Source organism: Scomber scombrus, chromosome 13, assembly GCF_963691925.1.
Source record: "Scomber scombrus chromosome 13, fScoSco1.1, whole genome shotgun sequence".
In the NCBI taxonomy this organism is placed as follows: Eukaryota; Metazoa; Chordata; class Actinopteri; order Scombriformes; family Scombridae; genus Scomber; species Scomber scombrus.
This window is the reverse complement of record NC_084982.1, coordinates 2,729,736-2,830,912: the sequence shown is the minus strand read 5'-3', so window position 1 is coordinate 2,830,912 and position 101,177 is coordinate 2,729,736. Positions and strand designations below refer to the sequence as shown.

General features: G+C 39.4%; 7 protein-coding genes across 11 annotated transcripts; 2 read left to right on the top strand and 5 right to left on the bottom strand.

The window, feature by feature from the left end:
• Window positions 1–4,077: 4,077 nt before the first annotated feature.
• On the bottom strand, window positions 4,078–11,910 carry hcn5 (hyperpolarization activated cyclic nucleotide-gated potassium channel 5). The gene is made up of 10 exons (XM_062432227.1): window positions 11,699–11,910; window positions 10,671–10,857; window positions 9,900–10,004; window positions 9,533–9,670; window positions 8,259–8,420; window positions 7,668–7,761; window positions 7,412–7,539; window positions 7,177–7,323; window positions 6,550–6,787; window positions 4,078–4,250 (listed from the first exon to the last, which is right to left on the bottom strand). The coding sequence occupies exons 1-10, from the start codon at window positions 11,908–11,910 to the stop codon at window positions 4,078–4,080; spliced, it is 1,584 nt and encodes a 527-aa protein (XP_062288211.1).
• A 6,289-nt stretch (window positions 11,911–18,199) lies between these two features.
• On the top strand, window positions 18,200–20,668 carry LOC133992594 (cytochrome c oxidase copper chaperone). 2 transcript variants are annotated; one of them, XM_062431280.1, is made up of 4 exons: window positions 18,200–18,277; window positions 19,051–19,181; window positions 19,271–19,378; window positions 20,458–20,668. In XM_062431280.1, exons 2-3 carry the CDS (start codon window positions 19,063–19,065, stop codon window positions 19,353–19,355), a joined length of 204 nt encoding a protein of 67 aa, XP_062287264.1. In that variant the 5' UTR covers window positions 18,200–18,277; window positions 19,051–19,062; the 3' UTR covers window positions 19,356–19,378; window positions 20,458–20,668. The 2 variants fall into 2 exon arrangements, with proteins under 2 accessions (XP_062287264.1, XP_062287263.1); XM_062431279.1 differs by having other exon boundaries at window positions 19,271–19,381.
• Window positions 20,669–23,064: 2,396 nt separating this feature from the next.
• On the top strand, window positions 23,065–28,790 carry popdc2 (popeye domain containing 2). The gene is made up of 3 exons (XM_062431277.1): window positions 23,065–23,558; window positions 26,230–26,338; window positions 28,239–28,790. Exons 1-3 carry the CDS (start codon window positions 23,065–23,067, stop codon window positions 28,776–28,778), a joined length of 1,143 nt encoding a protein of 380 aa, XP_062287261.1. The 3' UTR covers window positions 28,779–28,790.
• Window positions 28,791–34,485: 5,695 nt separating this feature from the next.
• Window positions 34,486–49,412, bottom strand: pla1a (phospholipase A1 member A). Of its 2 annotated transcripts, none has more exons than XM_062431275.1 (11): window positions 48,836–49,412; window positions 47,371–47,587; window positions 44,929–45,106; window positions 43,510–43,618; window positions 41,985–42,086; window positions 40,003–40,095; window positions 39,279–39,461; window positions 38,068–38,157; window positions 37,087–37,192; window positions 35,801–35,953; window positions 34,486–35,035 (listed from the first exon to the last, which is right to left on the bottom strand). In XM_062431275.1, the coding sequence occupies exons 1-11, from the start codon at window positions 48,900–48,902 to the stop codon at window positions 34,945–34,947; spliced, it is 1,389 nt and encodes a 462-aa protein (XP_062287259.1). In that variant the 5' UTR covers window positions 48,903–49,412; the 3' UTR covers window positions 34,486–34,944. The 2 variants fall into 2 exon arrangements, with proteins under 2 accessions (XP_062287259.1, XP_062287260.1); XM_062431276.1 differs by having other exon boundaries at window positions 39,279–39,443.
• A 1,072-nt stretch (window positions 49,413–50,484) lies between these two features.
• hsd3b1 (hydroxy-delta-5-steroid dehydrogenase, 3 beta- and steroid delta-isomerase 1) lies at window positions 50,485–52,603 on the bottom strand. The gene is made up of 3 exons (XM_062431836.1): window positions 52,453–52,603; window positions 51,998–52,162; window positions 50,485–51,299 (listed from the first exon to the last, which is right to left on the bottom strand). The coding sequence occupies exons 1-3, from the start codon at window positions 52,601–52,603 to the stop codon at window positions 50,485–50,487; spliced, it is 1,131 nt and encodes a 376-aa protein (XP_062287820.1).
• A 1,483-nt stretch (window positions 52,604–54,086) lies between these two features.
• si:rp71-68n21.9 (kelch-like protein 9) lies at window positions 54,087–62,679 on the bottom strand. Its single transcript, XM_062432465.1, has 11 exons — window positions 62,444–62,679; window positions 60,967–61,020; window positions 60,230–60,369; window positions 59,771–59,955; window positions 59,196–59,328; window positions 58,803–58,999; window positions 58,483–58,558; window positions 57,734–58,291; window positions 57,227–57,406; window positions 56,895–57,008; window positions 54,087–55,258 (listed from the first exon to the last, which is right to left on the bottom strand). The coding sequence occupies exons 2-11, from the start codon at window positions 60,969–60,971 to the stop codon at window positions 54,762–54,764; spliced, it is 2,085 nt and encodes a 694-aa protein (XP_062288449.1). The 5' UTR covers window positions 60,972–61,020; window positions 62,444–62,679; the 3' UTR covers window positions 54,087–54,761.
• A 117-nt stretch (window positions 62,680–62,796) lies between these two features.
• On the bottom strand, window positions 62,797–75,731 carry hao2 (hydroxyacid oxidase 2 (long chain)). Of its 3 annotated transcripts, XR_009927060.1 has the most exons (10): window positions 75,614–75,731; window positions 74,077–74,135; window positions 70,346–70,498; window positions 67,669–67,820; window positions 67,101–67,390; window positions 66,322–66,543; window positions 65,108–65,266; window positions 64,202–64,341; window positions 63,823–63,892; window positions 63,631–63,697 (listed from the first exon to the last, which is right to left on the bottom strand). XR_009927060.1 is itself a non-coding variant. In XM_062432466.1 (9 exons), exons 2-9 carry the CDS (start codon window positions 74,091–74,093, stop codon window positions 63,642–63,644), a joined length of 1,119 nt encoding a protein of 372 aa, XP_062288450.1. In that variant the 5' UTR covers window positions 74,094–74,135; window positions 75,614–75,728; the 3' UTR covers window positions 62,797–63,641. The 3 variants fall into 3 exon arrangements, 2 of the variants coding, with proteins under 2 accessions (XP_062288450.1, XP_062288451.1); XM_062432466.1 differs by lacking the exon at window positions 64,202–64,341 and having other exon boundaries at window positions 62,797–63,697; window positions 75,614–75,728; XM_062432467.1 differs by lacking the exon at window positions 64,202–64,341 and having other exon boundaries at window positions 62,797–63,697; window positions 67,107–67,390; window positions 75,614–75,728.
• Between the last annotated feature and the right edge of the window lie 25,446 nt (window positions 75,732–101,177).

The window sequence follows — 101,177 nt, the reverse complement described above, 5'->3', positions numbered from 1 at the left end:
ATTCAGAACAGCTGCTGTTGTTAGTGCTGTAAGGATATGTTTTCATCCTAGAAACTCGTATCAGTCCAGAGTCTTGACTTATCAAGGGGTTTTAGGGTGTGACGGAGTCAGACTCAGTGGATTAGGCTTAATGCTGAAGCAATTTCTATGTGCTATTGGTGCTGAACAAGTGATTAGTTTATGACATGCTTTTTTCAAGGACTTGATTTACGTGAGTAAAGTGAAGCCCAGTGATTTCACTGAGGTGCAAAAATAATGCAGAACCAAATTGAACTTTAGTGTGTGTAATGACAGAAGAATTTGTTGTGCACAATAGGAGCACAAGGTTTTACTTTGACAGAAGGGCAGCAACATCTACGATATAACTAACTGTAGCGATCAAAGCCACCTCTGTAAATCATGTGTAAAGACCGGAGAACCTGACCTTGTAGCGTGAAGGTACCGCAGTGTTGTGTCTTTAACCTTCAAGAAACTTATCATGTATAAACACGTAGGTGATAAGTTTATATGTCATACTGGATTTCCTCTCCCGCTGGCACAAGAACACAGGCTCTTTTTTTTAAATTATAGTAAATTAGATGCAATTTCAGTTCACATAAAATATGATGAATAATACAAAAATCTCCATATCTGTTAATCAATTTATCTTCACAGCCAATATCTTTATAACTTCAGAAGATCTGCATAGTGACGGGCTCCGTGCGTACTAACCTTGGATAACCGCCGATACTCTTTACAAAAAAGGCTTTGACATTTGCACGCTTTATTTCAAGAAAAGGGGGGGGGAGCTTGGACTGCTTCATGGGGGCCATGGGCTCACTTCAGTTTAAGAGAATGAGCCAAAGCAGTCGTAACCACCCTCTGTTCTGCTGTAATGATGAAGATTTGGAAATGATTTAAAGGTCAGAATAGATCACAACAGTGGTGTACTGCTATAGACAATACAGTTTCATTAGCTAAAATTAGAAAATGTGACTGCAACAAGAAGGGCATCCTACTGTCACTCTCTGAGAAACTAGGATTTCTATCCAGAGACAGATGGACTTATAATTGGTTGTTTTTCCTCTGTCTTCTCCTCGGTGTGTTAAAGCATCACGGACTAATAGGGTTGGTAAAAAAAATAAATGTGCTGTGTGCAGTTCATTCAAGTCATATGATGACTCATGAACGCAGGCACTGACAGGTTTTTACAAACTCCAGACATTTGCCTGCAAATTCAGATACAGCAACCTGATTCTACTTTCCTTTCCTGGGCCATAGTTCCCACCCAAATTTTCCAAGAAGGTAATTTCCAATTAATTACTATTTATGCAACGTGCAATAATGAGATAAATAAAACATTGCTCTATTTGAAAAATATCCCAGTATGGTTAATTATTTATTAAAGTTAAGAAAATTAATTGGACAAACGTCTTGCTACTTTTCCAAATATGAGTTTGACATTCTGTGGAATACACTGTTTTACCTTACCAAGATGAGAAGATGTCGTAAGGTAACCAGCTACTCTAAAGCTCACAAATTAACATAATATATCTTGTTTATTCTGAGTCTAGAATATTCTCATCTAAAGCAGACAGCCTTATTTCCCAAAATGTCAAATTATTCTTTTAAAGGACCAGTGTGGAAGATTTGCTGGCATCTAGCAGCAAGGTTGCAGATTGCAGTCCTCCCCCTCCCCGACCAAGTGTGTAAGAGAACCTATAGTGGCCAAAAACTCATGAAAAACGTGAAAGGCCATCTCCAGAGCCAGTATTTGGTTTGTCTGCTCTGGGCTACTGTAGAAATATAAATTGGACTGAGGGCAGACTGGACACTACAGTGACTCACTATCACCCTCGAGGTACAAAGTGGTATTATGAGGCAGGGAGGGCTAGGGCTAGCTGGCTAGCATGCTCATTTCAGTACATATCACTGCAACACAATACGTATAGATATTTAACATAACATCAGAATAGTTACTTTTTCACATTCTGTTGATAATTTAAGTTAGTTTTTGAATGTTTTAAACTAAAAATCTGGCTTTACAGATTGCACCTTCAATCCATTATTGGCCTTTAGATGTGGTTGAAATGCAACCACTGTGCTAAAGCTGTTTTAGGTCTTTAGGGCCCAGTAAGGATTTCGGGGAACTTCACCAGCCCAGCTTTTATTGTTCCCATCACTTTTTGAATATGATGAGTGTTGTAAAACAACCCATCTGGTACTCCCTGCAGAGTGAACTACATGTTCTAAACTCTTCCTGTTTGTAAGCTCTGACTTTTTCCTTCTCCTCGTCTTTCTCTCAACAGGTAAACTTTGTCTTGGGCACTGGTCTGCTGTGCCTTTTCACGCAGGCTTCTCTGACAGGCAGAGACCAGCCTCTACTGATGAAGACCTGGTCCGACCGAATGGGTGCCCTCTACAGGAAGATGAAGAACATGGGATGCCGCTGCTTAGGCTACTTTCTGGAGCAGGCGGAAGAGGATGTGCGGCAGCAGCTAAACGAGGCCGTGCAGAACCGCCAACCCCCTGAAGAAGCAGCATCGGGCATCCTGAAGACCCTGGAAAAGAACTACGATTGGCTGCGCTGGGCGGTGATGCTCCATCCTGCTCCAGGCCCGATGGAAGAGGAGAAGGATGAAGGAACGCAAGATGAAAAGGATGAAAAGGATGAAAAGGATGAAAAGGAAGAAAAGGAGGGAAATCCAGATGAACAGCAACGCAACAATTTCCTATCCGTCACGTCAGAAGCACCGATCCCCCATGTGATGGTGTGCTACCGTGACACACCCACCTCGCTGGACAAGAGCCGTATCCACCAACTCATTCAGGACCTGGAGTGGAAGATCCCGAACCCACCGCCGGAGGTGTACGCTGCCATTGAGGAAGACCCGGGAAGGGCACGACGCTACCTGGCCTCACGCATGTTGCTGAAGCTTCAAGAGGGGTTGGGGTCTGCTGTGGCCGTCCATGTGGTGCCAGGCAGGATGGAGATGAAGTGCAATTTCCCTCCAGCCTCATACTACCTCTATGAGTACAAACACCGACTGGCCTCAGGCACTGTGTGTATATTTGGGTAGAAGAGAGAGGGAGAAAAATTTCGGAGAAGCCATCTGCTATTATTGCTTTATTTGCTTTCAAAGAGGCATTAACATGTCTTGTGTAATATTTCTTCCAAATAACAAATAAATGTCATTTTAGAGAACACGAAAAATGACAAAGTACTTTTGAGGTTTTTTTTTTTACCTTCCTTTAAAAAAAAAAAGAAGGTCTATTACAGCTTGGGTTTATATTTATGCAGCTTGGCTATCATTTCTGTCATTTATGATATTACCTAATACAATAATTTGTGAGATTTGGGAACGTAGTGACATTGCAACAGCAAAGTCCAACAGTGCCAAAAACATATGCGATCAGACAGATCATAAATAAACCATTACAAACAGTATATCCATATCATCTGAAACACTTGAGGTAAAAGCAAATTGAGCTCGCCGGGGTTCGAACAAGGCCTTCAACCAAAGCATTCAGTATATGTTTTGGCCTTGTTCTGTGAGTTTATAACGGGGCACTTTGGGTTATAATTTTTCAGTTAACTTTTATCCAACAAAACCCCCCCATGAAAATTGATTGCTTGTGTTTTTTTGAACCATCTGACTGTTTAGCAATGGTGCTGTGTTCCCAGATCTCAGTAGCCTCATTAACCTTGGTGAGTAAATTGTTGTTATTGATAGGAACAATGACCAAAACTACTCAAATAAAACCAAAGTTGTATGAATCCAGAATTTTCCATTAAAACTTTGCCATATCCTCTTTCATTTGGTCACATAAATATACATTAGTTGTGCAGACGTCACTGCTAAACTGCAACACTTACAAGGAAGCAGAGATGAAATGTTGGACCTCTTTACTGTTGAGGTCTTAGTTTATTGCTGATAACTGATGGATTAGAAGACAGAATAATTCCCGGTCAGCTGTAAAATTGTCTATCTCATCGGAGTCCAACTTCTGTCCGCATGTGGAATCATCCACAGTCTTACTGTCCAACTCCTGTCCTTTTCACTCAGTAAAACAAAAGTCCAGGCAGTGTTTTCAGTCTTATACATGTCCGCCATCAGAGTTGAGCAGAACCATTTTTTCGACGTCCTTTTTGACTTCTGGGAAGCCCTGCAGCGCATCATGGAAGTCGTCCCAGGACAGAGAGAAGCACTGGCAGTCGGTCAGCGCCTTCACTGTGGCCAGATGTTTGCCTTTGGTCAGCACACATGTCTCTGTTGAACACACAGAGGGAGTCACAAGAGCATGGTTAATGAGCGAGTAAACCCTAATGACGGGGATGAGACCTGACAATTAATCCTAAATTAAATAACCGGACTTCGGGAAGCCTGCTTAGCTCCAAATGCTGCTGAGGTTTGCTGCCAAAAAGATTAGGACCCGATCCCACTTAAAACTGGAGAATTAAACAAATCCCCCAATTGGAAAAGATAGATTTATTCGCTTTGGTTTGGAAGTAATTAAAAAAATGTTCTTGCTTACTTATGCAAACAAACATAGACTTGCATTTGTATACTGTGTGTGTGCGAAGTGATAAAAATGGAAAAATGAAGAAATGAAAAATTAAGCTGCGGCAGGGCGAAGTACGAAAAACTGCACTTCCTTGAATGGTCACTCCAAAAGTGTTAAAACTATACAGCAGGAATAAGCATATTTTATATTGCTCACTACAAAAATAGTTGTGGTCTCTAGAGCTAATCTCCCTTTTCATGACAACTGTACAGGATACATTTTTATATATTCCACCCATTTCAATTTCAGTATGGCTTAAAGTTATGCATAATTAAAGGGATCGCTGCGCCGAGGCGGGTGCTGTCACAGGCAAGTTGCTATCACAAAGACGTTGTTTACATAACTTAACCATGGCATAACCCCAGATCCACAGAGTATAGGTGTAGCCCAAGCCGCTGCTATTTCAGTCCTAATTGTAACAAAGTATTATTCAGTGTGTGGTTGTACTAAAAGACCCTATAAGTAGTCAGATGTTTTTTTCCAGTAAGTACATTTTGTTTGAATGGTTTTAAGCTTGTTTTTTCACTAGTGAAAATAAGCATTTGCATTTTTTCACAGTTAACCATAGACTGTAAACCTAAACTGTACACCTTGCTAACCAGATATCAGCTAGCGCTAAGGTCAGCTCCATTCTCTTGTCCAAATATGGTTGATTCTGGCTCCAAAAATCCAAAATGGTGACCTTCAAAATGTGAACTTGAAGCTTCAGAATTGGAGTCCACACACCGATGGGTGCTGTCAAGGTGGCTACGCCCATCAGTTTTTAACAGTCTGTGATGCTGAGCAATAGAAAAAGTGAAACTTTAAAATTCACACTAGACTTGCCTAAAATCTCAACCTAAAGCCACCAGAAAGACTCACTACTTCCACTTCACAGTAGTAATATTAATAGGTGTATCAAGCCATTTACACAGTTATATATATATATATAATATAACAGTTCAGATATATAGATAGATTTAAAATATGAAACATTTTTAAACATATGAAACAACTCATCTCAGAAACATTATCCCTGTTACTGTAGATAATCCACAGAACATGTTTTCGACCATTTTCAGGGTTGTAGTTCATGGTGTGGTCTGTGGATTATCCGGAGTACAACTGGTAAGTGTTTCATGAGACAAATAACTGAATGATTTTTAAAATTGGATTTTGGTATGATGTCCTTAAAAGAGATAGCCGCAAACAATGGACTGGAATCCAATAGCCCTGCGATATACCTTTGTTGACACCTCTCTGACACAGTTTTAGCTTGGATTACTACTCTTATTTGCAGTTATGTTGCAGGGCTTTTGAAAAGCTTACTTCCAGCATGTTCTGTGGATTATCAGAGACACTGTTTCTGCAGAAACACATTGCTGCAGTGCTGATAAGTAAAAACTATCCTCATGATTAGATACCACCAAGGGGTAAGTGAGAAAATATGTCTTTTTTGTAATTTGTGTCACCCCTTAAGATTATTTTGCCATAGATTAATACAAAGGTTTGAAAAGTTGGTAGTGGACCTTTTCTTTACTTTCTTTACCAAGGTCAAATTCTCAGTTATATCATGTTGATCTAATCTCATGTGGCATGTCAGCATTTTTTTTCCTGTACTTATTGTGCTTTTGCTTTAGGTAATCCAGATGTTTCTAGGAGTTTTTTCTAAGGTTAGGTAATACCCATGTAACAAGCAAATTTTAAACTGTGTCCTTGATATAAAATGTATCAACTCCTCCGTGACTATTCCTAGGGTTTAAGAATGCATGAAGTCTTAGTTTGTATTTTACTAGAGCAAAAAGAATATAGTTTCCAGTCGAATGGGCTAACAACTGTGTGAAATATGTGTGTTAAATCCTTTAATGTGACCCATTTATGAACATTTATGATGTTCCTCCATTCCTTATTCCTCTTTCACTTCAAATGCCCCTGTCTTTCTCTGTCTCTTAATCACTTATCAAATTACTAAATATTTTACACGATGTTCCAAATATTCCATTATCAGAGTAAATCCAACCCCACCTCCGAAAAAGTCTCCGTCACACAGCTCCTTCTCGTAGGAATCGGTCTCCATGAGGACCTGGCCGTGATCGATGAAGAACATGCGGTCTCCCGGGACGTTCTGTCGCACGATGACGTCTCCCTCCTGGAAAACATCGTAATCCAATTTCTGGAGGATGGCGTTGATGAAGTTTTCGTCTCTACTCTGAAAAATTGGCACTTTTCTCAGAAGCCGGCTGCACATCACCTCCAGGATTTGCTGGGAAAAAAATGCAACAAACAAAAGTATTATGTTACATGGAAAATGCAGGACTATTATAAGACACTGTGTGGAAAAAAAAATCTATGAGATGACCAAAGACTGAGGGACAACAAAGCATAGGTATCACATAACAAACATAAAGAACCAATAATGAGTTTATCTTAAAGTACAATATATGAATGTGAAGGACAATAACTTTGATGATCTAGAGATGAATCTAGAAAATAATCAAAAGATTAATTGATAAAGAAAATGATCAGTAGTTGCAGCTCTTATTGCCACTTAACACTGGTATCAATATGAGGTGCATCCTACAGTATGAACCTTCTTTCAAACAAATGAGATAAAAGCAGCATCAATGATGAGCATGAAGTTCTAAGCTGTACCTCTTTGAGTGATGAAGACACCGTGTCCATGACGTCCCTCTCATCAAACCATTTCCCTCCGTAGCGGGCCTGGTAGTAGTTGCTGATACGAAGCTGCAGCTCTGGTGGGAGCTTCATGAAGGTCATGTAGTGCTCCAAACGGCTCATCTGTGGAGAGTCACAGTGTTTTCAGGCAGGAGGCACCACTTTCCATGCTTAATTATGAATTATTTTGTATTTGTTGATGAGGGAGGACCTTGCTCTTGTACTCCTTTGCTGCCGGATCGGTGCTGGCTATCATGGTGGTAGCGTTGGCCACAAGGACGGTATACATCAGACAGCCGGACACCATGCTGACCATGACGATCCACATTTCAACATAATCTGAGGGAACACGACACCGACACAGGAGCTCGTTTAGTGTGAAATGGTGGGTATTTATAGCCGAGAGAGAGAATTACGATACACCTGCATTGTGTTAGCGCTGGATATAAACAATCAATAATTCTAACTTGTTGGAGCATCCATGGAGCCATAGGAGAGAGCGATCATCTGGGAGAGAGCGCGGAAAACTCCCCAAGAATACTTCACGCTCACTGTGGCGTTCTGGAAGAAAAGTGTTTAATCTTTAGGGATATTTTAGGGATATTTTTTTGTAGGTCTGAAGCTTCACAACAACAAAATGTCTTTATACATTTCCTGAACAATACCAAGTTATTATTCTTTTCCTGGAGAATCAGCTTTAAACCAATTTCTCTTTATAGGTATTTTTTTCTTTTTCCAGATTTTACATTTTTGCATGTTGCTGTTTTTTTTACCCTGGGCCAATCTGAAGGCCTGTGGTGGAAGCTGGAACCAAAGAAAGTGTTGTACTTTTGCTTGAAAAATTACTTGAGTTAAGAAAACAGTCTCTCATACAGAGATTTAGACGTTAAATCCTAGATTATAGACAAGATTTTGTGGAAATATCCATTGAGAAATAACTCTGGGAAATCTGCCCATGGGCTTTAAAGTGGACACATTAATCAAGTCATTCAAAACACCTAATCTACAACCATCATCCTTCATTCTGTCTAAAGAAAGTTTTATGAAATTAGTTTTACCATCAGGTTTTCTTTCCGGACCCAGCAGTCAGAGGGAAACTCTTCCAACATGGGCACAAAGTACTGGATGCAGCCGTTCCAGTGACACAACAGGAAAATCATCATGAATAGAGATAAGATGCGGAAGAACAGACGGACCACCTCCAAGTTTGCATTTGACACCTATGGAAGGAAGGACATGAAATAAGCCAAATTACATACTGGCAAAATGGTAATATCAACAGCATCAGAATATCTCATTTTTAGACAGAAAGCTATTATATTTGTTCACTGGCTAAGTTACAACAACTCCTCCTTTTCTGAAAAAAAGAGGAAAGAAGGAGAAAAAACATGGCACAAAAGGGGCAGAATATTGCCAGTTGTAATATCCAGGGTGCAGATTTGACACAGTTTTTCACTTCAAAGGATAATTCTGCTTTATTCAACTTCAGTCTTCTTTTCATATCTAATTTTTATGGATCATTTCGGTTCTTTCTGTAATGATAACATTTTAGTTAATGTTACAAATGACTAAGTAAAAGCTGACATCTGGAAATCACTAAAGACAGGTGAAACAGGTCATCGAAACAAGCATTCAGATGATCAGATTATCTAAACTACTTTATTTGGAGTTAAAACTGACAGTCAGTGTGACCAAAATATTTGTATTACTCCTTTAATTGCACAGGAAAACTGTGCAAAAAAAACTGGTCTGTAACGTGTGATACATGTTTACAATGCACGGATTGGTTCAAATGTTTGGCTTAAGTTTGGCAGTACAATGTAATCATGAATGTACCTGATATGAAAAACATATGAGTAAAATTAATAAATGAGGTTGCAAAAAAAAAAAAAGTCAAAGTGAGAGGTCCCTGTAACAACACAACAGTAACAAAATACACACCAGAATTTTTTTCAAGTACTAGTTCAAGGCTGAGAGTCACACACAAATTACCTACAACATAAATTATGCATTACTGAGATCAGAGCCAAGATACATTATCTTTCATTATGAGATTACATGATACGTTTCAGGTATCCTATTTCCTGACCTCTGTTGTATGAGCCAAGTAGAAACAGAAAAATGCTAAAAAAAAACAAACAAAAAAAAAAACATACATGTAGCATTAATACAAGCCAACAGTCGATTTAGGAGCAATATGTCAGCTCATGTTTAACAACCAGGATTCTAAGAAGTCAAAATCAGATTTGTCATCAGAGCTGAATCTAAGGTAAAGGTTGATTTGATTTCAAAGTTGATCTTTGAAGGCTGGCCCCGGCCCTTTGAAACTTACTTTCTCCACCTCATTGAAGAACCTGACCAGTCTGGACACTCGAGCAAGCCTGATCAAGCTGAGGATCCGCACAAACATCAGTATCCTCATCATTTTGTTGGTCTTGGAAGGGTTGTCATCATTGTGGTACTGTAAATCCTGGAGTGATCAAATACAGACACTCGATTCATGCTTAAAAAAATAGTTTTTTTTTTTTAATTTATGGTGTATTCTATTGTATTGAATTGGATTTTTAGCATCATAATGTTAAGGTACTCTCCTCTTGTTATATAAGCTTATTATTACAAATCATCGAACAAATCATGTAAAGTTAAATGCATGATTGTATTTTGAACTGGAAAAAAAAATACAGCTGGTTCATTATTACCGCAAACAGCAGTATGTAGCCGATCGGGAAAGCAGCTATAACATCCGGTATGAACCATGTCCTCAGGTAACACACTCGGATTCGCTTAATATCCAGAATAGCTTCCTGTGAAAGAGAACAGCAGATTGAGCAGATGGATGAAGATGCTCAGCAGCATGTGCGATGTATAATTTAATACTTGAACTGAACCAATATTTTGGGAATTTGTCCAAAATTAAGGGAAGACAGAAGGGTCAGACGAGTTTAACAATGCGCTCCGAGGAAATCTGCATTAACGTGACAGCGCTGTCGAAATTGTCGCCGAAGCTCGTGCATGAATATTTTAAACTGGCTTGATAGAGACGGGAACCGACTGAGAATAAATCTGACAAAAAAGCAGATGCTCGCGTGGTTCAGAACAAACACAACAGGAAGAAGAAGAGAAAAAAAAAGCACCACAGATGGGTCATTTGTGATTGGCAAATCAGAAGTCAGAAAGCACGAGCAGATGAAAACAAGCATGATACAGTCAACTTAATACTAAATTGGAAATGTTATACTTCTCATGTATCCCATACATCATGATCCCTGTTACAAAATCAAACAGCAGGTGCCAATATCTCCCATTTCCAGGAGCTAAAGGGAAGGAGGGGGCTGAGGGGTATTTGTTAATCTAGCCTTTCGTGTATCAAGTAGATTACAGATGGGGCAGAGATGGATTGTATGTGCTTGTCTGTACAGGGATTATAGTCCTCCAGATTGTATCTGAAAATAGAGTACAGCCACTCTCACCTCGCCGTCCTCCGCTATGATGCCCATTCGGAAATTCAGAGCTACATCTATCAGGAACAGCGTGTCTGAAAACACGTTAAAACCTTCCCATGCCATTCCACTGTTTCCATCCAGGAAGGCTATCTCCATGGGAATCCCAATCAGGTTCAGAAATGTGATGGCCATCATGACCATAATGTAGTAACTCCTGCAAGAAAAAAAGGAGCAGAAATCATATGCGTGAGTTTTTGACTAACCCTTTAGATCTTGTTTTTCCACGTATGGTCTGGAGTGGAAAAGTCTCAGTTCATTTGCCATGAAGGACTCATTAGACAGTCCCGCAGCAGTCGGTAAGGCAAGCTGATTTATGCACACTAAATACTTTGATACTGTAACTGCACATCTACTCAGCCAGGGGTTCAATTTCCAGGCTCAAATAACTCTGCTCTGTGATCCCAATTGTTTCAATCCTTCTCTGTTTTCACCCCATCTGATCACATTACAGACTAATAATAACAATATCTGCAGGGATAATGTGACTCCAGCTGTTTGGGAACACATGTTTTCACAGACACCCCACGTTTTCCCCCCTGTAATCCTCCAGTCTCATCTTTGAAATCACCTTGTGATTTTAAACTTCTCCCATATTGATGTTTAACCTTTGGATGATCATTTTCTTACTTTTACTCATTTTGCTTCTATGCTCTTTACAATTGAATGCTAATTATATCTTTCTCTCTGTTTTTGTTTTCACCTTTGCAGATGTTTTTCTAACTGTGCCTTCAGAAGTGCACTTAAAAACATAATTGTTTTATCAATGCAGAATTATGATTACTAAATGACTGCACTGTTGTATATTTGACTAATGTTAGTGATGCATATAGAAGCAAAACGGAGAAAACTATTAAGATGAGATGAATCTGGATGAATCTGGGAGGAAAATGCACTAAATATTTAATTAGAGAAACTACACAACTTTTAAAGAAACTCAAAGTGGATGTTGTGGCTCATTACAGGACTGGCCTGAATCTATCAGATACATTAAATACCTCATGAGGCTGAACGGGTGAATGACAAAGACTCCGCTCTGCAGCTGCCGCATGCACTCCGTCTCCACGGCCACCTCGCTGCCGTACATGTACAGGGACTGTCTGTTGAGCTGTGGGAGAAGCAGGGATCTCCATCCACAGGTTGCAGTGGTGCATCCCACGGCGGGACCTTTTACTTTCTCCATGGCCGACCTCTGGTCCCCTCTGATCATCCGTACGCTCAGGTCATCCTCGCTCTCCCTCTCTTCGTTCTGCTTCCTCTTCTCCTCGGGACGAGCCGAGTCTGACTTTGTTCTCCTCAACCAGTCCTAACCTCCCTTTTTGGTCACAAGGTAATTTTCCATCAATTCTCCCAACCTCTAGGCTTGCTGAAGCTGTGTGGAGCAGAGCGAGTGGGTACCCGTCTTTCTGCTCCCTCCCACCTCTCCCTCCTCTCTGTCTGTCTCTGTCTCTCTCTCTCTCTCTCTCTCCATCTGCCTCTCTCTATTTCTGCCCCCACCCCACCCCTCCACATCTTTTCTTTTTCTCCCGGCTCATCAACTATTCAGTATCTGTGTCTCATCCCCCCGCATGAATCAAGCCGTGTCAGGAGAGTAAGGTCCAGCACATTAATACAGAAGACAATGGATGTGTGTATGTGCGTGCGTGTGCGTGTGTGTGTGTGTGTGCGTTGCAGTAGAGGATAGGGGGTGGGGGGGGGCATCATTATTATTGTCATCTGAATTAGACATGTGGCAGCGTGTGCAGGGACGTGTTCAGTCTGGGCCATCTCTACCAGAGTATGTAATTAAACACTGTACCGTGTTACCTGATGCTGTACGTACACTATACTATACTCACAGCTATGAGCCGGCTCCTGCGTATTGTTTGTTTACACATTTCACATCAGCACCCAAACAAAAACAGAGATATTTCATTTCCAGGATTACAGAGTAGCAGATTGGGAGTTTATCCGGCCGGATCTTTTTCATTTTTCTCGGGGTCGAACGTGCGATTCGATGCCAGGCGAAAGTTTGAGAAATGAAAAACAGAAATGACATTAGAGGAGTAGTGCATTGAGATTAACCGAGTGCGTCATGCTCAGCGAGTAAGGTAAATTACGGGCAGCTTAGTGCATCAGATGTGTCTAATAATATGAAAGGCATTTTATGAGATTACTGGGGTTTTTTTGGGTGCTTTTTTTTTTTTAGAATATTTTTAGACATTTCAGTCTGTGTCACAGAAACAGTTGTATGTCTTTAGCCCTGTAACCTGTGACAGACCCGCCAATCTGTCCAGGTGCACTAAGGCTTCAGCCCTTGTGACCCTGAGCAGGATAAGTGGTTTAGTAAAAATTGTTGAATGTCAAAGCTACTATAGCTTTTGTTTTATTAGCTTGTAACGGTAAAGCATTACATATAAGCTGCATTTTTCATCTTTTCGTCAATCTTGTTCTCTGGCAACTGGATCTGGATCAAACACGACATGTCGGTGTGTGTGGTAGGAAAGGCTGAGTGAGAGTATGTGTTCTGTCGTTGGGTCAGACCAACAAGCTCTGGTTAGGTTTAGGCAACTACAACTGTTTAACCCTTTTCCCCTCACAAAGGACATTTTTAGCTTTTCATTTGATCATTTTGGGCTGTGGTCATGCTTATGGCAGCAATTTTTCCAAGGATTTTATATAGAAAAACATGCTGCGCCAACATTCTTAGGGACAAATATGCCCCTATTCAAATTACATTTTTTGATCCCCCTGCCAAAATATGACTCTTTCATGTATTCCTGCATTCATTTTACCCCACCAGATAACACTGTTTAGCTGTAGTTTGCCTATAGGAGAATACAGTCCTGCTTGTCCTGTATATTCATGCATGCACAGCAGACCAGTGAAAAATGTGATTGTGTCCAAAATGACCTGGATCTGTTGGTATGGGTGTCAGAGTGTGTAATGTGTGTATTGAAAAATTAATGTGTGTGTGTGTGCGTGAGTGTGTATACATAAATGTGTGTATGTGCAGCTACAAATGGAAAATTTGTCTTGCCTTGCAGGTCTGTATTTATAGCATTATGTCTGTCTCTCTCTTTCTATCTATCTCACACACACACACACACACACACACACACACGCAACCACTTTCACTCATGCATCCAATCACACACACATGCATGTACACTTCAAACGTGCAGTATATTTACAGTTGGTTATTAAGCTGTGAGTATTTAAAAAAAAAAAAACTGGGGTTAAAATCCTGAAAATGAATTAATATTTTATAGTTATTATCAGGACTGATGTTGGTTAAAAAAAATAATGAATTGAAAGTGGGAAATAATTGAAATGTTTTCTTTTGATGCAAACCATTTGGTCCCCGAAGAGCCAAGTGTAACATTTTTTCTAAAATGAGGCACAAGGGTTAAAAACAGCAGGCAGTATATGAACCATGATCTTTGGTCAGACAAGCCAAACCATTCACCCTGACCTGCTCCCTAAGAGTCACATTAGCAAAATAGCCACAAAAAAAAAAAACTGTTGTGGACGTACTCTTTATGTAACTTGTTGTTGAAAAAACACTGCAATCCCTCATCAGATGATGTTACACTGTATTAATAAAAGATGTTGAGTTTTTTTCTGGCTCACTGCCTTGATTTCTTCACCGTGTTGATATGTGACAACGTCCATGTTCCGACAAAGTTTATTGTGATATACGTGGGAGAATATTTCTTTGCTGCTGATTAAATAAAGACAAACAAACAGTGCTTACATTTTCTGCCTTGAAGCAGCTTGTGCAGACAGGAAGAAGGAGTGACAGACGGTCAACCCTTCCTACCCTAACCTATCCTCCTTCAGGGTGCAGATTTCTAGAAAAAAGGCCCCAAAAATAGAGACAGACTTCAGATAAAACTGGAAGTAACTTGAAAGGTATTTCGCTTCTTCTTCTTGTAAATTTTTCAGTAGTGGGTGTTAAGTGCCACGCTATAAGGACTGTTCTACTGTGAAAAGCAGCATAGTCTGCAGCAGAGGGTGTTTGCAATAAGGGGGATATCTATCATACTGACCAGAACAAATGAATAATATGCTTACCTGCTCATTTATCTAGCACACAGCTGGCCCTCAAACTAGAATAAGTGAGTCAGTGCTTCTGCTTACGCGCCGCTTTGCTTCGGTGACGCACAGGACACCCGGTAGACATGAAAACACATATATCTATCCTATTGTAGGTCACAAAATTAACATTTTTCATATAACAACCCCCCCCCCTCCCCCCAAGCTACTGTTGTTGTATGTTCTACCCACCAGCATCAATTTTCCTACAGCACAGGATATGATATCTGTCAAAGAGTACAGACAAAACATGAGCGATTACACAAACACTGCTTTATTTTTGAATTATTGAAGCAAAGAATAAAAACACAAAAGTTGATTAATTGATTAGTTGATAAAAAAGAAAAGAAAAATAAGCGACAACTCGTAGTACTCAATTAACAGTTTTAGTAATTAATGAAGTGAAAATGGAAAACATTCTCTGGGTTACAAATGGGAGGATTTGCTGCTTTTCTGTTTAAATTATCCAATTTGCACTTTATGATGATTTTCCATTTTATAGACTATATAATTAATTAGAAAAATAGCGATCATATTAGTCAATTATGAAGACGGTACTATGCTTTCACTACCACAATGATTATTATTGACCTTTGAAGACCTCTCCAAAGCATAATATAAATGAAAGCACCAAAATAGCTTTGTACTTCAGTTGTCACACATGTGCATTATGAAACAATGACACATCATATTTAAATTACTTCTCCACTGAATAACTGACTAACAGAGATATTATCTAACACAGTTTTTTACAACACACCTCCGTCGAAGCCTTGGGGTCCAAGTTGTTTTTTTCTGGAAGCACTTGTCCTCTTCCACATGAGCTGCCACGCTGAACGAAGAATAACACGGTTCTCCGGGCTGTGCCAGCAGATAACACAACACAGGAAAACAGCTGTTAGAGTATTACGGTGTTGATGAAAATAATAGATAAACATATTTTTGTTGATGATAACGCCAGAGAATGTTGCAATTTTGTACAAAACAGGAAGGAATAGAAAAAAAAGAGGATTCATGTAGGTCATGTAGGACTTTTTTTTTTTTTTTTTTTTACCTCTCACACAATAGCGAGCATGTGATCAAGATACACATGCATTACTTTAGGAGGAATTCAATTAAAAGGTCTTAATGTTGTTTTAAGTTAGCATTGGTGTTTTCAGTGATGCTGCTCCATGCATTAAGTGCACAAATGCTGAATCTGTTGGTTTTTTAACTTTCCCACTTACTGTACATGGTGCATACACATGATAGAAGGCCCTAAATTAATCCATCCTGTTTTTACTTCATTCACTCCACCACATGGCTGCATGAGTCTTGTACTCAGCATGGCTAAAATGAAGGCCATCACCGTTTCATCTGGAAGAAAACATAAGTAACAAGTACTGATGAAACACCAGATGAAATGATAGAACTCCTGTGATGCTGTGTCCCTCCTCGATGACGTTTCGATGGATCCATAATAACCAAATTCATCAGCGTCTCCTTCCAGATTATCATCCGGTGCATTCTGTAAGTTTCAGAGACAGTTGATGACTCCACAGCGGATAGATTTCTTTTGCTCCTGGGTCTTTTCTGAGGTTAGTTATATGGCAGTTTAAGAAAGGTTTATCTGAATTTTAATATTATGAATACATGAATAATGGCGCAGTAGCAGCAACTTCATCAGTTTTGAGCAGCAGAATGATTAATTTTCATTGTATTAATATTTCATTGGTCGGGGGCCGCGTGTGAGTGTGTACGGAGTGTGTAGATGGGGGACTTCACAGTGATGTACAAAAGATGTATTAATCACGTCTTCAAACATTTCATCTTTATCTTACGCAGACGAAATGTACCTGGGTTAAAAAAAGGGTAGTTTGTTGATTGGGATTCTTTTAGTTTTCAGTCAACTCGTTAGGAACATGTAGCATCATTATTAAGAGCCTGCTATCCATATTTTTTTTTATGAATCTTACACTTTTACTTTAATGAATGATGAAATTATATCTATCATTTTTATATTTACATCGTCAGTTTTTTATGTTTTAATAGCCACATTTTATATTATTATACTTTAATACTTATACTATAACTGGCTTATTTTATTTATAGAGCTCAGTACAGTGTTGCAATGTAATGTGAGGAGTTTCCTTTTTATCTGTGTTTGACATATGTCTCACCACTGCAGCTGTAATTTGGCATCTTGTAAGTCCAAGTGGAATGGGCACATGTAACTAACTGACTGACCATTCAAAAGCATCACTTCTTGTTTGCTGAACCTAAAGAACCTAGACCTAGAGCCTGGGTCTGCTTGAGGTTTCTTCTTGTTAAAGGTGAGTTTTTCCTTGCTGCTGTCCAGAATGCGTCTCTGTAAAATAATTGAATAATTTAACTTAATGATGTCTCTGCCCTGATGTACAGAATGGACTTATGTATACCCTGAATATACTGTATGTTTTTTTTTAATCTTCATTGTAATTTTTTGTTTACTTTATGTGTAATGAATTATATCTTTTTTTAAACCAAGTATTTAAAACTGTATTTTGTTTCGTGTTGTTTGGTTGGCTGCAATTCTTTAGCAATTCCTGGTTTTATTTAACGTCAGGTTCTCGTCATCTTTTGTACACTGCATTTGCCCAAGTATAAATGACAACAGTTATTTATAAGCAGTGTTTAGGTATAGTTATACAACTAATTATGCACTCAGACTTCCATATACTGTAAATGACAACTATTTTAATGCAAAGAAATGTCCCTTTTGCTTCATACTATAAAACACATGTGGACATGTGCACTTTTGCATGATTTTATGTTATTTTTGAATAAGATATCAGTAGGATAAATGCGTGTTTTTCTTTCTTTCTTTTCTGCCTGTGTTTTGATTGATGATGATTATATTAACTGATAATTGATAATGCTCACCAAGCTCGAGGAAGTGATAAAAGCCCAATTTGAAAAACATACAAAAATAATAAAATGTAGGGCTATCTGATAGGCTCCCACAAAGTTGAAGTTAGTTAGTTAGTTTAGTTTCAGCTAAGTTGGCCTTCAGTTAAGATTTGTTTTAATCTGTTTTCAATGTAAATAACTTAAATAAATAAATAAATAAATAAACGCTCAACAGAAAAATAGACCAGAAAAAAAAAAAAAAAGCTGCAAAAGCTTTATGATGCACCATCACCACCACTACTCAGTAATGATTCAAAAATGCAGAGAAAGGATAAAAGGTTAGATAATAACATACACATCTCACTTTCATGGGATAAACATTATAATATATGCATGTACCAAGCTTCTTACTGTACATTCACTCATGCTCTGGTGTGTATTTGCCGTGCTTACATGTACAGCTATCTGCCAGAAATGTCCTTGTAGTTCAATTGTTACAAAACTACTACATATCCCAGAAGTCTCTGTTGACCTTTGCAATCACGTGAGTTTGTATAAAAGCCAACACGTGAGCTCGTTCCCGGTGCGAGTTCATTCTTGAAGGTGAAGCTTCTTCGTCTGCCTCCATTCAAGTAAGTTATGTAAGACTGCTGCAGCGGTTATTAAATAGTACTTTTATTTAACTTCATCGTGTCTTTAGTGTGCTGTGAACACTGCTAGTTAAACTGTTCTCTTGTATAACGTTATAGCATCAATGCTAGCTTCTGTTAGCTAACTTTAGCAAGCCATTAGCGTTATGAAACGTGTCCAGAGTTGGGTAATGATAACGTTACTCAACCACAACGAATCTAAAAATAATCATATGGTGCTGCTATCACAAGACAAAGCTTAGTATTTAAAAATCATAATGTTCTAAATGTGTGTGTGTGTGTCTACCAGTATGCTCTCCATCAGTTATGTAAGCAACCCTGTCAGTGTCATTGAATGGATGTAATGACTCTGTATGAATAAGGCTGCAACAAGTTAGTTTTTACTCATGATAAGGAAACCATCACCTTATGTAAAAAATCATGTAACTCACTGATGCCTTCAAATTGCATGTGTGTGTAGCCAACAGTGTTTTTTTTAATATATTAAAGAAACTTAGTCTATTAGATTCAGCAGTAAGAACAAGCTGTCTCCACTTAGATAAACAGGACACTAAGAAACTTGCTCCAACATTCAGGTGTTTGCAATTGTATGTAATTAGTCCTCTGCACAAAGGCTCAACTGGCATGCTTGATATGTTTTAACACGCCTACATCTGAGTCTGTTGGCTCTGCAGAGTTTCATGATGCAATAATCCCTGCTATTGCAGTAATCAAGCAGGCACTAATATTGTTCATCGCTCTCTTTATTTCTCCAGTTCACACAGAAGATGTCAACCCTGTCTGCTGCCAGTGTGGAAGCTGCTGCTGTGTCTGACAGCACAGAGCAGAAGAAACCATTAAAACCATGCTGTGCTTGTCCTGAAACAAAGAAAGTCAGGGATGCATGGTAAGAACTTAGCTGGAGGCTGAAACCCTTTCCATTGTTGTTGGAAGTAAACGGTTAAATTGATGTCTTGTTGTTTTCTGTTTTTTAAGCATCATTGAGAAGGGAGAGGAAAACTGCACAGCACTCATCGATGCACACAAAGACTGCATGAGACAGCTTGGATTCAAGATTTAATAACTCCCATTTCGTGTGTCTGCGTGGTAAGTTTAAAAACATCCAAACATCATGGGCTTGTACGCACACTCACAAGTAACCATTAGTGTCCCATCAGCTTGTATGCAACTGTAATTTTCTCATTCTGGGTCATTTGTGCCCTTTAGCTGTTGCTGATTCATCCAATGTTGGATACAAACTTGACTGCTAGACTACAACACCAGTGCACCAGCATGTATTCTAATTAGCAGTGTAAAGCAAAACGGAAATGTATCTTGACATTTCCAACTAGGTTACATGTCGATCTTTAAACTTGTGTGAGCCTTATTATTGAGGGATTCTGTGAAAACAGCACAAATGTCAGGAAAGGTGGTTAAAAATGTAGTGGTGAGAATACTTGTTACAGTACTGTAAATAAAAACATTTACCTACAACTTCCTCCCATATATTGGGATTATAAGATGTTTCCTGGCAGCTGCACTTACGGTAATTTTTAATTAACATGAAGTTGACCTTACCTGACTTCATCTAGGCAGCTTTAAGCACCCACTGTACACAGATGCATGGGTTTAAAGATGCAGTAGGCTTGCAAATGCTTTTATTTTCTGCTTTTGAGTTACCATTTTAAACTGATTGGGTAACTACAGTTAAACAGTAGCTGAAACTGCGCTCAGTTTGCATGTAGCGGCGACACTGCTGAGTTGACAACCCCAGTGCCAAACCCATTCTGACAACTTAAGTCCAACTTGAATTGAGTCAGTCTGGTGTGTAAATGGGCGCCCGGCCTTTCTGTGAACCACGCAAATACCCTTTTGTATTGAACTTCACGCCTAGATATTTGCAGCAATCGAGGTTCAGTTCATGTTTCAGCAGTTTAACTGGCCTGGCTGTCTGCCCTCACTCCTGTTTTCACTCACACTCGTGTAAATGAGACTCCTGTCTAGTCAATTGACTGGAGGAAATATGTACTAACACGTAGTAGGTTGCACTCCGATGCGGTATGCAGCTAAAGCACTTGACATGTTCACTTTTACTGACTGAGCTGCTTCTCTTCTGTTATGGTTTCTGTCACGATGTAATATTAGAAACATGAAATACTCATGTGTGTTTCTCTCTCCTGCAGTGTGCTGTATGATTGGAAGATGACCCTGGATATTCCTTTCTTCTCTCCCCCTATTTATACCTCAGCTTGAAGGGAAATGTGATAATGATGCACTCTTGGCTCTGATGGGTGATTGTCCTTCTGTGTGAATTGTTCTTTTTTAAAGTCTGCAGAATTTGAAAATGTGACTCTAAAATGTTGTCTGAAATTGAATAAAAGTCCTATGCAATAAGCTTGTTTTGTATTTAATACATTCATATCAGAATACTCAGAATTATTGATGGTAACATGATTTTAACAAGTTCTGAAGGTCCTTTCCTCCTGTGAACAGTTGCTTGCCACAGTTGCTGTCCCTGGTATGCATTTAGGATTAAAAATAACTCCTGCCCCTGCTGAAGTCAATGCGTCACAATCTGCATTCTTCTATAGCACGCCTGGCAATGCACACCTATTTCACACATTCAGAAAAGTCCAGCGAAAGAGAATTTAATGATCTGTTTGGTCCATGCTCATATTCTCAAGATGGGTTTGTAGTAAAATGTTTAAGTGACGGTCCAACAATGAGCTATATGCACTTCACACCATATTCAAGTGGTGTACATGGAGGTTCCCGGAGCAGTCACTGATCTCTCACACCTCACAATCTGCACCTGGCTGCACTATTTGCCGCTTTATAAACAAGTGTTAAAGCAATTTTAAAACCAAAATTATTAAATTAATTAAGTTATAATTCAGCATACATTAAATTGGCTGGATATTAAAAATGTTGCAGTTGGCAAAATAGAACAAAAGTGACCACATCTCTTAACAGTAGCAACATCAATCAATGCAGCCTATGTCTATGTGGGACTCTACACTGAGCGACCAACTGTTTTGACAAGACGGGCCAAATGTGACCACCTGTTTGCAGCGAGGTTGATGTATGCAATGATGCAAATCTATGGAGTGTAAATTGAAAAAAACTTCCTGCAGTTAGATGCAATTCCAGGTCTCCTGTATTGCTTTAATTAGGAGTTTTGTATTTTCTGGATTTGACTTGACAAGTTTTTCAAATAGGCCCAGGCAGTATGAGTTTACATGACAAATCTAATTTTAAAAAAAATGGACCCCATTCATTTTCAAATGACTGTTCAAACCCACCCCAAAGTACATAAATTAATAACATATCTGATTTCCAGACCCTCTTGTCAGAAAAACATCCTAATTAAGCATGCAATCGTAACATAAGTTAAGACATTCTTTGTATGCATGCATACTTAAATAATTTCAACTTCTACAACAAGATCAGCATATGAAGAAATTATACTTTTAAGTAATTGCAATATCTAAAATTCAGATATAGTTAATACAAAGGAAATGGGACTCACATTTAATTTCCTCCAGTGGATAAAGCTCAGTCTATTTCCTTCTAATATTTTCTTTCTAATCTCACATAAAAATCTGAAAGTTTTATTGCTGAGTTTATTGCACATATGATGGATTTGATTTAATGTTTATGGTGCATTGCAAGTTAAAAAAAAAAATTCTAAGTTTGTAATATGTGCATATCTATCAACCTCAATAGGTGTATAAGGAATACAATACACGTTATTAATTGTACAACTATAGATCTTTGGCTTGACAGTATGCATTTTATTCTTTTATCCTTTGTTTTTGCACTAATAAGAAAAAGGAAAGCAAAAGAGACGGGAAATATTCAATGAGATGAACTCGTCTCTGCTGGCTGTGAATTGTGACCTGACTGGTAGGACAGTTGGATATGTGAGGCGGTGGTGTTTGTGCTGGGTGTTTATACCTGAAATCTGACCTGCACTGTCATCTCACGTATGTCAGTGCCTCTAAATATGTACTGGTGGGGCTTCTCTCTTGCAAGTAAACTGGACTCGTGAACTTTGGGTCAAAGAACAGCTGAGTTGAGGCTTTGGAGGAACTGTCTTTTTCAACAAAAGAAAAAAAAAAAAAAAATGTGTGACACTTTAAAGCACAGTCTCTTCAATATATTTGTCATGGTCCCTCTTCTCCCTCCCATTTCCTGCCTCACTCTCTCTTACTGTTATGTTAAGTAGAAGGCCTGCTTTCTGTCCGCCACTCTTTCCTCCTTGGGTTTCAATTCCAAACATGGTTATCCTTCTAGGGCTCTATCAACGCCCCCCTCCCTTATCCCTTCTCTTCCAGCTGTTAGTTCCACAGTGCAGGCCAGTGGGTGAAAGAAACAGACAAAATCAGTGCAGCAATAGAGACAACAGGAAGACACACAGAAGGGACAGACGGGGCCAGAAGCCAGAGGAGAGAGAGAGAGAGAGGAAGGGACACATAATGAGAGGAGAAGAAGAAGAAACCCATTCCAGCTGTGTTTCTATAACAAACAGAGCCGTGAGAACTTCTTCACATTGAAGAATTTTCCACTGCACGCCAAGGGAACAAACATTTACTTGTGACATTTTTTGGACAGTATCAGCTGTTTATTGTTTTGATCAAGCTGTGATTCAAACAAAAACATTTACTTGTAATCGCTGATTAGACAGAAATACATTTCTGTGGACAAGAAGTCTTTACGGTTCCTTTTGACTTTGTTTGTTTTGTGCACCAGAAGCCTCTCTCGAACCTGTCATTTGAGAAGTTTCCAACATGAGTGGAGACAACTCGACTCTGCTGGACAGCTTGTTCTTCGGCCCTATGTGCGATGGCTGGACCAACAACACAGAGGGAGCCATCTACCATTTGGGCAACAGCATCCTGTTCCTGGGCTACATGGGAGGTAGCGGGACGTATGGTTGCCTCTTTATCTTTGGCTTTCTCACGCCCTCCTTTGTGTGCCTGACCTTGTGGGGCTGGCTAACGATGTGTGGCCTGGATGTCTTCACCTGGAACGTTCTTCTGCTGAGTGCCTGCTTGGTTCAGATCTGCCACCTCCTTTACCGGCTGCACCAGGAGGGCCTGCCCAACGGGGAGCTTTACGCCCTCTATCAGGCCGTGTACCTGCCGTTGGGCGTGCCTGTCCAGGTGTTCAAAGAGATTGCGAGAGCCTTTGAGAACAAGGTGGTGGAGTTGAAGGCAGGGCAGACATACGCTGTGGAGGGCAAGACGCCCATCGACCAGCTCTCCTTTATGCTGTCCGGGAGGTGGGGCATATGTGTGTGTGTGTGTGTGTACATCTTTACACCTGTACAACGTAATGCAATCCACCACTACTAACTGTGTCCACTGGCCAGAACCAACGCACTCGTATTACCATAATATAAAAATACAGTCCTGCATTCAAAATTTAGCTTAAACCTACATTCATTGATTTTTTTTTGGCCACTTGGGGGCACCAGAAACAAACTGTAAACAAACAGTGACATCACCTTTTATTTTGGTTTGGCTATCATGTTAGCTACGGTTGTTTATTTACACATTCAGCAGACACAGAGCAACATTAGCATTTATTTGGAGTCATATTCCTGGCCACTCGATTAATGCTAAGAATATTCACTCTCTTTTCGTTTTTTTTTTTGGTCTCCACTGACTCCTGCGGAATATTTTTGGCTTACTCCACTATTTTCAGGCAGCTAGTTGCTAACTTCGCCTGTTGATTGTTACTGGGCATGTAGTTTACGGTGGTTTTAAATGGATAAATAGATAGATTTTATTGTCCTTTCCAGGATAATAATTTTTAATTTAAATATTTTTAGTCACTTTTGCCTTAAAATAGTTGCCTGTTTCAGTTGAAGAGTGGTGACACTGACCCAAAATAGTAAAGTTGCGGCCTGTAAAAACAAAACAATGTGCTGAAAGGCTGAAAGACTTTCACTTACCACGTCAATCATCAATAAAACAATATTGATTATAGTTGCTTTAAGTAAAAACACATAAGCTTAATTTACCCAAAGACTAAAGTCTGTTTTTGGCTAGGTGTGTTCAGTGTGGTTTGTTGCACCTGTAATCAATAGTGATATCACAGTGTACTTATAGTACAACTCAACATCACTTAGGCAGGTGGAGAAGTGAAACTACTGAATGCACTTTACTCAAGTACAGTAAAACTGTTGCATAGTTGAGTCAATATGTTTTTTGGTTTTTTTTTTTTTGGCATATTTTAAGAATTCATGACAGACAATAGAGAGATGACAAGAAGTACTATATGTACTCTTTACTTATCACCACCTACCAATATCATCTCCGTAAAAAATACAAATTTCTCAAAGTCATAATTATTATGCGTGTGCACCCCCTTTGTGGTTTGGGAGTTTTGTGACCCAGCAGGTTATAGGTATAACAAGACTTTTCACTTTTTCGTTTATATAGCATTTCATTTATTCGACACACTTTATTATGTTGAAGTATCACTGAATTCAAGAGAAAGAGAAAACAATCACTCAATTTAACCAAAGGCACTATTGTGTTATAGTGAAAAACTAACTAGTGAAAACTAACATACGTTTGTTATCGACAAATATCATCTTTAAACTTACAATTCCAAAAAACCATATTCCTATTTTTTGATTCTTTCATGCTGTTGACAGCGTGTAACCAGCACAGGAAATGTATCCTCTTCATCAAAACATCCCCAAAGTAGAGCTTCATTAGACCTCACAGTCTGGGAGTCTACACAAGAGAAATGTTGTAAACAGAGTATTTTTGTCTGTGACTCACCACTCTGCCGTCCCTTTGCAAAGTGCCAACTGGTTAAACGATATCTTTGTACTTGGGGGACAGGAGTGGACGCGGACTGTTCCTCTTCTCTGTGAATTCGATGTTAGCTGACAGCTCTGAGTGCACGGGCCAAATTTGGAAACGTTAAAAGTTCAAGTGGTGGCTTAAATGAATTTTGTTTTGTCATTTTACATTATTGTTTAATCTTATTAACCTTTTCCTCAGATCTAAAAGTTTGGCACGGTATGACCAAAAAATTTACACGGATAATTGAACATGTGATTATTGGAGCATCTAATTCTGAGACCATTAATCTCCTCTCTTTTGCGAAAGGCAGTTTTGGAACTTGGCTGCAGGGATTTTACTCCCATTCAGCCACATTTGTGCTGTGACATTAAGAAATATGTGTTGTGGCACAAAGTACAGTACAAGTAGTGCAGGGGTAGTTTTCCATGGGACCTGCAGTGGAAACCCCTAGCCCTTGCGTGTGTAAGTGCCCCACAGGGTAATTAAGACTACAACACACAGCAAAATAGCCATTAATTAACACCCATTGTTGTAAAGGGTCTAAATAAAGACATCTAGTAGTTTTAAACCACCACAGAGATAGGCTCTATTGAGTGCATATTTATGACTGTTCATGATTGACATTTCTAACTATATTCTTTTTATTTGTTATGTAACTGTAACTATGAGACTTACCTTGAAATTAGCTGTTAACAAAGGCAAAGACTTCCATTTCTGTCTGTGGATGTCAGGTGATTGACCAGTGATAGGACAACATTCAATTCACATTTAGATAAGGGTAAAACTGAAACTATGATGAAATCTAATGAAGACTTAATATTTATTGCTCTGCTTAGTCTTTATAGTGTTCAGTCTATCCATAGCTGCCCCAGCAGGGATAATTATGCTAATATGTACTCTACTTCCAAGGTCTTTAGACTGGCCCTGCAATGTGACCTCCAGCTCACTCTGTGCTCTCATTATCACTTTCTAATCCCTGTCTCCCTTTATAACCTTGTATCTCTCTCTCTTTTTCGCTCTCTCTCTCTCTCTCTCTCTCTCTCTCTCTCTCTCTCTCTCTCTCTCTCTCTCTCTCTCTCTCTCTCTCTCTCTCTCTCTCTCTCTCTCTCTCTCTCTCTCCTTCTCTCTCAGGATCAATGTATCTTTAGAGGGCCAGTTCCTGCATTACATCTACCGCCACCAGTTCCTCGATTCTCCAGAGTGGGAGTCTCTCAGGCCGAACGAGGAAGGAAAGTTTCAGGTACATGACTCGACACGCAGTTCACTTCAGGACATGCAGATCTAGCTTTTGTTCATGTTTCATAAAAAAAACTAATTTTAAACCAGCAGATGTGTGGCAGGAAGTCTGAAGTATGGTCGTAAATTGTGAACCTGAAGTACTGTCATTGTAGGATTTGGAACAAGTAACCAGACTTTGATATCGTTTTAACTTTTTGCTTTCTATCTGAATTAGCATCTGATTGATAAACTTAATGGGGGAAAGTAGTGGTCCCCTTGTCTTGCTGCTTCAGATTAGTTATTAGAAAATGAATGAACAGAAATATGGTATAAGAACAGTATATTGTCAATATTTGTAAATTTGACCACAGTGTCTTAGATTGTTCACAGTCCAGGTTTTAGGCCACCTATGTGTGTCCCACACGTTGTAAATAATATATAACTTATATTTAAAATAATAGCATCCTAAAAAGGACAAAATATTGATTTTAAATGAGAAGCATTCATACACAAGACATCTGATACTTTTACGTTTCTTCTCCAGCAAACATATGAGGCTTCATTTTTGTGATTGAAAAACTGTGCTGCTATTTTTTTTGCTGCTAGAGAAACCATCTTTATTGCTAGAAAACCAGCCTTAACTATTCAGTTTGCCACAATAAAGACCACCCCCAGACTGGCCTAAATGAGCTTTAACACCCAAACATATGACAAAAACAGTTATATGTTACTCATCACTTTGTGTCAAGCTGGCAATTACCAACTAAATCCATCTTTGTGATCATATCTGTTCTGCAAATCACTTATCCTGTGTTCTGCTTGGGGGGGAAAGGGGGGGGGGGGGGAATAAAGTGATAACATTCTATCATAGGATGGTAGCAGATGGTCATACTAAGCCTCATAGCATCCTGATACACAGCACAAGAGCCACAGACTCTGAACAACAACCCACTTTAGGTTTTCTACTAGTTACCTTCTTATGTAACATACAAACACAAACACACATTGTCCTGCACCCTAGCCACCAAACAAAAATTAATTGGGGAAAAGTACACCATTAAGGTCCCGTCTAGGCATAACATAACTAATCAGCTGCTTAGCTGCATAGCATACATAAACATCAATGCAAATGTCACTTTGGTTTGTTTTGATGCTGGTGTTAGTCCTTACTCTTCAAAAACCCCCTAACACACAACTCACTGTCTGCCAATTACTAGGTGCGGTGCATGTTTGTTCACTTTGTCTCACCACTCTCATGTCTGTCTGCATGGAGTTACTAAGAGCGGACAGGAACTTAGCTTAACATAAAGACTGGAATCTTGGGAGATAAACAAGATATAATAGACTCATTTGTAAACATTTATAGATTCTCGCCGTTTCCCACGACTTCCCATCTCTATGCTAAGCCAAGCAAATTATTGGTTGATGTATAATTAACAGACAGATGAGTGATATCGATTTTCTCATCTGACTCAATCAAGTCAATGGTAAATGGACTTTACTTATATAGAGCTTTTCTAGTCTTTTTGACCACTCAAAGTGCTTTTACATTACATATCATTATACATTCTTACACTGATGATGGGCTACAATGCAGGGTGCCAATGTGCTCATCAGAGGAAAACTTACCATTCACACACAGTTGGGGCAACTATAGGAAGCAGTTTGGGGTTAAGTATCTTGCCTAAGGACACATTGACATGTGGACTGGATGGGCCAGGTATCGCACCTCCGATCTTCTGATTGGTGGATGACCCAATACCTCCTGAACCCCAGTGAAGAAAGCGAAGTGTATTTCCCAAAATGCGGAACTATTCCATTAACATCACATTATTGAGAACTAATGTGTATTTGGATAGACCAGGAAATGTGTCTCTGTGGTAGTTAAAATGAACATGTAGGTATTCACCTGTTTTTTTCAGGTGACTTTGACAGCAGAGGAAGACTGCCGCTTCATCTCGTGGCGTCGCCGCCGCCTCTACATGTTGATATCGAAGGAGCGGTACATCGCCCGTCTGTTCTCCGTCATGTTGGGCTATGACATCGCTGAGAAGCTCTACAATCTCAACAACAAGCTGTTCATCAAGAGTGGCATGCTCTTGGACATCCGCCTGCCCAGCCTTTACCATGTGCTGGCCCCCTCCTCGCAGGGCAGCGAGGGCGGCAGCGGCAGTGATGGTGGCGCAGCAAAAGAACCGCAAACTCAACAAGAGGGCGAAGACCAAACTCCAGCCCACCAGAAATCTGATCCAGACCTGTCTCAACCCTTCCAACCGCAATTGCAAGGACCAAGGAAGACCCCACTGAATGAACCCCAGGCCCCCCTGCACGACCGCTATCACCACCCATGGGCATCAGACCCGGACCTGCCCTCTGGTGAGGACTCCACTAGCCTGGTCCTGGAGGACTTTGCTGATGTGGCAGGCTCCTTAATGGATTATGGCAGTGAATATTTGAGGTAGAGGGGCAGGGTACTGGAGCTAACACACTGGGTCACCACTTAAGCTACATGTAAGTACCTCACCTGGGCGGAAAGTGGCGTTGGGGCGGTGTGTTTGCATGTATGGCTTGCTGTGCACAGTTCTTACTAACCCAGCTTTGTAGTGAGATGTAGCGCTGGGCGATGAAACTGAAATCAGTATAATATAAACAGTGGTGAAAGCAGTACTCAGATCCTTTACTCAAGTAAAGGTGTTGAGGTATTCTAAACTAAATGTACTCAAACTATCAAAAATGACATTATTAATACTGATGCAACAATGTATAAGCAGCATTACTGTTGTAGCTAGTCAAAGTGGAGCTAGTTTTTACTACTATATACGGGTCAATGACGTATAAGGATTTAGAACAACTCAATTGTAGAATAATAAAAACAAGCATATCTAATGCAGTAGTTCAAACATTCACAATGTTGTGTACCTGAAGCTCCATATTATACATTTGAAATTAAGTGATTTTAGTGGGTTTTTCAAGATTAATTGGCACTGGCCTTTAAAAAGAGTCATGTGGTGCGACCATGATTCATCTTGAAATAAATTAATTTAGTTAACATGTTTCACATCTTTTTTTACAAGTTTTCAGTAATATAAAGTGTTTGGAAACAAAGTATTTGCATTTTTTTTTTTTTAAATCTTTGTAAATGATGGTCTTTTATTTATATAAGATATTTCAAGATGAATCATGGTCGCACCAAATGACTTTTTTTTCAGGCCAGTGCCAATTAATCTTGAAAAACCCACTAAAATCACTTTCAAATTGTAATATGAATTGTCAGGTACACAACATTCTGAATGTTTGAACTACTGCATTAGATATGCTTGTTTTTATTATTTAAAATTGAGTTGTTGAAAATCCTTATACGTCATTGACCCATACATGTAAATCCAGTGGTTCCCAAGCTGGGGATTGAATCCCTTCAAAGGGTCACAAGATGAATACTAGGGGTTGTGAGATGATTTATTGGGTTTTGTTACACAATGTCATATTCAGTGTTTGGACAAGTGTCTAATCTGCACTTTTTTGTGAAATTATGAAGAGTTTAACCTCTCTAAGTCTAAAACATTTGTAGTCTTTAGTGGGGAAATCTCTTTTTGGTTGACCTCATGAAAGATGACAAAGCTGCTTTTGTCAAAAAGGGTTGGTATCCACTGATTTAATCTTTAACAATGCAATGTATTTTATAAGCTTATCATATGTTTTTCATTTTTTATTCTATTCTAAATTCTAATCTGAAAAGACCAAATAAAACATATTTATTTGACAGCTATCTTTCGAGCAAAAACTTCAGAATAACCAATAACAAAAATACTTACAAATCATGTTAAGAGTAAATTGATGAAGCTCATGTGATCAAATCGAAAGCTTAATGAACTGCTACTTAATGGACCTTTTGGTGACATTGCTCTCTCGACTGTGGTCCATGTGGAAAACAAAAAAAGTCTGTTCCTAATTCTTTATATAGCCTTTAATTACAGTTGGCTTGCATCTAATTATCTTTGAAGAGATATGATCCATATACAATATTACTGAATTATCGCCCAGCTCTGATAAGCTATCCTCAGCTGTGAGATGAAGTCTTTGCTGTGGAATATTCTCAGATTAATAGAGTTTTTTTTTATTTTTCTGTCTGCTTTGCACTTCATTTGTCTTTGGAGGAACTGATGCTTGAGTTTCATTTGTAAAATTAAACTTTGATCGCACCAAACTATTCAGTGTAGTACATCAGCATAGAATGGCAACCGGCATTCTTCCCAGCTGCCCCTTCTCAGCTCTGGATTTCTGGATTATTATCCTATTTTCAAACCATACTTTGAGATTAAAATTCCCTCCCAGCCAGCTGCTCTGCATTAGTGTTTGCTTTGGCTCTGACACTCATAAGCTTACAGCCATCTTTGGTACAGTAGCGGAGTTCAATTTGTTGCCATCAGGAGCTTCTACAGATGCTGAGTTAAAACAGTTTAACAGTAACAGTAATCAGGTCTGTTGTGTGCTTGTAAGTGTGTGTGTGGGTGTGTGTGTGTGTGTGTGTGTGCGTGTGCCTATGTGTGTGGTAAATAAGGGTTTTTTAAACTGTGACTGATGTGAGAGAGCAGCGGTGAGGTCATCTGGGCAACAGCTGTGATCTTATCTGATAAGGATTATAGATGGGAAATTTAGGGGATGTCCAAAAAATTCAGTGCCAAGGGGGCGGGTACACTGGATTAACACAGTGTACCCACCACTTGTGTATCTGTCTGCTTGTCCGTTCACCCACCCACCCGACCCCTATCTCACCCCTGACTGCCTTCCTACCATCCCATCCCAAAAGCAGCCTTTGCCCAATCAAAGGTGGAGGATCACATTTCATAGCTGGACAGGAGGGTTGGCGTTGAGTGTGGGCTACAGGGCGGCTGTGTAGCAGTAGATTCAATCTATCACAGACAATAGCAATAGTTTAGTTTTAGTAGATAGGCAATCATACTTACACTTAATAAGGAATCTAATCATCTTGGATATTGTAAGAAAAAATGCTCTGAAACACTGTAACAGATACTTTTGCATTACATTTCTTGGTCCATGCGTGTGGGTGACCAGCAAAATGTGGAGTGAGAATGTTCAGTCGGCCAACTCATGTGATTCACGGCTTCTGTCAAATAGACAAGTCGAGTCAGTTTATTTATAGAACGCATTTAAAAACAACACATATTGGCAGAAGTGCTTTACATAGAGATGATAATGGTAATCAAATAAAATCACAGACATAATATTGTGGATTAAAAAAAATCACATTTGTTCTATTTATTCTAGAATTTTAAAAAATTAAATCATAAAAACACAGCAGCATCGCACAGAGAACAAATAAATAATTAAACCACAGTGTGACCAGTCATGTCTTCATAATGGCTTTTAAAAGGCTAAATAAAAGAGATCGAGGGGGAGGACTTCATAATGAGAGGCAAACTTTGACAGTTTGGGGCTAACAGTGGAAAATGTCCGATCACCTCTGGATTTTAACTGTAGGAACGTGGTAGGACGAGCACTGATTGGTCAGCAGATCAGAGTGGGATGGTGTTAGAATAGGGGGATGAGAAAGTATTTTACTGGTAACCAATGAAGAGAGGCCAGCCCATGAGAGATGTGGCCTCTCTTTTTTTCTGTACCAGTGAGGAGTCTTGACCGACTTGATTCCCACATAGACAGAATAACTCTATATCCTTAACAGGCAGAAATGATCTCAGATGGAAGAAACTGAGATTTCTTGAATGGAAGTATACATTCAGTTTTAGGGGAGCAAGGGTATTAACTGTGGTGTTTGAAAATGTGCAAGGCCAAAGAAGAGGACTCCGGTTTATACTGGTTTAGCTACATGAAGCTTTTGCCAGCCAGGATTTTATATCCTCCATGCAGCTCAGCAGGGAGTTAAAAATAGAGTATGTAAAGTTGATTTGATATGTGGTGTGTAGGGTGTGAATGTATTAAATGCCTATCATAGGGAAAATATACTAACAGGGCTAACAGGTGTTCTGCAGAGGGTCTCAAAAGGAGAACTGTGCTCTGCTAATGCTCTTTTCATTGATGTGTTACTGTACAATGATGAAAAGCATGCTGGGAAATCACTATTCAGAGCTGAATACACAAGGCAGGAAAAGAAAAAGTAGTTACAATCAAACTGAAAGTGTATTAAGATGCTGGCCACTACAGACTACATCAGTGCTAAAGAGGATTATAAGTGGATATTTAGCTGATGAGACAGTGGTTTTATGTGAAATTGCTGTTTCAGTGTAGTTTGTCGTCACAGTTGTCGTGTTATCAGGATGTTAGACGTAGGTAAAAAAAAAAGATGTCTCACTCCTAACAGAAGCTTTAATATTTCACTTCACAGGAGGTGATAGCGACGGAAATCTACCGCCTCGATTCCAGAGGGGCAGAGCGCCGCTGGCTCCCACCGACACTCCCAAACTGTGAGAACAGTCTATCCAGGAAACACTATATCATTTACAGTATAAGCAGTATGAAGGTTCCACATGCCACTTGTTATGACAATGTCTCCTCCCTCGCTCTCCCTGCTTGTTCTCACCTTAGCTCACATCTTCAGTCTGAGCATGTGCAGCATGTGCTCTTCCCTCTCTCTATTTAAATTACAGTTTGAATGATATGAAGGCCAATATTGACACATTTTTGTTATATATAATTTGCAGCCAGTATACCACCATATCTAATTTATATCAGGCTTTTAACTTTATATTTTTATGCCCTAAATTATTATCATTAATTTATAGTAAATTATGCATTTGGTCTTGCCCACAGACCTCTGAAGCAACCTTTAGGCTAACATAGAGCTCTGGGTTTAAATTCTGTTGAAGGCAGATTTATCGATGTAAGTGAAACATCTGGACATGTTGGCATTCAAATTAATATATCATTCACAAAAGTATGTAATTTAACAACTGAGAGAAGCAATGAATGACATGTCAACCCGAGAAATCTTTCTATTCAAAATGGACATATTTAATTGCAGGTACTATATCCAACATGTAATAATCTGTCAGTAATCATCAAAGCTTGATTTTAAATAATTATCCATCATTTTAATTGGCACTGGAACACGGGGGGGAAAGAGGGGCATCAGTATTCTCAGCTTCACTTTGTAACTTACCAGCACAATAAATGTCTGAAATGTTCTTTATGTTATAAAAAAAATGGATTCAATGATACTGAAACAGGTGAATTTGTCTTTCATCTCACATATTTGGAAGTTGGAAGTGTAATTGTTTGATTTGGACTTGTCTTCACGTGATTTAATGTTAAATTTGACTTGTTTGTTTCACAGATCACTTATACTCAGTGTTACAAGTTAGTGAGGGTTACTTACACATTTTCTGGATCTGACTCAGCACTCAGTATAAAAAAATATCACATTATAGGACCTGATATAGATTAAAATGGGCAGGTCTGTATGAATCCTTTAAAGATCTGGATTATTCTTGCATACTTTAACAGACCTTTAAAGAAACGCATATTTTGTTGGGCGTGTTTAGTTTGTGTGTCTGAATGCATCATGATTCAGTGATTTCGGTCCAGTGTCAGAAATGTATGAAATGTGAGCTTGTCGTACTGATTTTTTCAGAGCATGATGCCAAATTCATCTGGAGGAAAATGTATCACTTCTTCTTTGGCGATATATTGGATGCCTGCGCACTACGTTTCTGTTTTTTCTATTTATTTTTTTTTTAACTAGCTGAGTATTTAATACACACCTGTGTACTGTGAACTGTGTTATTTGTCTGTTTCTGACTTCCCAAATTGAGATATTGGGACTAATATAAAGTTATGACAAATGTTTTTAAAAAAGTATTCACATGGGGCCAAGATTTCTCCATAAAGCTCTTTGTTGTGTGCAGTGAAAATGTAGTTTGTTTTCTCTGAATGTTTAATTCCTGGCATATGTGTCACATGACCACATTTATTATTACAGTATACTAGATTAACATTATATATAATATTAATATACCATAGGTTTTTCAGTTGAGTTTGTTCCATTTTTTTGTTCTGGACAAGCAGCAGCTTTGATGTGGCATTGCTGTACATATTCTGAATTATATTGAGTATTTCATTCAATATTTAATATCCAGTACCACAACACACAGCTGTAATTGTTTCATCTCCAAACATGCACACAGAAAACCAAAGCATGGTCACCAGTTTATTTCTTGGCTTTAACAGACAAACTAAAACTAAATATGAGATACATGAAACTGGTCAGCGAGAACATCCTAAAATCAGACCACAGAAGAAAAGTTTCAATCTATAAACAACGGGCAGGAATAAACTGGAATAACACATAAAGTGGGATGACAAAAGACATAAAGAAATAAAAATGTACAACACATTCTTTTCACTGTTTCATGATCAGGAAAATCAGGTTAGCAAACCTTAGTATAACTACACAACATTGTCTACATGTGTCAGATAGTAGTAGAATGATAGACTTTATAACGTTAACATCCTGAATAAAATTGAGCTCTTTGGCTCCGCCCACTAAGGTGGAGATCTTAAAAAAAAAAAAAAAAGAAAAAAAAAGATGGCTTAAAATGTGAAGCTGACTCCACCCCTCGGTGACTTCGGTCCTTTTTGAGAAGATCTCTTTCTTCAGAAGAAGCCACACACCTGTACGAAGTCATGTGACCACCGAGCTCCTCGTCTGATGTTGATGTTGTTCACGCAGAGCGGCTGCTCACGCCTGAAACAAAAACACACGTAAATCAGCCTCACTGCTATCATTCACCAGTTTAACTTAGTGACTGAGTGGTGGATTTTTCATTTGCCTCAGTAGGTGGTGGAGACCAAAACAGACCTTAAAGGAGACTATTAACTTGCTTATGTCAGGTGGAAACAAACATTGTGGCTAGACGTATAAATAGGTGACATACGCCATTACAACCTTTTACGGTCATAGTATGCCAATGTTTTATCTACACCCCCCCACTACCCCCTCCAAAATATTGAATGGCTGACCACCAATAGCTACCACTGTATCACAGCTGTTAACTGTGCTGGTTATGATCGGAAGCTGTGTGTTACCATGTTTAGGGGATAACATTAATATTTGGAACAGACTGAGAATATAAATGGACAGTGGAGAGGTTGCTTATGATAGGACAGGTCTATCAACTGTCTTCCATGAAGAAGCTACCAACTTTTCAGACTACAAGTGGTGTATATTCGATGCTCAAAAATGTAAGTTTTTGGTGGGTTATCCACATCAGTTGTGCAGACAACAACCAAAATGAGGGACTGTTCGTGATGTACTGCTTGTATATATATATATATACAGTATCTCCATATGTGGCAGCCCAACATAAAACAGGCCTGGATGCTGTTTGGTTTCCAGATCCTGTAAATGATGCACATTGTACAGAAATTCTGCCAGGAAGAGGCGTGTGTGCTTCAGTGGCACAGTATGAGTGTGTGTGTGAATGTCGTGTCCATGGAGGTCTCTACATACCTCAGAGAGGGGATCTCGGACAGACAGACGGACTTCACGTGGACGTCTCCCTGTCTGTAGAACGCTCCGATGTTCTTCAGCTCAATGGAGTGGATCTCACACAGAGCTGCAGGGTGAGACAACACCGTCCTGTACACCGTCGTATCCGCCTGACTGAAATATACACAGCGTGCACGTTAATAACGTTGTCATAACCAAGACAAGACAGATGCAAACATTCATCACAGCGGACAGTTATTGCCTTCTTTATTTATTACTTTATTAACAAGCTGACTGTGACATCTTCCACTGCCTCTGCTTTGTATTCAACAAGGAAGACCATTTCTTTGGTTGGTTGGTTGGCTCTATTTTCCTTTTTATTAATGCAAAAATATGTTTACTATCAAAAGAGTATAAGTATACAATCAAGCAACTAGAAAATGGCTCATTCACACTCAAAAAAAGAGCAGAAAGAGTCATCCTGAACTAATGCAGAGGCACTTTTCCTCTCTCTACACTTCTGCCACTACATCCTGCACCTGGACGGGCCCTTTACAATTACATAGACTATAAATAGAAATTGGCCGCTCACCTTTTCTTAGGGGAAAAGAAGTTACAGTACAAACTTTGAGGATGAGTGGAATTGAATTGCAGCCTGTGCAGTCAGAGCTGAATATAAGGAAGCCACAAGATTGTTGTCACAGTCCATTTTGCTCTGCCTACACTTATTTATTATACTTTTAATTATTGGTATCCACATGTTGGAGCCAAAAATGTGCCACTCATGAATTCTTTACTTTTGAATGTGTGATTTTAAATTTTGGATTTGAAGTTTAATAAGGATTAAGGACTAAATTAACCATAATTGCTCTGTATTTATTCTCTAATTATTCTTTAATAACAGGACTAATATTTCAGTATCTCCAGTTTCTACATATATGATCAAAGATGTTTCATGAAAACATCTTTGATAATCTTTTTATTTATTATTTCAGAGCAATGTTTCACAGCTGCACTTTATTGGCTACATACAATTTGGCACGTTTGCCTTTTATATTATACTGAGCCATGGTACACTTTATAATGTGTTGTTAGACACTGACAATGTTAGATAAAGGTAATGTTAATGGTATTCAGTCTTGCTTTTAACCCATCCTAACTAGTAGGAGCAGTGTGCAGCCATTGTGCAGCGCCCAACTCCAGATCTATACCAGTGCCTTCATCACTGGGCACTGACAGGAGATTTAACCTATAATACATGTTGTTTTTTTTAGGTCAATGTTAAATGTTTGAGGTGCGGTACCTACATCCTGAACCTGTGCTCTGTTCCCAGGTTCTCTGTCCTCAGTGTCACTTCCACATCTGCGCTTTTATCCAGGGCAGAAACCTCCAGCACCAGCAGGATGTGATGAGCTGAGCGGGAGGAACAGAGACATTGTGTATACACACTTATGATTGATGGCATGAAAGTAGGACACAATATGAAACATTAACACAGTAGATAGCTATTTACACACCTTCACTGACACAATACCAACATTTTAGAGAAGGCAATGTGCTAAAGTGTTTTTTTGAATTATTTAGTCCACTGAAACTGTGGTTTACTGACTAGCAGTTGAAGGACAAGCAGAGGAGCTTCTGATAGGGCAACAAGGGAAGTGAAACTTGAGATGCTGAAAGCTAAACAGTACTGCAGTGGGCCAGAAGTAAGTTAGAATGGAGGACTATAGGTCAAACGGTATAGATTGTGTCATTGGTGTTAATAAATGATGTAATGGATAAGACTTTATAGACGCATGTCGGGGACTTTAATGCAAATCGGCATTGCCTTGGAATGGAGAGACGATGACGTGTCCTTTCTCTCTCCACAAGGTTAACAACTGCAATGTCCAGACAACTTGAACACCACACTATTGAACATTTATATAAAGCAACAGTCTTTTAATTATATATTTTTTTAGCTGTACATTCGTGGTCCCCCCTGAGGATGAACTGTAATCACTCAAATGACCCTCTGACTTTCCCTCTAGTGTCAACATCAGGTCAAATTTTTAATTGGTCCAATATGCAAAAATAATGACAGCCGCAGTCAAAGCACTAAGGGAATTAAACTTCTTTTCTTTCTTTTTCTTTTATTCTTATTAAAAACAGCTCTCTCTCTCTCTCTCTCTCTCTCTCTCTCTCTCTCTCTCTCTCTCTCTCTCTCTCTCTCTCTCTCTCTCTCTCTCTCTCTCTCTCTCTCTCTCTCTCTCTCACACACACACACACACACACACCACAGCACTCACCGCAAAAAGGTGGCGAAGAAGTCGTGAGGAGGAATAGCTTCTGCTCTTTGGGAACCGGTGATACGGTTATCCTGCTGTTTTCTGATAAACCTGGAACACACACACACACACACACACGCACGGTGCATGAGGGTCACACTGTAGGCCCCTCTGTACGTCACAAATTAAAAGAACTGCCATGTACATTAACTGTGTCATTGTATCAGCGTGCGCTGGCGTATCAGGGGGTGAAATGATAAGAAGCTGCCAAATGCTGCCTTGTGACGAGACGAGAGGCGCTGTCTGAGTGCAGCCTGATGCCATATCTCCAAGTGATACTGAGACTACACGGAGAACAAAACAAGGCTGCCAAATTTATATTTTTCATTCTTTTATAGACTGGTGTCACCAATTCTGTCATTCTGCATGATAATAAAAAATCCTTTAGTGCTACTGTCCTTTTCATTTGTGTCTGTGTTTTCCATTTGTGATTGTGCAGGTCTTTGGATAAGGTGAAATAATTATGTGTCACATTTTTGCATAGATGGTAAATTATGAAAAATCAATGCATTAGTCTGTTAAAAAATATACCTCGGTCTAGTCGCTGTGGCTTCAGCACTAAAACATACAAAACACCTTGAATCTAAAACAAAATCCTGCTGTCTGTTTTTCACTTTGTGGGAGGACATAACAGTGATGGATGAAAATTGAAATCTGTGTCATTCCGGCACATTGAAAATACTCCATAAAATTCAAAATCGTATAGCTTGTGACAGCTCAAAATATCCAATATCCTCCAGTAAAATGTAGGTAGCTCAAAATTCTACCTAAATACAGTACTTTATTAAACTGTAGAAGTTGCATTAGCAGTAATAGGAACATTATCAATGGAGTGGCAATACTAGCAGCAGCAAGAGTAGTATCATAGTAGTGATAGCAGTACCATAGCAGTAGTAATGGAAAGTTGTAGCAACAGCAACATCTGTACTATGAATGTAGCAGCAGCATTAATTGCAATAGTGGCACAAAATATGTAGTCTTTAAAGTACAGGTGACTTTGGAACACCTGAACATGTGGACAACATCTCTCTACAACAAGTATACAGCAATGTTACATATGGATGGAATTATAGTGTAAATAAATGATTCCCCTTTTGCAGGGGAACCCCTGGAGCAATGAATCCTGACTATTCACTCCACATGTGTTATGTATATGGGTTATGTACTCTCACCTATAACTGGACATCTCCCCTTGAAGACATCACAGTCCAAACAGTTTCCCTTCAAGAAGTCCTCATAGCTGGAGCACGGGATGCCAATCAAAGGGCACGAGCCATTCAGCGCGCTCATGTAAACGTGCAGCGCCCTCATGTGGTCACATATCACGTAGCCATACACTGGAAAATACACAAGAACTAACAAACACAGACACACTAAGGGAGCCAACTGGAGTGGAGACTGTAGTTTATTAGTAGATTATAAGTCAGTGTTATCCATAAAAAAAAAAAAAAAAAAAAAAAAAAAATATATATATATATATTCAGGACAGTAACAGTAACAGTAAATATATACAGACTCCCAATGGGAAAGTGTGAGAAAGTCCCTTTTCCCTTTCCCATTTGGACCCTACTGTATAAAAAGACATATAAAATATAATAAGAAAAAATAAAAAGCAATAATGTATATATATGAAATTCAATATATATAAAAAGACAGAATCCGTAAATCTAAATACTATAGAAAGTTATTACACAGATGGCGGTCACATATAGTATCATTGGTCTAGAATATTGCAACAATGCTAGATTACAGTGTGTATGTGTGCACGTGTATCTGTGTGCGGTATGCTTGTGTGTTCCTTATGAAAAAGTAGGAGCCTATACCACGGAGGACACATCAGCAACTCAAAGAGAAAGAATGAAGCTGCTGCTCTCTTGTTACTATTTTAGTACTCACTTGAGGCAAACCGGGAGCGTGCGCATCCAGTCTGGTCCTTGCCTCCGTTCAGAAAGAAGTCCACATGACCCACGGGGATGGAGATGCCAAAATCTGATGCAGGAGAAACATACCTCATTAATATTGTCACTATTTATAGTTGTCACTGCAAGTGCTGCTTTTTTTTACTCCTTACACTGTTTAATCACTGTAAACACAAATCTAAGGTTTGAAGGGAAAATTTGAAGTTTGATGCCCCCCTGAACAATTTGATGCCCCCTGAACAATTGGTGCGCAGAATCCTTCTGACGCAAAGGGGGGAGGAAACACCGGATCTATTCCCAGTTCCGGATTACATCAAAAAAAAGGACATTTCAGATGATGAGAAGGAACCGTGAGTTAAAGAAAAATGAACAATAACTGATGTATTCCTCAGAAGAAAAGATGGAGAAAAAAAGTATCCTTGGCATCATACATATATTCACATTTTAAGTTTGCTGTTCAACCTTGTGTGTAAAAATAACATACTCATAGTCATATCATGTATTCATTAAAGTGTTCTAGTCAATAGATAATAGAATAATAACCCAAATAAGGGTCACAGCCCCAGCTGTGACCTGAGTTTCCTTGTCTGTCTTGTCCCCTCTCCTTTGTGTTTTGTCTCTGTGTGTGTGTGTGTGTGTGTGTGTGTGTGTGGCCTCCTGGTTCCTCCCCTGCCTGTTCTTCTCCACACCTGGTCTCCATCTCATCATCATCGATCTCCACACCTGACCTCAATCACCTCAACAAGCTGCTGCAGTATTTAGGACCGGTTCTTCTTCCCATTCATCGCCAGTGTTTTGGCCTTCCCCACCTGCTGGTACCCTGCCTCTGTCCCCTGGATCCCTCTCCTCGTGTACTGCCTTCCTCTCCTGGACATTCCCTCACCAACCTTCCCTGGAACCCTACCTCAGACCTAGCCACTGCTCCCTCACTACCCCCACTCTGCCTATTATTAAAACCCTTTTTTGTTACCTACAGTTCTTTCTCTTGTCTCTGGTCTGCTCTGGGGTCCTGTTATTTCTGGACGTGACAATAAGTATGTTACATCTAGCTAAAGAAACGTGTTGTGTGAGTAGGTTCTTAGTCCATCCATAACATATTCGACGCCATCAGCAAAGATCTAAGGAATAGAGATAGACCGCCCACTGGGAGGGGGCGATGGAGGGATTTTCCTGTGCTCAACAGCCAGTCAGGTTTTTCGCCTTCATCAGAAAAAGCAGAAACTAAAAGTGTGTTTAATGGTTCAGATATGTTTTAAATACCCTTGTGTATTAGACTGTGATTGCGTTGAAATGTCATATATCACCATATCATGTGTGTGTTTGCAAGTATATCATGTTCATGTTTAAAGGGGGCGCCCAAGCCATTCTCTAGGCTAAAAGAACTACTGGTTGCACTCAGAGGCATACATCATACCCATACAAACATACAGAGGAAGATTCATCATACCAAATCTCTACGGACATGTATGATAAAATCATAAAGAGGAGGGACTATGTAGTGGCAGATCGTGACAACAACAACCACAAAGGTCAACAGATGCACCAATGTGGACATGTCGCAACAAGCCTGTGTAGGGACTTTTTGCCTTAAAAGGATGTTTTGAAGACAGCATTACTGGAACAGTCTCAGTTTACAGGAAACCAGATCTTAGCTGGAAGCACCGGGTCGCTTCGACCTGGCACACACCATAATGCCAAAGACGGGAGGGGACGGAGAAGCGCCAGCTGTTTTCGATAATCTTCGTTGTGTATGCAGTTGTTTTACCGCATCTCCAATAAAGATCCCAGTCGGCTGTTCAACTACTTCTGTTCTCGGTCTCTTGCTTTAAAGTTAGTAAAGTTAAGTTATCAAGGAATTATCTTACAATACTAACTGTTGATGTTCTAACATGGAGGAAAATATACTTCCTAAGTCCTCTATCACGGACAACAATACACAGGTTTTTAAAGTAGTCTCACAGTCAGAGTCCGTGTGTATGGCGTCAACAAACTGAGCGTCGGAAGGGTCGAGCCGGTCGTAGGTGTCAGCTCCTTTAAACATGGGTCCGGCGGGGTCGAGACCTGGTAACAAGAAAGGGAAACAATATAACAGATTATTAGGAATAGGGTTCACATCATTAGAAAATAATAGGGATTTTTTTCTTTCACTTGTCTGATAATGAAAGTAAAAAAAAAAAGATGAATAACAGTTGAGAATCTAATTATTATTATTTTGTATTTTAACTTGAATTGTGGCCTTAAAATGGACACTGATGTGTAGTGGTGTACTACGTTTACATGTTTATTACGGGGCCAAAATGTAATCTACAGCCCTTTCTCCACCACCTCATCTTACTCCCATGCATGAGAACATTAGCAGCTTGGTTTTCGTCATTAGGCTGTAACCCTAACCAAAGTACCTGTGGTTTAGCAACACTTTGCTGATGTGCAACACCCAGTGAGAAGTTGGTGTTAGTATTTGCTGATCCGAACATTGCGTCATGAGAATAAAAGACAGCAATAGCTGAAATATACAGAAGTAGATAGAGGACACAAAAAGGAAACAACGGATGGATTTGATTTGGTTTTCCTCAATTCTATTGTGTTTCCTCTCCATTACTGCTGCAAAAATAACAATTACACATGGTATTGAGTACAAACTGCAAAACAACAGCTTCAACTTCTCGTTTCAGCATGTATTACGCAAGTCTCACTGCTGACATTTGAGTCCGACTGTTTTATGTTTTTTTTCCTTAATCATCAAGGACATCTTGTAATTCTAAAACTTGTAAAGTCTGAACTTAACCGACCTCTATAGCAACCGAGAGGACTCACTTCAGAAAGATGGCGACGGTCTGTTCATCGTGTCGCGTTATTGACCGATAACCCTTTCAGATATTTTATCATTACCATTTACCATTTTGACATTTAAAAATATGCGTTCTAGTAAATTCCAAAATTCAGCTCAGCATCTGTTGAGTCTCTGAATTTGATATTCAAACATGCACCAGCCTCTCCACTCAGACAAAAAGAATATAAACAAGTGAACAGTGGTGCATTGTGTTGAGTGCTGTGTTCTGGTATGAGGGGACCGTGCCTCTCCACACAGCTTTAGAGTGGCTCTTATCAAAGTGCCGTTGTCCTTTGAAGGATCTTGCTAATCTTGCAATGTCACACTGACACGCATTCACAGACAAGAGGCTCTGTGAGAGACCTTCATAATCTTGCCCATTGTTACTCTTAGTTTTTTTCTCTAGGCATTGCAGAATAATAATCATAGCTGGTGCCTTTTTTTCCCCCCTATCACCAACAGTATTGCTGCTTGTTGAAGTTCCTTGTCATGGTACATCAGGACTGAGGCTGATTATTTAAAGGTTTTTAACAAACAAAAATGGCATTTTCTAACACAAAACGTCCTGAATCTGCCATAAGATGTTAATAGTGACTTTTGCTTTCCTTAAAGGTCTCCTGAAAAGTCAGATTGATTTGTTCTCACTCGACTCACCTGTGATTCTTGCGATCTTCCCCTCAAAAAGAGTCCCGACGAAACCAGCGACGTGCGCCCCGAGACTGACCCCAATGAAGTGGAAGGAATCAAGTTTGCATCCATGTTCCTGTTGAAGACAATAAACTTAACTTAATACTCTGTCACTATATGCAAAATACCTCAATATGTGACTGATTTAGTAAAAGAGTAGAATCAATGCTCTGTATCTGGATTGTAACTGTAAAACTTATATGCAATAAGGCTAAGCAGTACAGTAGTAGTGATGGAAGTATATTTACTATATGAATATCCTCTTTTAAAACACAATATCAACTGGAACAGTGAAATCAGAGTTTTAAACTTCTCTTCTGAAAAAAAGGCCACTGTGTTCACCAGCTAGTCACTAACTCGGTGTGTCCACTGCCGGTGGTGGGTTTCATTAAAGTGTGACTAATAGTGAGACTGACCCAAAACATTAAAGTTACAGTCCATAAAACCAAGAGTCTGGTGATAACCAGAGATCTTTTGCTCCTTTGTCAATGTAAAATGATTAATATAGGTTAAAGGTAAGTTGTGACAAACAAACAAAAAACCAACAGTGGATTTGTGTCGTTGGGGGCCCCTTGCAGTATCTGAGGCCTACAGTTGCTCAAAAGTAATAGCTGTACTAATCCTTAAGTTAACATATAAAACGTCTTTATTTATCTCTATCTTTACATTTTTAGTTAAAGTAGATTTTAACCTTTAATCGTCATCTCAAGTTACAACATTAAGATATTCTAAATGTCACTTGTTTTATTAAATGTTGAACTAATTGTCTACGGGTCAGTGATAAATAAGGGTTGGCAAGTTGAGCAATTCAAAAATATCTTTAAAAATACATTTAAAAGCAACTTCAGGTTGGTTAAAATGTACATTTTGTATATTTGTCGGTTTTGTGTCAATTTAAAAAAAAACAAAAAACTGAATGCTCCTGAAAATGTCAAATGGTGCAACCACAAAAATATAAATATTCAATATTTTATCCACCTACAGTGTATTTGGACTTATACTAATAATGACTTCATTTAAACAATGTAAATGTTTCCTGATCTCCATGGTTACCAGAGTAAATGTAATATTTAGAACAATATATATTTAATATAAAAGTTATAATGTAAGATCATGCCAAACTAGTTGATATGGTGTTTTATTGAGAATTTAGTGTTTTTAAGCAAGTTTAATTATTTGGTACAAAGTTTTTATGGTTACACCACTTAGACATTTTTGCCATAATCCTCTAATATATTCTGTCAAAATGGATTAAAAGCTAAATTTGATGCTGGGTCCACAATGTCCTCATTGATTCCTAAAATGTAACTAGTTTACGAGTAAATCATCCAAAAGAAAATATGACAGTAAGAATAAATCCTAAATCCTCTGTAGCATCTTTTTCACCTGCAGCTGGTTGATGAGGACAGAGATCTGTACAGCCACCTCCTTGTAATTCTCCACCACCAGGTTGTAGGCGAAGGAGGCACCATAGACCCAATCCACCACCAGGACATTCACATCCTGGACTCTAAGGAGGGCCTGCCCCAACTCTTTCACCCAGGCCGGCTTACTGCCCAAGGCCCTGCAAGCGTGGAGTGATAGGTGGGAGGATGAAGAAAAAAGGTCAGAGAGACACAGAGGGAGGGATGGAGGAAAGTTTGTTTGAGTTCACTTCCCTTTTCATAGTGAAGTGTTGCTCTGTACTCATGACCACTGTCACTTTTTGCATTACTGTTGAGTGTGTTAGTATACTAACACTTGCTTATTAACACACAGCTAGGGCTGAAGGGAGTGTCATTTGCTTTGCAGATATTTAATCACAAACCAAACTACTGCAAATTGCTACTTCAAACTACCACCTGTCAGACTGACATTACCATTCACCCTTTTCTGGTGTTTAATATCTCTATTGTATGGGTTTTTTTGTCCTGCACATGTACGTGACTAGGGTTGGATATGCACACTCATAAAATAGGTTTTCCATTAGTTTCCATGTTGTTATTAGTTTGGGTTAGGGTTAGTCTTTGCGTGACCGAAACATGACCTATTTCTTGAGTTAATCCTTTAGCCTGTTATTTGTTGTGTATGAAAGGGCACACATTATGCTCATTTCCAGCTCTGTATTTTCATGCTGGGACTCCATTAGAGTAGCTTTGCATGATTCACAATTCAAAAAAAACTCCTTATTTATCTTACAGCTTTATACTTATCCTGTCTCCCTATGCCCCCCCCCCCCCCTCAATGTGCCCACTTTGTGCTGATTGGCCATCTTTCCAGGGACAGCACTTATCAGAGTCGCGTTAAGTTACCGCTGATGCAAACCCAACATTTATTGCTTTATTGCTTTATATTAAACACTTTTCAATGATAAAATAATGGGAACCTTTTATTGTGAAGACTGAATGAAACACGTTCCTCACTAAAAAATGGTTGACACTACAACATCTGGAGATACTCGGAGCTCGGAGTAGTAGATATAGCCACATGATGATGATGTTTGATGAAGGGCAGCAGACAACCAACACACCTCCAACAAGTAAACAGCTTATTTTAGTTTGCTGTTCTGTGTAATGGAAAAACACTCACAGTGTGCCAGCTCAGCTTGAGTCATGACTTGGTGTGACTACCCCCAAAACAATGGAAGAAAGGCATAATGTTAGCAGACCATATAAAGAAATTGTGTCATGAGCTGACATCGGCTTGGGCTGAATTAGAAAAAAAACAGCAGGAAACTGAGTGTCCAGGCTGACATTTAATATGACATTGTGACATTATATATGTGACTGAAATTTAAAAAAAGCATTATGTTCTAGTTAGTGAAGAGTAAATGAAAGAAAGGCTGAAAAACAAGGGTTAAAATGATCCTTAAACTATGATATATTAACACTGTTTATTAGATTATTTCTATTAACCTTTGTGTCGTCCTCCCGGGTCAAATTGACCCCATCTGTTTTGACTGTTCCTTCTTTACTTCCTTCCGTCTGTCCTTCCTTCCTCTCTCCTGTCTTTCTTTCCTCCCTTCCTTCTTTCCTCCCCCCTACCTTCCTCCCTTCCTTCTTTCCTTCCTTCCTCCGTTCCTCTTTTCCTTTCTCCCTCCCTCCTTCTTTCTTTCCTCCATCCTTCCTTCCTTCTTTCCTCCGTCATTCCTTCCTCCCTTCCTTCTTTCCTCTGTCCTTCTTTCCTTCCTTCCTCCCTTCCTCTTTTCCTTTCTCCCTCCCTCCCTCCTTCCTTCTTTCCTTTCTTCCTTTCCTACCTTTCTTCCTTCCCTCCTTCCTCCCTCCCTCCCTCCTTCCTTCTTTCCTTTCCTCCTTTCCTTCCTTCCTTCTTCCTACCTTCCTCCCTCCTTTCCTTCCTTCTTCCTCCCTTTCTTGACTCGAGGACAACAGGAGGGTTAAACCACTGACCTCAGAGTGAAGGTGTGATGTGTAAAAGGATGTGAGAGAAGAAAAATTATTAAAGAATAAAATAAAGATAAATCTAGGATAAATTATTGCATGACAGCTTTTGAATGTTGTTAGTATGTTGATAAATGTATGTCAATATATTATTTTCGGTATCAGTTATTTAAAAAAAATATTTTATTGTACATATAGTACAATAATTTATAATATATATTTTAAGGTGTCAGTGTTTTAATTCATATTTGAAAAACTGAAAAAAAAATCTATAGGCACATTCTTGGAGATTACATCATGACTCGTGTGACTGGACTTGATTGCAGTACATATCCTCTCATTTGTATCTGACTGCCTGTGTTTATTGATCTCTAACTCCTTACACAAGCACACACACACAGAGCAACTGCTTTGGGTTACTTATGCATGCTTTTAAAGGTCTACTCCTCACCTGTAACCATGGATGATCACCTTGGTTGGACGGGAGATGTTGAAGTAGGAGGCCTGTTGTGTGAGAGACTCTTGGTTGAACATGTGTGCACAGTCCATGTTTCTCCTTGTCATTAGCAGGTACTGAACCTGCAGCTTGTCGTTCTGCTGCCGGTACTCCTTCCATGTGGTGTTGTTGAGGTCGGCACACTCATCGTGTCTCTGTATTTCCTCTACACCTGGGGGTCAATTAGAAAGACGCGTTATTTCACAACATCTATATTGTGTTTTAGTCTTGTGCTGAAATGTATATTGACGTGTGTAATTGAAGGGGTTAATAAACATCTGCTTCCTATCTGTAACACTTGGCACCATATTATTAACCCTTACATACTGTTCAGGTCAAAAAAGCACAAACATGAAAATATTTTAAAATGGTATACTTTTGTATAGGTGCTACACATTTCTGCCTATTGAGGCTGCTCAAATTTGACCCATATCGACATTGCTTTTTGTTAAATTACTAGATAATAGTTTATAGTAGTTATGAGGATTTCTTTTTATGATCCAGATTCCATAAAGTTCTTGTAATTTTTAGCTCCCATAAAATACTTAATTTATATAATTATTGCTATGTTAAATTTTCATGTGTTAGGTAAAAATGGACATGAAGAAAATCCAAGAACGAGTGGTGTAAAATCTAAAAATACACTCTTTCTGCTCTCTGAAAAATGAATCAAGGTTTAATCACATTTATTGATCAGTCAGATCCACTATTGATGCTTTCTAAACACATCTGTGGTTCAAAAATTTGGTATTTGGACACTTTTTATGAGGGGATTCTTAGACCGGGTCAAATTGACCCAGAACACACTGCGAGGATGTAGAATATGAACAGTATGTAAAGGTTAATACATTCCAAATAAAATAAAATCAGAGCTGAATGGCTGATATGATCACATTTTGTTTTCAGGGTGGAAATAAATGATTAACATGTGTGCTTTTCTGCAATACCAATATTTTTTTCTTAAAAACACAATGTATAGTTGGTTGACCTTTATCATAATAATATGTGCTGTGTTATTCAGAACGTAAAGAAAATCTAAAGGTAGATGTCATATTAGAAAAAAGAAATAACCTTTTAGATTAGACGGTTCTTATTTCAGTGTAAGAATATGCAGATGATCCAGTAGTATTTTAGAATTGTATTAATCTCTGTCCCAATGAATACATGTACTTGCACTTAAAGTAAAATCCAGCTTTGTTATCAAAATCATGTATTATTTTTGGCTATTAAATGAGTTGTTGACAGTTGAATTGTTTCGTAATGCTTTAAGTACACAGTGTTAAGTGATCACAGTTTTACTCAGATTCATAACAAAGCTAAATCCTTTTTTTCTTACACTTTTACAGCTGGAGCTATTTAACAGAAAACAACCAAAAAGTAGTGTAGAATAAAATGCCTCCTTAATGGCCAGACCACTTACCTACCACCAGTGATAAGATGTAGATCGCCAAACCACAGAGAAGGACTGTTTTGTGTCCCCAAGGCATTTCTGCAGGAACAGAGCTGAATGGAGAAAGAAGCTGCCTGGGAACTTTAAGTTAGTGCTTAACGGTGCTCAGCTGCTCTGTTTAGCCCCAGATTGGTAGATGGAGATCAGCTCTTGGTTTGAGAAAATCTCAGCTCTGTGCAGTGCTGTAACTCTTCAACGCCTACTCAGCTTTTAACTGGCAAACATCAAGTAGGAAACAAGGCAGGAATCCATATGAAGCAGTCCAAAAAGAGGGCTTTAAGAATGGTTCTAATAATCATAAAAGACTTGACTGTGTTCCTTTTCTTGAAGCTCCACTTTAAGCCTGAACATATCGACAACAAACGTCTTTCTGTCCCGTTCTTTCTACTCACTCAACACATTTGTTAGTGGGTGATTGTTTTTTTTTTTTTTTTTTCCCCCAGACTCGTACTGGGATTGTTTTTCTCCCAGACTTGTACTGGGCCGACAAGTGGTTGAAGCTCTTTGCCTGGTGGTAAATCCATGACCTCATTGGTGTTCAATGGCTGTTTGTTTAAAATGCTGGACTCTGGCCTGGCTGCCCACTGGTTTGCATGTGTACGAGCTTGAAAGTGTGTGTGTGTGTGTGTGTGAGAGAGAGAGAGAGGATGGGTCAGTCTGTTGTGTCTGATGGAAAATCAGTCGTCAGCTGATTGATTTTTCCACTATCGACGCTCTATTATGCAATCTATGCTCTTTCTTAACATATTGAAAAACCTATGAATACATAGTCAATTTGACTGGATGTTGTCCTTTGTTTGTAATTAAACACAAAAAAACCAAATGGGTCAACAGTACTTCCAGTTGGCAGTGAATGTGTTTGTCTCAGTGTTAATCACATAGTGATTTAGAACATGATTATACTTGAGGCCCCAGTTAAAAAAAAAGACACATTTTGACTATTTATAGTAATAGTATAATACTGTTATATTACATTGGGGTAAAGTTAAAGCTTGTGAGCACAAAGTAAATAAAAATATAAATAAAACATACATAAATTCATACATTTTTCACATAGACTTTAATTACATAGAAATCATATTTCCATACAGTCATAATAGGCCATATTGAACATTTATGTGTCAAAGCAACAAGATCAAAGTCCTATCCCTCTGATAGTGAAGTTAGTACTGATGACTGTCTCACACCTTCAACCATTTATTCTTAGGCATTTGAAAGCCCAAAAGCATGGAAGAAAGAAAGAGTGAATGCAACTCATCTAAAATTAAAGCTCCTATGTGTAGGGTTTGAAAATCACTCACTTTGGCGACTCCTAGTGGTAGCATCAGAAATCAAAGAAAAACCTTTGCTAAATTCATCTGAATTATGCTATAATTAGATACAAGTTCCAGACATAGTTCATTTAAAGAAACACCAGCAGTGGTGATCACCATGTTTGTGTCATATGTACTATTACTTTACTTTTACTTCTGCTTTTTGTTGCTGCAGGACAATGGTGTTATTCATGCATGAGAGCGATGTCACAAAAGACACACACCTTTGTATATTTAGCAGTTTTTCAGGAAAAAAAATACATTGCGATTTTAGTATAATAATAATTAACAGCAATTATTTACCACTCATTTTTTAATATTATTTTTTCTTTCCCTCTCCTGTGGCAACTGGGAGGCAAGCCATTCCATGGTGCTTTTGCGTGCTTCCTCCCAGGTGTATCTGGGGATGTATCCCAGGTCCCTCTTAGCCTTTTGATAGGAGAAGGTGAACGGTGTGTTCAACATGGTGAGGAGCTGCCGGTTCAGAGGTGGTGCGATGCGTATCAAAGGGCGGAGAATCGCGCACACAATCTCCATAAAGAAGCAGAACATGTAGAAGAGGCCAAGCGGCAGCGGGAGTTTATCTTGAATGCGGAAGCCCAGGGGTGACATCACGACGTGGTTGAAGTCTGAATAACTCACGGGCGGTGTATCATCTGAAATGAAGTAAAACTTTCCTCCGATCGCATTTCTTTTTGGTGGATCTTTGAGGCTGCGAGCTGCCTGGATGTGAGCCACAGCCACGTTACCCACATAGACAGGATTCACACGGGCTTCTGGTAAAGACATTCGGAACAGCTTATCCTTGTTTCGTATCCCATCGCCCATGTGGCCCAGGAGGAAGCGACAACCCTCTCCAAAGATGTACATGGGTCTGAGGGCGCAGGTGGCCAGTCGGCCTCCGTTTTTGAGCATCTCGCCGTGGGCCCGGAGGGTTCTCTGCTCAGCCTCCTTTTTAGTTTTGCTGTAGGCAAACTTCAGGGAGGAGTTGTAAAATGTGTCCTCATTGCCGTTGATTATAGGTTCACCTTTGGCATTCGGGCCCATTACCTCAATGGTGCTGGTGTAGATGAAGGACACCACGTTCTCTTGAATACATGCTTCTAGGAGCAGCTGTGTTCCTGGAAACGAAAGATGGTTTTGATTTCATTCACAACGAGTTTATTAATTTATCTTATGTCAGGAAGAGTATAAACCTTTCTTATATTGTCAAATCAACATGAAAATATACTGAATATACCATCTAATGACGCTTTCTAGATTAGGTTATTTTAATATTAGAGCCAAAGACCGCATTAGAAAACTAGAAAAAAACTGTGTAGCAGGAATAGTTGGAGTTTAACCACTAAAAGTAGTTGAAGTATCAGTTTAAATGGAAGAATTGACAAGTGTTAAAGTAGAAGTTCAAAAACTCAAAAGTCTGTTAAAGCCAAAGAGCTAAAAGAATTTCGAATGTAAGATGAAGTGAGAGTGTTAAAGGGAACTGTGTAAGTTGTGTGTAAATGTCAGCATGAAGTGTAACCACTGAAAAAAGAGTTGATACGTCAGCTGACGTGTATAAGCGAAGAAAGATTTGACTGTCTTTAAGTGCATAAGGCTGATCAGCTGGAGGCAGTGGAAGAACTTAATGTCAATTGAAGTGTTATTTAAAGCAGCTGAAGCATAAAAGTTGAATGAAAGCAGTTTTAAATGGTAGTTAATTGTCAGCTAAAATGCCAAACATTGAAAGAGTTCTGAGTTCATTTTGAAAATTCAAGCCTGGAAATGAAAACAACAGTTTGAGGTTTCCCAGCAGAATGTGTTAAAGAGACTGTCTTACCTTTGACATTGACCCCATACATCTCGCTGTCCTCCACTGATCCATTAAGGTCAATGATGGATGCGATGTGGAAGACGATCGATGCACCACGGCAGGCTTTTTGTAGGAAATCTCCGTCCCTGATGTCCCCCTCGAAAACACTCACCTTTGTGTCACCTCTACAGTCTGACACAGCAAATCAATAATTAACACAATGTAAAGCATAGTTATTTGATTTATTAAATGGCAATTTATGGTATTTTTTGTGTATTCTATCCTTAAATACATTTAGGCTACTACTGCTGTTACATGAAAAGCTATAAAATAGACAGCAATGATATAAAACAACCTTAGAATGGACTTTATCCATGCTTTAAGTTTATCAAATAAATGTATCTCATCCCAAGCTGGGAAAATCAATAATGAATCGTTTTGTAGTGCTAAACAGTGAGAAACAGTGATGAATCAATTTTTACCCTCCAGAGTCTGTACGAGTTGGGGTGGTACGCGTTTGTCCAGCAGTCGAACCTCAGCAATGTTCTCTTCCTCCAGCAGCAGCCGGACCAGTCTTTTCCCCAGGAATCCAGAGGCTCCAGTCACCACACACACATCCCCTCTCAGAGACATTGCAGGTTTATTCTCTCTTTAGGGTGAGCACAAAAACAAAAATCCTGCAAACTTCACTTCCAAAGCTGCTCTTTTTAATGAGCTCTCGGCGAGTCTGCGGGTCTTAAAAGAAGTGGCTCAAAGGAGAAGAATGCAACTTTTCTTCTTTCTTTCTTCTTGGATGTTTCGGATTCTGTCTCTAGGAGAGCGACGGCACCTTCTGCACACTCAGCCTCGGCACATCCACTTTTTGTAAGCCCAGAAAATGTTCTATAGAAAACTAATTATTTGCACCAAGGCAGTGTGAAAAAAGGGGATGGGCCCTGCCACTTCAGGGTGGGATGCTTTTTGGAGCTAGACAAAATAAAGGCTGGGATGTGTTATGTGTCAAAGATAGCTGCTTATTTGATGGGGAATAGCACTCCCTTTAAGGGGTGGGCTGACTCAGCATGCTTTTTTTTTTTTTTTTTTTTACAAAGCCTTTACAAGCCTTTCAAAGCATACTTTCACAAAATGATCTCCCAATAAAAAGTGACTGATTTTGACTGCTTTTTGGTCATATAAATCACTTGCCATCATATAAATGACAGCAATGCTAGTGTTTTTTTATGTGTCATGCCAAGCTCATTTTAAAAACTTGCAGAATAAAAGTGCACATTTAGTTCCTTCTGCAGCAGTTAGTCTCTAATTGTTTTAAGTATGCAAAAAATCGATGCAAGACTTCTGATTCCTTTTTATGAACATTCTGCATGGTTTAAATCTTTGTCTTCAAGGTGACCGTAAGTCTAGTGACGTGGCTTTGCTTTGTTTAGAAAAAATCAGAGGAACATTTTTATGGGGCTCCTTTAAAAGGAAAGACGAGTAGATCGGATCTGTACTCGAGCACATTAATTAAAAACCTAAATGCTTTCCACTCCGAGGTACGAGGCCAGATCTGCCTAATAAATCATGATGGGATGTTTCAAGGTTACACCAGAGGTTCTGCCAGATGGTCAAATATGTTTTCCCTTGCTCAGTGACGAATTGAAGTTGGCCATGGTTTGCTCAGTAAATGGTACAATGGGTCATATGGTGGTGATGGAAAGTGTGAGTGTTGCAGGGGTTTTTACCTATTGGCCATGAGCTTTGTTTATCATACTCTTCAGTTTTTAAGCAGCTGCATTGTTGTCTTGGTGTTGCGTAATTTGCTTTATCTGAATTAAGTATGCAATGGAGAAACATGGAATTAGGATGTGTCTAAAATATTGTTGTATAATAAAATTAATTCTTTTCAGACACAGATTATGTAACTTCGATAATATTTGATTCTCCTGAATCTGCTTTTCTGTATTTGTAGTCCTTGGCAGTGCAGTCATTGATAGCACAGCTGTCTGCCGTCTTATCTGGAGGTGAAGGATGAAGTCCCAAGGGTAGTTTCATCGTCACTCATGCACAGAGGCGTGCGCGGTCATATGTGTGTAAATATGCTTCTAGACATGTAGCTGTTGACATTTATTTCAAGACATTTAAGATAAAGATCACAAATGTTTTATTTGTAATTTAAAATACAGCTTGGTCATATAAATATACAAAACATAACAAATTTGACTTTAAAATTATAGTTATCTTTTTCAGACCTTTTCAGAATTTATGAACATTAAAACTGACCCAAGTATTTTGACTGAAAATGTGGTGTTGAATCATGGCAAATAGTTCACTCAACTCGTTAAATTAAGTTACGAAAGAAAACAAAATCAGCTTATTAGTAGACTTTCCATCATGCATTGTTTAAGGGTTAAAACTCCCCAGAGACCACGAGACACACATGATGGAAACTTGTTGTGTGCTAAACATGATAAAGGTTATTCAGCCGCTACCTCTGTTCACTTAGAACAGTCTTGCACACTGTCTTTGCACTTCTACCTATTAAGCAGAGCAGAATGGATGCTGCATGGCAGATAGTAAATGCGAGGACAGGAAATTAAACTAAAGAAGTAGGATTTGACAGAAAGGTTTTTTTTTTTTTCACTGTAGAACACTAATGAAAGCTAGCTAGCCGTACTTACACCTGCAGCTTATGCTTGAAACCCACACTATTTCCTGTTTTGCCTCCTTCTTGACACAACATGCAGTTTACTTTCGTTTCGACAATTCTGGTCAGATTGTGGTGGAAGTCGGAAACCCCGTGCTTGCTGTCAGATCAGATCTTAGCCGTAGGTAGCGGACACTCCTGGAACTGAGCCTCATCCACTGACCCCTCTGGCAGATGAACTGTCATTGTACAGGCACGTATCCCTCCCAAAGGCTCCAAGACATTGAAGACCCTGTCCCACACATCCTGCTCTGGATCGTAGCGTTGCACAACATCTACCATGCACCTGCTGTTCCAGGAATAACCCCCCACCACATAGACCTGCCCGTTAAACACCGTCACGCCAACGTCGCTCTGGCCTCGCGGCATTGGTGCCACCACAGTCCACTGGTCCGTCTCGGGGCTGTAGTATTCACAGCCCAGGACGTCGTCATAGTCGCTGCTGCCTCTGAAGTGATTACCGCCCATGACGAAGAGTTTGTCTCCTACAGTGCACATGCAGTGCAGACCGCGGAGCTCCGTCATGTCAGCCCGCCGACTCCATGCGTCAGTGTCAGGATTGTAACACCAAAGCTCTTTCTGGAATGTGTCACGGGTAATACCACCTGTGCAACACAAGACAATGCAACAGTTATGACATAAAACATCTGGCCATATCAAATTTAAAGCTATTAAAATGTGTGTATGGCAAGGCTGCATTAGCATCCCCAGGGGCCCCTGGGCACTGAAGCTCATGTCCCCCAAACAACTTTTATTTTATTCTGATTGGATAATGCTGCTGTTGGGTGGAAATCTTGTAACTCATAATTTAACTCACATTTGACTCACATGTTTTGTTTTGGACATACTAGGTTTCTGACAGTGACCATAATTATCAACATCAAGAGAGTGGGTCAAACCTTGTGTTGTATTTCTGTAGAGCCTGACAAAAAAACTAAATAAGGGCCTTTTTTTTTTCCTCCCATCACTGAGGGCCTCTTTTTGCTCAAGGGCCCCTGAGCACTTGTCCAGATTGCCCATATGGTAGATATGGCCATGGTGTATAGTATAACAGGCAGGTATAGGAAAGTGGGAAAAATATACACTTATGAACATTTGGTAAATGTAAATTTAAAAAAACGTTACTACTGTTTATTCCAAAGATGTTTTGGATTAATAAATCAAATGTATCTTCCATAAAATGTCAAAATTAACAAGATACAAGATATCAAACTCATCAAACAACTAACAACTAATTTAATGTCTGAAAGTCAAGAACAAAAAGATGCACAATACATCACTTCTATTCATGTAGATATGGAAAAGATGCTTTTCTAAATCAACTTTCCTGTACTTTTAACCTTTTTATGACTTCTGAACTTTGGATGTTTGATTTAGCGTATACTGTGCCTGAGTTGCAACTCAAAAAGTGCTATTTAAACAAAATGAACCAAGGGTTTTAATCTTGTTGAAACATTGTGACCCACTAAAACCACAAGTCCCTTGTTCACAGTCCTTCGTGTGAAACTTCTGTTTCTGTTTTCATAACGAGAAACCATTTTCCTGTCCAAGGTTGCTTAGAAACTACCTGAGTTTAGACAGAGCAGCTCAGACGTGTTTATCTGCTACTCAACAGGATGTGGTTTCATATAGGTCAGCCAAGCAAACCTTGCAAAGTATAACTCATCTTGTCAAAATGGAACCTTTTGTTATCTGCAGTCCACATACACCAATTTGCCAATGGTGCTGCTTTACCTCTTACATATGACTGACCTTGTATGATCTGATTGCATAATTATAACACGGTGGCACATGCAGAAGTGACACATTGTGATGGTGTGAATGATAACTGCCTTTTCTCACCAGCAAAGGGGGAGGTTGTTTGGCATTGATACAGCTGCACAAAGCCTTAAGGGAGGAAGAGAGGCTGTACAAAACATGTGACCTCAGCCTGTGAACTGTAAGTGTTGGGTTTTTTTTTTTTTTTTTGTTACCACAAAGGCAAGCTTCCCCTAACTTCAACCATGACCATTATCTTGAACTATTTATTTTTTGTTTCCTGAACCTTGTCAGACCTTACAGAAGACTCGGATCACAAAACGGTCGATGAGTCATTTTTTGGTCACCGTACAGTTCTTTCCAGTCACCCTTGCTTCCAAAAAGCAGCATATTGAGTTTACTTGTCGATGGGATTCCATTCTAAGTGCTTTATCACAAAAGCGATCAACATAACCACTCATGGCGCGAAGAGCGTTGTCTTACCTGAGACATACATGAGGTCCCCATGAACTGTTCCAGCATGTCCATAGTGAGGTTCCACCATGTTGGCTGCAAATGTCCACTCATTTTTTTTCAGGTTGTAGCACTCCACCGTATCTGAGGACATGTTTGGGGTTAAGTTTTATTTAAGCTTTGACTTGACTGATTTTGAAAGGGGAACAGAATAATCCTAATTAATTTATGTGTTTGTTTCCTTGTAGCATTAGTCGTAGTAATATATGAAGCAATAGTATAAGAATCAGTGGCACCAGAAAGAGAAGTGCTATAAAAAACTTGAACAAACAGCAGAAGTAGAACAAGTGGTAGCAGCTTACCAATCTCCCCTGAGGCATTCCTTCCACCGACTGCAAACAGCTTCCCCCTCAGAGCACTGAGGTGGAAGAAGGTCCTCTTTTCGTTGAGTGAAGCGATTTGAAGCCACTTGTCGAAGCGCGGGTCGTAACGGTAGGCGCTGTCTATTGCCGTCTTACCCTTGGTGTCATAAGTACTCTGGCCTGAGAAGCCAAAAGAATCAGTGTTGGAGTGGTGAATAACATGAATAATGAATTACAAGTTTCCAGTCTCTTCTATAGTGTTATTTAATGCTTCTTAAAAACAACATTTAACCTCATGTCATTTAGTTACACATGCAGGAAAGAGCTTGTGGTGGGTTATGTTATGCGGATGTACATGTGACTGTAATGCCCCGTTTCATTTTCCGGTGTCAATATGCAATCTGTCTCTATTATTGTGTTTGTCCTCAAATACCTACAGTACACTAACTGAACTGCTTGTCAGAGTGAATAATGCAATGAGAGTGTGCGAACTGTTGGTGCTCTGACCTCCAACGATGAAGAGGAAGCCACCCTGTAGAGCCACACCATGCTGGTAGCGTGGCGCCTCCATTGGCTTCAGGGCTCTCCAATAGCCGGTCTTTTCATCGTACAACCTCAACTCCCGGCTCACCACCAGCTGCTGTCGCATCACCCCGCCCAATGCCAGAATGTGTGTGGAATCTGAGCGTATCTGTGTCCGCTCGGTCTGCAGGGCGGGCTGCATGAAAGGCATCATCTGGTAGTTGCTGGCCTCCAGCAGGAGATTCACACAGGCTGTCTCAGAGCGCATCAGAGAGTCGCCTTCCTCTTCGTTATCCTGGGAGATCTGAATCAGCTCGCTGGGGCTCATCAGCGGGAAACGAATTTTACGCATCAAGGCGTAGACGGAGGAGCGACGGTTGGGAGGGTCGTGGTTCAACCATCCTCTGGCGATGTTATAAAGCTCCAGTTCACTGAAATTGTTCAGGGAGTTGCTGCCTAGAGCGTTGGCGATGCTGGTCTCAGAGAGCTGAAAGTAGCGACCAGACTGCACCAACTCTGAGAGGTTCTGGCTCACAAACTGAGCTAGGTTTGACACAACAAAGAGAATCAACAGTGTTAATAAACAGTATTAATTTTCCCCCAAGTTCCTTAATGTGTACTTTTGGAACTAAAAGGCTACCTGGGGCATTCATTTTTTTGCATGTCCAGATTTTATAAGTAACATCCACTTCATCTGTACAGATCTAAACAACCTCGATTTTCACATCACTTACCTATATTTAGCTGAACGTCCTCCAGAAGCAAATCTATGGCAATACGCTCCACCTCCACGCAGTTATCAATAGTGATCTGCATCAGAAAGGAGATCAATAAAATGAGCATGATTTAAGTAGTAAGAAAGTAAGTAGGTTTATTTATATAGCACATTTCATACACAGAGACAATTCAGATTTGCATTACTACTTGCATGCTACTTATAAGAACATCACATACAAGGCTCTCTCAAAACCTTATGTATTCCGTATTGTATAATAGACTAGGCCTCTTATGCTGCTGAATAAAATGCCATTATACTGAGACAAACCCCTCTCACCTCACTGCTCAGAAGCTGATTGCAGAAGCTCAGAACAGGCATGACCTGTAAGAAGTTTGCAGCCTCTAGTGTGTCCTGGAGATTACCCATGTCAAGGTTGACTTTGGATGTGTAGATGAAGTCTATGATGTTCTTTAAACCTGATTTAGTAACTCCATGCAGCTTGATCTCTCTCATCTCCTGCTCCCTCATGCCTCCTGATCAAGGGAGAACAAGTACAAAGAGACAAAGGCAAGGTGAATGAATGATTTTGCATGGTTTTAGGATATTTGTCATAGTAAAGAGTGTTGGTGCTCCGTGACGTTGCATTAATGTATTTCATTGTGTCTTGAACTCAAAAGCCCAATTTTCTTGTCTTGTCGGCCTTTAATTGAATGAGACGGGACAACTCACCTGTGAACATTGCCTTGAAGTAGTCGCTGGATGAAGCCATGATGACTCTGTGAACTGGGAAAGTTTCTTGACTGTCTCCAGGAACCAAGACGACATCGCAGAGAACGTCACTAGCCCGAAAAGCATCAAAGCCCTTTGGGGGGGGAGAGAATGAAACAACAATGGCGTGGCGTGAATAGTTTGGCTTAATGGCAATAAATCATTTTCATAATCATTCCCCTCATAGCTGAGGGGAATGGTGGCTTCCAGTAGATTCTTCTTCTCTGACTCTTTATTGTGGTTTTTGTGGGTAAAATGCCATACGCACAGGGGAACTCTTCTCTTCCTATGAAAGTGCTGAGGGCAAAACTGTTGAAAATTATAAAAGAACAAATGTTTTAAATGAAGAAAATAACCTCCAGTTGATGACAAGAAGTACATGATGTACGATGGTTTAAGGGTAAGTTTAAGGGTTCTTAAGTCAATTGTGGTACTAAGGTTAATTTAAAAATGAGGAAATGAAAAAAAAAAGCTACATTTACTACTCCACCACCACCATAAATATAACCCTGAGTCAATCTGTCACAAACATATACCTGCAACACAGCTGCTCCGTGTTCAGTGCTGCTGAACGCCCTGGACAGTGGCCGAGGGGGAAGTTTGGGTTTTGTGGCTTTGTCGGGGCGTTTAGGTGGCGTTTCCATCCGTGGGGGGAGAGGAGCTGGAGCTGGTGCTGGTGCTGGTGCTTGAACAGGAGGTGGAGCAAGAGCTGGCGGAGCATCTACCAAACCCAAATGGAGAAGATATATTAAAAGAAAAGGATGTATGTAATTAGTAATCAGTTATGAAATTCTTATGCAACGATCACTCTGTCATTCAGCTTTTTTGTCATCTCATCCATTGTGATTGTTCAAATTTTGTTTACATGGAACACTTTTGACATATCAACATATCAACCATTTTTGAATTCCTTCTCTCTAGAATGACATTGTATCAGACAGTATCAACAGTTACGGTAAGAATCAAAGCTACAGAGAGGCAGTGAGCATACGCACCTTGTTGCACAGGCCTGTCAGGTTGTGCAGGAGGTACGTCTGGCTGAGCTGGGGGTCTCTGTTCCCTGGACTGATGCCGGCTGCCCAGGCGAGACAATCGGCGACTCAGCCTCCCCGGCCCACTGTCATCCCCCTTTCCCCTGCACATAATAAGAGCAGGTTGAGTTTCACTGCATCATTTATCGTCGATAGAAACTCCATCCTTGGCTCAAACCTTGAGTTTAATCATGTCTAACGTTAAACATTTGATTAATTGAGTTTTATTGCATGGAACAAACCCTTCCCCCCCTCAACGCTGCTCATCTATTCCCTTATCTGTTCTCTATCTTGTGTACCATGGCCTGAAAAAGAGGAACCAGTTAATTATTTTTAACGACTTTTCCCGCTTAAATAAGATTGCTGGATAGCCTCTGTGATCCAAATGTGAACAAATGTTTAAATGTGCACATTGTGTGTTTAAGGTTCTTTATTGCATTAAATGTAAATCAAACTTTTAGGGATGCAAAAATGCAGAACGGTGCAAAACAATGTTAGGCAGTAGCTCAGAAATGCAGAAGTCAAGAACCTTTATCTGTTGATTCTCCTGACACACGCTAACCTCAGGACTTATCTCTACTAAGAATTCAGCCTTAACATATTTATATCAGAGTACACAAGCATGTTGAAATAATAAATACTTTGTAACATCAAGAAGGGAGGTGCTCAAATATAAGAATAAAAAGCCCAAAACACCGTACCCCATTTCATTGGCCTCTTGGGGTCGGGGACTGTTGTTACGCTGGTGAGGTTTCCTAAGTGGAGACAAAAGAAAAGTTTTTATGTGAAGAAATATATTTTCTGTGCAATACTGGATTGTTTGGCACAATAAAGTGTGTTCTTTTGACCCCAGTGGAAGAAATGTAAAAGTCTCAAAGTTTCCTCTATATGAAACTCGACCTGTGTTTATGTTCTCTTTTTCATGTCAAACTCTGATAAATTCGGTATGTTTGAGGTGGAAGACAATGCATTTCTCATTGAACTTCATTACAGAGCTATTCAAATAACCTCCCACTAAAACCGACACCAAAAAAAAGCTCCGATAATACATATGTTGAGTTTAGTGGACACTGACAAATCGTTAAGGTTTGCGAGTTGACATTTGAACAGTGAGCGTTCATCACCCACATCCTCTATACCGCAGTCTAAAACTGGTCCTGTCAGCGTATCAGTGAATACAATCAACCGGGTCAGGGACTCTGTGGTTGTTGGATTTTTTTTTTTTAGTGTTTTGTACTCTATGAGAACTATCAGCTCACTCAAAACTTAGTAGCACTTGTAGAAATGCATGCATAAAGCACATGGTTTTGAGCACGTCAAGTCATATTTAGCCACTGTTTCATTATGACTCTATAACTGAAGCACATTTCACTTTTACTTCTGTATAGTTGTTCAGGATCCACAGAAAATATGCTGCTGTCATCTTGGTTGTTAGTTTAATGCTGATAAAAAAAGCACATGTTATGATTTTCTGATGACAGTCTGATCAGATCATTTATATACTGAGTGTGAGAGCACGGAGAGTGCTGGAGTCTTTGGTCATAAAATGGTGTCACTTACTTGCTGTCTCCCACAAATGAATGCATGGCTAAATGTTTGAATGATTATATATATATATGCGTTCACAATAGCAATCTACTGATGTTTTATTACTTTTAACTGAACTTTGACATCTGTCATTTTCACTTCCTACTACAGGGAATCAAAGACTTTTATCAAACATTATATAAAGTGTTCTATCTTGACATCATGTTATACCAAAAAGTAGAGTCCAAATTATTACGTGACTTGTTAGTATTTAAAAAAAAAAAAGGTATAGTTTGCCAGTAATGCTGCATTAAGCAAGTGTAGGCCACCAATCTTCAGTTCACCTTAATTTACCTCTTGCATAAAACAACCTGACAGCTAGTAACCACAAACACGAGCTCTTTCTCAACTGGCAAGTGCAATAATGAAGACATGCAGTACCTGCAAGTGTCAAAAGGAGTTACGAAAAAACTGTTGAAATGAGTGAAGTGATATGCAGAAAGTCTAAATTTACCTTCCTGTACAGTTGGAAGAGAACTGATATGAAAATGCACAGATGAAGTTGTGGCAGTGGTGTCATGTGCTGTGCCTCCAGGTGCCTGATACGGAGCCACATCTAAAAGACATGAACTGAAAAAGGAACACCCTTACCTGGAAGAAATCCTCCTCAGCAGACTGGACCCCAGGCCTCTATCCAGCCTGATCCTGTAACCAACCAGCACCCTGAGAGGAACACGGAGCAGAAAAATGTCTGCTGCACTACACCCAGCTGGTTTGTGAGAGGTTAGAACATTTGAGAAAGCATCACCGTTCTTGTGCCTTAACCGAGACCTCAGTCACTTCCTGTGCTACTTCTCTTTCTCGGTGTGTGCGCCTTTCCGCATCTTGACGCTCACTAGTGTGTCACATTTGTGATGCTGTTGGTGGTATGAGCAGGTTTCACAAATGTTTTTTAAGGGTACTGAATTAAGTATAGTTTGCCTATGAAAGACAAGCAAGGAATCTATTGTGTGAAATTGTTTATTATTCATTCTTACATCTTCTTTATGCTTTTTTCATGTCTTTTGCCAGATGAAAGCTGAATACATGTAACATATTTGACTAAATCCCATGCAGAGACAATAAGCAAAATGATCTTTTATAGTTCTCTTGTCTTAATGCTGTTGGGAATCTAGCCTTTAACTCAAACAGTGCACAATCAGTTAGTTTTTCTACCTTGTTCATTGAGATAATCACTATTGATTATGTTTGTATGGATTCTATTAGATATTGAGAGCTTTTAAAACAGCTGAGTTTTGTGAATTATCACATTAAAAAAAAAAAGTGGTGTGGTACCTTCACTGTCTATCAGGCTATTGATAAATACTGTACCTGTGTTAAGACTGAATGTTACTGCCTGCTTATAATAGATCCAAATTTAAATAGCAGTTCTTCATCACCTCAACAGGCATTTATTAACCACAAGCACTGGTAGCATCTCAAACTGTAGTGTATGGTATGTCATTATTCATTACAATAAGTCCAAAAGCAAAAAAATCATCACGACTTGCTAAATCTGATGCCTTTTCTTTCCCCAAGACACTCTCACTCCTACACTCTTGCATGAATACATTTTTGGATGCCGTTTCCAAATTGTGGAAGCTTTTTAGTATGAGTGCATGTATCGTTGTTCTCCTGACATGATGAAGGTATGAATTCTGTTCTGACATCATCGAACATCTTTCAGTCTTTTTTTTTTCTCCACATGATGGAGTCTCGAGCTCTTTGTCAACACAGTGGTTTTGGTTCAGTTGTGAGTCCTGTTCAGTGGATGCCGTAATCGTCCTCAGTGCTGCCCTCTGCTGGTAGGTTAGAGTTTAGAGAATTGGATGAGGTTCCTGTTGATTTCAGCTACGTTCCGGCAACCTGGACGAGGTAGAAATAAGAATGTGATATAAAGACATACTTCTTTTGGCACAGACATATATAAGCATGCTTACACTGTGATCTATATCCAGTTTCAGCGATTTGATTTAACATCTGTGACTCACCTGATAGAGCCATGGACAGACGGAACTCATCATTTAGGATTTGCAGCACTTCCCTCACTCCCTCTTCACCCTGAAAGTTCACACAAGGCCAATAGTCATTATCAAAGACCAAATACCATCTGTAATATCAATACACTACAGCTGTAGTTTTAAGATACACGTCTGAAAACATTTCATGTCATTAATGTTATATTTCGCTGCCGTTTCCCTTCAGAGTTTTTTTGTTATTGTTGAGATCAAAAAATTCTTCAATTTGAAGTGGCTTTTCTCAAAAATTGTGATGCAATTTGTGAAGTTTAACATACGTTTTTGTGGTAAGATTGCTGCAATTTGCAAGACGAGGAAAAAAAACAGAGCTTAGTTCATTGTGTAAATTCACCTGAATGCATGATGCAATGACGTGCCATGTATGTTGTTTTGATTAGAGTGATGTAGGGAATTCTCCTAATACTCATGATAAGACCAAATTTCCCATCAATCCCGTCTCCCCCATTTTTTCGTGTTTTTCTGGCCTGGGCCCTGTTTTGATGATGAAAGGAAAGGTTGAAGACTAACTGTAAATGAGGAGTCGCTTTGCTGGTAAAGCAAGTTTAGTTTGGAAAGGCTAACTTCAGCAGAATCCAACCCAGTTTCATACAAAATCAATACAAAATAGAGGATATTGATGGACTTGCTGCACTTTCATTCTGATCACAAGGTATGAACAGTACATTTACAATGATGTCAAAATCTTCCTAGTAGCACTTTTAATGCAGAGAAATAGCATATTTCAAAATTGCAACCCCCCCCCCTTGCAAATATTGTAGAGATAGGTTGTATTTGCTTCAGTTATTGCACTCATGATTTCATGGAGGGTCTGAAATATAAGTTGGTTTCAGTAGAGTATGATTTTTGTTCTTTCCGGAAAGATTCACTGCATCAAAGTTGGCTTTCAATGCTTTGAGACAGCATAAAATCTACAAATGTTTCACTGCTGAAGGCAAAAAAACAATTAAAACCATGTCAACCTTACAACGAGACCCTTGTTTAAAGAATGTTAATAACTTTCAAGGCAAATCTTTAGCTGCCAAGATCACTGGATTTGTATGTATTTGGAGTTTGTGAATGTGTAGAAGCTGAGCAGGAGAGAAAACATGTCGAGGTAGCCAGTGAATCATAACACCTTGATGTGATCGGAATCTCTGTCAACTTTTAAAATCAATGCTGCTTTTCAACCTTAGATTGTTGTTTTGTATGCCACACACACACACACACACACACATACTCAGGGTGACTGCTGTTGTACCTTGTATGCAAGGCCCCACACTGCTGGTCGACCAATGAACACACACTTGGCTCCCAAGGCGAGCGCTTTCAGTACATCACTTCCTGTCCTGATTCCACCATCCAGGTAGATCTCGATCCTGCCCTGCACCGTGTCCACGATCTCTGACAGTGCGTCGATCTGTTAGTTAGAGTTATGAAGATATAGCAAAGTCAGTATACTTTATAGCAACAGTGCACGGTCTGATAAGTGTAGATGTGAATCATATGGCACTTCACCCCGAGTTGAACCGTGTATCTTATCGCACGCTAAGCAACATTTCACACTTGTGTTTCGAAAGAGGGTGACTAAAGCCCGGATGTTAACAAACAACTTTTTTTCCAATGTATTTGGTGAAAAACAGTCACTACCTCAAACCAATGACATGCTGATATTATCAACTCAGGTTTATCAATGTATCAATGCTTATGTTACGACAAGCACTACTGCTAATTTTAAAGAAATTGTTTGACAGTTTGAGAAATATGCTTTATTTGCTTTCTTGCTGAGATTTAAATGAGAAAATCGAAACCATTCTTACATCTGCTTGTTAACTATAAAGCTAGAGCATGGAGATGACTAGCTTAGCTTAGCTACAGCTAGCCTGAAAAAAAGAACTGGTAGTGGATTATGTGCTGTTCTGACATCATCAGAACTGGGAGCAGTGACTTCCTGGTGTCTCAGCTAGTTGCCTGGAAATCTCACAACGATGAGAAAGTGTCAGTTTAAGATCAGCTTTTGTATGTATCATTTACCTCTCAGCAAGAAAGCAAACATGAATATCTCCCAAAATGTTGAATTAAACCTTTAATTTTACAACTATTTATTTTGTTGCTTTTCTCATACTGCAACAGCTTGCACTAATCCTGCTACTACACTTAGTGCTTGTAGAGGAGGGCTATTGATACTACTGTGCAGTAATGTCACTGGTACTTGTTATTTTAATAAGCATACTGCTCTTATTACCACGACCACCACTGCACCACTGCTGCTGCTACCGATCTGGCTGCTACACCACCTCTGTATTAATAACTACTATTACATCATATTCTATTACCTCAACTACCGACTTTACTTCTACATTTACAACTGCTGTAACTAGGCTATGTCATTGCTACTGTATAACTTTGCAATCCCTTCTAGAAACACAACACAAGAAACAAAATTATTTTATGATAGATATGGACGATAAGTACCGAAGCCGGGCCTCCGTCCAGCTGTCTCCCCCCATGGTTTGATACAATGATTCCCTGGACACCATGCTCCACGGCCAGCTCAGCGTCCTCCTTGGTCAGGATGCCCTTGATAATAATAGGCAGACGGGTGATGGACTGCAGCCAGTACACGTCCTTCCAGCTGATGGACGGGTCCAAGGTGTTGGCTGGGATCCCATATTCCTCTGGGCCTGCGGCTTCCGGCTTATAGTGCACATAATACACGTACAACTGCTTTAAGCATTTGATATACCATTGTACTACAACAGTCACTTGTACTATTAAGCTACTGATAATGTCTAAACTTTTGTGTTGGGGCAACTTTGACACCTTTACACCACTACATGGAGTTTGAATATGTTGTATGTGTACTGTATCTCTAAAGTAACATATTAAAAGGATGTCAAATGTTCAAACACTGAATATCATCTGAATTGTCTCAAGCTATATGCCAATTCTGTATATGGTCAGCATTTAGCAGTTATATCAGTGCCAAGGTACTTTATGATGTTGAGACTCTAGAAATACAATTATATGTCAGGGAAATATGCATGAAATAATGAATAGACATCTAACATTGTACATCTGGTGTAACATAATAAATGGTGCCTTCGGTATGAAGGTTTTACTTAGTATAGACATGAAGTAATACATCAGTGCACAATGAATCAAGCAGTCATGTCTTTTCTTGTTTGGTCTTATCATGGTCTTGCCTCATTGCGTCTTATCTGAATTTTTGAGAATATGCTGAAAACACGTACTGTTACCTGGAAGACACCGTCAAAGTTCTTGACCTTGAGGTGTGGCGGCAGCTTGAACTGGTTGCGGATGTCGTTGCGACGCTTTCCGGTGTAGGGGACGTCGACGGTGAGGACAAGGGCCTTGTAGCCGAGGGCCTCTACGCGGTGCACGATATGTTCCGACAGCTTCCTGTCCCGGTACACGTACAGCTGGAACCAGCGGTAGCCGTTGGGCGCCGCTGCCACAATCTCCTCCACTGAGCAGGTGGAGTAGGTGCTGGTGATGTAGCAGGTGTTTAGTGCCTCTGTGGCTGTGTGGTGGAAGGGGATACATTATTACTGTGGTTATTGTCAGCTCATTGGTGGAAAGGTCACTGGTTTTATAAGCCATGATGTACATTTACATTTAAACATGAAATATTCAGACCTGTAACAAAGCCTTCAAACAAACAGAAAGTAATTCCTATTCAGTAGTATAATATTTTTGTTGGTAGCTCTCATGTCTACCAGGTGACTCTATCAGCTTTACTGAAATGCAGTGACACTAATCACTGACCCACATACACTTGCACACACACACAGTCCTCACCCCGAGCTGTGGCCATCTCTCCTTCATGCCAGGCCAGGCAATGAAAGGCAGTAGGCGCGATGCCAACTGGAAAGCTGATTTCTGTCCCCTGCACTGTGGTCCGAGTGTCGCTTACTGACACATCCCGCAGGATACGAGGTCTCAGACGGATTCTGAATGTAAAGTAAAGACAGTATTAATATGTAAACATTTATATAAAATGTGGGGATGGGGGCTTAGTTTGTCAGAGAGTGCTCACACAATTTTAAAAATTTGCATGATTTATTTTCACCTGAAAAAACTATGTTTAAACTAATAGATTTGAACATATAGGAATCTGTCATCAAGTTATATGAGAACAAAGCTGAGCAGTTCGATACCACTCTTATATCTGGAGCCAGCAGCTGCCTAGCTTAGCTTAGCTTAGCACAAACACTGGAAAAGGGGATAATGCCTGGCTCTGTCCAAAAGTAACAAAATCCACCCACTAATATCTCCAAAGCTTACTAATTAATTGATTATGTTACATGTGTTTAATCCACATAAAAACAGATGTGTAAAAAAGACATGCTGTGGTGTTATGGGGTTGTATGGGGGTCAGCTCTATGTTCCCACAGCTCTATGTTCCCACAGCCCCTATGTTCCCACAGGGTTAGGGTTAGGGTTATATTTTACAACTGCCTCCATTACATTCACCCCCCAAAATTTTTCCCCACACTCGTCCGGGTCTACGGCACCCAGTGTCACACATGAATTTTTTTCCAGTCTCCGGCATGATAGTCAGGCATCAGCAGATTGGATACAACTTCAACATTACAATGTTTTAAATTTGTGAAATTTGAAAATTCGGCTCCATAAGTCCCTGGTTATACCAAAGCTCAAAGCCCATGTGCCGTGCTGTATCAGATGGATTGGTCAACCCAATGAGGAGAAAAGCCTGGTCTACCTGATCTTGTGAGCGCAAAAAGACGGCCCAATCAGGACAGCGTTGTGCCCGCCCCAGTGCTTAATTTGTAAATTATTGCTCATGAGGGACTTTCACTTGTAGCCTCACAGAGGTACCAGGACACCCCACATGTCTGTGGGACAGAGGGCTGTGGGAACATAGGGTCTAAATTTGAATAATTTCATAGAAACGTGGGAACATAGAGCTGTGGGAACATAGACACGCTCCCGTTGTATGTGCAGGGCTTATTTTTCTGGGTGCAGGGACTTCCTGGACTTTCTGTTAGAAACTTCACCAAGAAAAGATAAACGGGTGAGCTTCAGATCAGAGGTGCTGGTAGGTGGATCTAGTCACCTTTGAACAGAGCCAGACTAGCTGTTTTCCCCCCATTCTAGTGTTTGTGCTAAGCTAAGCTAACTGGTTCTTGATGGTTGCTTCATAATTTGATGGGAATTGAACTTCTCATACATTTGACTTTTGTATTTGTATTTATGTACTTGATTGTTCTCTTTAATTATTGGTGTACTCATCTGGATATATGTAAAGTAGAATAATGTAGGGACTGCAGAAGTGAACTGTGTGTTTTGATCTTTTAATTCACAGTGGGAGTCTCACATGATTGGCCTCCAGCCAGGCTCTTGCACTCACGAGGGTTTAACACAAGTGTTGCTTTGGTGGACGTATGGGCAGGCCGAACCACAAGCCCAATGCGACATGCCTCCTGACAAAAGGCAACATTCACCTCATGGTATTTAACACAACGTCTTTTGTGCTATTCTTAACCGCCATTCTGGACGTGACATTATAAAATAAATGTGCTAGGTTGTGCACGTGACCATTAATCTGCACAGAGACTGATGGTCCCTCCTGTGTATATGAAACACTCTAAAAGAAGTTCCTCTCTGTGAAATCCATTTTTCCTTGGCAATATTTACTGTATCAGACAAGACAGTGGTATTAGTGTTTTCGTATAGCTCTCGGCAAGAAGTAGAAAAGGGTATTTCAAAAATTTTTAAAATTTTCCCTTTACTTTATTGTAGTGTTATTTCTTGCTTTATTTTCTTAATTCTTAACCTAATCATGAAATCCTAAATACAAGCTTGTTGCAATATATTTATATACTGTATGTATCAACTGTGTTTTTATGGTGAAGGAAAGCATCAGTCTCCATTAAGGCCATCAGTCTTTATGGAGACGTTAGGAAAGCTGAGAAAAATGCATAAGGAGACACATGAGGAAAAACATCATGACCCTGTATTCTTGACCCATTAGTAATGCATATTTGGAAACGGTTCCTTAATCACTACAGGGGGTTGGAAGAACGGTGCAGCTTCGGCAGTGATGTGTTGAATAAAAATGTGGGTAAAACGTAACCTTCTGTTAGTGATTATAGGCATCACAACCAGACATACTGTATACAGACATCAGTCACAGTGGCCCAAAGTCCAAAAAAAGCTGAAATTTATGGCCTTCGCTCTGTGTCCTCGAATGATCTGCTGTTTAACATTAACTGTTTTTTGTTGGCACATTGACGTGTTCATCTGAGCTGGGTTTACTCTGTGCTGTGTCGCTGCATGTTGAACAATGACTGGATGTCTATGGTCATAAATGTCATGAAAAACATTGTGTCCTTTGTGTTGTATATAGACAAGTACTGTCACTGTCACGCTTTACTACCGAGATGCTTAAAATTGTGTATCTGTTATGTGCTTGAATGTCTGGGTAGACGTTTATTTTTTTTCCATGCTGTACCTTTTGTAAGCCAGTAGATTGTCGTCCCTGGTGCAGCATTCATCTGCTCCGGCTGCATAATAATCCCAGGTGGCTTTTGACAGATGTTCCTTAGCATACTCCTCAAAATCTGTCAGGCATACCATAGCCATCTCTGCACAGCGACCTCCCTCTCTGTGTGAGAACAAAGCTCATCAGTTGGCTAACCGATATCATAATCACTCAACAATACTAATTGATCTAACAATCAGTACATTTCAAGTTAAAGCATTTCAACATACACACACACCAACAGTTAATAAATGTCCAGCATTTAAAGCATCTCTTTACGCAATATTGGATACGTCTGACTTTTAAAAAAAAACATAATTGGTCACTTATTTCCAGTGTTCACCACAACCAGTCAGTTCTCATATTTTATCCAGTGTCATCTGGAAACGGGATTTGTTTCTTTGCATGTGAGACAAATAGCTGCAGGCACCAACAGCACCAACAAACAGGCACTTCACGTTCAGAGCGAAAAAACTACATCTACATGCAACAAGTTACAGCTTCAAGACTTACCACAAAATGATTGATTTTTCATAAACAAAGAAAAAACCCCCCTCTCACTCTCACATGACACAGCCTCCGCAGAGGACTGAGGTTGCAACATCGCTGCTCTGACTGAAACTCCTCTCATATCAGCAAATGCTGTGCAAAGCAGGGCTGTCAACAACTCACCAGTCAAGCTTCTGCACTTTGACATCTGAGCAACTAAAATGACCCGTTTTACTTTTTATTTTTTTCTATTTTCTTTTTAAAAACTGGTTGAAATCCTTGTGTCTGTGACGATCCTTTGCGTCCACAGCTTTGATTTTGTGTCGATCAGAATCAAAACTTTGATAGAGCTGCTATGAAAGCCACTGACAGTGTATGTGACCTGATTGCGACCCCTGCTCTTATTGTGTTTACACAAGCTGGAAATGTGCTGATGGTTGACTCCAACTATAGTGAGGACAAGAGGCGTCTGATACAGTGCTCTGTGGTCCAGATGGTACGTACAGTAGAACATGTGCTGTGTACATGCCTACATGCCAGCACATACATACCCTGCATACTGATGTCATGTGATGACCTCGAAACTCTCCTGTTACAAATTCTCTCATTCGTAACAGTTTAAAAAATGGGATTTTTTAAGCTCTTAGAAAACAATGACTTCATGCTAATTGAAGAATAAAAAATAAAAAAAGTTTATTAGTAACAACAGATTGTCTTATGCAGACCCTGAAAAAGCTGTTCACACAATGCCTGGAGAATATTTGGTCAGGACTACCTAGACCTGGAAGAAGTGTATTGTAGTAGATTGAAGAAAACCTTGCAATACCTCAATGTAAAAATACTACTTAAGAACATTACAATTTTAATAAATGTTGTAGATGTTCAAAGCAGAATTAAGTAATTCTACTACTACAGTATATACAGTTGGGTATGATGCATTCTTTTATATATAGTATAACAAATTCTGTAGAAGTTTGCTACACATCTGGTACATGTTCCTTATGATATATAGTTAAATATAGTAGAATCATAAATTAGCGTTACAAGGAAATACCTGAATACAGTAGGTGATAGTAAAGTAAATCAACATTTGAATTATACTACTACTACTAATAATAATAATTATTATTATTGATGCAGCAGAACCAGAAATATTGTCTTTTTGATTACAGGCATTTTTCATCCTTGGCAATAATTACAGTAATTGTTGGTGTTCATATGACATCATTTAGACTGTTAAAAATGGTGTTAAAGGTAATGTAAAGTGTTCTTGGGACCGGCCTCTGTTGCAATATGCATGATTTAGAGTTTCTCTGAGTTCATGTTCTTAAATGTTTTGCTTTTTTTATTTTATTTAAAAAAAAAAAAAAATGTTGTACTCTTTGGACCGTTTTCTAATATGACGCCTCTATAGCCAGTGATTGACATGACAACATCATTTGTATGTGCTTTCCAAAGCTGTTACAAAATCTCTGTTAAAATATATAATGCTGTTTAACGATGTGACGATGCCGTGGTTAAAGTCTTGTTAGATGCTTTGGGTTAAAATGATCACTTAAAAAACGTGGTGTTAAAGTTAGACGACCTTTTTTCGCCATGGCAACAGTTAACACCACAACAATAAAAAAAAACTGTCCTGACTTGCGGTTGGAAACAGGAAGCGTGCAGCAGTCTCTGGCTAGACAGTTCACCTTTTATTGGTTATATAGATGTCTGATGGTGTTTGTCACTCACAAGTAAGTATAGGTCATTTTTGGTGACTGACATTATGATCTCTAGTGGGGTCGTTTTTTTGGGAGGAAAGACTTGTCTTAATATGGCGTTGACATGCAAAATCAACTACATATTTTACCATTCACAAAAGCCTTGCAACACTGGTTCAGGACTATATGCAATATGCATTGAATGAATGTATACACACAAATACACACAACTGTCCAAACTGAAAACTACTATCAACATGAAGCTTAAATATTTGTCCTGATTAAATACATTATCTGTTCCTGGTGCTATCCATCAACCCATAATTAGTTCTATTTTTTCCATTTGGGAGAAGATAACAACTCCTTAAGAACAATAAAAAGCAGGAAAAACACAAGTGTAATCAATAACATTCATTATGGCTGCATTACATTCAGGTGAGCCAATTCCAGCTCTCAGATATTGTGCATGCTCACTCACTGTCATGGTTTACTGGGACCATTAAAGCGTTAAAGCCAACACTGCACACTTTGGTTCATTTAGTATGTTTAAGTAGAAGTAGTTTCACTTTTCCAACTTGAGTCCAACTGAAAACCCATAAGATTAAGTGGGTTAGTGTTAGGAGTGGATTTGAACACATGTTGTGACCACTGCTGTAGATTCTAACACAGGTAAGATTAATAATCATACTGATTTCATTACAGACTGGTGTGGATGGAGCCTCCTTTTCTAGAGCAACAAAAACTACATATATACAGACATACTAACCAACTGAAAATACATTTACATTTTGAACTCATTGATTAAAATGAACAGAAGTCTATTGTTAACAAGTAAAACCAGCAGTTCCACAGTTTGTAAGATTTGGAGTTTCCTGCAGGTTGTGGAGCTCAAATACTGAATTAATCCTCTGACAGATAATTAACTGACATAGCATTTTTATAAGGCTGTGACACCCTGTGATACATATTTTGCAGCTTTTTCCACAATAAAAATTGATTCCCAGTGAAATAAATAAATAGCTGCTTGCCTGATGATCCAGACATAGCGTTATTTTTACCTACAAACTCTCCAAAAAAAAAAACTCCTGGAGGGTTAGAGTAAACTGTATAGAAGATTTGCTGATGGAGCACTTTATTTTTGTTGAATGGCACTAGAAACTAGCTAGCAACAAACATGGTGCAGTAATAATGTGGGAGAATAAATGAGTAAAACCTTAAAAGTTTGATTTTGATATCAAATTATAATGATAAACACTTATTCGTTAAGAATCTAGTGTTTATTAAAGGCTTATTAATATAATATTTTGAAGCCATTTATGCTTCAATTTCAGACTTAATATTAGAGCATTTTAGGGTATTGTATATAACATGATTCATATTAAACAATGAAAACAATACATTTTATAGGGTTTTATGAGTTATATGAGTTTTTTTCTCTCTGAGCATTCAGACAGTCCAGTGTATTATAAGTCATCTTCTGTAGTCCTTTAATTCCATACAGTTACTCACCGATTGCACATATTCATTGTTGCTCAGTTGACCTCCCTCTCTCCTGACTGATTCATAACCTGTAAACAGACCAGATGAATCAAACACAGAGCAATATTACTACTGCTAAACACACCAATACTACTACTACTACTACTACTACTACTATACCGAAGCTGCTATTGTGTTGCTTTTCAATTCACTGCAATGCAGAATGCACATCAGTTTGTACAACTTTGTTTATCCCTGCAGGGGGAATTCTCACATAGCGGCATGCCACCTGTTGGCCAAGGCAGACAGATGGCATGCAGCAGTGCTATACAAAATAAATAAATATATCTGTATCAATAACACACAATACATACCACGGCTTTCATTACATTAATATTCAAATAACAATCACAGCTGCTAATACTGCCACTGAAACCAATGCTACTGGAACAACTAGTGCTTAAATAAATCTGAGTCCTAGTACATCCTGGTAAGTAGAATGTTTCTTTAAAAAAAAAGAAAAAGGTATTAAAGTAGGACTGTAAATACACACATCCAGTCTCCATTCAGTCTTCTTCTACTATGGATCGTGTAGTATAAGTTTTCAGATATGAACACTTGAGGGCAGTGCAATACTGAATGAAAGTTCATTCTTAAAGCTTCATTCAACATCTGTAAAGCAGATAAACACAGACTTTGTGTGTGTGTGTGTGTGTTTATGCCATGTGTTATGCACTCTACACACTCTCCGTAGCGTCTCTATACAATAACTTTAAGTGACCTCTGATGTCATGCTTGTTAGTGTTGTAAACATACGACGCTACACAACCGTGTAAACCTGCTTCCTGATCTCTGTAGGCTTAGTAAGGTTAAACTAGAATATACATTGTAGTTACCGTGGTAACATAGTTTTTTTAGTTGTAAGATTTTTTTAAGGAATACTTGTAAAACACGGGCCATGAAAGTGCTTAAAAACAAGTGCAAAACAACAACTTTATATATATATCTGAATATATAGTTTAATTTGCTTTAGTACTTTATACATTTAACACAGCACCTTTAAAGTAAAACCTCTCACTTTTATGCAAAATATAACAACTATATATTTATTTTACCTCCGCCAAAAGCATTGCTACATTTATTATCTTTTAACCGGGATTTCTATGTTTTACTGAAGCTTTTTCAGGGTGGCTGGTTGTGTGTGATGAATGAGCCTCTGTCCTCCGTAGGCTGTGAAAGGTATCAGGCATTTCCACCCACTGAATGGTTGCTGAGAGCACATTGTCCCAGGTGAATTTCTGATAAATACCTGCTATTTGGTATTTATAGAGTTAATGCTAAACAAGGTGAAGATTGAACCAATAGACTATCTGTATGTGTCACAAAGGCCTGCTGACTCTCAGACTGCTGTTCATCACCAGCAGATAAGCACATCCTGACATCTTGCTGTTATTAATCCCCCCCACTAGGTGTCTACATTTAGGTACGAGCTAAACACAATAAAGCAGAATCCAACGAGTGTAAATAAATAGAGAGAATTCAGAAGTGGATGAAATCAGTCTCTTACCTTAACCTGAGCTGTTTGGCAGGCCTATAGTAGGTGTCGATTCCCCCTCTGATGTGACAGGGTCGTGTCAGAGGGCAGTCCGGCCCCCCTCAAACCGCGTCCTGCCCACCCCCCCCCCTACACACGTCCCATGTCCCACGTCCCCCCACCCCGAAACACATCCACCTCCCCGCTCTCACAGTGCGATGCTCCGCCCACAGTGGCTCAACACCAGCTAAGCCTCTCATGTCAGCACTCTGAGCCATGGCCTCTCTTTGTGCCAAAAAAACACCAAAAGCTCACTCAGGTCAGTTGTTTGTAGGAGTAACAAACGCCTCCTGTTTTCCTTCTCTCCTTTCTTCCTTCCTTAACTCTTCCCCATCTTCTTTCCTTCCTTTACCGACTTCCCTCACTCCCTCATCCTTTCCTTCTCTTGCTTCATCCTCCCTCCTATTCCCCTGCGATTCCTCTCCTCTCCTCTCCTCTTCCTTCCTTCCTTCCTGTCATTTCTCTTCCTTTCCTCCTTCATCCCTTCCATCCTTCCTCTTTTGAAATCTTCTCTCCTTCTCTCTCCATTTGTTTTTTTGCATACTTCTGGATATGTTTGCTTGTGTGTTTCCATGAGTATAACCAAGCTGGTCAATCAGTGTCAGTGCCCCCCCCCCCCCCCCCCAGTTAAATAAATGACTCTTCCTTGTTAATATTTAATCTTTACTTCATAAGTAAACAAAAGCTGAATAAACCTCAGCCATGTAACTACGAGGCCTCCACGTTTATATTTTGGGTTGTCACTCACAGACGAGCGTATTAGGGAGCGTAAAAGTAATACACTTAATCCAAAACTGATCAAACATACGAGACAAAGGCCGGAAAAACCAAACAAAAAAAAACCTCCCGGAGCTAACCCCCGAGCGCTCTCTGGATATATGTCAAACTTGTCAAACGGAGAGTGTGGACTTTGACAGGTGTTTTGAAGGTCTTTACATATAAAACACAGATGTCCCTTTTGATATCGTGAGCCTGTTATGTTAGGGTCCCCCTCCCCGTAAAGCGATGGATCGATGGCAGGATGTGAGAGGAAAAAAAAAAGCCGCTATGAATGCCGCAGTGTCTCAGCTCACCGCCGACGAAACAAAACGCCCCGAGAAGTTGTCGAAGCATTCGAAAACAGCAGATGTTAAATTAGATTCTCTCTCTCTCTTATTTCATTACGGCTTTGGAATTGAATTGACTCTTTGTAAATGTAATATCTTCGGTAACAAAACCCTGGCTTCTTGAGAGTTGTCTGTCTTTTCTGTGTGTGTGTGTGTGTGTGTGTCAGAGTTTGTTTTATTTTTGCTTCAACGTAAAGGCTGTGAAGGTGGAGCCAAAGGCTAAATCTGAAGAGCGAGACCTCCACGAGGAGGTGCGGGGTGTTACCTGCACCGAGAGGAGGTGCAAATTGTGTTAATCCACAGCTGGGTCCTCGATGCCTAACGCCGCAGAGTGAGATCTGGCTCTGAGGCTTGCCGTATTGGAGGTTTCTGGACATTCAGCTGAGTGGAAAACCTCTTCCACATGCCGGTAGAGGCTCTGCCCCGAGGCTTCGGGCCCCAGCACGCCGCGGCACATGTGTGTTGAATTGTCAAGGTGTTATCATGCCCTGGCGAGGCTCCGAGCTCCTCCACCTCTGTCTCTCCCAGGTTTATTATCAGACTAAATACAGCCGAGTCCACAGACACGGGTCGCAAAACCCAGCGCAAGCCTTTCATTTGAATGTGCTGCAAGGCCTAAAACATGTGCTGTCTGTCCATCATGGTTTCAATGTTTTTACACACAGGCCAGAGAAAGAGCTGCTGATATGGAAAAAACAGCAAAGTAAATCAGTTTATCAGTCATTACCTGCTGGGGATAGGATTCAGTTATAATGTGTTTCTGCAGGTTTACGGCTTTCTCACACAGTAAGGAGAGAGGAGCAACCAATAATATCATTTTAAAAGACAAATAGCAATAAAAGCAAAAGACAATTAAAATAATAGACAGCTAAACTGGGCCATGGATGACACCCTCCTTCCATACAGCTTTTATTATCTGAACTGAGGATAGAGGCTGTTCTGATAAATGTTTGGTTTTGGGCAATAAAAATTAAACATACTCTACTTGATAAAAGGGTTAAGTAGGAAATGGAAACTATTAAAAAGATCAATACTTAAATAAAAGTATAGAACCCTTTCAATTATATTTATGTGGGACTGACTGCTTTGGTCACATACTGTAAATCTGTTAAATGAAAGCTTTTCTACAGAGAAGATTTAGTTGAACTGTCAAACTTAAAGTTAATAACTACAATTTCAGTGTAATATGTGCAGTTTTTCCTTGGTGTAAAACATAATCAAACCACTGCAGATTTTTTTCTGTTTTTAAGAAAATACATTTTAATTTTGAACTTTGAAGCACAATGTCTCAGAATGTTCCCCGAAGTCAGAATAAACCTAATTGTAAGGTCAATATAGTTTATTTTTTTTAAATGTTTCCCCTTATTTACATTTTTGTGTGACATTAACTGCTTCTCAGTCCACATTACAGCTCCTCTTAAATATCACAAGTATAGTATGAAAGGCTGCATGGAGCCGTACCATCCTCACGAAAGCTGTGTTCTAATGCTGGAACTGATCATGTAAAGCAGAAAGGCTTTTTTTCACCTCATAACTCATACGGTATTGTTGATGTTGGCATTTCATCCGGAATAAAACCTGTAAATGTAGAAATACGCTAAAAAATATTGACATTATTTTATATTGTAGTTTAAAATTGTGGAGTTTTAGTTAAGAATACTGAAAAAATGTCAACTTTTTAATTTAATTTGTAGTTAATTTGAGTAAATTTAAGTATTTCTTTTAAGTAAGTCTTTTTTTTATGAGTTGACTCTCTCTCTCTCTCTCTCTCTCTCTCTCTCTCTCTCTCTCTCTCTCTAGCTGCTGTATATCTGTGTGTCAGTGGAAGCCATTGTGCAGAGCTCGCCAAAGCAAAAGGCAAAGGAGTGAACACATCAGTGGCTGTAAATGTCATGTAGAGGCTGAGTGATGGATGTCCAGAGCATTTGATGTCTGGGAGAGATCTGAGCATAACTCACAGTTCACAGTCACGCCATTTCAGACTCTTATGATTCAATCCATGCACACAGGCAGCGACTGATTTGCTCACATCTACCAACAGGCCGTGATGTTGTGTGAAAGTATTATGTGTGTGCTCAATTTTTTTTTTTCTCTTCTTCCCTCCGCGCATGAGGGAGGTGCATGTCGTTCCTTGTGTTAGCAATTCATTCCTCGCTGAAGCTCGCTCGAAGCTATGAAAACCGGATTGTGACTGACGATAGTGAACTCCTCTGCGGGCGCATTAATACGCTGACTTTCATTATACGGTTTTTCATGCAGCACGTAAACGCCAATTCCACCTCGCTTAACTTGAGCTTTTTTTTGTGTTGAAAGGCCCGATCATGTACATTACCGTACATCGGTCTAGTGCTGCAGGGGTGCTATCAGTGGGTGACATCGATTAACCGTAAATCAAAAGCTATACTGTAGACAGCTACAGTGGGACAGCTGTTAACTCCTTATGTGAAGTATAAATCCAGCTTTAGCCAGACTCTTAACCCTGACCTCACTGACTAAACTTATTTTAGTTGCTTAAATATGATTGGTTGCTAATCTTTTCTGTATTAGAGCATCAGGTCAGCTGACTCTGTGACCGCCTTTAACCTTTACATGCTGTTCCGGGTTAAATTTGACCCATTTTTTTACATTTGAGAGCTGTAAAAACACCATATACACATTTCTTTAAATTATACTTTTCCTAATGTGACTCACGGCATACAAAATCGAAATGAAATGTACCTTTTTTTTTATGTTTGTGCAGCTGATACACATTTTTATATATGCAAATGTACAGATTTGACCTGTGTTTATTTTAAAAAAAACCCCAAAAAATCAGCATTTAAACATGTTGTTGTATTCTTCATAATCTATAAAATATTCTCCTAGGTTATAAAATAGTGATTGTGTCTTTTTCCCCTATAAATAAATAAAATACACCTGTCTTTATTTAAAAAAAAAAAAAAAAAAAAAAAAAAATCACCATTCAAACACATTGTTGTATCATATTGTATAAAATGTTCTCCTGAATGTCTTTTTTCCATAAGATTAATCAAACAAACATTTATTAATAACTGATGGGGTATTTATGAATGTGAATTGATGTAAAGACTAATTATGAGTCAGAATATGAACAGTATGTAAGGATTACATTTTTTTTTTTTTAAATTCTATAGAATTGTCTGGTAGACATTTATGTGGTCATCAGCTGTTGGCTCAGCTGATTTCTTATTATAGGCATTCCTTTCATTGACAGTTTTATTTTCCTTCATTGAGTTTTATCTCTGTATGTGTTTATGTGTATGTTTAATTTATTACTGCTGGCTAATGGGTTAATGGGTTTTTAATGTTGCCTATAAATAAAGATATTATTATTATTAGTAGTAAGTTTTATTCACTGTGATAGATAAAGGATGAATCTGCTTAGAGCTGCATTAACTGATTAATTACTTAGTCTATGAAATTTAAAAAAAACGGCATTCACAGTTTCTTAGTGGGTGATGTCTTCCATTTGTTTTTTCTAACTAACAGTCCAAAACCGAAACATATTTAATTCATTTGAGAAGCCGGAAGTATAAATTAAAGGCAATTTAGCTGTTTAACGACTAATCGATTCATTGATTAATCATTGTAGCTTTAATCTGCTACAAGGAAGTCTTTACTGCTCTACCCATCAACCCATTAAGTAGCATTATACCAAATGATCTGACATCTTCTGTGGAAAATCACTAACTGAGATTAAGAATCTCATCACACATCCTGCATGTCATCAGAGTGTTTAGCTGCGGTTCTTATAAAGAGGAGCAGAGTTGTGACGGCTCGCTGTCTAGATTAGAAATCTGCAGCTACAGACAAAATCCAGACAGTTGTTGCGGCTGCTCTCTCTGTTTACTGTCATCTCTTATTAACAGTGAATAATAAGCAGTTATAAGTGTCGTCTACTGTCGATTTTAATGTCGCGTCAGAACCTTCAGAAATGTCCTGATGGAAAGTTTATGTGTGTGTGTGTGTGTGTGTGTGTGTGTGTGTGTGTGCTTCACTGCCACAAAATGCTTTCTTTATAGAGGAAAGCAGGACTTTTAACATCTCTCTCTTTTAGCGTCTCCATGTGTCCAGTTTTTTTTAACCCTTTACATACTGTTCATATTCTGATTCATAATTAGTCTTTACACCAATTCACATTCATGAATTCACCATCAGTCATTAATACATGTTTGATTCATTCTTAATGAAGCTGTCATAGAGCAGAGTGTATTCTATTTATTTAAGGACAAAAAAAGACACAATCTCTATTTTATAACCTAGGAGAATATTTGATAGATTATGAAGAATACAACATGTTTAAATGCTGATTTTTAATAAAAAAAATTTTTTAATAACATGTGAAATTTGTACATATGCATATATAAAAATGTGTATCAGCTGCATTAGAATTTAAAAAAAAGATGCATTTTCTTTCCATTTTTGTATACTGTGGGTCACATTAGGAAAAGTATAGTTTAAAGAAATGTGTATAGTGTGTTTTTACAGCTATCAAATGTTAAAATGGGTCAAATGAGACCCTGAACAGCATGTAAAGGTTAAGAGGGGTAATACATTTGACCTTTAATGGATTACTGGATATTTCTTGATAACTTTGAAAAATCTCTTTAAAATGATTTTTTGAAGAAGCAGTAGAAAATATCAGATATACAAAACAAGGACAAGAGAAATGTGAGTGTACCTTTAAATCCTGCCTGGAAACGCACTTATTCTGTCTCACACTAACTATGAAATCACCTTCTTGTTTATTTATTGTACTATTGCACTATGTAGTCATATTCATATTCATTAACTTCCACATCAATGTTAGCTGATTTATATTGCTTGATGTACTGTTGTTTTATTATGTGTGTAAGGTGTCCTTTGAATAAAATGCATTATTATTATTATATGTAAGTATAGCGTATTAATGAACAGTGTCTTTACATGGGCCCATAAAAACTCTCAGCTTTTAGCTTCTCTTCATTGGCTCCCTGTTTATTTCAGAATTGATTTTAAGGTTTTACTGATCACTTTTAAAGCACGTCTGGGTCTGGCTCCAAGCTACATAACGGACATGTTGACTCCGTATGAGCCGGCCCGCGGCCTTACATCCTCGGGCGGGGCCTTTCTGGTTGTTCCAAAGTCAAAGCTGAAATCTAGAGGGGACCGTGCTTTCGCCATCAGGGCCCCTCAGCTTTGGAACAACCTGCCTGAGGAAATAAGGCTCACAGATTTAGTACCTTATTTTAAATCACTACTCAAAACTCATTTCTACAGACTTTAATGTGATGTAATCTGCTTGTTTGTTCATTTTGCATATTGCTACTGTCTTTTATTTCATCTTATTTTCACTTTGTCTTATTTATTTTATATATTTTTATATTCTCATCATCTCCTTACTGTATTCCATTGTCCTCTACCTTCATCTTGTTAATGCCAGTCTTGTTTCTGCTCTCTGTGTTGTGTGTCTTGCTCTGTATTGTAATGCTTTTTCTTTGTCTGTCAAAGGTGCTATATAAATAAAGTTATTATTATTTATTATTCCCTTATTACTGAAGTGCAATAACCTCAAGTGCAATTTTAATGGTGACACATGTAATGATTGATTAAATATTTATTCTTATTAAATATTCTGGTTCAATATATTTATTGAACCCATGCATTGAATGTTGTTCTTTATGCTTGCCCTCAACAGGAATGACTCTCATCATCTAATCTCATTATACAGTGATGTATAATCACAGTAAAGGCTTTTCTATTCTATTCTATTCTATTCTATTCTATTCTATGTCTATTCTATCTGCCATGAATCTGATATTAAAGCACTGATGAGGACCAGATCTGGTCAATATTTGGTCACGTTTTTTTAATGAAAGAACCAATTTAACAACAGTTTAATAATACTTTAATGGTAAAAACAAGCTTTTATTTTCCTCCATGGGTAGTTTTATTTTCAGTAGTAAGAGATCTCCAGTTCAGATTACGCCTGTAGGAGGTTGCGCTTTACGATAGGTGATAAAACAAGAACAATAAATGTAAAATAATGCGTGTAAGTAGGGATGTAGCTGAGGTTAAACTAAACTAAACTCAGCATGGCCATTTTTTCGCTCAGAGAACTGAAGGCTGACATAAATCTTAAACATCCAGAGCAGCCAGTAGCTTCAAAAATGCATATTTGAAATGTAGCAGTTGTTATTTCCTCCCCCCTACCACCACACAGTTTATATTGTGACTTTCTTCGGCCGTGCTGTGCAAATTAGAAGATTTCCTTCTTCCTGTAAGCAGTGCAGAGTGATAGCTAACACATTAAGTCACTGTTGAAAGTAACGTGACTGATAACTTGTTGGTTTTTTTTTTGGGAGGGGGGGGGGGGGTTATTTGCAGTGTGGGCACAGAATGGGAGACGTGCCTGCCGGCCCTCTCCGCAACTGTCTCATTCAGACAGTGTTGTAGCGTGTGTGCTGTTGTCGTTTTTTCTGTTTTCTGTTCAGCAAAACACTCTCGCAAAAATAATCACTTATTTTCTCCAAAAGGAAATAATGTTCCATAATAAAAAATAATAAAAAAATAAAAAAAATCTTTTGAAGTGTTTGGGGGCAAAACTGGACCCGCTTGAAACTAGCTGTGTGAACCCTTTTACTGGGGTGAATACTTGAACTTGCCCTGGGGACACAAAGACTTTATGAAAAGCAAAAAAAAAAAAAAAAAAAAAAAAGAACACATAAAAAAACCATAAAACTCATGGTGTACAGCTCTTCTCCTTCATAATATGTAATAAATACTGTGGAATGATTCTTTCTGATCATTGGAAATCCAGCGAGCTTTGATTTAATGCCTCTATGAAATATGAACGGGATAACAACGCTCTCCAGCTTGCTCTCTTCTCATTCTTTTCTTTTTCTTTTCTTCCACATTTTCCTCTCTCTCTCTCTCTCTCCCTCTCTCTCTCTCTCTCTCTCCTGCTCATCATCTGAAGACTTTTCATGTGTCCTCGAGGCTCATTTGGAAAGCTTCATGTCCAATCAGTCGCTGCTGAAACGTGAATCCACTGTGACATTTTCTCTAATCAGCTCTCTCCAGCCTTTCCCATCCCCTTCTTACAAATTATGCAAATCACAGCGCAACAAGCTATTAGAGTCAAAAACCGAACTCCATACTCCTGCTTCTTTTTGAATTCAGCCAGTATACGTGACTGAGTAGCAGCAGATAACATTCCTAATATTTAAGTTGCTTGTCTGCGTCTGCTGTTCGTGTCTCTGACCCCCGTCTTCTCCTCTTGCCTGAGAACATGACGGTGTTGACTAGAAACAGGCAGGTAGGCTTTATTTGTGGGTGGACATTTACATGTATACTGGGCTGGGCTTTTTAAGTTTAAAAACCTGTGACTGCCAGAGGTTTTTCATCTCTGATACATAAGTCTCAAATGTTACTGTATACCTCAGAGAACAAAGTCATCTGGGCGAAATCTCCGCTTTGTTTTTTAAACTAAAGCAAAGGTCAGGGAACCGTCTATCTTTCGAGGTCTGGTTTGTTTCAGAAGGATAACAGCTCTGGGGGGTTTTTGTTTTTCAGTTTGATTTGACAGGATTAGTGTTATTTAGATGGAAAACTGGACCCGTGATGCTCTAGAAAGTGCGGTACTAGATCATGAAGGCATTTTTTTTTGCTGATAAAATAAAACAAAACGCACAAAAGCTTGTTGAAGTCTTTATAAGCAGGGTTTAAACCTGCCAGAAATGTTTTATAGCTCATTTAGCAGAGTTGGGCTCAACAGATAAGGGTTTTTAAAGGTCGGAACCAACACCAGAACCCAAACTAAATCAATATTTTGCTGATATTTAACATCTTTTTAAAGGAATAACAAGATGAAGTCAGTATTTCCAAGTTTTTTATTTCCTTGTCAGGGTGGAATATGTTTTCATAAACCCTAACGGGACATTAAAAGTATCCCAAACATTGAAATGAGTGAAAATTGTAAATTGGGCAATCTTCGTTTAAACCGGTTAAAATCCGATACTTTTAATTTAAAACCTTTTTTTTATATCGGCTGAATCTTCTGGCAAGCTTCTGAGATATCATTCCAATTCAACTATGTGGTTTGAACGGAAAGATTATTTCATTTTATTTAGTGTGTTTATCTTATTAGTAATACGCTCTCCTTCCAAACTGCTATCACTTTGGGAGTATAAGTTCCAGTAGAGTACCCCACGCTGAAAATACTGTATCGCTGCAACTAATTATCTGTTGATGTAAATGCAAAAAAAAAAAAACCCAAATAAATATTACAGCTGTGAATATGCTTAGCGTAATCTGTTCCACGTGGACTCGCAACATTAGGCTACTTTGGAAACACATTATGCTGAGTTAATTCGGGGGAAAGAAGAAAACATTTCAGCCACATGTATCCTCTCCATTACAGACATGATGGAGGAGTAGCATGCCTCATTTAGGAGACTCATTTGAGGGTTTGGGGAAATGACTGAAAAATAGTGAAAACCACAAGACAATGCGTTATTCTGTGCAGAAAGAGAAGTTGTAATAAGAAGTCTGATATGTAGGAGTTAGAAGGGATAGTGAAGAGGGGTTAAGGTGCCGTGTAATATGTTAAAAATGATTTTTAACATTTTCAAAGTGATTAATCAAGTATGTGTGTGTCTAAACAGCAGAAGGCATCAATCTCCTGGCCGGTCCGTGCCTTTGACAAGCTGATGTGCATCACTAATCTGTCACAGGACAGACACGACTGATGAAAATCAGACACCTGATTTGTGACAGCTGCAAAAGACGGACCGTCACCCTTTTTCTGAAAGCCCAATCAATCCGAAGACAACTGGAAAAGTATATTTAGCTCAAAGAGACCGAGCGGGAAGTAAATATTTTTACTGGATTTTTCCATTTAATGATATGCAGCAGATGTGGAACGAGGCGAGAGGCGAGAGGCATGGGAATCACTTTACTGACTGGCTGTGTCATCGCCAATATGAAACCAGTGAGAGACAATAGCAGACTTTCAAGTTTAGTATTAAAGAGGTCAAAGGTTAAATATTGCTCTTTTTACATATTCTCATTTTACTGGAGCTCAAGACCCCAAAATAACCATTTTACAATGAAGACTCTTAAGTTGTTTTGGTCAAATCTGGGCCTGTGATTGTATGGTTTGGCAGAGGAGACTAAAGATGTCTTATGTATTACAGACGTTATGCTATACTCTCATTTCCTACTCCGATGAAATCTGGACAAATTGTGAGCTTCTCTCAGGACCGGTTGGCTCAGAGAGGGTACGCATGGGCACACATGTTTTTCCGTGTGTATGAATGCATGTGTGTGTGCATGCGTGTGTGTATGTGTGTATGAGTCAAAATCTCTCCTCCGGCCATCACTTAAAGTTGTCAATCACCTCCTCTTTTAATTCCAAAAAGATGAGAGCTCACATGCATAAAGCTACGCCCGCTTCGCCACAGGCTTTGGCACTGCCTCTGAAGCCTGATGGTCTCTCTCTCTCACCCCCCCCCCCCCCTCCTGCCTGAAATATGGAACCAGGGTGATGGACGCCCACACACACACACACACACACACACACACACACACACACAAAAAAGCACATTTACCAAATCAAAAGTGGCGCCACATTAGTTTTACACATTTTCTGTTTGATTCAACAAAGCATTAAATCCTTCAAAATAAGCCATATCAGATAGCAAATGAAAAGCAGTTTGAGTTGATTCTGAGTGTGTGTGTGCGTGTGTGTGTGTGTGTGTGTGGGAGAAGGAGCACTGGAAGGACCAAGTGAGATGTTGGTGCTACTTGTCTCGACTCTGGGGTGTTTCATTTAAGCGATGTGTCGACACTTTAAAAAAAAAAAAAAAATCAAAAAGTATCCGTCTTAAGAGGTAATTTAATCCAGCGCAGTGAGAGAAAGCAGCAATCTTACTTCACTAAAGAAAAGAAAAACTCTTGGGTAAATAGGTAAAACTGTGCTGAAATGAAGTTGAATTGTCACACTTCATTACCGTAACAAGATAAAAAAATAACATTTCAAGTTTCAATTTTCGAGATCGAATCGCTTGTTCTGTTTATTTTTCAGACTTTAGCAGAGCGGAGGGAAAACAACCAAAAAAGCCAGGAGTACATGCTCGGTCTACTGCTCGGGAGCCAGCGGTACCACTTAAGATGTGCTAACCGTCACCTCTTCGGAGGGGGGGGGGGTAAAAACGAGACAGAGAGAACCACTTTGCTACGTCGTCCCCAGAAGACCAGTTGACACATCGGTTCGCTCCGCTTGTAACGCATCATCTTTTATTGTCATTCCAGGTTCATTTCAGTACATTTTGGATTAAAAGACCCTAGAAGCTCAGCAGGTTAACGCATGTGTCTTTTCCTCTTCTGCATGTCCCCCCTCACGCTTCTCTGAACGATACAAAAAAACCAACGCCGAAATACTCGATAACGTGTCAGATGGACTCAGATCGCAGGTTGTGAAATACTTCTCAGGAGGAGATAGAAAGCGAGAACGGGATGGTGTCGACAGATTTATACACACAGGAGGGGATGTTGTAGGCTCCTCTCCTCCCGCGCTGCATTCCAACTTATCCGACTTGCAACGTGGCCCCTTGTTTTCCACCTGCCACCGATAGCAGGATAGTAAAAAGATAGTAGGACGCCCCCACCTGGCCTTTTCCGGTGTGTCTCCACTGACAGGTGATGGCAAAGTTCCCTGCGGGGATCGAGCCTTTGCACGTGGCATCAAGTTTTAACAAGCTGTCACCAAGCTTTAGTGGAATGGTGAGATGATTGAGAGTTTGAACGTGCACGTGAGTATCCTGAACCCACCGTACGCCCAAACATATGTAGGTATATGTGGATACGTGTTTGTGTGTGCATATGTGTGTGTGTGTGTGTGTACGGGACACTGCAGAAACACACAGGAGGCGCCTGGACCTGTTTCCAGTTAAAAGCAGAAGCCCCCACAACAAAGGGCCTGGCCGGGGGAGTCGTAACGAGGAGAATATCATTTTTCTTTGGCCTCTGTGATCTGCCATTCTTACGTTTCACTTTCAAAGCTCTGCTCTGCTGGCAGAAGTCCTCAGCTCTGCATCTCTGATGGAAAGAAAGAATGGTGCCCTCCCCGCCTCTCCTCACCTCCCTTCCCTTCTTCTTCTTCTAAAAAAAAAAAAAAAAAAAGGGATAAAAACGAGCAGAGAACAGGAAAAAAAAAGAAGCAAATGCCCGTTTTTTTAGGCCATGGCTGATAAAAGAAGCATGGATGTGTTGGAAGTTATATTTCTCTGTCAGCTGAAGCTCTGAGGAGATCTCGTAGTAATCCTCTAACAGGGTATTTAAGTCCTGTGGCTTCCTGGTGAAGATCTATTTAGGAATCCCCCCTTTCCCCCCCTCCCCTGCCCACACAGGAAGAAAATGGCAAAATTCTCTCTCACCCCCAACCTCACTCCCTCCCTCTTACTAAAGATGCCCACGAGTGAGGTGGGTTTTAGTGCAGACATTAAGCAGGGGGCTGCGGTTTCACTGGCGAGCTTTTACATGCGAATACATTCAACGTGAAAGGAAAAAAAAAAAGCAGGATTCAGGTGCCAGGATGCTCTCGAAACATCTGTTCAGATCCTTTTTATAGTTAAATAAAGGTGAAAGAAATAAAAAAAAAAAGTATAAATAAATGTCATAAAAAGTCAGACATCTGATGGGTAAAAGTAGAATTCGTAGTATTTATCCACTTTATGTGAATCATTTCACACTTTAATCTGCTTCAGTCAAAACACTAGAGGATACCCTCCTAGAGAGAAATGGTTTTGGGCATTTTTCATTTTCACAAAAATCAACAGATTGCAGGAAACTGGTTAGTCGCCGGTCGAACCCACGAAAAGCCCCTTATGTTTGTGTTTAAAAAGCATTCCCCAATCATCACGACTTCACCACAGTAAAAAAAGGTCTGATCAATGCACTTGTCAACAAGCAAATCATCCTAACTTGACCCGCAATTTTTTTTTTGTATTTGGCCACAAACACAGAAATCAAAGCAGGGTGACTTCCACCAACATGGTTTCACGCTACTTAAGATGACTGGATGCTAGCGTCTCTTAACCTTTCATATGTCACATTCATATAAAAATCACAACATCATTAGAATAGAGAGTATTAAACAGAGATGTGGTGGATTGTAGACAAGAAACATCACGAAATATCTAAAAAAATAACTCCACACTCATTAAATTAGAACTTTCATCTAACCACTACAGAATCAGAAGCTTTTTAACGCTACACACTTCTTATATTACCTATGGATTCAATGACTGTATACAATGTGATGGGAGCTCACTTAAATAAGCATCTTTCGGCTCATTCTTTAGATTTTCTCGGGGCGTGCTGCTTTACTAATTTGGATCATTTTCACTGCTCTCATCGGCCTGATCTGTGTAGCTGAAGCAAGCAGATGTTATTTCAAACTACTACCTGGTGAACACTGCACAGCGTTCAGCAGCTAAAGAGCCAGATAACTCCTTCAGGAATTGGTGAGAAGTGGAGCTAAAAGTAAAAAAGCGTTTGTTCCGCTGCCCCGAAAAAGGTCAAAAATCAATTAATGCGAGTTCATGTCGAAAATATTTGAACGTCGGTGCGTATTTGATTCTGTCAGCTTGATGAAAGACACATCGGCTTATTTTTTTTTTTGTAGATTTGAACAACTTGAGCTGCAGGTTTTGATGGACGTTTCCAGCCTTCTGTTGCAGTAAAAAACACAACTCTGTGTAACTGCTCTTTCATATCGTATCGGCCATCGTGTTTTCCCCTTAAAGCGATGATCATGCCTCTCATGTGTTGAGCAGATCTGTGATCAGTGTGGCGGGGGGTATATTATTCACCGAGCTGGTATTTATGGGCGGAAGGAAAGCGGCTTTGATAGAGTGTCTCTTGAGCGTTCTCCAAGATGAGATGTACTCATGTCCTCCTTCTCTTGCCTCACCCCTCTTCATCTCTATCTTTATTTCTCATCAAACAATATGGGAAATATCTGAAGCTCTATGTATTCACATATGTGTGTGTGAGAAGAGAGAAAGAGAAAACGTTGCCATAATAAAATGTTAAGAGGCTAAAAAACTCAGATTGAACTGCCTTGTAAAGATATTATTGGACAGCCAAAACCTCAAATTATCATACACACAAGAGGTATAAAGTGGATGTTTATTCAGAGGGGAAAGTCTGATCAAGCCAGAGTGCAGAAAGCACACACTTGTCATTTAAGATTAATCTTAATTTATTATCATGTGCGTGCTTTCTGCATTTCACATTACTGTCACGTTCTGTTGGACAAGGTTTTGATGTGGAGTCACAGCTTTGAAAACGGTTCAACCATGTGTTGCTGTTGTTTTTGTTTTCATTTTAACCACTGAAGTCTAACACACACACACACACACACACACACACACACACACACACACACACACACACACACACACACCACACACACACACACACACACACACACACACGTCAGATAGAAGCCCTGACAAAAGGCCTGCATGCACTGCCTGTGTGCCAGTTGTCGTCTGAGTTACGGCGCAGACTCGACAGGGTTCCTCCTCGCTGGGAGCCCGTCCAGCCTCGGAGGCTTCGGGGGGGGGGGGGGAGTACTGAAGCCTTGTTTTAACTACAGATGTAGCCATCGTACAAGTTCCACATTTTTTTTTTACTGGTAAATCAGTATAGAACAAAAAAAATGACTAGAAAACTGTGGCGCTGCCCCCAAGAGGAACTGTTTGGAAGTTCTGCCGTCTTCCTCGTCATTAAAATAACTGTTATGTTATAACAGATGACTGGTTGTGACACAATCAGTGGCAGCAGACAGATGATTTTTTTTAAACTTTGCTCTCAGAAAAATTCAATAGACGCAGTTTCAGTGTGTGTGTGTGTGTGTGTGTGTGTGTGAGAGTGTGTTTCTGATAGTTGATAACTATAATATCTAACCATTACTATACTATATACTATACTATACTATACTATACTATACTATACTATACTATAAACATGTGACACTTGAAGGAATACACTAGTTCATATAGGAAAATACACTTTTAAAGTTTTAGAACACACACGTTTTTCCACTTTTTAAATAAAAATTTAAGCAGGAAACTTCTTATTAACCTTTTGAACCCAGAATGTTCTGCGTAACAACACTGGGGAACAACAAGTGGTAACGTTGCCTTTAAAAATAATGCAAAATAGTTTTGTAAGGGATGATGTTACTATACAAGTTTTAAAAGCTATGTTATACCTTTTTTCATTCTCACATTTATCCGTTTCTGTATCTCAGTTTGAGGTTTTTATGGCAAAGCTCACAAATGTGTCAGACGCTGAAACCCGGCCAAAAAAAAAAAAAAAAAAAAAAATACTGCTCCTGCTTCTCTCTCTCTCTCTCTCTCTCTCTCTCTCTCTCTCTCTCTCTCTCTCTCTCTCTCTCTCTCTCTCTCTCTCTCTGTTTCCCACTCAGCCAGTGCTGGAGCGGGCGGCGCAGACACACCAGCATCCATACATCTGTACAGCAGGTTGAGGATCGGGTGCTACATGTGGAACATCAATCTGCCTTAGAAGTCTGCTCCACATGTGTGAGAGATGTATCGGGGTGGTGTTAATATGTGTGTACGTGTATGTGTTTGTGTGCGCATGAATAAATTAGGTGTGTGTGTGTGTTGGTGTGTGAGAGAAAAAAAAAAGAGAGATAAAGAGACAGAGAGAGGAGGAATGAGTATAGTAAATTATGCAGATTGTCATTAAAACATATTAGCAGAACATGCTATGATTATGAAAATGTTGATGTGTTGTTAATTAGATGATTTAATGTTTGTCAGTGTTATTGCAGTTCTCAAATTAATATAATAAACTGATGATTACTGATATTCCTCCCTAGAGTGCATTTATCTCATTATATCAAAAGCAACTAAAACTAAATACATGGTACATTATTGTTAACTACAAGACAGTTTTTTTTATTATTTTTAAATTTTAATTTAAATTTTTACAGTTTTTCACAGTAATAAGTTATTTTAGTGTTAATTCAAAGTACAGGGTTTGAACCAATTTTCATTTCTAAACTCATCTACCACTTATTTAGAGAGTCGGGCATCATAATAGATCAACTACTTTCAATTCAAGAGTTTTAAAGGTATTTTAACAGTTGTAGGTAAGTAGGTAGGGAACTATATTGATCTCCTTAGGGGAGAAATTCAAAATTTGATGCAAAAATATTCTTAAGTGATTAAAATAAAATAAAATAAAATAAAATAAAATAAAACCTTCTCTTTGTTAAAAATCAACCCTTAACATACAGGACCCTTCTTTAACCCCTTCATCACACACTCTAGCTCCTCACAAAAGCTTATGAAAAATAATTAAATGAAGCTTGTCTAAGCCATTTAAGTTGTACAGTGTTTGTTCACATCAGTAATTATTATCAATTATGAAGACATGAGTCAAAGCTGTAATTTGTAACGTTGCGTAAATCGCTGAGTCGGTCAAAACATTACTACGTGGCATTTCGGTCATCAGAGAAGGTGTCTGCCAATACTGTTCAGACACTCTGTCACTCAGAATCATCTCTGATTCTCTCTCTGTCAGCACAAAGGCGTCAAATTAACAAGTCGGCGTATAATATAAACCAGCAGGGAAGGTCAGCCTGGACTCATTTACACTGCTAAGGAGGGATAACTGCTGTGAGAATCTTACTTTCCCCCCCTGCAGTGAAAAACTAAAAAAAATCTCCCCCCCCTTGTCCTGGTCCCTGAGGGGTGGCTGCCCCAATGAAGTGAGGAGAAATGGTGAAGATTGAAGCTGGCACCTCACACTCAGAGGGAGCTCCAGGGTGAGGAGGCCCGGCCCCGGGCGGTCAGCTGCCAGCCAGGGTGAGGGATTGTGGGGGAAAGGAGACATGGCAGCTCCACTTCCTCTTAGCTCTGCAGTGGAAGTCAAATTAGAAAAGAAAGAGAGAAAGAAAGAGAGAGAGAGAGAGAGAGAGAGAGAGAGAGAGAGAGAGAGAGAGAGAGAGAGAGAGAGAGAGAGAGAGAGAGAGAGAGAGAGAGAGAGAGTGGAGCTTTACCTCATCTGTCATATGCCTCTCAGCTCTCACTCTTTTTGTCTTCTTTATCTCTCTATCACTTCCACCCCTCCCTCAGTCCCCACATCTCCTGCTCTCCTTCTACTGAATTACAGAGCAGAAATATAATCCAGATGATGGCTGACCACAGATCACTGGAGAGGAGAGGGAGACAACCAGAAATCACCAGTCTTGATAATCAGTGTGTGTGTGTGTGTATAATTGTGTGTGTGTGTGTATGTGTGTGTGTTGATTATTCTGGCTTCTAAGGTTTGTGTTGATGTTCATGGAGGAGCTCTGATTTGTGCAGTTTTGGGCCGTGCAGCTCTCTTTTGGTTCCCAGGCTGATGGTGCTGCTGACAGGGTGAAGCTCTGCACTGAGTTGTGGAGTTGTAGACAGATTCCAGACTCCTGCTTTCTTCTTCGTGTTATCTCATTTTGTATCTTTTTAAAATAATTGTATTTTCCTTTCTTCCTTTTATCTAATTCCAGTTGTGGACAGGTGCAAGATGAAGAAATAGTAGTTACCTCAATGTAATGTAACTCCACTTCTACGAGTATGTGCACAGCTCTCTAATGGGCTTAGCTATTGGTTACTATCCAAGGCACCGCCTCAACACCCTGAGAAAATATCTGTTTTACTCACCACCCAATCAGGGGGTAGCAGGTGTCTAATGCCCTCCCTCTATATCTATATAAGCCCTGCGCATGCACAACCTGTCTCCCATTGGAAATTAAGCTGCAAATGAACTGAGGCTTGCTGGGCTTGTAGTTAGAGGGCTACACATGTACTCATAGCCCCTCCTCAGGTTCTGGGACAGGCCGATAGGTTTGGTTGGGAGAGTTAGAGCATCCCACTTCATCCCTTGGCAAGCTGATCAAGGAGGACAGAGGAGAAAATGTCCTGTCAGGGCTAGGCAAGACCTCAATTAGGCGCTTCAGATGAAAAACACTCACCTGTGGCATGTTTTTGTTGGAGTCATGCTTTCCTGTCACAGTATTACGGTTGCCATCGGTGCCATTTATGCAGTCGTCGCTACAACTGATGTCATACATAGCCATGCGGGCAGCCAGGCCAATATGGTGTCAATGGCAACCAAAAACCAGCCAATGAGGGATGAATGTCTCCTTGGTTGACTTATGACCTCTTGTAATCACTTGCTAAAGATACAGCTGCTGATTTCGGCCACACGTTTTAATGTTTTATTTCGATTTTAAACGTATTAATATTTTTCTAGTGTAGTATTGTTAACATGGTATGAAGCTGACACTAGCCACCGTCACCCAGCCAATTCATCTCCACTGCGTGCAACCTTACAGTATATGATGGCCGCTCCTTCTTGGCGTTGACACACACACACACACAGATGATAGATTTGAGGTCCACAGCTTTCATCAGAAATCAACACAAGCCATCCAGTCATATTATACTGTCAGGCTGCTGGAGCCAAGTCAACCTGATGACACTGTGTTAGTTTTCTAACTGATGGTGCTAAATGTGTTGTCAAACAGGGACCTGATTTACTGTCTTTGGTGTTCATTTCACTTCTTTTTGTCAGAGCACGTGTTTGTAATAGTCATCATGATATCTGTTATTTATGGGTAGAAATGATTCATAAGATAAAAAAATAAATAGAAAGATGACCTCAGCAGATACAATTGAAACAAGGTATGAAATATAAAAGCAAGGAGCTAAACATAAAAATAAAGTCATTAAAAATTGGAGCTCTAATATAATTATGAAATGTGTTAAGTTCACACTCCCTCCAATGGACACATGGAAACTCATTTTGGTCTCTTGAAATGAATAGTTAATAGTTTGAATAAGATAGTAGTTATGAGGATTTCTTTTTATGATGTAGCAGTGAAGACTGATGGCTCTAATGGTTATACAATAAACCCCACACTTCCATAAAGTTCTTTTTCATTTTCACTGTATATAAAATACATTTACATCATTATTGCTATGTTATATTTTCATGTCTTAGGTAAAATAGGACATGATATTGTGTGATAGTAGCTGTTTTTTTCTCCAAAAATGAGTGATGTAAATCCTAACAAATACACTCTCTCTGCTCTCTGAAACATTAACTAAAGTTTAATCACACATTTACTGATAAGAGATAAAAGTTAAGATAATATAAATACTTTACTGATCCCGAAGGAAATTAAGGTATTCAGTAGCCCATATTAGGTCAGGTCATACAGTCAGTCAGTCCAAAAATAAGAAAAAAAGAAAAAAGTCAGTCACCCCTCTCCTACAGTGTGGAGTTGTACAGCTGGATGGTCCTGGGGACAAAGGACCTCCTCAACCTATCTGTTGATCATGACAGCGACAGAAGTCTGCCGCTCAACATCCTCCTCTGTCTGGTTACTGTGCTGTGCAGGGGGTGGCCATCATTTCTAAACAGTGGTTCAAAATTGGGTATAGACACTTTTTATGAGGGGATTCTACTGTGAGGGTGTAGAATATGAGCAGCATGTAAGAGTTAAAACAAATCCAACAAAACAAAGTCTCTGAAACAGATATTGACATCAGGTATTATATCATTATAATGCATCGAAAAATCAGCGTCCACTAGTTTAAATAAATTCCACTAGATGGCAATATATTGCAGACCTATACCAGCCTGAGTTTGCCATGCGACACTTTGTTTGTTACAGAAGTGCATCTTTCAGAACAGAGACCCGATCCACCAGATTTGTGGTTTGGTGCCATTTGGAATCTAATTAAGTATAAAGAAAATCCCACAAAACTCAAATGCATCATAATTGCCATAATAAACATCAAAGATGTCGCAGAGAGAGTCGTCTTAAAAACAACTAAAAATACCACAGCTAGCATGATTGCAGCAAAAGTGGTGAGCCAACAGAATGTAGCAGTGTGCTTTCATAAAGCTGCTGTGGTCACTCAGCAGAGGACAAGAAGAGACAGAGACTCCACTGCTGACAGGATCTGTTCAACAAGGGTAGTCTGCCAGCTGTGATACAAAATACTCCTCTCACCCAAAATGTGTTTTTTCCCCCCCAAATTGAGCTCAAGTTAAGCTGAAATAGGATGTAGAATAGGAAAAACTAGACTTACTTGAAATACTATGTAAAGTAGCTACTGTTATATTTAAGATCTTAATGTAAATATATATATATATTCTGTTACTTTCCTAATTATGTGATTCAATATTGTTATTTTCAGTGTACTGTCAATGTAGGCTATAAGATGCAAATAAGCTGTGTTTACTATCTCTGGCTTGATGAAGATTCTGTGAGGTCGAAAGTGGTTGCCGTGTCAACCAACCAACCATCCAACCCAAACAATATGCCTGACTAAAAAAATACTTTTTTTTTTTTTTTTTTGCGGTTACAGCTACTCTACCTGGGGTCATTATATGTCATTTCTTTGCTTTGCTAAAGAGTGCCTGAAGAACATTTTCTCTTCTGTGACAAATACCTTTTTATCTTGATTTTGGAGTAGCCAATAGGAACCTTTGACCTTTAATTGCAACTTTTGGAATAGCCTATACCTGACTGAATTTTCTTAGGACTTAATAGTGCTGCGTACAAAATTCAGATCAAACTTATCCAATATAAAGACACATGTGATCATGACAAAAGTAAACATTCATTTTTGAAATTCCTATGATATGTGAGCATCTGTATCTCTCATCTGTGTCTCCTGCACTCCTCTGTCTGTCTGTTCATCTATGCTGATAGATTTGCAGCTGTGACATCACTGGTAATGATGACTGATTGGCTGACGTAACTCCTGAAAAGCTATGGAGGTCCTCCATGCTCCATTTCAAACGCACACACACATGCACATGCACAAACACACACACATACACAGGAAGCATCATATATCCTTACTCAGCATCACATCCAGAAAACTTAAACTTTCTCAGATGTGTGTGTGTGTGTGTGTGTGTGTGTGTGTGTGTGTGTGTGTGTGTGTGTGTGTGTGTGTGTGTGTGTGTGTGATTCTATGATAGATACAGTATATGTGGTGTACTACTATGTTTACATGTGTGTATAAACTCTTCAGCGCATTGCAACATCAATTTAAGAAAGCCTACCTTTCAAGCTCATAGCTTTATTCTAACACACAAACACATGCACACATACATTAACATAATCACATATACAATATTACCACTACAAATGTAACGGCACAGGTGGTACTGGAGTAATTACTGTAACATAACATACAGAGATAAATGGAGACAGAATGCCAACGAGCTGCTAAATTGTGATGGAAAAATTACACAATTATACAGTGGTGCAGATTTGGATGAGTGAGGTGTTGCTTGACATCCTACATAAATGCTATCAATCCATCTATACTTTAAACTTCTTGTCTATCCAGGTTTCATTTCTGTAATTTGGCTTTCTTGGTCTAGTTTGTACACACAAAATCTCTTGCATGTTTGTCCATCATAGGAGAGGGATCTCCTCTATGCTCTCTTCTGGAGGTTTCTTCCACTTTTTCCTTATTCAAATGGAGGGCCTAAGGATAGAGGATGTTCCACTGCTCTGTAGATTGTAGCAGATTGTATAGACGGAAAGATATAGAGATGCTTCAGGTATGCACAGTTTAATCGGAGGCATGTTTGCCTTTATTCAAAATGTTGAAAGTAAAAAGTTACCAGGAAGCCTTTCTGAATTACAAACCAGGCAAAGCAGGCAACTGTAATCCCTGGGCCCCCAAATCCGCAGCTTCATTGCGTAACATAAGTAATTCCATTACTTGCAAATTGTTTGGGGAATTAGCACCAAGCACAAACTCCTGCATTATTATGTTACCTAACAGCTCTCTCTTACACAGGAGCTTTGTGTCAAAATCTAGTTATTTTCTCCTTCATTATTTAGTTTATACTCACTGGTTTATACTCAAATAATGCTTCAAATTACCTCTAATTGCTATACAGAAAAACTGGATCCAGATTATATTCCAGTAGTAAGTAGGAGTACTTGTTGGTTGCTGGGTGTTTGTGCAAAATGTAATGAGTCTGCCATCTATAGTGAGTTGAGTAGGGATTAGTGGCACACCTTCACCTACTTCCAAGGTCCACGGAGAAGGAAATAAGCCTGAAGGGGTCAAATAAGACAACTTTTTTCATTTTTCAAGATGAAAGAATATATTTGGTAAGTTAGAAAAGCATTCAAATATGGACTAACACGTTATCGGTTTTGGCCTTTTTCGGGTAATTTGTTGACAAAAGATTAACAGCAGCTTTATCCTTTACAGCTTTGGTAAACACACACACACACACCGCCACACACGTACTTCTTCTTTCAATTCCTTGAATTCCACTGAATCAGGTAGGATTATTATTTTTTTTTTTTGGGGGGGGGGAGCTCAAGTTCTCCCTCTTCCTCTTTCACTCCAATATGTAAGTGTTTTAAAGCTATGATAAATACTGATCTGGCCTGCTTCCTCTTTCTCACTGCACACATAGCAGAAGAGCCACGCTCCTCTCTACGGGTCTGGTTTCAATTTCTGGAAAATGAAGGGGATGTGAGAAGGAGAGAGGAAAAAACCCCTGCCTTGTAAATCCATTATTGTTCAGGATATATCAGAAATCCAGCTTTAATAACACTGTTTGTGTAGGATCTACTCTCAATCCCCCACTACATAATCCTATTCGCGGACCGAGGCTTAGCTGCACAAATAAACACGGTAATGGATCCCCTCACATATAGCAAATAGAAGAGGCAAAGAGTAGAGGCACCCTTCGGCCCAATCTTTTCCAGATGGCACCAATAGATCACATTATTTACATCGGCTGTGTTCGGGTTCCCAAGGCAACACTGCTCTGTTTTACAATCGTTGCTTCAATGACCTGAATCCTTTCTTTTTTTTCTCTCTCTCTCTCTCTCTCTCTCTTACCGAGCCTTGATTAGCGCAGGATCCGAAGAAGATGGATCTATTTCGTGGAAGGCTACGCTACTGATGCACAGATGTGGTGTCACTCCAACGCACCTTCTCGAGAGGATAAAACCTCCAGTCTCCCACCTCCCCCCATATGGGTTTCCTTATGATATTCAATCCTCGAGTTGAGCACGCATTACGCCCTGATCAGCGCGCATCGTTTCCATTAGCATAGCTCGCTCCCCTTCGCTCACCCGTGAACTGCGGTACGATCTTTGGGACTCATTACCCCTCTACTCACTCAGTGCGGTTACGGGTAGTTAGCTCCGTTCATGACCCTTAATTGTTTCTCCTTGTCTTCTCTGCTCAGAGATGAGCAGCATGCTCGGATGAGGATGTACGCTGCAAAATCTCTCCGGCAGGCGGAGACCTCTACATGAGAAAAAAAAAACAAAAAAAAAAACATCTGGTTGTACACCGTTTGTTGTTTGAAAAGTTAACTTCCAGTCTGCTTGCCCCTGCCATTTTAATCACAATAACAGTGAATCTGTTTTAAGAGGTCAGGGACATCGTGCTAACTTGTGGTGATGTAGGAACAGTGACAGCAGGATCTCACATTGAGCACAAGGGGTCAAAGGACATACGACAGACAGATAAGTTTTCATTGCTGGTAGCAGAGAGAGGATTCCTGGGAGGATTTCAGCTGCCAGAAGTATCTCTCGCTTGTTTATCAAAGGTTAGTCAGCTGTGGAGTCTGGACGCAGCATCTCCTGCAACCTTAAAAAACAGCATGAAGTTGTTCAGCCTCATTAAAATGCTTCAAAGCCGTCTTTATTTTCCCTTCCATCTAAACTGGAAAGGTGCGGTACTATAGTAGTCGATGGCGGCCGCATCTATTGTGAAGATCTCTCTGCTTCTGCCAAATCTTACTGTCTTCTCTTCCTCTGTCTCTACCTGGCAGGGATTCAACCCCTTAGGCTGTTCGCCTCATGCATCTTTCCATTTTCGAAGAGAGAGCGAGACGGAGGAGGCTGGCGTCGGTTTCTGACATGACGGAGAATTCAAAAAAAATACCGAAAAAAAAAACAGGGAGGTCCAAGGATGTTAAGACCTGGTTGTTCTCCAGAAAGTCTGTATTTTTTGAGTACAGCTTGTTGCCGTGTTGCTGCCAGGTACACCGTGTGAATGTGTGTGTGTGTGTGGGCATAAACAGTTTATGTATGAAACAGGATTTGACGGTAAAGGCCAATATTCCAGTGCTTTGAAAATTAGAAGCCAAAAGCCTTTTTTTTCATAGCAGTGCATAATAGGTTGAAATTTGATAATTTAAAAAAAAAGTATCATCAATAACACTTACTAGAAATACAGCCTCGCGGTTGTACGCCGCCGCCGCCGCCAATGAGTTGCAGTTAACATCCATGTCTGTCCAGACTCATAATATTTATAGTGAAGACTTTGAAGGAATTTAATAAAAAGGTATTAAGTGTATTTTCCTTGTATGTGGACACATTTGGCCGATACAGCTGATTCTGATAGAACACAAAGTTATAGCCGTGACAGTAGACGATGCTTCAGATCTTCAGATGTGGATGTTGCTGGAAAGAAACCACACGTCTTCACCCACGTCTTTAACCTGGCAGCACGGAAGATCTAAACAATCACCACAGTTACGAGGTGGACACCCAAGATCAGTGTCACTAATTCAGCATCCAACCAAAAAGTGAAACCTGGTTAGAATCTCCCCATCTGTTTTCCTGAGTTTTGGCATTGAATAACTGCTAAATAATGCAAAGATTATGACACTCACACTGAAGTTGACCTTTGACCTTTTGGATGTAAAACGCCATCACTTAAACATTTGATCCTATTAGACATTTGTGTGAAACTTTGTTGTAATCAGTGAATGAATTATTGAGTTATACTCACATGACCAAGTATGAGTGTCCTCCAAGTGGACGTTTTTGCCAAATTTGAAAGAATTGAAGAATATTGTGTCTACGAGACTGGGACACACTGACAACCTGTAAATATAATGCCACCACCGGCCACAGCTATCACCAGTGCGGAGGCCTAAAAAGGCATACATGTGCAATCTTTTAGATTTTTTTATAGCTACTTGGAATGCTAAGATTGCTGCAGCTCTTCAGGATTGTAACATTCCAACTCCGATACTACAATTTAGTTGTTTTTTTTTGTCAGGCATGATGCAGATCAAGCCAGAGCTGACCTAGAATGCAAACTGATGTTAAGAGACCTAAAAAATCGAAACATGCACAAAGTAGAGAAGTTATTTTACTGCCGTGAAATTCTTAAGTGAATAATAAAATGAATATGTGCAAAATATAACTTTGGATTTAAAGTACTGCTCAAAGGAAGGAAGCCAAAGGGTTTGTATGAAATCCTCCCCTACATAAAAAAACAAACAAACTGAGGTTGAAGCCACAAGTGGTTTTTTGCCGTGTGTATCAT

Excerpts from the sequence above, each read along its gene's own strand:
- hsd3b1 (XM_062431836.1), bottom strand. The coding sequence starts at position 52,603 with ATGTCTCTGAGAGGGGATGTGTGTGTGGTGACTGGAGCCTCTGGATTC. Across the intron at positions 52,163-52,452 it reads ACTCGTACAGACTCTGGAGG|ACTGTAGAGGTGACACAAAG; the intron begins GTAAAAATTGAT and ends TTGCTGTGTCAG. Across the intron at positions 51,300-51,997 it reads GTATGGGGTCAATGTCAAAG|GAACACAGCTGCTCCTAGAA; the intron begins GTAAGACAGTCT and ends TTTCGTTTCCAG.
- pla1a (XM_062431275.1), bottom strand. The coding sequence starts at position 48,902 with ATGCCTTGGGGACACAAAACAGTCCTTCTCTGTGGTTTGGCGATCTAC. Across the intron at positions 39,462-40,002 it reads ACGCTCCCGGTTTGCCTCAA|TTCTTGTGTATTTTCCAGTG; the intron begins GTGAGTACTAAA and ends TGTGTTTGTTAG. Across the intron at positions 35,036-35,800 it reads TCCGAGATCCCCTCTCTGAG|GCGTGAGCAGCCGCTCTGCG; the intron begins GTATGTAGAGAC and ends TTTTTGTTTCAG.
- si:rp71-68n21.9 (XM_062432465.1), bottom strand. Across the intron at positions 59,956-60,229 it reads TGACAGGCCTGTGCAACAAG|ATGCTCCGCCAGCTCTTGCT; the intron begins GTGCGTATGCTC and ends TGGGTTTGGTAG. Across the intron at positions 58,292-58,482 it reads GGACGTTCAGCTAAATATAG|CTCAGTTTGTGAGCCAGAAC; the intron begins GTAAGTGATGTG and ends TGTCAAACCTAG.
- hcn5 (XM_062432227.1), bottom strand. The coding sequence starts at position 11,910 with ATGATCAGAGGGGACCAGAGGTCGGCCATGGAGAAAGTAAAAGGTCCC. Across the intron at positions 7,324-7,411 it reads CAAAGGAGTACAAGAGCAAG|ATGAGCCGTTTGGAGCACTA; the intron begins GTCCTCCCTCAT and ends GACTCTCCACAG. Across the intron at positions 4,251-6,549 it reads TGACGGAGACTTTTTCGGAG|AGACATGTGTGCTGACCAAA; the intron begins GTGGGGTTGGAT and ends TGTGTTCAACAG.
- LOC133992594 (XM_062431280.1), top strand. The coding sequence starts at position 19,063 with ATGTCAACCCTGTCTGCTGCCAGTGTGGAAGCTGCTGCTGTGTCTGAC. Across the intron at positions 19,182-19,270 it reads AAGAAAGTCAGGGATGCATG|CATCATTGAGAAGGGAGAGG; the intron begins GTAAGAACTTAG and ends CTGTTTTTTAAG.
- hao2 (XM_062432466.1), bottom strand. Across the intron at positions 67,391-67,668 it reads AGAGATGGCCACAGCTCGGG|CCACAGAGGCACTAAACACC; the intron begins GTGAGGACTGTG and ends TCCACCACACAG. Across the intron at positions 66,544-67,100 it reads ACGGTGTCTTCCAGGTAACA|CCGGAAGCCGCAGGCCCAGA; the intron begins GTACGTGTTTTC and ends GTGCACTATAAG.
- popdc2 (XM_062431277.1), top strand. The coding sequence starts at position 23,065 with ATGAGTGGAGACAACTCGACTCTGCTGGACAGCTTGTTCTTCGGCCCT. Across the intron at positions 23,559-26,229 it reads TCCTTTATGCTGTCCGGGAG|GATCAATGTATCTTTAGAGG; the intron begins GTGGGGCATATG and ends CTTCTCTCTCAG. Across the intron at positions 26,339-28,238 it reads ACGAGGAAGGAAAGTTTCAG|GTGACTTTGACAGCAGAGGA; the intron begins GTACATGACTCG and ends TGTTTTTTTCAG.